Source organism: Mytilus edulis, chromosome 12 (genome assembly GCF_963676685.1).
Source record: "Mytilus edulis chromosome 12, xbMytEdul2.2, whole genome shotgun sequence".
NCBI lineage: Eukaryota > Metazoa > Mollusca > Bivalvia > Mytilida > Mytilidae > Mytilus > Mytilus edulis.
This window is the reverse complement of record NC_092355.1, coordinates 44,023,037-44,138,875: the sequence shown is the minus strand read 5'-3', so window position 1 is coordinate 44,138,875 and position 115,839 is coordinate 44,023,037. Positions and strand designations below refer to the sequence as shown.

General features: G+C 31.8%; 3 protein-coding genes and 1 long non-coding RNA gene across 5 annotated transcripts; 3 read left to right on the top strand and 1 right to left on the bottom strand.

Annotated features, from left to right (window-relative positions):
- Window positions 1-20,507: 20,507 nt before the first annotated feature.
- LOC139498546 (uncharacterized) lies at window positions 20,508-62,033 on the bottom strand. The gene is made up of 3 exons (XR_011657963.1): window positions 61,951-62,033; window positions 39,816-39,889; window positions 20,508-20,620 (listed from the first exon to the last, which is right to left on the bottom strand). It is a non-coding gene; the product is annotated as an uncharacterized lncRNA (long non-coding RNA).
- A 6,626-nt stretch (window positions 62,034-68,659) lies between these two features.
- Window positions 68,660-70,037, top strand: LOC139497644 (flagellar attachment zone protein 1-like). The gene is made up of 2 exons (XM_071285874.1): window positions 68,660-68,737; window positions 69,283-70,037. Exons 1-2 carry the CDS (start codon window positions 68,713-68,715, stop codon window positions 70,035-70,037), a joined length of 780 nt encoding a protein of 259 aa, XP_071141975.1. The 5' UTR covers window positions 68,660-68,712.
- A 1,219-nt stretch (window positions 70,038-71,256) lies between these two features.
- Window positions 71,257-77,810, top strand: LOC139498545 (uncharacterized). The gene is made up of 5 exons (XM_071286974.1): window positions 71,257-71,591; window positions 71,927-72,095; window positions 73,965-74,074; window positions 75,947-76,049; window positions 77,344-77,810. Exons 1-5 carry the CDS (start codon window positions 71,508-71,510, stop codon window positions 77,664-77,666), a joined length of 789 nt encoding a protein of 262 aa, XP_071143075.1. The 5' UTR covers window positions 71,257-71,507; the 3' UTR covers window positions 77,667-77,810.
- Window positions 77,811-83,703: 5,893 nt separating this feature from the next.
- On the top strand, window positions 83,704-108,751 carry LOC139498544 (probable leucine--tRNA ligase, mitochondrial). Of its 2 annotated transcripts, none has more exons than XM_071286972.1 (25): window positions 83,704-83,882; window positions 84,714-84,854; window positions 85,273-85,371; window positions 85,958-86,086; window positions 87,020-87,111; window positions 87,654-87,714; window positions 88,649-88,738; window positions 89,062-89,205; window positions 89,670-89,783; window positions 90,400-90,522; window positions 95,975-96,005; window positions 96,742-96,840; window positions 97,622-97,725; window positions 97,978-98,031; window positions 99,154-99,264; window positions 100,256-100,374; window positions 100,719-100,885; window positions 101,989-102,162; window positions 102,688-102,782; window positions 103,189-103,279; window positions 104,008-104,156; window positions 105,795-105,872; window positions 106,464-106,616; window positions 108,103-108,171; window positions 108,483-108,751. In XM_071286972.1, exons 2-25 carry the CDS (start codon window positions 84,723-84,725, stop codon window positions 108,723-108,725), a joined length of 2,721 nt encoding a protein of 906 aa, XP_071143073.1. In that variant the 5' UTR covers window positions 83,704-83,882; window positions 84,714-84,722; the 3' UTR covers window positions 108,726-108,751. The 2 variants fall into 2 exon arrangements, with proteins under 2 accessions (XP_071143073.1, XP_071143074.1); XM_071286973.1 differs by having other exon boundaries at window positions 83,717-83,761.
- Window positions 108,752-115,839: the final 7,088 nt, after the last annotated feature.

Below are 115,839 nucleotides of genomic sequence, written 5' to 3'. Positions count from 1 at the left end.
TTGCAGAGATTTTTTTCTTTTTTTTTGTATATTGCATTTTATATTTCTGATTTACCCATGATACAACATTCCTACATTTTCTTGAATCCCTTTCCTTTTCAGGAAAAGATATAGAGCAGTAATGTGCCTGAGACAATCCCCTTTTCATAGTTGATACTTTATGATTTCTAGAAAGCATAAGCATACATTGAGCCCAGACTCCTTGTTGAAGACAATAATGAAATTGAGAAAGGAAATGGTGAATATGTCAAAGCGACAACCACCCGACCATAGAGCAAACAACAGCCGAAGGCAACCAATGGGTCTTCAATGTAGCGAGAATTCCCGCACCCGTAGGTGTCCTTCAGCTGGCCCCTAAAATATGCATAATAGTACAGTGATAATGGACGTCATACTAAACTCCGAATTATACACAAGAAACTAAAATTTAAAATCATACAAGACTAGCAAAGGCCAGAGGCTCCTGACTTGGGACAGGCGCAAAATTGCGGCGGGGTTAAACATGTTTATGAGATCTCAACCCTCCCCCTATACCTCTAGCCAATGTAGAAAAGTAAAAGAATAACAATACGCACATTAAAATTCAGTTCAAGAGAAGTCCGAGTCTGATGTCAAAAGATGTAACAAAAGAAAATAAATAAAATGACAATAATACAGAAATAACAACAGACTACTAGCAGTTAACTGACATGCCAGCTCCAGACCTCAATTAAACTGATTGAAAGATTATGTCTTCATCATATGAATATCAGGTACAATCCCTCCCGTTAGGGGTTTAGTATCATACTATCATAAAATATATGAGAAGAACATAACCCGTGTCATGCCAACAACTGTTTTTTTTTTTTTTTAGAAATAAATGTGTTTAGTTCCGATGCAAAGACCCTATCAGTGAATCAATGTTAAAGCCAAAATATGCAATCTTTAATGACCTGACAACAGTATCGTAACTATATCCCCTTTTAATAAGTCTATTTAAAGGTTTTGTTAGTTTCTGAGGAGAATACTGACATTTTTGTGCTTTATAAAGAATATTTCCATAAAATTTTGGATGTGAAATACCTGAACGTATAAGATGTCTGCATGTTGAGTTATATTTACGAATTATTTCCTTATACCGGTGATAAAATTTAGTAAATGTTTTGACCTGAGTTTGTGATATCGAAAACCCTGGTGTAATAATTTTTCAGTAATACATAAATTTCTCTCGCTAAAATCTAATACATTGTTACATACACGAGCGAATCGTACAAGTTGAGATATATAAACACCATAAGATGGTTTACTTTTACAAATTGTGACTTGGAAGAGAGAGTTGTCTCATTGGCACTCATACCAAACCTTATATCTATGTGTTTATTCTATATAATTATGCCTGATGAGAGGGTACCATACCACATATTGTCAAATGTGAGGCCCCTCAAACTCTTTTATATATACTTTTCATTTTTATTAAGATAACTAAGTATTTCTTATGAAATATTTGACAATATTTTCTATTAAGGAGGTACCTAACACTACAGGGAGATAACTTTGTAAAGTCAGCTAAACGTTTTAATTAGGTTGTGTTATAAAAGGAATATTAAGCTTCTCAATGATCAAAATTGGTGGTTGTCAAATTGATTTTTGCTATATAACCAGTGTAATTTTTCTGTCAAAAAGGTTTGTTCAAAATTTTTAATTTTTTTATATACTTTGACAAAATTTTATGAAAATTAAACGAGCCAAATTAATTTGAGTGAAAGTGTTGGGTACCACCTTAATATATACTTTTCAGGGATATATCTTGCACATAAAAGACACCCTTGTAGATTTCAATAAAGAGTAGGTTAATGCCTCTACAAGGCACCACTTACACAGGCAAAGTGGAAAGGGATTAATATAATTAAGTTGCTATAACTTGTTTCCCCAATCCACTATAAATAAATATGTTTAAACTACCTTTCAGGGACAAGACTTACAGTGTTCATTGATTTCAGTGTCAATATGTTCTTGTCTTTGATGGGTTTCTGTCAAAATGACATCTTTATCAAATCACTGTCTTCTTATCATCAAATAAAAAAATAGCATTAATTGACAATTAAAAACATTATTAGAAATCCTTTATCTGTGTGCTTTCACACTTTTTCAAAAAGTGATTTAAATGAATCAAGCTATAAAAGGTATTTTAAAATCAAAGCCATTTTTCAAATGAAAATGCACCATTTAAATACTACAAATATGACTCATTTTACAACACCTATGACCTATTTTAAACCTTTTTTTAATTGGCCTCATTCATGAAACCACTTTGAGGAATATATTTTACCCAAATTTAGACATATTTTGCCAATCACAAAAAATTTATATTGAGAATTTCTTTTTTATAACTAATCATTTAAAAAAGTTTCAAGCTCTGCCCGTAAAAATATATTTGTTACTTTTAAGTAAGTATTATCTATAAATAAATCTTTCCAAGCAATTGTATTTAAAATTTTAAAATCACATTCAAAATATTTGCCTTTATTCAAAGTTATTTTTCAAATTGAATCTCAAAGTTTAGTCATCAAGTTAATAATATATGACATTTATTTTTTATTCCCTCAGACATGTTTTCCATTTTTTTAGTCAAAGATTTAAAAAAGATACCTGTGAGTGAGAAAAATTTGCTCTTTCGATCATATTCTCAATTTGTCATATATGAATACAGTTATTATTATTAACCAGTTAATGTGCCTTTCCAAAGCAAGAAACACAATCAATGGTTATATTTGGTCATTTATGAATATTTCTTGTCCTTTATAAAGAATAAGGTGTTGATAATTAACAGATCTTTAATAGTAATCTTTTTGTATTTATTCATATCTTTTCTATTGTAGAGAAAAGTTGTGTTTTATTAAGACTATTTTTTGTCAGCTAACCACTAGACTAATATAGCCCCCCCCCCCCCCCCCCCCCCGAAATAATATATTTCTGTAAGTACACATGTACAGATAAATAGAAACAACATCATTCTTATTCTTAACCTTAACTGTAGAAAGTGCACTGCATTAAACAAAAACCAAATAATCAAAATAAAAATCTTCAGTTCTTTTTAATTTAAAGCTTTAACGTCCATACAAGGCTTATATATGACTTGTCAAGATTGCTGGTAGACGCATAAGTATGTACATACAAAATTCAATTTAACCAAACAAACAAATTAAATTGACCACTGCACCTCTCGGTCACCTAGCAACTGTGTCTTGTGTGAACCGCTTGCAGAGTCAATTCTTATCGACTAAACAATGCCCTTGAATACATATTGACATAAGGCTCTGAACTATTACGTTGCCGTGGTCAAACATGTTACCTTTCAACTCCATGCAGACAATATGATTCCCGTTTTATCAACCGGTTTTCGGTCAATATTTGCTGAGCGTACAATGAATGCAAAGTGCTTGCTTGATTAAAACTACACTGGACAAATATTGGTCAGAGTTTGTTTGATAAAAGTTTAATGATTTCTCTTCTCAAGAATTCAATACTTTTGTGGACTTTTAATTTGAACTTAAAATACCTATATTAAGCAACCAATAAACAATCAAAGAGACATTTAACAATGCAATTCAATTTTTCAAAGTAATTATTTAAATGCAAAGCATTTCAAAACCTTCAAAGAAAATGTATTTTTTCCCCTTTGATTGTAAAAACAACCATTAACACTATCATTCAAATACGTCATTAAAATGAGGTGGGTTGCATGAAATATAGGCTTTGATTAGCTCATTATAAATGTTTTCTTTAAACCTTTAAGTTTTTTGTCTATGTATAATGTATATCCTGTTTAAAACATTTAAAAAATTTAAGGAGTTTTGGATTTTTTACTTATGTTATAAATAGCAGATATTTCATTAGCTTGACATGTTGTTAAGAGGCTGTCCAAGTAAATATCAGGCAAATCCTATGATATGGGTGGCACAACATATTTTTTTTCCCACTGAATTTTTGGTTCCAATGCAATGTTTATATCATACATAGGATATATATGTCAAAGATATTTTTGAATCAACTGTGGATGGCTCAGAAAATGATTTTAAAGTTCACTAACAATGCAACAAAATGTTGTACAAAATGATGAGTTATCTCCCCTTTTCAATGAATTTTCAGTGTTTTCTATGAATTTTTTCCCAGCCACTGCCTGGTTTTTCCATGGACACCCTCTTAAAGACACCCTTCCATAATGTTACGAGATGTCCCAGCATGCCATAGCTTGACATGTTGTTAAAGACACCCTTCCATAATGTTACGAGATGTCTCAGCATGCCATAGCTTGACATTGTTGTTAAAGACACCCTTCCATAATGTTACAAGATGTCCCAGCATGCCATAGCTTGACATGTTGTTAAAGACACCCTTCCATAATGTTACGAGATGTCTCAGCATGCCATAGCTTGACATTGTTGTTAAAGACACCCTTCCATAATGTTACGAGATGTCTCAGCATGCCATAGCTTGACATGTTGTTAAAGACACCCTTCCATAATGTTACGAGATGTCCCAGCATGCCATAGCTTGACATGTTGTTAAAGACACCCTTCCATAATGTTACGAGATGTCCCAGCATGCCATAGCTTGACATGTTGTTAAAGACACCCTTCCATAATGTTACGAGATGTCCCAGCATGCCATAGCTTGACATGTTGTTAAAGACACCCTTCCATAATGTTACGAGATGTCTCAGCATGCCATAGCTTGACATTGTTGTTAAAGACACCCTTCCATAATGTTACGAGATGTCCCAGCATGCCATAGCTTGACATTGTTGTTAAAGACACCCTTCCATAATGTTACGAGATGTCTCAGCATGCCATAGCTTGACATTGTTGTTAAAGACACCCTTCCATAATGTTACGAGATGTCTCAGCATGCCATAGCTTGACATTGTTGTTAAAGACACCCTTCCATAATGTTACGAGATGTCTCAGCATGCCATAGCTTGACATTGTTGTTAAAGACACCCTTCCATAATGTTACAAGATGTCTCAGCATGCCATAGCTTGACATTGTTGTTAAAGACACCCTTCCATAATGTTACGAGATGTCTCAGCATGCCATAGCTTGACATTGTTGTTAAAGACACCCTTCCATAATGTTACGAGATGTCTCAGCATGCCATAGCTTGACATTGTTGTTAAAGACACCCTTCCATAATGTTACGAGATGTCTCAGCATGCCATAGCTTGACATTGTTGTTAAAGACACCCTTCCATAATGTTACGAGATGTCTCAGCATGCCATAGCTTGACATTGTTGTTAAAGACACCCTTCCATAATGTTACGAGATGTCTCAGCATGCCATAGCTTGACATTGTTGTTAAAGACACCCTTCCATAATGTTACGAGATGTCCCAGCATGCCATAGCTTGACATTGTTGTTAAAGACACCCTTCCATAATGTTACGAGATGTCTCAGCATGCCACACATATTTTTTTGTTACTTTTTGTTGTTTGGTTGCTACTTTCTTAGCTGTCTCATTCACAACAAGACAATCTCCTATTATCCTTATCAATAATGGGGAAATCATTTATTGCTAACAAAAGTTTATTAGAGATTTACTTGGATAAGCATTATTTTTGTCCAAAAAGTATAGTATATTGGAGAAAATTGTAAAACTTATAAAAAACAAGAATGTGTCCATAGTACACGGATGCCCCAATCGCACTATCATTTTCTATGTTCAGTGGACCGTGAAATTGGGGTAAAAATTATAATTTGGAATTATAATTAGAAAGATCATATCATAGGGAACATGTGTACTAAGTTTCAAGTTGATGTAACTTTAACTTCATCAAAAACTACCTTGACCAAAAACTTTAACCTGAACTTCGCACTATCATTTTCTATGTTCAGTGGACCATGAAATTGGGGTCAAAACTATAATTTGGCATTAAAATTAGAAAGATTATATCATGGGGAACATGTGTACTAAGTTTCAAGTTGATTTGACTTCAACTTCTTCAAAAACTACCTTGACCAAAAACTTTAACCTGAAGTCGGACGAACGGACAGACGGACGGACGAACAGACGGACGGACAAACGGAGGCACAGACCAGAAAACATAATGCCCCTCTACTATCGTAGGTGGGGCATAAAAATACCCTGATATGATGGAATCACTGGCCTCACCATATAGCAGACATTAACCAACCTCACTTTAAGTAAGAAGTCTACAGTGAATGAATTTAACAAATATGGGGGGGGGGTCCTACATTTGGCTATTTAATAATTTCCTTGCAAAAGTTAAAGTACATTATTTTTTTTATTTTTTAGACAAAACTTGCAATTTGAAAACCTTAAGTTGGTACCTAACACTACAGGGAGATAACTCTGTAAAGTCAGCTAAACGTTTTAATTACGTTGTGTTGAAAAAGGAATATTAAGCTTCTCAATGATCAAAATTGGTGTTTGTCAAATTGCTAAACGGTTGGTTCAAATTTTTTTATATTTTAATATTTTTGTTAAAGGTTCAAAGTAAATATACTATGGCAAAATTTTATGAAAAATTAAACGAGCCAAATTAATTTTAGTGAAAGTATTGGGTACCACCTTAATTCAAATTGTTTAACACCTCTGCGTTCTGTATATTATGCCTGTCCCATTTTAAGTCAGGATACTGTAATTAAGGGGACCACTTGTTGTTTTTTTTGCTGTTTCCTTGCATCATATTTTAAGTTCTTCATTTATTATGTTTTGTACATAAATGTTAGTTTTCTCATAAATTTCTATTGTTTTAAATTTGTCATTTTGGTGCAAAAATAGCTTGTTAGTTTTCTCATAAATTTCTATTGTTTTAAATTTGTTATTTTGGTGCAAAAATAGCTTGCTAATGCTATGCTGTGTAGGACTTGATAATTGTAGAAGAATATAGAGTGATCCATATTTGCTAACTTGTACGTCATTTGGTCTCTAAAAGAAGAGTTGTCACATTAACAATAATACCACATCTTAAATTTCTATTTTAACAAACTTTCTATTTGCAATTTAGATCAGGTGATTGTTTTCAGGCACGTAGCTCCCTATTATCTGTAACAGTGTAACGCTAACACGCAGTTGCGTGCACATCGATTGGGCATGCAAAAAAAAATGGCAAAATAAAAATTTATAAATTGAATGTTAAAGGAAACACCTATGTTGTCACTTTTTTAATTGATGAAATATCATTAAATAAAGGCATTTGGTGTCAAAATAAAAGTTTTATTGGAGGTTATGACAAAATAAGGCAGTAACTTGTATCTTTCACAAGATTTGAATTTGTAATACTTCAGTCTAAGACACATAGTTTTGGAGCACATTTTACAGTGTATGGTTCATTAGTTTGGAATGAGATGTACCAATCGGTGTTAGAATTATCAGAACTTTTTCGATATTGTTGAAAATATGCAGAGGCGATGTGATCGACAGACATGCCAAACAGTATTGGATAGTCTCATTATTTTTTGCGTTCATAGACCATATGATAAGGGAACTGGAGAGTGGAGTCACGTCTAGTATTATCAGAAAATCGCTTCTTTGCCTGTATCTGCTGCATTGTGTTGTAGGAAATATAACAAACGAACAAATCTCAACATTGTCTGAGACATACAAAACTGACCTGGCATGTAATTTTGATGAATTTAATTGGGAGGTCGCTCGATGCCGAACACTTACGCTGGTTTATAACATCTCGCGAGTGCCACCATGGAGATCTATCAGTGTACTACGTATGTTGAAAACAAATGTACAATCAACAATGAACAACAGCAGTAACTCCCATTACTGCATATTCATCGGGATTTCCGTGTGAATATTGACAAAGTAATAGAGAAGTTTGTTTCCGTCTAGACCCGAAGAGCAGATTTTAGAAAACTTTATGTAAATTCTGTATCACAAATATGTGTTGTTTATGTATTACTCTATTCAGAAGATTTATTAATAGTTTTACATTCATAAATTTTTTATAAGTCCTATCTACATATAGCTCCTCTTTTAACCGTCCTATGATCGAAAAAACATTTTTCTGCATAAAAGGGTCCTAAAAATTTGTTGCTTGCACATAGTTTTATCTTAGCTACACCCCTGGTTTTTAATAGAAATTTGGAATTTTAACATAGATTATGGACAAAAATGATATGAGCAATAAAGCCTTAGTCAAAAAGATATTTTACATACAGTCACACATATATCTTGTAACAAAATATCTATTTTGAGTAGAGGTGTTGCTGATATTTAAATATAATTGTCAAGATCTCAGAAAAGAAGATGTTGCAGGGTATTTATAAATGCCTAACACCAAAAAAGACATGCAGTACAGATCTGAGAAGGCCCACAGCTACTTGTTGAAAGAGACTAGTTCAAAGTCAAGGACAACTGACAAAAAAAGTCATGTATCTACAAATCACTAATCTTAAACTATTTTTCGCAGTCTTTAATTCTGCATTCAATGGAAGAAGTTTGAAGCCCAAGGAGCAAAATATGTAAAAGAACCAAGAAAAAAATTACAAATACTGCACGACACCTAGTGACAAATGTTTCACAAATATCCAAAGGGTGATAATATGATAGATAACACATAATGCTTTCTTATTTACAAGTACACGTTTTTTTCAAATTCGCAGAGGAGTTTTTAAATTAATGAAAATCTACTGACGTCATGTGAGGAAATCAAATTTGGGAATGAAATGTTAAAACCAGTCAATGTGTATACAGGCTTGCATTAATCTTTGCAAACTGTGAAAAAAATGGTCAGTGATATTTGCAATATTTTTGTCTGGGGCTCACTTGAATTTGTGTATCGTAGGTATTAAACAATTTATCCTTGGACCCAGTATGATTTTATTAACAAGAGAATGAGGATAAAATATTTTCTTAAACTTTTGGTCAATGTATCATTATGAAGGTTATTCAAGATACATTGTTGTGTTATGAAAGCATATAGGAAATTTCCAGGAAACAATAATTTAGTTTTATTAGAGTTCTCTCTGAGTTATATCAGAGTAATCAACTACATTATTTTATGCATATAAAAGTCGTTAAAATTTTCTAAAATTTCCTTTCGGCAAGTCTAAATCTACAATATATCTTAAAATCAACAAATTGATGGGAAGCTTGGCTTTGTAGAACCATTGTGTTAAAAAATTGTGAAGATCCATCAAATGTAGTGTAAAGAAAAGTAGCCTTGCAGCAAGCTATCTATGGACCCCTCAAAGAGTTGTCGCAAGGGTTCTTAACGTGCAAAGAGTCTGGCTTACATGGAAGTAGAAATCTAAAATCAAGCATTGTGGTAGCTTAGTAACAAACTTCATATCATTATTGCAAACTGTTAAAATTTTATGGTCATGCATTGACCATGTTGACTGATTCTTATAGTCTTATAGTCGGTCAGGGATAACATGGTAAACCATGACCAATGAAAGTGTCAGATTGTTTTTCATGACCCATGACTCTGAAATGTTAGTAAATTTAGGGTCAAGGGAGTAATTCGTTTTCAAAACTAATACATAAGTCATGGCAATTCAAGACACTTTAATTTTTTTCAATAGTCATGGAAATCCATGACTATAATGAAATGAAACAAGGTCATGGGTTTTCATGACTGTTGAACTTCTGAAAGTTATAAGGTTTAATTGGATTTTAATTCAAAGAAAACCTAGAGGTATTGAAAAGTATTGCAATTTATATCAAGCCTCAGTGCCACTAGACCACCATTGCAACACGCTCAATGCGATCTAAAATAAATTCAGATTGTGGTGAGGTCGCTGTATGAGCAGCATGAAAATGTAAATTTTCATTTCTTTCACGATGCTACAACGTCCTCATAATATACGCTTCTACAACGATCCCACTACAATTATCAAACGTTCTCACCAGGCTTATTCTGCGACCTCACTACGCTTATCAAGATCTTTCTACGCTTATCACGCTCTCACTACGACCATTCCACGAGCTATCATATAGCTAAATGATCTTACCACGCTTTTACTGCGATTAAAGCACATTCTTACCACGATTATACCACGTTCATACCGCGATCTCACTACGTTCTCAGCAATTACGTCAACACCGCATTCCATATCAATACAGTTCCATTCCTTCTATTTCTGATTAATATGTAGATTTCTCGGAAACAATACAGTCATGCCACCAAAATCTACTAGAACACATTGGCGTGGTGGTAGGGGTTGATGTAGAGGCAGAGGAGCTCTGATAGTAGTGAATCCTGATCAAGTAGAGATGTCGGACTGACCAATCAAATCTATAAATTACAACCTATTGCTGGTCCATAAAGCTCAAATTACGATATTTCAGTGAACGATAACAGAGTTGACACAGATGTGTCAACAGATATAGGAAGATATGGTATGAGTGCCAATTAAACAACTCTCCATCCAAGTAACAATTTATAAAAGAAAACAATTATAGGTCAAGGTACGGCCTTCAACACAGAGCCTTGGCTCACACCGATCAGCAAGCTATTAAGGTCCCCAAAAATTCCTAGTGTAAAACCTTTCAAACCGGAAAACCAACGGTCTATAATCTATATAAAATTGAGTAGCATGGTTTAGCCGTTACAGAAAATGGACAAGAAGTCACAACTACATACAGACAAAACCACCTGGAGAGATTTAAAATATTTTATGTGAAAATGACAATGAGAATGATGGTCTTAATTAGTATGAACGTAGTCAGGTCGTAAGAAGTGCGTGATGAGGACGGCAAGGGCGTGCTAGAATCGTAATATGGTCGTGAACAGCGTGGTATAGTCGTAGTGGAAGAGTAGTTGGGTCGCGGTGAGAATGTGATGGTCGTAGTGAGGCCGTTATAACATTGCTGTGCGATCACAGTAATTCTCTCAAGTAACGGCGTTAATGTAAAATCTTTACCCCCCTTTTTTCAAATAACTTCAGTGAAAGCATGTTTGCAATGTATTCTCCCTGAATGAAACAATCAACGGTCATGAAAAATCATGACTTTGAACTAGTCACGATTTCCCATGACCTGTAATTACAATTTGTCATGGAAAACCGTGACCAATGATATTTAACTTTAAAAAAAAAACATCGCGTAACTCGAATAAAAACAATGCAAAAGTGTACAACAATCAACGAAGCACCTATGGGTAGTCCTGGTGACCCCAAAACGAATCCGAGTCAGTTCGTCCTGATTCATGTTCGCCCTAGTACCTGTTCGCTCTGATACCTGTTCGCCCAGGGTCCATTCGCTCTGATTTTTATTTTTTTCTAATTGTTGTCTAGTTGCATTATTTTAAGTATTTAAGGTGGTACCTAACACTACAGGGAGATAACTCTGTAAAGTCAGCTAAACGTTTTAATTACGTTATGTTGTAAAAGGAATATTAAACTTCTCAATGATCAAAATTGGTGTTTGTCAAATTGCTATATAACCAGTGTAATTTTTCTGGCAAAACGGTTGGTTAAAATTTTTTAAAATTTTTATATTTTTGATAAAGTGTCAAAGTAAATACTTTGACAAAATTTTATGAAAATTAAACGAGCCTAATTAATTTTTGTGAAAGTGTTGGGTACCACCTTAAACAAAATATGTTAAATTTTGTTGAAAAATTGACAGAATATTTATATTACCGCAAACTGTTTATCATTTCCCCTTTGATTTGCACAGTAGAATACTGTAATACAATGTATTTAATTATCTTTATTGATATTTGTTAACAAAAAAATTGTATTCAGTCAATCACTAAATGTATGCAATATGACTAGTCTTAGAGTATAAATAAATGAACTTGTAAATCAGTTTCATAATTTACAGTTCGTACATCATTGTTTTTAACAATTTCAAGCTGAATATTTTATCAAAACAAAACGTTTGTTTTTATTATTAATCCATCAAAAGACAAGTATCACAATAATTAATGATCTGAATAATTTTGTCATTGAACAATTTTAAAATGATCCTAAAAAAGCCAAAAACTTTTAAATATTTCAATGTTTCCATAAATTTCAAGAATATACATGATATATATACCATAGAAATATCTGAATAAGTTTATTCAACTTCAATGCCCTGAATATTAATATTTTTATAGTAGGCCGACGGACTCCATGGGCGAACCAGCTCAGAGCGAACAGACCTAAAGACAAACATGTTATCAGGGCTAACGGTCCAAATACCCCCAAAACACGATGCAAAGAGCCTCAAACAGGTTTTTTGATCGCGCTAATTAATAATAAATTTCCACTGTTATTCCCTGGAAAAGCCATTTTTTTTTACATTCAAATCATGTGACATGGTCGAACACATGATCAGGAAGAGCTACCAAACAGTACGACCAACCAAGCCTGACTCGCATTGCGGGCTATGAAATATGGAGAGAGTCCAAAATCGCTCCAAAACCATGATAATGATAAATACGACTTGGTCATGGAAAACCATCATTTTCATTGGTCGTGGTTTACAATGTTATTCCTAACTGATAGTTCAAAATTCCTTAACATTTAGGTATTAACAAATTCAACCTTCCTCACAGTATGAAGTTATTAAGAAGAGTTCTCTCTGAGAGCCATCTAGCTGTAGTGCAATGAAAAGTAACTTAACTGTGAAAATGTTATGGTCATGCATTGACCATGTTGTTGACTGATATGTGAAATTTCTATAGTTCAGAATCCCTTAACATTTAGGTATTAATTAAAGGTATTAACAAATTCAACCTTCACACAGTATGATGTTATTAAGAAGAGTTCTCTCTGAGAGCCATCTAGCTGTAGTGCAATGAAAAGTAACTTAACTGTGAAAATTTTATGGTCATGCATTGACCATGTTGTTGACTGATACGTGAAATTTCTATAGTTCAGAATCCCTTAACATTTAGGTATTAATTAAAGGTATTAACAAATTCAACCTTCACATAGTATGACGTTATTAAGAAGAGTTCTCTCTGAGAGCCATCTAGCTGTAGTGCAATGAAAAGAGTCTTAACTGTGAAAATTTTATGGTCATGCATTGACCATGTTGTTGACTGATATGTGAAATTTCTATAGTTCAGAATCCCTTAACATTTAGGTATTAATTAAAGGTATTAACAAATTCAACCTTCACACAATATGATGTTACTAAGAAGAGTTCTCTCTGAGAGCCATCTAGCTGTAGTGCAATGAAAAGAGTCTTAACTGTGAAAATTTTATGGTCATGCATTGACCATGTTGTTGACTGATATGTGAAATTTCTATAGTTCAGAATCCCTTAACATTTAGGTATTAATTAAAGGTATTAACAAATTCAACCTTCACATAGTATGATGTTATTAAGAAGAGTTCTCTCTGAGAGCCATCTAGCGGTAGTGCAATGAAAAGTAACTTAACTGTGAAAATTTTATGGTCATGCATTGACCATGTTGTTGACTGATATGTGAAATTTCTATAGTTCAGAATCCCTTAACATTTAGATATTAATTAAAGGTATTAACAAATTCAACCTTGGACACAGTATGACGTTATTAAGAAGAGCTAAGGGACATATATGATACAACTATTTAAGACGGGTAAAAGGTTAAAGGACTAGGTGCTAAAGGGCCTGTTCAACAGTACAACCATATAATTACAAGGGGGCTAAGTTTTTTTTCTAAAAAAAAAAATTCTGATCACCAATTTGATGAAAACAAATATTGTAGTCAAGCAGATGACAAAAAATTTCAGAATCCAAAGCACAATAACTTCAAGAAGGAGTTAAGATTGGTAATTTTAGCAATGCTGACCTTATTTTTTCTGATTACTTTTACTCTTTAAACTGTCTGTCTTTCTACTAGAGTTTCTGCAAAAAAACAAATAAAAACTGTTTAAGGAAATCATGAGCTTGAGACATTAAATTGGGTATTTTAAACTACTTAATAATGAGTACCATGCTACTATGTATTATTATTATTATTATTATTATTACAATTTTTCTATAGCGCTAAATCTAACACAATATTACTCAAAGCGCTTTACATCACATGTTAAACGCAATATACACACAGACAGTGGTACAGTATAGCTGGATTTTTTTCGCAGGTGTAAAATTTCATGATTTTTTATTGAAAAAAGTATGGTATACGAAATATTTTGACAGATTCAAAACTTTTATTAATAACTTTGCGTGTGCACTTTCAAATTGGCAGAATTTGTTATGGCAATTTCATTTCATCCATATGCGAAAATAAGGAAAATTTACACCCCGCAAAAATAACCCGCTATACAGCACTTATAATCTGCTGTTCAAACAAATTTTGAAATTAAAAAAAACTTGTAAGTCATAGACATTTAGCTATATGAGTTACCATTAATTTCAATATTAAGACTTTCTGTAAAACGTGGTGCATTACAACAGTTACTTAATCTTTGCCACATATGTCCACAGTAATCATTTTCTAAAATACATCAAAGTCAAGAATCACTGCAGACCAGACCACTAAGGCAACCAAGTTGTTTGTCTGAGAGGAAATGGAATATATACTGTAAATTCAAAAATTATTGTGTTCATTTATTATAGCAATTTTGTCATTTTAGACTAAAATGCGATTTTTATTTTTGCAATATTGAGAAAAATCCTGTTCAATTCATAAAAAATATTTCGATATGTGAGTTTTAATTATTGCAATTATAAACCTGTCGCATTTTTCGCAATAATAAAAACATGGCAATAATTTCTGAATTTATTGTATGCCACATATTTCAACAATCAGGTCACTCTCTAAAATACATCACTAGTAATTTACAGTCAAAAAGGGCCATTATAAGGCTACCATGTTTTTTGATAGAGAGGAAATGGAATATATAATGAGGGCAATATGATGAAGGCCTTCCATGTGTTATTTCTGACAAGTACAATTATGCCAAGTATTAATATCAGAAAAAAGTTCAAATCATGATTTATTTATGAAGGTTTAGCAGGAAACTTATGTGTTATAATTGTCTTTCACTAAAAATATGTATATATGTGCATTCCAAATAACATAAGACATGCATGTTATCAGTAAAGAATATACTGATCCTTATTCCTATTTCATTCTGTCTTGAAGTTTCATATGTGAAGAAATTTGTACTATTCATTTCTGAATATACGTTTTATAGATATAAAAAGATTTGGTATGGGTGCCAATGAGAAAACTCTTCATCCAAGTCACAATTTGTAACAGTAAACCATTATATGTCAAAGTATGGCCTTTAGCATGGAGCCACACCAAACACATACCTGCCAACTGTCACTATTTGCGGGGGATTTCCTCCATGGAGGCTCCCAAATTGAAATTTTGAAAGAGTAATTTTGTCCACAATATAAACAAAACAAGTAATTTTCCAATGAATTTAGGCTTTTAAAAGTATGAAGAAGCCAAAAAACAACATTAAAATGTATTCGCAGGCCCCCTTGAAGCTTTTTAGGACTATGACAGCAAAATTCTTGCATGCAAAACCCCCATGGGCATTTTAAAAAGTTGGCAGGTATGCAAACAGCAAGCTATAAATTTAGGGCCTAAACATTAGGGCCTAAAAACAGGACTTCTGTAGTGTAACACCATTCAAACAGGAACACCAACTGTCTAATCTATATAAAATACAACCCAGTGATAGAGGTTTTACATGTTTATCTTATCTTTGTTATTAATGACTTGGATGGAGAGTTGTCTCATTGGCATTCATACCACATCTTCTTTTACCTAGTTGCAGGTACAATCTTAATACATGGAAAATTCAAGACTATAAAGCTTTTCAAAAATATAAGGGTAAAAAAGAACAGAACAAATATTAGCTTTCAGCAAAACAAAATCAATAAAAGTTGCATATAACAAGTTTCCTCATCATCTTTAATGAAACTAAGCTTGGTAAAACTGTTTATAAAACTGTTGGTATGAATGTCAAACTGACAATATAAATGTCCCCCATTGCTGTGTAACTGTGAAATACAATAGTCTAGATAGAAGATAGTTTGATGTACTATTGTTTCACAGATTGCAGTATTATCTTCACAGTTTTTAAAAGAGCTTCTGTTGATATTTCTACAACTTTTGGCATTTCTATAGAAATATATTATGAGGTACTGCAACATATAGGAAAGATAGTTAGAAATGGTAAAAAAAACCTATCATAAACAATTCTGATAAAAGAATTCCAAAAGATAACATATTTTATACTATTGCCTGCTTTACTAATCACTAATGACTTGATTTTCATGTTGAAGGTCAGTAAGAAAAAGGTAATTTACAACAGGTATTATACAAATAATGATCCATGATAGACATGTACAGCAATGATTCATGACAGACATGTACAGAAATGATCCATGATAGACATGTACAGCAATGATTCATGACAGACATGTACAGAACTAATCTGTGACATTTAACATGTACAAAAATGATCCTTGACAGACATATATAATTATAAATGATCCATGACAGACATGTACAGAAATGATTCATGACAGACATGTACAGAAATGATCCATGATAGACATTTACAGAAATGATCCATGATAGACATGTACAGCAATGATTCATGACAGACATGTACAGAAATGATCCATGATAGACATTTACAGAAATGATCCATGACAGACATGTACAGAAATTATCTGTGACATTTAACATGTACATAAATGATCCTTGACATTTAACATGTACATAAATGATCCTTGACATTTAACATGTACATAAATGATCCTTGACAGACATATATAATTATAAATGATCCATGACAGACATGTACAGAAATGATACATGACAGACATGTACAGAAATTATCTATGACAGACATCATGTAAAGAAAAGATTCATGACAGACATGTACAGCAATGATCAATGATAGACATGTACAGCAATGATTCATGAAAGACATGTACAGAAACAATCCATGAAAGACATGTACAGAAATGATCTATGACAAAACATGTACAGAAATGATCACTGACAGACATATATATAAATGATCCATGACAGACATGTACAGAAATGATCCATGACAGACATGTACAGAAATGATCACTGACAGACATATATATAAATGATCCATGACAGACATGTACAGAAATGATCCATGACAGACATGTACAGAAATGGTCCATGAATATATCAGAAAGCGAAATAAAAGACCTTGGCAGGATACTTTTTCTTTTTGCATATGAGAAGGTATTGTTTGAATTTTGATGCATATGAGTACAAAACAAGTTGCTGAAGAAGGGGTGAACAACAAGTACCCATTGAATACTGAATGATTGTCATACCAATTGACAAAACTTAGAAAATAGGTTGTTGATCAAAAAAATTAGGGATTTTTCTTCTTCATTGTAGTAGTTCTTTACAAATCTAAGATTTTTGTGACCTAAAACCAAGGATTTTTATTGATGACTCTTATTTTTGTAGAAAAAAAAACACTTTATTTTATCATGAGCCTGAAATAGAGTAAGTAGAATTTAGTTGTAGAGCATAGTTCTTTATTACATTTATATGACTATTAACATGAATTGTATTAGAATAGAATAGAATTGTAATGATTTAAAGACTTGATCTCAATAAAAATTCTAAGTTGCCACATCTGATTGAAACCACTGGTTGAACATAACTTATCACAATATTTTTGAAGGCCATCATTTACTGTAACTGAACTTCTCATGAACTTTCGATACTTTTTTTAGGTAAATGTCCTTTTAAAATTTTTATCTGCATTCTTGCATCTCAATTTTTTTAATAACTGAAATTGATATACGGTAAGTGTTATTTGGTACTTGCAGTATAATCTTACTGATAATGATTTGTAAAATAATGCTCAGTTTATTTTCTAATTGTTTATAATGCAGGGATAAATATATACATCTACCAGTATTTGATATTACAGTTTTTTTTTTTTTATTCATTTCAGCTTTGATTGCAGAAGTAACCAACTTAAAATAAACCATACACAGAAATCTTACATATTCTAGCAGCACAGTGTATAATATCTTCATTTACTTACAAGACAAGGTCGTGTCCAATCAAAAGCCTTTCAAATTTATTTTTCTAGACTATAATTATTCTGTCCTACATGAAAATTAATTGGCGTTCTAGAATAACAACATATACTAGTAGTCTAGCACATAAAACACATATATGTATATATTTATGAAAACTTAGTTACAGGCATTCATTTATATAGATACAATGGATAAGTGAGGATTCTTGAAGAAAAAAAATGAGGCCCCGGAGCTGGCAGATTGTGGAAGCATTGATTCTAGAAAAAGAATCCACTCAAAAGCAGTCAAATGAATAGGCTGACGTCACCACAATGGTTAAAATTGTATGACACAGTTCTAGAACCTAAAGTCATCAATTCAATTTGATACCATTCACAAAAAATATACATCATTAAAAACAAGGAAGTCCAAAGCAGTTATCTTCGCATTTTTTTTTAAAGAAGATTATTTGATACTCATAACTAAAGAAAAAAGAAAATATTGTAACTTGAGGAATGTGAGATAAACGACTTGGAAATCAATCATATGGCATACATACCTATCTAAAATTGATATACTGCAAAAATGGTATACAATTCTTTCAAAGAATGGGTTCACATATAAAATTTATTACAAATGATTACAATGATTTGTTTTAATTAAGCTTTCAGGAATCCTTTTTCAACGTATGTTTCAAGAATGTGTCAAAAGTACATGCATGTCTTACTCGCACTATCATTTTCTATGTTCATTGGACCATGAAATTGGAGTCAAAACTCTAATTTAGCATTATAATTAGAAAGATTATAGCATAGGGAACATTTATACCAAGGTGGGGAATAAAAATGTTTTTTAGTGACAGTGACTTTGACTGATTGTCTCAATATCCCTTTCCCAATATAAGTTTCCTTCCAATTAAGCAGAGGAAACAATTTCCATCATGAAAACATTTGTTTCACACAGATGAATAGACGAACAGTTAGATGAGAGATAGAAGAAAGGATAAACATACAAATTGGTGATGACATGTTCCACTATTTTTAAGGGGAGAAAAAAATTTGTCATCAAGTGACTAAATTAAAGTACATCACCAAAAGACACTGGTCAGGACAACAGACCATATCAATGACCATGCCAGTCTTCATGCCGAGTGGCAGCCCAGGCTGGTAAAATTGCTCTCGGGCAAAAAATCAGACCTACAGGCCAACAGAATCTAACCAAAAAACTTTCAAAAATTGAGCTGCAGGCCTGTAGATTTAGCAGTTCAGCGTGAAGACTGCCATGCAACACCCAACTCCTCCAAATCATAGATGTACAAAAAAAGTAAAACAACAAGCACCAACACATGATCGTCACATGGTTCAGATAGTCTCTAACCAGATTTTCAATTTGGGAAAAATCGTATTAAACAATATGAGACCTCCATTCTTAAACTTCTCATGAACTTTACCAGTATATATTTTTATAGGTTTCTAATTTCCTCTTATCTGCATTTAAATATTTCAGTTCATTTTTGTTTTTAAAACATGATATTAATATTATAGCATTAACTAGGTGGCTGTAATCTTACCACATTTTGTTAAATGAAGTTGAGTGTATTTTTAGATTTGTTATACAAATGCAGACCTGTCTCAATATGGCTACCAGTATTTTGATATGTCAGGTTGTTTATTTTTTTTTATTTCAGCTTTGATTGCAGACGAATAAAGGATACATAGAGATCATACCTAGCAGCACGTTGTACGGTGTAAACCATAATCTTTTAATACAAGACAAGACTATCAAAGTCCACTAAAACATAACTGTCATTTTTCTTTTCTACTACGTAACCTAAAAGAATTGGTTCTTATAATAATCTTACATGAAAGTAGGAAAAAAGGATTTGCCGTTAGCAGTATCAACAACTTTTGGTACATTGCAGATTCTAAATAACGGTCAAGGACAAATGAAGGAAAACGGAAAATGATTCTAATATTACCCTACTGTCACATGTTTAACTCTGTCATATTATGACAGCTGAAGTTATCAGTACCAATGAAAAACATGTATCTAATTAAAGACCAGGAAGTCACCTCTTTGTACTTTTTTATCCGCAATAATTCTTTGAAAAAGCAGATAAAAAAAACTTGTAACTTGAGGAAGATGAGATAAAAAGAAGTTGGAAAATGGCAATCAATATCTAATTAAAATTGATTTGCAGTAGTAAAATTTGAATGATATTTGTTATTCAGATTTAAAGTTTAATAAGAAATGTTTTGAAGGAAACATGTTAATGAATTTGTTTTCAATATATTTTTGTGACTTTCAAAATAAAGAATGAGTTTCAACACCTCGTATATGATGTTGTAGGTTTAAACATTTTTTTTTCAAATTTAAAAAAAAAGAAACTTGAGGCTCATATGAGCAAGAATTGCAGCTCTGCTTACCCATTAATTCTCCTAAAGAAGATAACTCCTGACAAATTAAGATATAACAAATAATTTAAAGTAAGACACACACTGATCTTTAAATAAGATGTTAATTTTCAAAGGTATCTTAAACTTGTTGTATATTCATAACCAATACATGTACCTACTTAATTGTCTTTCTGTGTCTGTACCATCTGCAGCTATGCTTTTTTACTGTTTGTAGTTAGTTACTTTTGTGTAGTTTTGCTGCATTTTTTGGTCTTGCCATTTCACTGGCATCTGCAATATATATGTGATATTCACTTAATATATTAATACCTTCTTGTTAACTTATACATATAAGTCATCAATTTCAAAGTTTTTCTTTTAGAATAAAACGTAGGCAGTAAGTTTTATTGCTGATGTAGACCAGTAGAAATGGCTGGTTGTAAACAATCAAAAATACATAAAAATATACCCTGAAATAAAAGAAAATTTAATAGATTGCAGCTTGTATTTTATCTTTTTATACAAAAATAAAATGCTTATTAAACACTAGTTATACAACATCTGACATTTTGTAAATGAATGACAGAAATAAAATAACCTTGGATTATTAATAGCCCTCATTCAACCATAAAGAGAACACTTTATAACAAAACAAATTATGTGTCGTACTTTCTATGATTATTTGGTGCTTAACACCACCTTCAGCACTATGGGTTATTTTGTTGTGGTTAGTTTTTAATGGAAGCCTGAGTGCACATAAAGAACCACACCTTAGCAATACTGCTCAGTTAAGGTTGGAGTTAAATTAGTCTGTTTCCCGGCCGTTATTGAAATTCTTGACAATATTAACTTGGAAATAAAAAAATATATCTATAAATTTCATTTTGATACATTTAGTTGTTTAAGCTACAATAAAGATGCAAGCCTCCTATTTTATTGAAACATATCAGCATGAATGAAAATTAATGGACGAGACATAAACAATATGTGTTGATTCATTATTGTTGTGGGTTCCAATTTTCGAGTTTTCAGGATAAATTACATGTTTGTGGATATTTCATTTCATGGTTTAGCTTAAATAACCTATAGAAAATTCGCTATTTAATTTCATTGTTCACCTGCACCCATACATGTTAAGTGACATGATATTCGTGTGAAATACACGCTTTTTCAACGGTTTACACGCAAGGATTTTGTCACATGGCGTGTACATGTTTTTCACCACTTTACACGCAATTAACACGCTTTTTCTCTCATAGTACAAGCTTTCTTCTGATGAACTACCCAGTTTTAACCAGGCAATAGCAATGGGAGCAATGGCAGAGATAATAGATGACATTTTACATTGCCAAAAAAAAAAAAAACTTTATGACATTCTTTCAAATCTTGATGAAGCTAATTCAGTCAAAAATCAATTCCTACTGTGGGAGAGCCTTTTCAATTATAAAGAAATTGACACTGAATTCTGATCAGAACTTGACTATGTTACATTTGTATTGTGTGCTGTTATCAAATAAATATAACTAAACTTGAAACTGGCAGTTGTTTTGAATATGTGCCTAGTGGTGGTGCTTTAAAAGCAGCATAACAGACCACTGTTTAATACAACTAGAGGCTCTAAAGAGCCTGTGTCGCTCACCTTGGTCTATGTGAATATTAAACAAAGGACACAGATGGATTCAAGACAAAATTGTGGTTTGGTGATGGTGATGTGTTTGTAGATCTTACTTTACTGAACAATCTTGCTGCTTACAATTATCTCTATCTATAATGAACTTGGCCCAGTAGTTACAGTGGAAAATGTTGGTAAAATTTTACAAATTTTGTGAAAATTGTTAAAGAATGACTTAACAAAGGGCAATAACTCCTAAGGGGGGTCAATTGACCATTTAGGTCATTTTGACTTCTTTTTAGGTCTTACTTTGTTGTACATTATTGCTGTTTACAGTTTATCTCTATCTATAATAATATTCAAGATAATAACCAAAAACAGCAAAATGTCCTTAAAATACCAATTCAGGGGCATAAACCCAACAAAAGGTTGTCCGATTGGTCTGTAAATTTCAGGGCAGATAGATCTTGACCTGATTAACAATTTTACACCATGTCAGACTTGCTCTAAATGCTTTGGTTTTTGAGTTATATTAGCCAAAAACTGCATTTTACCCCTATGTTCTATTTTTAGCCATGGTGACCATCTTGGTTGGTAGGCTGAGTCACCGGACACATTTTTTAAACTAGATACCCCAAAGATGATTGTGGTCAAGTTTGGATTAATTTGGCCCAGTAGTTGCAGAGGAAAAGATTTTTGTAAAAGATTACTAAGATTTACGAAAAATGGTTAAAAATTGACTATAAAGGGCAATAACTCCTAAAGGGGTCAACTGACCATTTCAGTCATGTTGACTTATTTGTAAATCTTACTTTGCTGAACATTATTGCTTCGGGCCAGGTGAGATAATAAAAGTTCACAGTAGGATATATATTGTTTTTTTATATTCACAAATTTGTATGAAGTTATGAACATTATCACATTCATATTAACAAGTCCGCATCTACATCACGCGTTTTTACACGCTTTTTGACATATCATGTCATGTCATGCTGCACCCACGAAGTCCACGAAAAATTGGTGTACGTCAAAAAATAATGAATCTACAGTAAACAACAATAATAATCCTGGCCTTGGTAATTCCAATTTCCGTTTAACACCTGGGATTGGCAAGTGATAACAGTCTGTATATACTTCCTCAAGATGCAATTTGGTCCTTTTAATCAAGTTTTTTAATTAACATGGTGTTGATCAGGAAAATTTGAAATGTCATGCAATGTTTAAAAAAAAATAATAATAAAAAGTCCTGAAAAACAACAGATAATGGAAGAATAATTCGTTATTTTTTTTATCTAACTCCTAACTCTCCTAAAAAAAAAACTCACAAAATTTCAAATAAGATAATAATATATGAGCCAGTCCATGCAAAAAGGTACAAAAACGAAAATTTTACGAAATTCTAAAAAGTGTGCATAATTATTAGTAGTAGACTTGTGATTCATAAAACAACGGGCAACAGTTCGAATCCCGTGCAACTACAGTTGATTTATATAATATTAAATAACTTAACTTAAATTTTAAGTTTTTGTATTTTCCCTCATGTTTTAATGTTGTCTTACTTTCCTTAAACCGGTAAAATGGAAGAAAATCATTGACTTTTGTCTCTCTAGTGTCGTAAAGTTTTAAGTTTCTGGTCGGTATAGCATTAGTCCGGGGAACAAATGATTTTACACTTGCTCAAATACCAAAAATTCAGATATTTCTACGTCTTTTGCTGTTTTAATTGACAAATTGGGGATAGAATTGACAATCTTATGAATGTTTACATTATGTAATTTTTTTCGGATAAAACTGTTTTTCAAAAATATTATAACAAACTTTGATAACTTGTCCTGTAAAGTTTATCAAAAGGACTTTTTGTACCTTTTCGCATGAACTGGCTCATATAATGTCTATAGAACGTTCAAGGAAAACAGTTTAAAAAAAACTTCCTAGTGAAAGTGCTTGAATCCATAAAATTTATTTAAGAAAAAAATCATTTTAAATGTGAAAGTGTTGCTTCCAATTATTGCAGTAAACCATCAGTGTTAATTCTGTTGGGAATATTTATTCCCTTTCAAAGTCTAGTGGGAAAAATCTAAGAAACGTTTAACATTTGCCTGGTAGACGATAAAAAAAAAAACTGATCATCATTATTTTCCTGAAAAACAGAAAGCAATATGTCTTTTTAATTGGTAAAAATCTGGTTTAAAGCATGTAATAAATTCTAATTGTTCTGCACTAAGCCATTTTCTAAATACTTAATTGTTCATGATTTACCAACATTTTGCAAAAAGCATTCAAGATTTTATATATTGAAATAGCCATCAGGCTAAATTAAAAGCTCTTATACACAATTATATATAAAGCTCAAATTACTTTCATTAATATTTCTACAGATAGTCTGTAATGCAAAATCTAAGACTTTTAGTGTCTTTTGGTACTAGATAAAAGAAAAATGTAAGAATAAATGTCTGCAAATTCTAAGTTGCAAAAAATGTTTGATTAAAATCGGCAAATTCTAAGTTGAGTGGTAGCAAACTAAAACGTGGCAAATAGATATTGGGAGTACAACTTTGTTTTATCATTGCTGAATTAACTTTTGTGGTTTGTAAAAATATTATTCATGTTTATTTTTTATCTGATGGTGTAAGATCATGAGGGGCCTGCTGACTGACCACATAAAGGGGGAGCAGCTCCTATCATGCTTCAAAGATTCCCTATATAATCAACCAAATCCATACACCAAACCCTGGATCCCCCTATGTATAATTATCCTATGTATAATTATTCTATATACAACTACTTGTATGTGACTTCAGTTTTTGAGATAAGTAATATGAAGGAAAGGTTTATAATCCTGCTAGGCTTTTGTTTTTATAAATAGTCTCCAGGATAGTTTGGCTTTATACTTATAGCTGAAAAATATGGAAATATATGTTCATGGCATTGTATAATGCTACAATGCATTTTTATATCCAAAAGTCATTTGCGAAAAATACCAGTCTTGAGAATGAATTTCCCTCGCCTTACGGCTTGTGAAATTTTACATTCTCTCGACTGGTATTTTGCGCATATACCCCTCCTTAACATGATATATCTGTTTAAAATATACTTGCGCATATACTTTAATTGCCAATAGATTTCAACATGAAGCCTAGGTGTTATTTTAACCACACAATGTTACAATAAATTTAAAACATTTAAAGCTTACAATTAAAACTTTGTCATTCTGACCAAAAATGACACAACTTTTGACCTCCATAACTATATATATATAAATATCTAAGGCAAGGGGATACTTATAATTAATCCTAATAGGATCTGTGCATTATAATCCAGATAATGGAAGGATTAACTTTATAAGCCTAATTTATGGTGCAATTATTTATTGCAATGAATTAAGGTGTACACACATTGAATGCCTGAGTTAAGTGCCAATAGGTTTAAATTATTTCTCTTATTTATGATTCTAGTATAGAAATATATATATAAAAGATCAGATTTTGCTAGCATCTAAATGTAGTGCTTTTCTGGGTTTACCTTTAGGTGTAATACCACCAAATCATGGTACATCACATCCAGTTGTATACGAAAGTAGGTCGAAAAAAATATTCCCTTGAATTTGACAATTGTAGGTAATTAATCCTAAATTTTATTGCAGTAAAACCATTTCTGTGTCATAAACATATATGTCTTGGGTATTTCAAAACACCATTATTTTTTATTTGGGATTTCTATAGAAAATTTTGTAATCTTGAGGTTACATGGTGACTAAACCTTGTACACAGATAAAATAAGGGGAGAAATTTGATTGGTTAACTTCCAATGATGGTTATTTTCTTATATGCAATGAAATGTTATGTGAATTTTTTTCTATAGAACTGGACAGGATAAAACTTTACTCATGCCAAGTATTTCTTTATTTGAAACAAAGATAAATTCTGCACATTTTTTTTAAAAGTGCAAATTTAACAAAGACTAATAGACGAAAATCAATGGTGGTATTACACCTTTATAAGGAACACTTGAAACTCTTTTTGGGCCCTTTATAGCTTGCTGTTTGGTGTAAGCCAAGGCTCTGTGTTGAAGGCCATACTTTGACTTATAATGGTTTACTTTTTTCACATTGTGACTTGGATGAAGAGTTGTCATATTTATACACATACCACATCTTCTTATTTCAATCTACTCAAAACCTGAATTTCAAAGCCATTAGGAAGACTGTCCTGACTGTACAAATGATTTAGGATTACAAACTTAGAATTTCAAGGAACAGAAAAACTAGAGGCTCTAAAGAGCCTGTGTCACTCACCTTGGTCTATGTGAATATTAAACAAAGGACACAGATAATTTCATGACAAAATTGTGTTTTGGTGATGGTGATGTGTTTGTACATCTTACTTTACTGAACATTCTTGCTGCTAACAATTATTTCTATCTAAATTGAACTTGGTCCAGTAGTTTCAGTGGAAAATGTTAGTAAAAATTAAAAATTTTATGAAAATTGTCAAAAATTGACTATAAAGAGCAATAACTCCTAAAGGGGTCAACTGACCATTTCGGTCATTTGACTTATTTGTAAATCTTACTATGCTGAACATTATTGCAGTTTACAGTTTATCTCTATCTTTAATAATATTCAAGATAATAACCAAAAACAGCAAAATTTTCCTAAAGTTACCAATTCAGGGACAGCAACCCAACAACGGAATGTCCGATTCATCTGAAAATTCCAGGGCAGATATGGTTGGCCTCATAAACAATTGTACCCATGTCAGATTTGCTCTAAATGCTTTGGTTTTTGAGTTATAAGCCAAAAACTGCATTTTACCCCTATGTTCTATTTTTAGCCACGGCGGCCATCATGGTTGGTTGGCCAGGTCAAGCCACACATTTTTTAAACAAGATACTCCAGATGATTGTGGCTAAGTTTGGATTAATTTGGAATAGTTTCAGAGGAGAAGATTTTTGTAAAAGATTACTAAGATTTACGAAAAATTGTTAAAAATTGACTATAAAGGGCAATAACTCCTAAAGGGGTCAACTGACCATTTCGGTCATGTTGACTTCGTTATTTGTAAATCTTACTATGCTGAACATTATTGCAGTTTACAGTTTATCTCTATCTATAATAATATTCAAGGTAATAACCAAACAGGTTCCACGAGGGTGCAGCTTTTTACGACCGCAGAGGTCGATCCCTGAACAGTTGGGGCAGGTATGGACAAAACATTTAAGCGTGATACAGCTCTGAATTTGGATTGTGATCAAATTTTTGACATTATATGGGTTTTTTACACAAAACAAATGTCAAGATTTTACAAATCAATTAAAGATTTCTTCTTCAAACTTATTTAAATCTAAAACTAAATAGTTGACACAGCATAGGTTTCTGACACAGAATGAATGTGGTCTAATGAACTTAAATTTTTTTTTGCCTTTGAGCAATTCACTATGCTGTTGAATATAAATCCTGTCAAAAAAATGTTTGAAGAAATTTTCTTTTTATTTATGAAATCTGAAATGAGAACAAGTATGGACACAACTTTTAAGCTAAAAATAGCTAAGATAAGGAAAAAAAAACTTCATCAGCAACATTTTATATTGGCAAATTTCCAATGAAGTTATTTACATAAAATTATTGGCAAATAAAAATAGAAAATGACATCATAGTCATGTCTGGCAAATGTCCAACATACATTATCTAAAAACATTTTAGATAAGATAAGGAAAAAAAGCTTCATCAGCAACATTTTATATTAACAAATTTCCAATGAAGTTATTTACATAAAGTTATTGGCAAATAAAAATAGAAAATGACATCATAGTCATGTCTGGCAAATTTCCAACATATATTATCAACTACTATTCTATACAAAGAAAGATAACTCCAATTGAAAATTAATTGCTATTGCACAATATTGTGCAATTAGATATTTCTTGCTATTGTGCAATACTGTGCAATTGAAAATTTCTTGCTATTGCAAAATACTTGATATGGAATCCTGATTTGGACCAACTTGAAAACTGGGCCCATAATCAAAAATCAAAGTACATGTTTAGATAAAGCATATCAAATAAGCCCAATAATTTAATTTTTGTTAAAATCAAACTTAGTCTAATTTTGGACCCTTTGGACCTTAATGTAGACCAATTTGAAAACGGGACCAAAAATTAAGAATCTACATACATAGTTAGATTCGGCATATCAAAGAACCCCAATTATTCAATTTTTGAAGAAATCACACAAAGTTCAATTTTGGACCCTTTGGGCCCCTTATTCCTAAACTGTTGGGACCAAAACTCCCAAAATCAAACCCAACCTTCCTTTTATGGTCATAAACCTTGTGTTTAAATTTCATAGATTTCTATTTACTTATACTAAAGTTATGGTGCAAAAACCAAAAATAATGCTTATTTGGGCCCCTTTTTTGCCCCTTATTCATAAACTGTTGTGACCTCGACTCCCAAAATCAATCCCAACCTTTCTTTTGTGGTCATAAACCTTGTGTTTAAATTTCATTGATTTCTATTTACTTATACTAAAGTTATGGTGCAAAAACCAAAAATAATGCTTATTTGGGCCCTTTTTTGGCCCTTAATTCCTAAACTGTTGGAACCAAAACTCCCAAAATCAATCCCAACCGTCCTTTTGTGGTCATAAACCTTGTGTCAAAATTTCATAGATTTCTATTCACTTAAACTAAAGTTATAGTGTGAAAACCAAGAAAATGCTTATTTGGGCCCTTTTTGGCCCCTAATTCCTAAAATGTTGGGACCAAAACTCCCAAAATCAATCCCAACCTTCCTTTTGTGGTCATAAACCTTGTGTTAAAATTTCATTGATTTCTATTCACTTTTACTAAAGTTAGAGTGCGAAAACTAAAAGTATTCGGACGACGACGACGACGCCAACGTGATAGCAATATACGACCAAAAAATTAAAATTTTTGCGGTCGTATAAAAACAGCAAAATTTCCTTAAAATTAGCAATTCAGGGGCAGCAACCCAACAACGGGTTGTCTGATTGATCTGAAAATTTCAGGGCAGATAGATCTTGACCTGACAAACAATTGTTCCCATGTCAGATTTGCTCTACGTGCTTTGGTTTTTGAGTTATAAGCCAAAAACTGCATTTTACCCTTATGTTCTATTTTTAGCCATGGTGGCCATCTTGGTTGGTTGGCCGGGTCAAGCCACACATTTTTTAAACTAGATACCCCAATAATGATTGTTGCCAAGTTTGGTTTAATTTGGCCAAGTAGTTTCAGAGGAGAAGATTCTTGTAATAGTTAACAGACGACGCCGGACGACAACGGACGACCGACGCAAAGTGATGAGAAAATCTCGCTTGGCCCTTTGGGCCAGGTGAGCTAAAAACCAAACAAAACCAAAAAGATTTAAAAAAAAAGCGTGTAATTTCATCTTAAAATCAATGGTCTCCAAAATATAATAACCTGATCTTTGCTATGTTCCAGGCTTTGGGGGTGAAATGTGGGAAATAACAAATTAATGCTTTCAATCTAACTTAAAGGTGTTACATTTTAGCATTAGTTTTGCAATTTTTCCAATGTTCTGAAGATAGGCCTAAATTGTATTACTTTATAATTTAGCCTGCAGGAAGTATGAAATTTATTTGTTGAGTACTTATCTTTCTAAAATTGTGCAGAATGAAGTATCAATTCATATAATTTGTTTTTTACGTTTTACAGAAAGAAATATACTGGAACTATATTAAGAACAGAATTCAATAATTTCATATTAACTTTAATGTGGCTTCCTGTCGTAAGTCTCCATCTAATAAAGGTTTTTAATTTTCAGTTTAGCTCTCTTGCCAAATCAATGACTTTTTAGCACCGATATCAAATTGAATGTCTGCATCGAATAAAAGTAAGGACTCAAAATCTCTTGACTTATTGTAAGTTGTTACATTTATCAAAGCTTGAAATTTACATCTTTTTTGTTTCACATTTTTAATTTAAAACAATAATTTCAAACAAAAATCAACCAGAACCTAGGTGTTGCTGTTTTAAAACTATGTTGATCTATGTTCTACTGTAAATTTAGGACCTAACCCCAAAATCATATTTCCTTCATTTTTCATACTCAATTTTCAAATGAGTAAAAGGAGAAAATGAGATATACATCATATAAGACAGTCCCCAAACAACACAAATATTTTTAGAGGACAAGATCATGTATTCAACCATACTCAATGTCTTTATATAACAGTTTACAATAAATTAAGTTCTCCGTTATCCAGAAAACTAGAAAAACGTTGTGGAATTAATTCAACACATAGGATCTTAGAGATCTCCTATAACACCAAGTTCCCCCATAACTTCTTCAACAATAAGAACAGGGAAAAAATAATGTGTTAAGAATTATGCAGTTCTAAAGTGAATTGGGTAGTATTGGTGTATCTATTATGTCTATAAAACCAATATGTTAATTTTTGAAAAGATGGATTATTGTGTTGTTGGGCTGTTCACAGTGTTGTTGTTTGGTTGGTGTTGTGTTCACAGTGTTGTTGTTGGGTTGGTGTTGTGTTCAAGTGTTGTTGTTGGGTTAGTGTTGAGTTCACAGTGTTCTTGTTGGGCTAGTGTGTGTTCACAATGTTGTTGTTGGGCTAGTGTGTGTTCACAATGTTGTTGTTGGGCTAGTGTTGTGTTCACTGTGTTGATGTTGGGTTGGTGTTGTGTTCACTGTGTTGATGTTGGGTTGGTGCTGAGTTCACAGTGTTGTTGTTTGGTTGGTGTTGTGTTCACAGTGTTGTTGTTGGTAGGTGCTGTGTTCACAGTATTGTTGTCGGGCTAGTGTTGTGTTCACATTGTTTGTGTTGTGTTCACAGTGTTCTTGTTGGGTTGGTGTTGAGTTCACAGTGTTGCTGTTTGGTTGGTGTTGTGTTCACAGTGTTGTTGTTGGTAGGTGTTGTGTTTACAGTGTTGTTGTTGGGTTGGTGTTGTGTTCACATTGTTGGTGTTGTGTTCACAGTGTTCTTGTTGGGTTGGTGTTGTGTTCAGTGTTCTTGTTTGGTTGGTGTTGTGTTTAAAATGTAGTTGTTGGGTTTGTGTTGTGTTTACAGTGTTCTTGTTTTGGTTGGTGTTGTGTTCAAAGTGCTGTTGTTGTGTTGGGGTTGTGTTCACAGTGTTCTTGTTGGGTTGGTGTTGTGTTTACAGTGTTGTTGCTGGGTTGGGGTTGTGTTCACAGTGTTGTTGATGGGTTGGTGTTGTGTTCAAAGTGTTCTTGTTGGGTTGGTGTTGTGTTTAAAATGTAGTTGTTGGGTTTGTGTTGTGTTTACAGTGTTCTTGTTTTGGTTGGTGTTGTGTTCAAAGTGGTTAGTGGGTTGATGATGTGTTTAGTGCTGTTGTTGTGTTGGGGTTGTGTTCACAGTGTTCTTGTTGGGTTGGTGTTGTGTTTACAGTGTTGTTGTTGGGTTGGGGTTGTGTTCACAGTGTTGTTGATGGGTTGGTTTTGTGTTCACAATGTTGTTGTAGGGTTGGTGTTGTGTTCACAGTGTTGTTGTTGGGTTGGTGTTGTGTTTACAATGTTGTTGTTGGGTTGTTGTGTTCACAGTGTTGTTGTTTGGTTGGTGTTGTGTTTACAATGTTGTTGTTGGGTTAGTGTGTGTTCACAGTGTTGATGTTGGGCTAGTGTTGTGTTCACAATGTTGTTGTTGGGCTAGTGTTGTGTTCAGTGTTGTTGTTGGGTTAGTGTTGTGTTCACATTGTTGTTGTCGGGCTAGTATTGTCATTGTGTTGATGTTGGGTTGGTGCTGTGTTCACAGTGTTCTTGTTGGGTTGGTGTTGTGTTTAAAATGTAGTTGTTGGGTTTGTGTTGTGTTTACAGTGTTCTTGTTTTGGTTGGTGTTGTGTTCAAAGTGGTTAGTGGGTTGATGATGTGTTTAGTGCTGTTGTTGTGTTGGGGTTGTGTTCACAGTGTTCTTGTTGGGTTGGTGTTGTGTTTACAGTGTTGTTGCTGGGTTGGGGTTGTGTTCACAGTGTTGTTGATGGGTTGGTTTTGTGTTCACAATGTTGTTGTAGGGTTGGTGTTGTGTTCACAGTGTTGTTGTTGGGTTGGTGTTGTGTTTACAATGTTGTTGTTGGGTTGTTGTGTTCACAGTGTTGTTGTTGGGTTGTTGTTGTGTTTACAATGTTGTTGTTGGGTTATAGTGTGTTCACAGTGTTGATGTTGGGCTAGTGTTGTGTTCACAATGTTGTTGTTGGGCTAGTGTTGTGATTGTGTTGTTGTTTGGTTGGTGTTGTGTTCACATTGTTTGTGTTGTGTTCACAGTGTTCTTGTTGGGTTGGTGTTGAGTTCATAGTGTTCATGTTTGGTTGGTGTTGTGTTCACAGTGTTGTTGTTGGGTTGGTGTTGGGTTCACAGTGTTCTTGTTGGGTTGGTGTTGTGTTCAGTGTTCTTGTTTGGTTGATGTTGTGTTCAAAATGTAGTTGTTGGGTTTGTGTAGTGTTTACAGTGTTCTTGTTTTGGTTGGTGTTGTGTTCAAAGTGTTGTTAGTGGGTTGATGATGTGTTTAGTGCTGTTGTTGTGTTGGGGTTGTGTTCACAGTGTTCTTGTTGGGTTGGGGTTGTGTTCAGTGTTGTTGATGGGTTGTTGTTTTTGGGTTGTTGTTGTGTTCACAGTGATGTTGTTGGGTCGGGGTTGTGTTTACAATGTTCTTGTTGGGTTGGTATTGTGTTTACAGTGTTGTTGTTGGGTTGGGGTTGTGTTCACAGTGTTGTTGTTGGGTTGGTGTTGTGTTTACAATGTTCTTGTAGGGTTGGTGTTGTGTTTACAATGTTGTCGTTGGGTTGGTGTTGTGTTTACAATGTTGTCGTTGGGTTGGGTTTGTGTTCACAGTGTTGTTGTTGGGTTGTTGTTGTGTTCACAGTGTTGTTGTTGGGTTGGTGTTGTATTTTTTTATACCAAACATTGTATTTAAGCATTTTAATTTAGCATGTATCTCCTTACCCTATAATTTTGTTTCTTGTTTGACCTTCTCAGAATTGGAATGAATGAAACCATACAATCAACCCTCAACAGGAAGCAATTTGTTCAGAAACTGACGTAATCCAAATTGTCCTACAAAATTCTATGTTTGCAAGTTATTATATCTATTGAAGCAAAACAAAAAGTGTACCCAACTACCGTTGGCTGTTTTCATTGAGGAAGTACATTCAAAATAGCTATTCATGAATTTATCACCAAAATGAAACTATAAACCAACATATTTTCCTTATTTCACATTTATCCCTTTCTAGCAGACGTCAACATGATTTATATTCATAATTTCCTTATAACATTATTGCAAATATGATAAAGAAAAACTCCAATTTAATTCATTACCATAGTTATAATCTAAACTCTCATAAAATATGACTGCCTCGGATTTCTTGTAAAAATGTAGTAGCAAACCATCATTGCCCACATAAGGTTATCCTAAACTAGAGTTATAACATTACTAACCTTAACCCTCACAGTAGCCATTTAAAATGTAGGCTGGATCATATAATATATGTAAGGACTTGGTAGATAAATAAAGGCAACAGTAATATACAGCTGTTCAAAACTCATAAATCCATTGACAAATAAAAAAATAGGGGTAACAAACTAAAACTGAGGGAAACACATTACATATAAGAGAACAACGACACAACATTAAAATGTAACACACACACAGAAACGGACTAAGCATTAGACACAATCCTTTGAGAATAACAAATATAACATCAAAACCAAATACATGAATTTGGGATAGATAAGTACCGTGACACGTCTTATAGTAATGTGAATTTACACTCAAAAATAAGAGAAAACAAACGACACAACGTTAAAATATAATACACACAGAAACGAACTATAATATAACAATGGCCATATTCCTGACTTGGTACAGGACATTTTTAAAGGAAAAAATGGTGGGTTGAACCTGGTTTTGTGGCATGCCAAACCTCCCTCTTTTATAGCCATGTGAAATATAACATTAAAATGACAACACAACATTACAGGACTACAATATAAATAAATAGGAGAACACAATTGACAAAGAAACACACGAATAATAGCTAACAAAAGGCAACAAGTTTTAAAAAAATTTATAAATACGCCAGAAGTGCATTTTGTCCACACAAGACTCACCAGTGACGCCCAGATACAAAAGTTTGAAAGCTGAAACAAGTACAAAGTTGAACAGCATGGATGACCAAAAGTTCAAAAAAGCCGTGCCAAAAACGGCCAGGGTTTTCTGTTAGGTACCAGAACATCCCTATTACTTAGAACAATTTATACTTTTTCAAACAGTACATTTTATAAAATGCCTTTACAAAAGATGTAAACGATAAAACTGAAGTATTAGCTAATTACAGGAAACAACCGAAATACATTACATAACCCGACAAAATGCAACTCATCCAAATAAGTTTAAACCTCAACGCCAAGTAGAACTTTACTTTTTGTGCTGTGTTCTGCTCTTTGATTGGGTTTTTATCTCTTTGACACATTCCCTGTTTCCATTCTTAATTTCATCTTTGTTTCCAAAGCAAGAGAAGAATATTATATTTAGAATTAATTTCTAGGCCCACTATTTGAAAAGAAGAAATATCAATTGAAAAATTACATTAAAAGTTATTTTTTCTACTGTGTTGGTAATGAAAAAATTCTTTACTGTACAATGCAAAGCAGTTTATTTTGAACATCTTTTTTTAAAACATAAAACACCAATGGGTATTATGTTCCCTTAGTTATCACAAATATAATGAAAAATAAACCCCTCACAAAAATTTTCAACCCCAATGTATACAAACAGAATATAATCAAGTTACATTGTATTTGAAACGATACAGTTGCTACATGTTGAGCAGGATCTGCTTATATTTTAGGAGCAACTGAGATCTAGCATGGTTTTTGGTCAGGGCTCATATTCCTTATTTCCAAGTTTTTAGTATAGTGTTTTGTTTGTTTTTTTGCTATGACATTGTCAGTTTCTTATGGAATTTTGTATAACATTCTGGTACATCAATCCTTTATTCTTTTTTTTTCCGACGTTATCGGTATACCGTAGTCAGTATACCATAGTTTCAGTTTTTCCCCTTTGAACTTAAGGACGCTTAACTATGGCAACACAATACGCATGCTCGAAAATCCTTTCTGTGATTGGACAAAATGCTGTCATGGTGGGTGATTTGGTTGTGTTTGAAAAAATGTCTCGTTAATTATATGCATGGTGATAGAAAGCAAATGAAAAACTATAAATATTTGAACTAGATCTTACAAAGATTTATATTTTTATTAAAATAATTGTTTCTCCAATAGCTCTTTGCATCCGTGACAGCTGTTTATTCGGGACAATTATATAAATTTTAATGTAAACTTTGTTGTACGAACGTAGATGACTTTTAGAACGCACCTACACATGTGAGATTTCCGCGGGGTTTTGGTGAATGTAAACAGAAAGATACAAGGACCGAGAATACTGAATACAAACAGAGAAAACGTTATTTAAATGGTATCTCTGTGCTTCTGAAGGTTATCGAAATGATAGTTTTAAACATATACTCAATTTAAATATGTCGGATATCTTTTTTAAAGATAGTTCTTGTTAAGTTTATTTTTACATTGTACTTACATTTTTCTATCTAAACTGTGTGGTATTTAAAGTGACAGGTTGTGTTGACATTTTTATAAACTATTTATACTTTAATAAGTTTAATCCCTGCAAGTTACAGGATTATCCTAGGCTGTTTACATAATGTTCATAATCTGGATATACTTTACTGAGGGTCTGGATGGGATTTACAAAATAGAGAATAAAGGGCCAAAAGTGCAGAATACAGGGCCCATAAAATTACAGAATACAGGGCCCAAAAATAAAGAATTTAGGAGCCAGATAACCAGGGTCCTTGTCTATAAAGATAAGAGAATAATGGCCAAAATAAATAAAGAATAGAAAGAAAAGGTCTAGAGCATTGAAGAATAAAGAAATGAAGAACTCCCCAAAAGACCTTAACTTATATTTATTAACTATATAAAATGTCATTCTAACAAGACCTGAATATGCTGAGCTTGAAAAAGCCTCAAATCTTTTTAAAAGCACATATGCACAGAAGGTATAAAATGATTAAAATATTGGAAACTAAAAAAAAAATATAAACACAATTAAGCTGCAACAGGAAAATATCTGATTATTTTATATCTACTGCAAATCTGTTCAAACTACTTAATATGTTTGTCACTTAGTAAAAACCATCAAATATTATCAGAAGCACATATAATAATAATATAAGGTATAAAATGAGTAGAATATTCAATAATAAAATAAAATTAAAATTTTATTGATTTCTATTTACTTATACTAAAGTTACTATCCAGAAACCTTCTGTCTTCCGACAACGGTGACCACGACTCTGACGACGCCAATGAAGACGACATCGACGTGATACCAATACGACCAAAAAAAAATTAATTTATAAAAATACAAACAAACAGAAAAGGGTGAAACCAGAAAATATTTGAATCTTCTTATATAATATCTATCGGCTACCAAGATTTGTTCAAACTACTTACTTTTGTCAGTTAATATTTAAAAAAGTCCATAGAACCTATTTTTGAAGTGGGACAGTGGGCAAGTGTCACAGGAGTAAGACGGACAGATAAACAGTTGCAAATGGGAGTTTACAGTCTATAAACAGTTTCAATTCATTTTTAAGTTATTTTTTTTTTGCAAAAAAGAGTATTGACTTAAGCTTGACTAGCTAGATGCACAGATATTCAAGTCCATTGGTCCATAGATGGTATTACATCTATGATTGGTCTTAAGAAATCATGTGTATACAAACAACTATACATTGTCATTACAAACTTCAACATGAAGCAAAGGAAGTAAGCTGCATCACCCAGTAAAGGAAAGCTATATAAAATATATAATAACACAGAATTATTTGAATTTTAAATATTTTTGAATTCAGGAATATTGATAAGAAATGTATGAAAAATCAAGAGAAAATCATTTCCTGTAACATTTACAATTGATTATACAGTGAAACCTGACTATCTGTATAAACCAAACATGTTCATGAGCACCGTCATATCAAATTATGTGTGTTGTGAACCTGATAAAACGGAATATTGGCCAAAACACTGAACACAATCGAAGAGGTTTGGTTTAAACAGGTTTCACTGTATCTCAAAAACAAGGACCTTGCATTTTTAGTTCTTTTACGTTATACTGACACTACAAATTTTTAACAATGTTTTAAAAAGCTTTTTATTTTGAAACAAGAGTAGCAAACATCCTTAACTGATTTTAAGATATAAAATGTAGCATGTATATATATGTAATGATAAGTTACCTATATGATAAGCCTTAACCTCCTTTCATTGGCCATCAGATCGTAGAAATTCAAAACCATCACAGATTATATGAAATCTGTTTAATAAAATATTCATAACTTCAAATTGCATTGAAACCACTAGAGTGCTATCAAATGTTTGCTAGATTATCTTAAAATCACTATCAATATTTCAGTCTCCTTTTAATCCACATGGTTTTAAGGGTCTGGTAAAAAAAGATTAATCAGATTTACACAAATAATTATGTCTTTTTCTTTCATTTTTCTGAACACTCAATCAAGGCCAAACAAAGCAAACATTTTCTAAATCAAAAGACAACAAATTGTGAGCTTTACACAAAAAATTATACTTCAAAAGTATTATTTGTAGCAGGTATAAAATTTTCATGTATTCTGAGTAAGATGAGAAATTTTATTTGAGGGCAAAATAAATAACAAATGAAAGAAAACCAACAACTTCCATACGTAATTTATTTAGATCTTCATGTTTAAGGCTATTTGTGAAATGATGGAAAATATTTTTAGCAGTGTTCACTTCAACCTCAACACCACTAAGTATATATATTATAGGAAATAAATTAGATTCGTCAGAACATGATATCCAAAAATCAACCTCTTTTATTTCTGTACCAAATATTGGTCCTGTTCTGAACAATAAATGTGACACATGTAAAAGAGATTATAAGAACTGTTATTTTTGACAATGTCACCTTTTATAATAAGAATAAAAAGTAGATGTGAATTCTATATAATTGCAGTCACAACAGACATGCAAATTTTGTATAATCTGTCCTAAAATAATTATGGTGTAATTACAAAGCAATGACACAAACACATGATTATCATATGAATTAAATAACTGGTAATAATTTTGAACACCAAAAAACTTAAAAAATAAGAGATTGTGTCCTAATTAAGTTGAAAGATCAATTCTATTTTTCAGACATCAATTTTTTTTACATAAGATTTAAATCCAATGAAATGTATTTTTGATTCCTACAGCAATCAAGTTAACATTTCCTCCATCTGTAACTGACCAGACTAACACAAATTGATTATTCCCAATTTTCTGCATTAGCACAGAACGACTTTATGTGACAATTACCAAATAACCATGATGTATAGAAAGGCCGTAAATTAGTCTGCAAGACTAGGATTGTTTAAATGACCATTTAAAGACAAATTGTTAATAACGTTAAAATGAAAAACACATACATTCATTTAATTCAGGCTATTTACTACAAATCCATGAGGGGTGAAAATTGAGTGTATTTCACTCTTAAAAGGACTGAAATGTCTGTCTTTAGTGGTCTATAAATTGCTATTGGCTAAACATGCAATATCTAGTTAAGATGAAACTGAAAATTTGTTAAATGATAGTTTAATCTATTTCTTAAAAATAAGTTTGAATTCATGAGCTCAATTATTCCCTTTCAATCTTAACATATTTTTTAATTTTATTATGTGTCATGCATCCATTAAAATAATTATGTAACAAATATGAAATTGTCTTAATTTTTTCAGATTTCAGTTCCTGACTAACAACCATAATTAACTGTTGACACAGAGTAGTGGCGGATCCAGAACTTTTCCTAAGGGGTGGGGGCACTGACTGACCTAAGCGAGGGCCCGCTCCAGTCATGCTTCAATGATTCCCTATATAATCAACCAAATTTTTTCCCACAAAAGGGGGCCCCCCCCCCCCTGGATCCGCCTATGCAGAGATTTGTTTGCCATTTTATAAGTTTTACATTCATGACAGTAGTGTGTAAATGATAGTATTAAACATGTTAAAATGGAAAAACTTTACCATGTATACTATGTGAAAATTCAAAGTCAATGAACCATGACTGAAGGTGCAGGGGTCTGTGGAAATGAGAAATGCAAAAGTTAATACTTTAACATGCTTAATACCATTGACTTTTCATCAGTGTTAACTATGCAAAATTTCAGATTTAGTGAACCTTGATGGCCTGCTGGCATGCCATATGTAAACCCCATGGAAATGAGATATGCAAATTCTAATACAGCTGCATACATACCAAATATCATTGACTAATCATAAGTGGTTCATTTTAAACTGGCATACCAGTAATCACAAACTTAAACATGTATCATGTAAACAATATTAAAGTTACAAAATCAATAGACCATAACTGAGGGGACAGGGCCAACTTATTTTCATGGAAATGAGACGTTCCAATGCTAATATGAATGGATAAAAATTCTGGCTGCATAGTTAGAATCCTTACTTATGTTAGGTTAAAAGAATTAGCAGCGGTTATTCCAGTGATAGATTATTTTTGATAGAGCATGTTCAATTAACTCCTTCTGTAACTAATACTGTAAATTCAGAAATTATTGCGTGCATTTATTATTTTGATTTTGTCATTTAAGGCTTAAAAAATCCTGTTTAATTCATAGAAAATATTCCAAAATGCCAATTTAAATTATTGCGTTTACAACTCTGTCACATTTTTCACAATAATAAAAACCGCGCAATAATTTCTGAATTTACAGTAATATAAAGAACATGGTGGCTTACGTGTGTTGATCCTATTCAGTATTGATCTTAATACAAATCACTGAGATGTGCTATACCATGTTTGGTACCAAGATCTGCAAAGAAAAAGAATTCTAAGGATAATATACTTTTCTTGCAGCAAATAAACTACCCCAAAATGTGTTTAAGGTGGTACCTAACACTTTAACTAAAATTAATTTGGCTCATTTCATTTTCTTAAAATTTTGACAAATTATTTACTTTGACCCTTTGACAAAAATATAAAAGTTTCAAAAAATTTGAACCAACCGTTTAATCAGAAAATTACACTGGTTATATAGCAGTTTGACAAACACTTATTTTGATCATTGAGAAGCTTAATATTCCCTCATGAACACAATGTCATTAAAACGTTCTGCTGATTTTACAGAGTTATCTCCCTGTAGTGTTAGGTACCACCTTAATGCTATAACAACAATATCCCATTAGCTCATTTGATTGATAGGCTGAAAAAAGCCACAACCTAGTATATTTGCAGCGCTCTCCCATAGGCCTAATACCATGGAGTTATATTACTAGATTTTATAACAGATCGTATTGCAAACTAAGTAATACTATTTTAGTGATAGAGCTCTTTTTTTTAACTTCCAGAGTATAATATGAAAATATTTGGGAGAAAACTGCCTTTGGATGTTACCTCTGTGGTAAACAATCCTTTCATTTACGTTGTCAATGAAGTGGATTCAGGAAACCCAAAACTGGCTACTGTATTTAGAAATTATTCTGATGTTTTTATATTGCGAAAAATTGATAATTTTAAATTTCAATAAAACTTTTTGTATGCAGTATTTCCTGAAATCTAAAATAATCATCTTGCTTTTGAGTTCATTGTTTTATATAAACACCGCAAAAAAATGCATGTATAGCTCTTTGAATTTACATATGATTTTCAGTGCGCACATAAATATATCATTTGCATTTTCCAATAACCACATCAAACAAGTACAGATGCGTAAATTGTAAATTGAAATTTGGCACTACCTGTTCAGTGCATACAAAAAACACCTTTTAAATATATGTAGATCCTTTATATAAATTTAATAAATGATCTGACATATTACCATAATAGACATGAGTGATGGCTGTGTGTGCAGGCATTGATGTATAATGTAAAATAGTATAATTAACCAATATACACAAAGCATTACAAAAAAATCGGAATAATTAACCAAAATTAATAAATCATTCTGTGAAGATTGCACAGATTTGCACATCTATTATTCATGGTGTATAACATATTTAGAATGATCTGTCATGACAATAAAGAAGTTGTCAGGTAAAGGACATCTAAAACTTTTCCTTAAATTTACGACGTCAGAAGGTCTTCTGATTCATAACAAACATTTAACATGTTAAACATGCAGTTTTTATTTCTTCCTTGCAGATATATATGCTCACGTAAAATAAACCCTACTTAATTTGTTTTAACAGCAAGGTTATATATGAATGGCCTTGTGAAGAAGGTAAACATATTCAAGGTTACAAAATGTAGTGACATTAAAATTAAGTTTTGAATGGGTCTTACTGTAGGGGAAGGGGTAGCTAGGGAAAGGGGAGAGGAGTTCAAGTCACACTGTAAATAAAAACAAAAACAGAAAAGTTCATCAGGTGAATTCAAAATCTTATATTTAGGTTTTTATACCGTCATCTATATCCATGCTACAATTCTTTCTATGTCAGAGTTAATTCCCTTTGTAAATGAATTCAAACTTTGGAAACAAAAGTTGGTAATTGGAAGTCGAACTATTTTAGCCCATTTTGAGAATAAAATTTGATACAAAAAAGTGAAAATTGATCTTACTTATCTTCTTTGATAATGAAACCTAGTATACATAACATTTCTAGACAGGTTATATATAAACAGTCTGTCTATCAATAGGTTCAATATCATTAAACTTGGATGAGAATCTTTAAAACAGGAAACTTAATATTATCGATAAAAATTGTATAATCTATGTTTATATTTGACAGTGGCTTATATGTTTATGGTTGCACAGTTTTTCTATATTTTTCAAGGTCTATGACCTAATTTTTAACCTGTTTAAAAAATTTCACATGATTATCTTAACCTTGTTTACATGTTTACAGGATGTAAAAGGAAATGCATTGGAGTGTAGGTTCCGCCAACAAACAATAATACATGTATCATCTGACCTTCATCTTAATAAACAATGCACAGATCAATATAATAACTGTATAGATCACTAACATGCATAACGTCATATTGGAAATCGAATCTTCAGATGTATTTTAGACATTTTGGATAATTTTTCTACCAGAGTCGCTTGCCATCGAATTAATAAAAAATTTGAAAAGTTTTACTAGTTGATGGTTTCTAAACTTTGATCCAAAACATCTTATGACTTTGCAGTGGCGGATCCAGAGGGGGGTTCTGAGGGTTGGAACCCCCCCTTTTTTTGGCCGATCAATGCATTTTAATGGGGACATATAGTTGGAACCCCCTTTATCCTGGGTTGGGAACCCCCCTTTTTTTTAAATGGCTGGATCCGCCCTTGCTTTGTGTAGTAACTCCTTAATAATACTGTTTTTCAAGTATGGTCAATTCACAGTTTCTACCCATTATAGATCACTCCTTATAAAGTTATAAAGAAAATGTGGTATGATTGCCAATGAGACAACTGACCAACATATACCAAAATGTCTCTAAGATTTCAGCAATTATTAGTCTCTGTAAGGCCTTCAACAATGAGTAAAACTTAATACTTATAGTAAGCTATGAAAAAAAGTAAATATGACAAAAGGACAAAGCAATTCAAATAAGTTAACCACCAGCCTAATGTACAAAACATTTATAAACAAAACAAAATGATGATAGTCAGCAACCAAAGATAACCACTAAATAACAGGTTCCTAACTTGGGACAGCCACAAACATGTTGCATCAAGGTTAAACATGTTTGCAAGAGTGTAACAGCATGACATAAGAACAAACTAAAAATCATTTGAAAAAGGGAGAATTGGCACATCAGTTTGACACAAAGCATAAAAACAACTAACAAATAGACTAAAAACACAAAGTTACCAATCTAAGAGAACTCCCAGTTACTGAATAGTTTAATTCAATGCCACTTACATGTACAACCAATTAAATAATGTTTCTAAGACTTAGGGACGACATCAAAAGTTCAATGAAGGATAAAAAACTCAATTCACATAGTTTTTTCACTGACCCCCACACCCCCCTCTTAACTTAATTTGGGAAAAAAATGATTGACAAATAGGAATAACTATCAGTTTTTATGTTGATATGTTTATGAAGTTCAAGTTCATTTTATTGACTTTTTGTTATAAATTATTTCAAAAAGGAATGGAAAAAGTTTGGGTGTTTTTTTTAAATCAGAAAATGGCTTTGATTCCAAATTAAAAAACAAAAGCGTCATAAGAATATAAAGTTAAAAACATTGCGGATGAACAAAATCTGATTCTATATATGCAAACTCAAGTTCTATTGGGAATGAAAATAAGACTTTATGAAATTTGAGTATCTGAATATATCTATTGTCATTCCTTTTCAAAGATGAAAGGTCCAGAATAATTACAGAAAGAACATAGTTACCATGCATCAATATAAAGATATACATGTATGAATAACAAAATAGATCATAGACTAAGATGTGCCAGGTATATAATTAGTACTTCAATCAAACTACCACCTAATGACACAAAAAAACATAAGACATAAAAGGCAACCATAGGCGGATCCAGGAGGGCCCTGGGGGGCCCGGGCCACCCCTTTCGTGGCAAAAATTTGGTTGATTATATAGGGAATCATTGAAGCATGACTGGAGGGGGCCCCCCCTTAGGAAAAGTTCTGGATCCGCCACTGGCAACATTATAAGATCTACATTCTTGCAATCGCATGTACTTTTTATTCATAGTTATCAAAATTACTAAATAAAATTAACATCAATTCTCTTCAATCAGATTGTTGAATTTTATTCTGCATGATCACTACATGAATGTCAATAAATTTCTTAAAACTGAATGTTGAAGTCATTCCTACAATCACTGTATTTCATTGACAAACAAAGATAACTTAATAGAGCCACAAAATCAAGTTCTGAAAAAAAGTTTTAATATGAACTAGAGGCTCACGTCTATGTGAATATTAAACAAAGGAAGCAAATGGATTCATGACAAAATTGTGTTTTGGTGATGGTGATGTGTTTGTACATCTTACTTTACTGAACATTCTTGCTGCTTACAATTATCTCTATCTATAATGAACTTGGCCCAGTAGTTTCAGTGGAAAATGTTAGTTAAAATTTACAAATTTTATGAAAATTGTTAAAAATTTACTATAAAGGACAATTGACCATTTCCTCCATGTTGACTTATTTGTAAATCTTACTTTGCTGAACACTATTGCTGTTTACAGTTTATCTCTATCTATAATAATATTCAAGATAATAACCAAATACAGTAAAATTTCCTTAAAATTACCAATTTAGGAGCAGCAACCCAACAACGGGTTGTCCAATTCATCTGAAAATTTCAGGGCAGATAGATCTTGACCTGATTAACAATTTTGTCAGATTTGCTCTAAATGCTTTGGTTTTTGAGTTATAAGCCAAAAACTGCATTTTACCCCTATGTTCTATTTTTAGCCATGGTGGCCATCTTGGTTGGTTGGCCGGGTCACCGTACACATTTTTTAAACTAGATACCCCAATGATGATTGTGGCCAAGTTTGGTTTAATTTGGCCCAGTAGTTTCAGAAGAGAAGATTTTTGTAAAAGTTAACGATGACGGACACTGGACAACGACGACGGACGCTGGACGCCAAGTGATGAGAAAAGCTCACTTGGCCTTTTTGGCCAGGTGAACTAATAAAAGGATATTTTGAGAATACGCCAATAAAACAGCAACTTAAGGTCGCAAAAAATCAAATGACATTTGAAGTTCAACATATTGTCTTTAACAATGTACAATATTTTGTAAAGCACTAAGGACCAGAAACTTGTGAATGTGAATAAATTTCACAGAAACAATCAAAATATTCAAATAACAAATTAATTTCATTCGCCAAATGTTTTTTTTTTTAATTATGACAATTTAGGGTCCTTCCTGACTTTGGACAGGAACATGAGTTTAAAATCTAGGTCAGCTTTTTTTCAGACCTAAAAACTCTGCCTTCAATAATAAACATTAACATCTCAATGAATGCATCCCCTGAATGCAACTTATAACCTGCTAAAGCAAAAAGTAAAATGATTTCCGTCATTTTAGGATTTTATTTTTTATTAATCCATCACATCAGTTAGAAATCAAGCCATCAAATCTAATATGTTAAATTATGTGAATGAAAGGAAATTATGTATTCAATAAATGAACAATCTTACTAATAAACACATGGTTGAATGGAAAATATTTTTACCTGAATAGTAATTTTCTAACACTAACTACGCATTTTTACAAAAATCGGTAAATATATCAAGGACCTTGACACTGTTATATATATGTATAAATCTTAAGTACGGGTAACTATTACTTCCTACAATATGCACTTTATTTGAACCATGATTATATGATAGATCTACCTGTAAAACTGATTCCAATTTTACTATTAGTGCTCTAAGCAACATCAGAATTTGTATAACTAGGAGTTGTGCATTTAACCACTCATGTTTTTTTCACTTCCTTTAGCATGGTTAGTGTATTCTAAATGAACTTTAATAAATTGGGATAATGTTTGAGTACTGTCTCCTTTTTTGACAGTCCATGCAAATGACTTTTAACAGTAATTAAAGAAAAGGTCAGATTGTTTACTACTACCAAAGGGAAATAACCCAAAAATATCTTTGGTCTTTTAATAATCTATCTACTGTCACTTACAGCTAGCCCCAAAACTTAAACTAAGAAATATATCTGACGATTACAGCTTTTACATTAATGCTAGCAAGACAAATCTTTGTTTGGCTTGCTTGCTTTGTTTGTATCAATGTTTGCTCAAGCATGGTAATTAGATAGGCGGGGCTTCAGCTTGTATACATCATACTTAAAATTTATTGGACGTTATGTTGGAGGTTAAGGACACTAAATTTTAAAACATCACATGATACTTATTCTCACATGTTTCCTTACCTCTAAATATACAATACAGACAGGATTCTACTTCGTCGAAATTATCTTCCTATTACGCCAGTTCATTTTCACAATCGTAGAAACGGAAGACAATTTTTTTTTTCAGAGATCCAACTTAAAGACTGTCGTCAAGCACTTTTAGTAAAATAGCTATTCAAACACACCTACTCTGATTTTGTGATCCACTGGATAGGTATTTCACTTGACCCCTATAATTTCATCTTTAAGTACTGTGATTTTTTATGTTATGAAGTCAACCTGTAGCTTTGCTATATAAAATGATGGAGTCTGAAGCGAGATGATGTATCAAATACTCTTGTTTTGTACATTTTCACGACAAAATATTCATCTCAAACACACCCTAACATAAAAAAAGGTGCACTCGATTTTCTCTTTTCGATACAATTGTTTCCCATTTTTTGGAATATTTTCTTGAGTTGCATAACAGACATGGAAATAACTGACTGAACTAATAGATTGTTATGTTATAAAAACAATATTAGGTCAATTAATGTTGAAGGCCAGTTTCTCAGCCTCATACAAGAAAAAAGTTTATATTTTTCTTTCATTGACAAATTATTGTATTTTTACAGGTGAGAAAACATGTGAGAATATTTGTCATGTGATGTTTTAAAATTAAGTGTCCTTCACCTCAGACATAACGTCCAATACAATCTAAGTATTCAAGCTGAAGCCCCGCCTATCTTAATTACCATGCTTGAGCAAACACTGATACAAACAAAGCAAGCAAGCCAAACAAAGATTTGTCTTGCTAGCATTAATGTAAAAGCTGTAAACAGGTACAAATTAAGCTTCTGATATTAAGGAGGCTTGCGGGTACAAAAAATTCAGCAAAAAATTAAACATTATTTATTTCAGTATGAATTTTATTTATTACACTGTAAGTTGTTGCATTACGATATGGTACACAAATCAACCAAAAAAAACAATTTATTTTGGTCCCAGATGACTTTTTAAATGGTTATAGTAATGTTTATTGAAAAAGCTCCTTATTATCTCCCTTTGGTGGAAAATTTCCATTTTTTTGCATTAAAATTGAAATATCTTTTTTAACTCACAGATGACCTATATTCTTTTTTTCCAGTAAGCTGTACTTAAGGTAGATGGGGTGTCTAAATTATAATCCATAGAATCTTTTAATAATTTGCCAAAATGTAGTTCATATCCTGCTTGTTTAAAAACATTAATAAAAAGAATGGGTCACCGGACTTATTTTCACGCTACAGGTTGTTCAAAATTGTCAAGATTTTGTATAGATTATGCATGGAAAACCCATTTTTCCGCCATAAAACACAAACCACACCATAGAATTTTGAGATAAAATATGAGAAGATAGTTTCAATATTATGCTTTCAGATAAGAAAAAGAAAAAATGGGGTCACCGGACTCGTTTTCTTGCTACATGTAAAAATGGGTAAATTCCTAACACATTCTATTGTAAAAGTAACACTATCTGGATTATCTGCCCTTGCATTTGAGTTGCCTCCCCTTATTTGACAAAGTTGGAAAAAAATGAATCAAACAAAAGAATTCTTATTTTTGTAAAATACAATCATAAATATGATCAAACATGGCATTTTCTATATTATAATGAAAATTCTTACACATGAAATACCTACTACTATAAAAATTTGCACATTTCATCAAAGATGTAGACCTTGCTTTCTAGTATTTCAAAATCCAAGATGGAGGAAGACACCCTATCTACCTTAAACTAAACTATTGTAAAATTTAAGCAATTTCTGTAATTTAGTTTTTTTTTATTTCGATATTACCTTTTCTTCTTCTATTAGTTAAACAGAAAAAAAGTACCTTAACAAAAATGCATGCTTCTTTCAAAGCACATTGTGAGCTTAAATGAATGGTCACCACATATTTTTATTTTATTTTCTTATTTAGTATAGGATAAAGTTTGTTTATAGAAAATAATAGCAAAATCCTATATTTAAGCCCCCTTAAATGTAGATTTTTTATTCTACAAATTTTTAAATAAAAGCTTTTCCCTTTCCTGGGGCTGAATTCCATAAGTTGAAAGGATAACATTTAGGGGTATGTCCAAGAAACAATTGTTAAAATTCTGTTTAAAACCTTGTCATGCTTTATATATGATAAACATGATTAAAGTATATCAAATGTTATCTAAACTTTCAAATTTAATGCAATGGTGCATGTGCTAACTTTGTTTAACACATCATAAAACAATCATTCTAAAATTTAATGTGATGGTGAAAACAAAATTGATATATACAACAGATGACTCGAACAAAGCTCACCTAGTCAAAGAAAACTATGACCAAGTTTACTTAGAAAATGACAACTGGACAGTAAAATTTACACCTTTTTTAATTTAAGTTCACCAGTTTTTTTTAAATAACTCTTGATTGCATTCACAGCCCCAACTTTTGCTATTACAAATATCAATACCTCCTGATCTTGGACATACCCAGGTTCAGGTAATCATTTTTTTCAACCATGACACCCCTTGCATTAAAAAAAAAAACCTGCTTAGTACTTGTAATTTCTTTGGTGTGAAACACGAAATCAGTTTTTCATTATAAAATTAACACATGGAAAAATCAAGGCTAAAACTCCTCATCTTCAATTAAAAAATTTATCCTTATTAAACATGACGTACAAAAGTGGAGACATTGCTAATAGAGAGGTAGAAATCTAGTACACATACTATTAGACACTTTCAAATATTAGACCACCCTTTAAAAATTACTTGTTGCCTACCCATGCTCTAAAGGTAGGAAGGGATGCAATAATTTACATTTTATTTTTAGTCTTCCCGAGAAATTCTACATCTTATTGTACTGGTTTGTGGGCAGACATCATTATTATTATCATCAAGACAACACAAATCATTTTTTATCAATCCAATTCGTAAATTAACGCCAATTAACACTTATTTATAAATCAGTAAATTTTTGTTTTCCTATGACGTTTTTCTCCAAAAATTATCCCTTATCCCGAGGGTACATGTACACAAGCCTTCACCGTGTTAATAGTGAGGTGAGAATCTAGTACATGTACTTTTCGAGGTACTTTTAAAGAAAAATCGGTGAAGTTTTATTACAAAAAAATGTGTCAATTATATGTCATGCAACCCAACATTTTTACTCTTTTCCTTCATTAAAAATATGATGTCCTGCTTATTTAAATTAAACTAAGAAAAATGTATTTTTGTTTGAACAAAAGTAAAATAGAAAAAACCAAGAGTTGTCTTCCTCAACATTGCTCAACATGATATTAAAAACTTCATTGGCCTTTATTAAAGGCTAAACCAAAAAATATGTGTGTCTGATGAACCCTACCTACCCTAATTTTTATTACATGGGTTAAGCACTGTTCAAATCACAAAGCTGCTCCCATAGACTCAATGTAAAAAAACATTATTTTTTTTTAAATCACTACCTACCCAACTGATTTTTTTCAGCATGTTAGAATAAACACATATACTTTTTCGTTTGGCCTTGTAATAACTTGATGTGCACTATAAAGTAACTATTTATATGATTCATTCACTAATCATGCAAAGATGTTATTTACTTAAAAGATATGGCTTTCTGCATCTCTGCACACATGTTCAACACATAAACAATTTATTTAAACCTGTAAAAATTGTATTGATTTGTCATAAATAACGCATTCTTGATTACAGGTGAAATTGGCCAATGTAAAAAATTAATGTTAAAAAATAAAGTTCAAAACCTTTGATGGTTATTACTGCATTCATGAAAATGAAAATTGAAAAAAATTTGATGATTTTATTATTCTTCTCCCATTATGGGGTTTTCAAGCATCATAAAAAAATGATTGTTTTGGTAAAACCTTATGGTGGTTACTATACAACAGTGTAGTTAATATAAAGGGATGGTAAGACTAAGTGCAAGAAAACAAACTTGTAATAAACAAGAGGCTCCCAAGACACAATTGCTCACCTGGTTAAAAATATGCCATTTTGATTTGTTCTTTTTCGAAATCGACAAGGGTGTCTGTAACGTGCAAGAGATATGGCTCTCTCTTAACATGGGTCACCCACTTATCGTCCCCTTCAGACGGACTATCATCGTTTCCTCAAGACCATACTCGCATATGGTGTCAAGGGAGAGCCGAAAATTCAGTTCATGAAATTTTCATCACTGAACGGGAATCAAACCAGGAACCTTTGTGTTATTAGTCCGATGCACTAACCACTACACCACGGCTCGGATTTTTTTATGATGCTTGAAAACCCCATAATGGGAGAAAAATAATAAAATTATCAAAGTTTTTTCAATTTTCATTTTCGTGAATGCAATAATAACCATCAAAGGTTTTGAACTTTATATTTTTGACAATTATTATCCTATATTAACTATTGTGACACATGGCCTGATGTTGACTGACTAGCAAATCTTATTTGCTGATCTTTTTTGCTTTTAAAAGTTTCTATTTTCAACTCCTCTAGTTTTGACAAAAATGCAAAAAATGGATAAAAAAAATCCTTCACCCGTAACAACTTCCATATCAAGTAGATTGTTAGCACTTTTAGCTATGATGACTGATCTGTAGATCTATTTGTGCTGAACAGGTTTTTTTTTTGCTTGTATTTCACTATCTATTATAGTTTTTCAAAGCTGCATAAATGTAAAAGAATCATTTTTCAGGGGCAATAAATTCACAGTCATATGAAATTTTTTTTTCTCTATTATAGGTTCTGTGACAAATCAGTAAAATTAGTATTTGAAGGGCATTAACTCCTTCAAGGGGTCAAGAGACACTTCTTTGAGTCAACATATTTGTAGATCTTACTGTTCGGGTCATTCTTACTGAGGCACTGAATTAAATACAGTTGCGAGTTTTTCAGATTTAGTCTACAATTCAGCCAAATAAAGCATAATCTTTTAGGCCAAATAAAAAATTAAAAAAGTATGTGTGGTTCCACTTACATCTGAAAAAAGTAAGGGTAGCTGTTAAGGTAGGGATTTTTTTTTTAATTTTATGGTTTTTTTTTTCATTGTTTAAGCAAAGGTTTAAGGATCTGAGTTGGAAACTGTAGAAATTGATCACACAAAATAGGCATCCACTTTTCATGTCACCAATCTGTCCGACATTTCCATATTATTAGTGAGTTTAATTTGGAACTTTAGACATCATCCAACCTGGCCAAAAATGGAAATAAGTTAAAATTGTCAATTAAAGTCAAATTTACACTCCAGTCATATGTTGCAAGATTTGTAGAACTTGTCACCATTGTTTGTCAAAGTCTCTCTGAACTATCAAAACTTGAAAGATAAATGCCAAACTTATATTTCTCTTGTCCTTTTTTTATGTGGTTGTTGCTGGCACAAAAAGACAAAAAAAAAAGGACAATAACTCTACAAGGAGTTTGCTGCAGACCATTTCAGCAATGTAATTATTTTGGAGTTTCAGTTTCTCTCCATCTACTATGCTTTCCATAATAAACAACCATAAAATGTCAATATCTACACCTACAAGCAATTTATTGTTGATGCAAAATATTTTCGTACTTTTGAAGAAGATTATTAAAGATCAATATGCAGGAATAAAACGTGGTAATAAAGAATTAATTAATGATGCAAAATTAAAAGTCTATATACTTTTTAAGATAACAATTAAAGGTCCAAATGCAATAATAAAGAAGGCAGGGGTCCCCAATTGCCTACACTTTTTTAGCACCTAATTAAGTTCTGCAAGAAAGAAATTAACACCCGGTATTTGTCATTTATTTCACAGTTAAGATTACTCATATTGAAAAGATCCCCTCATTGAATTATCACATTAGTTAGATGAACCAGGAACAAGAAAATAAAGTTAGAAAACGGAAACTAAAATTTTTGCAATTTTCCATTTATAAAGGGGCATAACTCTAGAACAGTTAAAGTGACACCATCAAATTTCAAATTTGATCTGTGTTTTGTGGTAATTATTATTGTGTATAAGTTTAACATTTGGTTGAGGCAAAATCAAGTTAGAGAACGGAAACCAATTTTGGGAAGTACGGATGTACATCATGTACATTGTAGGTACGGACAGATGGACAAGGGTAAAACTTAATGCCCCCTCCACTATGGCGGGGAAAAAAACATCAGTAATTAATCCTCGCAAAAAGATTTGGTCCTAGTAATCACAAAATTTGAAATAAGCAAAAGATTTCCATTTGATGGTATCGACTTGGAATATATATATGGTATCAATAAATGAAGAATGTGTCTATAGGTCACTGATGCCCCGCTTGTAAATATGCATGAGTCAATGTCCTAACTATTGACATTTTCTTTTCTTCTAAAGTTTATTATGACATACATGTATATTTCTACATGTGTTTATAAAGTTTCATAACATTTGGTTGAGGCAAACTGAAGATAAAAACAGAAACGTAAAAATTCAGTAAATTTTACGTTTATCAAGGGGCATAACTGATGACGAGTACATGTGATGCTTGATCTGTGTTATGTGGTAATACGCATTGTGTATAAGTTTTATAACATTTTGTTGAGGTAAACTAAAGTTTGAGAAAGGCACAAGGGTAACACTTATTTACTCAATGTCCCCTTTTCCTAGCAGGGAGGGCTTAAAAATGCCAGTATTCCTATCATATGGACAATTGGCTGATTATCAATAGACCTTCAAAATTTGTTAACAAAAAGTAATTTGTACAATTTTTTCCAGGCACATTTAGCATTTACACTTAATAAGTATGACATGACAACATTGAATCCTACAAGATACAAATAATGCAATAGTTTAAATCTCTCTGGTACTAATGAACTTGATTTGTACATAAATTAGGCCATTTGTATTATATTTTAATTTGAATTGTTTTACATTTGTTATTTCAGGATCTTTTTGAATTGTTTTACATTTGTTATTTCAGGGCCGTTTTGAATTGTTTTACATTTGTTATTTCAGTGCCGTTTTGAATTGTTTTACATTTGTTATTAGGGCCGTTTTGAATTGTTTTACATTTGTTATTTCAGGGCCATTTTGAATTGTTTTACATTTGTTATTTCAGGGCCGTTTTGAATTGTTTTACATTTGTTATTTCAGGGCCGTTTTGAATTGTTTTACATTTGTTATTTCAGGGCCGTTTTGAATTGTTTACATTTGTTATTTCAGGGCCCTTTTGAATTGTTTACATTTGTTATTTCAGGGCCGTTTTGAATTGTTTACATTTGTTATTTCAGGGCCGTTTTGAATTGTTTACATTTGTTATTTCAGGGCCGTTTTGAATTGTTTTACCTTTGTTATTTCAGGGCCGTTTTGAATTGTTTTACCTTTGTTATTTCAGGGCTGTTTTGAATTGTTTTACCTTTGTTATTTCAGGGCTGTTTTGAATTGTTTTACCTTTGTTATTTCAGGGCTGTTTTGAATTGTTTTACCTTTGTTATTTCAGGGCTGTTTTGAATTGTTTTACCTTTGTTATTTCAGGGCTGTTTTGAATTATTTTACCTTTGTTATTTCAGGGCTGTTTTGAATTGTTTTACATTTGTTATTTCAGGGCTGTTTTGAATTGTTTTACATTTGTTATTTCAGGGCTGTTTTGAATTGTTTTACATTTGTTATTTCAGGGCTGTTTTGAATTGTTTTACATTTGTTATTTCAGGGCTGTTTTGAATTGTTTTAGATTTGTTATTTCAGGGTCGTTTTTAATTGATTTACATTTGTTATTTCAGGGCCTTATAATAGCTTGCTAATTGGTATGGGTTATGCTCATAGTTCTTAACATATATGTCATTTGGTTTCTGGTAGAGACTTTTCTAATTGGCAATCATACCCCTTTACAAATTTATGAAACAAGAAATGTTTTATTTCATTTTACAGATTTGTGCTGAGTCTTCAAATAGAAATGACATTTTTTAACTGTTTAACCAGACATAATTATAATTACTCAACAATTACAATTAATTTTTTAAGTATATGAACCTTTATGAACTCTGACCCCTATTTTCTACTCTAGGTGACAAATTTACATAATTATTCATAAAATTCATAAAATACAAAATGTTACTCTAACATGTGTTATGTATAATTTTATATCAATCTTTGAATTGTATATATATATTTATACTTACCTTCTGTATGCATTTATAAGCCATTAAAATAATGAAACACCTGTTGTCTTCAAGGGGTTCAGAGCAGGTAACAACAATCTGCATTTTACAATTTTTGTGAGATAAACGATGCAATTTTATCCATAAATTTAGATATAAACAAATAGAAAGTTGGCAACAGGCATTCCCCCACCTAACAGCACAATTATTGAGAGAGAAAACAAAATGAACAAAAAGTATGGTTTGTTTGTATTCATGGTATTCATGGTTGTATTCAAGGGTTCAACAGAATGAAAACAATGAAAACTTGCAAAGTTATTACGGTAGTTATTATCCATGTTATGTACCCTCTATAAATGTGAATAAGTTTTATCAAAATCAAACAAGAGTACCCTAAAGATATTGCCTGAATTAACTTATAGCTGCTAAATGCTTTTATTGTTAGTCTTTTTTAGCAGCTTTTGACCATGACCTTAAACATTTTGACCTTAAAATTGTTAGTATTTCTTCCCTTTCCTTTTATAAATGTAATACATGTACAAGAATTATTGTGAACAGACAAAAGAAACTTTTTTTTTCCTCCACCAAAAAATAATTTAGTAACTTGACCTGTAACTTTGACCTTCCAGCTCCTTTTCCTATAATAGCAATGAAAAAAGTAGCTTTGAACAAACACATATATATATATATAGAAGGTATGACTAGGCAAACTCTCAAAGTTCTCATACAAATTCAAGTAGAGGTTCAAATTAAAAATGGTAGGATCTGCCCCTGAATTCATATTATTAAAATATTTATATTTGTAGACTATACTTTGAAAGTTACATGTAAAACTATGTGGAACTATAATAGTTGACTAAAAATAATGTTTCCTTGTCATCTTTAGAAGTCACACCAGCAAATATTATATAAGTGGGTCAACAAACCCATTTAGAACTGTGAAGGTACAGTTATTGACGTGGCAAAAAAAGAATATATATGACTTGGTGAGAATCTTGTCTGATTTCAATATTTATAACAGATTATGCAGTATATGATATGAGGGATGAAGCATGACTCCATGTGGGCCATCCCCTCTATTAGTCATAATGTCTACCCTTGTCAATGGGAGACATACAATGTAGTATAAAATTACAAAGTAAAATAAATGGAAACAATGAAACAATATAGTAGTCTCTTCTTTTTTCTTTTTTTTTGTGCTGGAAAATTTTCTTTTGACCTATAGTGAAGGGCTGGATACAGTTATTCAAGTCTTTGTACAAATATGTGAAAAGGGAGACAACAAACACAGTTTTGAATGTATAACTTTGTGTTGATGCAACAACAACTATAAGGTACACAATGTACATGTATACTACCTTGGACAAATTTTTAAAATACATTGAACATTTGTACCTAAAAACAAATTTGAAACTCAATATAAAAATAAGGAGATGTGTTATGATTGCCAATAAGACAACTATCTACTAAAGTTCAATTGAATTGGATGTAAGCAATTATAGGCAATTTGGTAAGGATTGGTATACAACCAGACAGTGGTGGCACATGGCACAACCTTGGTAAGGATGGGCATACAAACAGACAGTGGCACATGGCACAACCAGAAATCATTATACAACTTGGTAAGGATGGGCATACAAACAGACAGTGGCACATGGCACAACCAGAAATCATTATACAACTTGGTAAGGATGCCATTGGGCATACAAACAGACAGTGGCACATGGCACAACCAGAAATCATTATACAACTTGGTAAGGATGGGCATACAAACAGACAGTGGCACATGGCACAACCAGAAATCATTATACAACTTGGTAAGGATGGGCATACAAACAGACAGTGGCACATGGCACAACCAGAAATCATTATACAACTTGGTAAGGATGGGCATACAAACAGACAGTGGCACATGGCACAACCAGAAATCATTATACAACTTGGTAAGGATGCCATTGGGCATACAAACAGACAGTGGCACATGGCACAACCAGAAATCATTATACAACTTGGTAAGGATGGGCATACAAACAGACAGTGGCACATGGCACAACCAGAAATCATTATACAACTTGGTAAGGATGGGCATACAAACAGACAGTGGCACATGGCACAACCAGAAATCATTATACAACTTGGTAAGGATGGGCATACAAACAGACAGTGGCATATAGCACAACCAGAAATAATTATACAACTTGGTAAGGATGGGCATACAAACAGACAGTGGCACATGGCACAACCAGAAATCATAATACAAATTCTAAATTGTATGTTTTAATTGTAGTGCACATAATAAAAAATGTCATGTAATGACAAATTCTTTAATAAGGAGATTATCAATAGTGTCAGTGATTTGACAATTATGTAAATCTATGATCAATTTGTTATTTACTCGGTTTTTTATCAAATATATATTTCAAGTATCTATGATTGATTGAAAAACCATAATTCAGAAGACAGTATCTTCAAATATGTTCATAAACAATGTAAGCTAAGTTGAAAAAAAGCTATGCTGGCCTTATGAGCTCAAAGTATATTTATCTGTTTTCTTTATATAAAAACTAAGATTTAGCAAGTTTTTGACCAATTGCTCTCAAAGATAACATACTAGATAGATTTACAAACTCATTCAAGGTTTTCATAATACATATTTAACATTATGCCAAAAAATAAATCCAGACTCTTTTTACTTGAAAATATTATGATTGTGTAAAGAAAATATAATTCTCAATATAACAATAGTCAGTTTAAACTTTTTAATTGAAAAAATAAGACTTTTACCCAAATTATTTATAAATAAATCACCTTCATCAAAAAACTCACTCATAAGGTAAAAAATCAAAGAGCTGAAAGCTCTGAAGAAAAATGACGCCACTGTCTCTAATATTGGGATAGTTTTTATGCAAGTCTTGATTTTCACATACCGTAATTAGTTTAACAATGCAACATGTCTCGTAAGCATATAATTGATATTCGTATATGTGTGTGTGTGAAGTGAAGGTGCCAACTGGCTGGTTTTTTTTAAAGACAAATGAATAGGTCAAGACTACCTGAATTGTACAAATAAATACCGTAGAAAGGCTTCTATATTTCTCACTGGTACATAGGCTGAATCCGGGTCGTTCGCGCCCATTCACGTTTGCACCAACTCATGTTCGCCCCCTTTCACTTTCACACCCTACATGTTCGCAACTAATCTTAATTGGTTTTGTGTTTAATAACTCTGTATAAAGCAAGTGTTTTCTTATAAGTATAATTGTTGTCATTGTCTCAAAATAAAGTGAGACAGCATTTTTTTTTTGTGTTGAATAAATCTTAATCATGTTTTGGATAGCGTATTGTTAAAGATAATAATAATCGTTTCTAAATAAAGTGGTATTTTGTCAACGTTTTATTTAGCGTTGAATAACTCTTAATCATGTTTTGGTTAGTGTATTGCTATACTTTGTTTCATTGACCTCTTTCATAATGAAGTGAGATTCTGACTATTTTTTTTCTGTGTGTTGAATAAATTTTATCATGTTTTGGTTATAATAGTGGATTGCTATATTTTGGTTCCTATATTTTATTGTTTTGTTGTTTCAGATCAAAGGGCTTAAAAACAATTATCTTTTGTGTTTTTCCTTTAAAATCTTCAATGTTTTACTCATACCAAGCTAAAAATACATTCAGTATTTACACCAAAGCAATTTAAAACAACAATCATGATTTTCCAATTATTCAACTTGAATTTGAATTAAAATTGGGCGCGAATGAGTAGAGTGCGAACGGACCTTGGGTGTGAACGTGCGAGGTGCGAAAGTGTATTGGGCGCAAACAGACCTGATACCACATAGTCTGAACCCCCTTCTCCCACAAAATATGATGTAAATTAAAAACAAATTGTTCAGAGAACAATTGAAGTCTTTCCACTAGAAAAGATCTATTTTTATATTGAAATATGAAAAATCAGTTTAAAATGTTAGTTCCTATGGCTTTATGACGTCCTATTAACGTATGACCTTGACCTCAATTTCAAGGTCACAAACCATGGACCTTGAATCAAAATATCCTAGGTCTTTAATATGTTTGGTTAATGAGTACTACCACTTGACGCGTAATTTTAAATGTAAGATGGACAAAAACTCCCTTTTATTGTATGCGCAGCCTTTCAACCAAAATATACAAGTAAGGACATGTCGCAACTAATAATTTATGAAAAATTATTTGTCAAAATGTCATACAGTATTTGAAAAGAAGTGAAAATAAGCCAAAATCAAAATTTATAATATGACCTTGACCTTTGACATTGACCTCATTTTCATTTTTAGTACCAATGACCTCATGAAGACCCTAGGTCTCTATCAGTTATGGTTTACCAGTTGAAAATGCATATCGCTTGAATCAAATGAAAAAGGGGGAATAACTCTCATATGGAGTCCCCATAGAGCTATGGTTCAAACGAATATTCTTATCCTAAATATGTAACGAGCAATTTGGTAAAATAAAATCTTTTACGGTTACGAAGGAGAGGTGGCAACAAGAAAAACAGTGTTTGGGGAGATAACTCTTACAACGTAATGTATTTTGTTATAATTACATTTGATATATGTTTCATTATAATACTTTATTCTGATTGGCTAACTGCACATCACATGTTATTCCTCAAGCAATTGCATCACTCAATAAAACTTTTCATTCATGATAACACGTGGTCCCACAATAAAGTGCACAGATGAATTGAATAAAAAAGTTATAAAATTCGTGTTTTCATGATCCTAGCTAAAAAAAGTAATTATAAGTATTGAATGTTTCTTTTTGTAACCTCATAGGGTTGCAAAAGCGTTGACCGTGTGCACATTTTTAGAATGAAGCGCTTACGCGCATCATACAAAAAGTACTTCGGTCAACGCTTTTACACCTCAATGAATTTACAAAAGAAAGCATTCAATACTTAAATGCAGTTGTAAATTTTTAAAGCAAAAAGAGTTAATACTAACTTTCACTTTTTTGGATGTTCATGTACATTTTGAATGTATTTATTTTTCTCAACTACATGAATTTTTTGGTGTATTTCTAATGATATATATGAGTAGTCCAAATAATTATTACGTCTGGCAAGGCGTTTTAAATTTTATTCTGGGACACCTTCCTATGACCACAAGGCTTATGTTAATTTTTTTCTGGGACGCCTTCTTAGGAAGCCTTCCTACGAACGTCTTAGGAAGGCGTCCCAGAAAAAAATAAAATAGCCTTATTGGATATTTTTATGCATTATTTAACCAGTTAAGTCTTTTAGGCCAAATAAAAAAGCATGTGTGTTTCCTGTTTCCCTACCTACCGTATATTTTAAGCTTAGAAATAGCCTACCCTAAAGTTTTTTTTGGTCATTTTTCAATAAGCACTGTTAAAGTCAGGATTTCTCTCCCATAGACTCAATGTAAAAAAAAATGGTAAAATAAAAAAAAATCCCTACCTACCCTATTTTTTTCAAAGATGAAACAGGAAACACACATATTATTTTATTTGGCCTTACAGGATTGTTTGTTTAATGCTGTTTAAACATTACTGAAAAAAAACCCACCTTAAATTTGCTAATTATTTGGCATGAAAGTTTGATTTATTGAAAGGGACTCATAGTTTTTCATTTAATTTTAATAATTGTCTAATGGTTAAAACAATAGCTTCGTTGTTTACTTTTATACACAACAACATATTCACTTTGGTCTCGTTGTTTATCTAATATTCACTATGTACTTGGTAACAGTTATTAATTAATTGAATAGAAAATATTATAATAAATATTATTGGAAGCCGAATTGACGTCAAATAGGTGCCGATTTGACTAGATGCCAATTTAACCAGGTGCCGACTTGACTTGTACGTTTCAATTCCTCTGCGATCGTTTGCGGTATTTTCTTGAGAAAGCCTATTTTCCATCATCAAAGAGAAGAAGAAACTGCTTGAAATGATTCCCGAACGCTTCGTGATTGTTAAAATAAGTTTAATTCACTCAAAAAACAATTTTAAAACTTGCGATGTTTAAACAGGAAGTTTCAAAAGCACGTGTAAAAGAAGAAATTAACCGGTGAGAGTGGAAATCCGTACATAACATATATCACTATAGTACGACTTTTAAAGCAAAACAGTTTCATCCTTTTGTAAAACAGTCTTTAATATACCTATCACATTAATGTTTGAAGGGTCTTAAGCTTATTCAAACCATATAAGTCGGTATGAAACACCAAAACGGAATGATAATAACCGATTACGTTTTGTAGTTTACAAAATTCTGGACTGGTTCCTGTCAAACTACAACACTTTCTTCGACTGTAGTGGAATACAAACAGAAACCAGTTAGTTTGTAAACTGGTTCCTGGCTGATTACTACACAATGCTCATGCATAATGATAACACAAGCACATTCCTCCAGTTTGTATTGAAATTAGTAAATACGAAACCAAGCGCGGTAGGCAGAGAAATCAGGTCGGCAGTTATGGAACAATGACTGCGTCATTTTCCAAAAATCATATTTCCAGTCTTAAATCCTAATTTTTTTTATTCATAATTTAAGTCATGTAAGTCTAGAAATCTTTACCATTAAGTTTAAATGCATTCTCAAAATCAACTTTTTTCAACAAAGTTTTTTCTTACTATAATGTTTAATAAGTCTCTTCTTTCTGCTTGACAGAACTAAAGTTAAGTTATATATATGTATACCAAAAGCACATGTGAAAAAATGAAATTTACAACCTTACAGGAAACATAAGAGTCAGAGTGACAACAATTATTAGACAAATAAACAGAAAGATCTATTGTCTATTGCTTTATTTCCCTATGATGACTGTGAAGTGCAATAATGGCAGTATTGCAAATTGCAATATCATAGTTTATTTGATGATTATAAAATGAAGCATTTTTCATGTTTCAAATTTCATCACTGCAAAATATTAGAGTTAAAATTCTACAAAAAAAAGCATTATTCATGCAGACAACTTAATTATCAATTCCATCAGATTTTTCGTTTAAATCAATGATATGTAAACAATAGGAACAATGGGATTGGAAAAAGGATCAGCCAGTATAGATCTTTTGAAAATTCTTTTTCCCATAATTAATCCATACATCATTTTGTCTCACAAACTGAGTGATTTGTTTCTCAATACATTTGCACTATACATGATAATCCCCAATTTACATATCTTAAAAATATATGTCAATTGAAAATAATCTATTAACATGATTAAAGTAACACAAAATATTAGATAGAGTAAAACATTCTTATGAAGTCTAATTAATTAGGTCGTCTTAACAGGCTACTTATTTTTTTTTTTGCTTTTACGCCATCCTGGCACCAAAATGGGAAAACGATTGTTGTATGAAGACAATAGTTAAAGTTGTACAAATTCTCCGGTCAATCAGAACAGATTTCCAAATAACAATATTGACAGTGCACCAGAGCAGATTTCCAAATAAATTTATTGCCAGTGCACCAACACAGAATTTCCTAATTACTATATTGCCAGCCCACCAGTGCTGATTTCCGAGAATGATACTGCTAGCGCAAATTTCAAATAATGATATTGCCAACACTCCAGCGCAGATTTCCAAATAATGATATTGTTTGTCATGTTTGTACACCAAAATGATAATACATGTAACTTGAGATTGAACTTTACATCATATGTTCAAATTTCATAGTCAAAAATTTTTTAATCAATCAAAACGTTTTGGTGTACACTGTTGAAAATATTACCCAGGTCAGAATGAAGTAGATTCTGAAACTGCAAAATTATTCAACTTGTATCATTGTCATCTTGGTCATAAAAGTGATGTTTCCAAATTGTTTATAAAGTTATGCATGAACATTTATTATTGGATTCTTCTAAGGTTGTATATATTAAAACATAAAAGATAGGAAGCATACAAATTTTGCTTTATCTGACTTACAACATCAAATCACTGGTTGTTTTGGTTGGCGTGTTTTTTTCAAAATAAGGGAGATAATCATCAACCGGTACACTGGGAAATTTGTAAACTCACACCGTTCACAGTAAAACCGGTCCTACTAAGGGTGCTATAAACAGTTTCGTACTAAAAACTAGGGGTATTTCCCCAGTGAGATTTACATACTGATGAAATTCCCTGCTATTTATATACCACTAAATGAAAAAGTTGATTGTTTTTTATGTTCAATGTGAAAAACATATATTGAAGTTCAATTAAAATGCCACTTTTGTCAAGATTTAAAAAAAAAAAAATGTTTTTGTGACTTCCTACTATATGGGAGGCAACTCCATAAACAGCTGATTTTCACCTGTTGCAAAAAGCACTTTGATTTGTCAGGTAAGATAGCTCCTTTCGGAGCAGGCGAACGTAGGCTGAAACTACATTTTCTTAAATCAGCCGGATAAGCTCTTCGAAATGCATATTATAAGAAATCTCAAATATATGCACAGGTTACTGATCCGTGTGTCCAAAGGTGGTCTGTTTTTAAGGTTTTTTAGGGGAAAATGCCTAATTTCCAGCTGATAACTTGTACCAATTTGCATGTTTAAACAAGAGATGTTGGATTTTTTTTTTATTTATTCAGAAAGTTCATAGAATTATCTTTCCATTGATGTATAGATATCTATATAACTATAAATATCTGACTTCTGCATGATGGGTCAACTATTACATGCCCTGTTACAGAATGACGTCACGTAAAAAACTGTTGATTGCACCCTAAGAAGCGCCCCGGATTATATTTCATAAAAATAAAAGTTTCCTATTTTGTCCTTAATAATATGAGGCAGGCATTACCTGTAAATGGGGACGAAGTCTGTATGAATTATTTTTTTGTAACTTAAATATTTGTTAAAAAACAGAAACGGAAATACCGTAACATTTCCGATTTTGGTTCTGTTGTTAGGGATTTTAGTTGTGACGTTATTTTAATTATGACGTCATAAACAAAGAAACGCTATCATCAGGTGACGTTTTTTCATATCAAGGAATTATTATGGGGACGAAGTCCCCAATTACGGTAGAAAAATCAATAAAAAAAAAAAAAAATCGGGAAAATTTCCCGAATTTTCCATTCTACTAATGAACTCCAAATCGTTTTAACTTTTTTATTCAGATCTAGTTCCTGTTCCGGTTTTCCCCGCATTTGCGCAGAAATCTGTCTTGTTTGCATGAGACTTTGAAAAGAAAATTATATGTATCAGTCTAGTAAAATATAAGATTGGAACTCAATACAATTTCATTTTTAATAATTGTTTGATTTGAAAAAAACTTTACCTGATGGAAGCGTTACTTTTGTTTACATTGAATATGACGTCATAACTTAAACAACGTCACAGCTAAATCCCTAACCATTGAACCGAAATCGGGAACGTTACGGTATTTCCGTTTCCTTTATTAACATGTTTGAGGTAAAAAAAAAAAAATAATACATACAGACTTCGTCCCCATTCATAGGTTATGCCTTCCTCATATTAAAAATGAAATTTGTATTGCGCGTTCCTTCCTATTTTATACTAGACTGATAAATATATATTTTACTCAAAGTTTCATACAAACGAGACCGGAAAAAGGAAGTACATTGTACATTTCTGCGCAGGTCCGGGATTTCAAAACACGACATAAAAAAAATTGAACGATTTTGAGTTCATTAATACAATGAAAAATTCGGGAAATTTTATTGAATTTTCTACTGTTATTGGGGACTTCGTCCCCATATAAATGGGGATATGTACGATGCTACATCTAAAACACAGGCGCTTGGGTATATGATACAGATTTTTTTTTGATTTTTTTTTTTGGCACTGGCTACAGTTACATGGAAATGTAACAATAATAAAAATATTATTGTTACATTGGAGACTAAATGCCGGAATGCAAAGTTGGGTGAGGAACCGATTAATTACTGACAAATGCAACAATAATTACTGAGGCTACGGTTACACTACGTTATTGTTACATGAAAAACAGCAATGTACGCTAGATTGATTAAACTTAAATATTCTATAGTTGTATTGCTTCATTCTTTCATATTTACTAAACAATACTTGTAATTTAATACTGATAAATAATAAAATGTTATTATTCAACAAATGGTGTACAACTTGAATAGTTTTACTACGTATTAATAGTTTTGATGTTCTTAAAGATATTCTCAAGATTAGGAGTGTGACTGTCAAAGGCGAAAATATAGTTCAATGGTTTCACTTTATTTCACAGTATTTAACTGCACACCTACTCTTATTACTGAATTTTGTTTATGGTGAAAAAAATAAAACTTGGGATGCGTTTTAAACGAAACTGAAACAATATCAAGACATACATTTCATACAGCTTTATAACTTGACGCAAATTGATAATCAAAAGCAAAGTTTGCTAACTGTAACTTAAATACTTAGAAATTCTGTATGTACACGTATCCGTGGAGGACGTAATTTCGTTCATCAAAAATGTGTCGGACTTTAAAAACAACTTACTGGATTTGTAGAAATTGTCATTGTAAATAAAAAATTACAGTAAATAAATTGTATGTTATAAATGCATGTAATAAATGTCCTCAACTTTTATTATTTAGTACATATTACTAGTCCCATCGTACATTGGTTTTTTTTTTTATGTAACAATAACAATGTAACCGTAGACTCAATAATTATTGTTAAATTTGTAATTAAACAGGTCCTTACCCAACCATGCATTCCGGCGTTTAGTCTCCAATGTAACAATAATATTTTTACATTTTTTTTGTTTTTACATTTCCATGTAACCGTAGCCAGTGCCTTTTTTTTTTTGCTGATTAAAATATTCAATTTTCTATATTTATAATACATATCTATCACTTCTGTGCATGTCTCACCTACTTTTGCGTGATTTAAACGACCCAGAGAAAATACCCAATTTTACTATCCATACTTTGTTTCTTAGTATGGATAGTAAAATTGGGTATTTTCTCTGGGTCGTTTAAATGTGATTTATCCCTCCATAAGACAAGATACTTGTATCTATGTTGGCCATTCTTTTTAATGAAACAAAGCAATACCAACTCTTTCAATTTATCTCTTAGTTTTGAATGTGGAATACTTGTGTAAAGTGTAGAAAAGTCAAGTGTTCTAATACTGTTACAAGATGAAAGAGAGTTAGATTGTATGTACTCTAAAAGATCTTTGGAATTTTTAAGTATCCACATCTGATTCACGCCACCTCTAGATCAGTTTCACAATAACTTTGAAGCCCGTCTTTGATGAAAATAATTTAGAAAGAGGTTTCGTGGATCACTTGGAAGACCCTGCAATATACCGTAGTTTGTAAGGACACTTGTGTAGTGTAGGTATCCAATACAGTGATTGAGGATCCAGTTCTTCATCTTTGGTTGAAATTCCAAAGGAACATAGAACAGACCTGTGATTATACAGGATTTCCTCTTTGGTAAGTGTCGTGAGGGTATATGATCGTATATGTTGAGTTTCCAAGTGACTTGTCAATACCTATTCGTTTATCAAGCAGTTAACATAATGAGTTTTACACACACAAACGATGTTGTTTGGGGGCTTTATCTGCGGGGACAACAATATATTTGTTTCGTGCGAATGTGATGAATACCTATAGCTATAAATGGCAGCACGTCATTAATAGAGATATCATGCAGAGTAGGTGATGTATAATGACGATGACCATGACTACGTCTACGTCGAGGAGTAGAGTTGAAAATATTCATCACATTCACCGAGCTACACGAAGGACTAGATATAATACCTATACCATCAATTTTGTCATTGCAACGATATGGTGTCGCAGTTCCCAATTGTCTAATCCAGTAGTACTCTTTTTGTCTACGGAGAGGCGTTGCAAGATTATGATTGTTAGAGTTATGGTATATTTTTTTCGATAATGCGAACTGTCATAGAAACGATGGAATTATCTGGCTGATTAAAATGCTGGCACGGAATTTCGTTTGCATTGAGGTTAATTATGACCGCACATACGTTTGTTTAGCCATCCTTTCGTTTCACCGACGTATACCAATCCGCAAAGGTTGCACTCTAATCCGTAGACGACATTTATTAATTTACAATTCAGATCATCGTAACTTCTGGTAAAATATGACTTCTTTTAAAAGTGTGTAGATAGTGTTGTTGAACTTACATTTTAGATTTCAAAATTGTATATAAGTGAATAAATAAATATATAAAGAAATTGTTGGTGATATCAAGGGATGATTAATCTATTTTCAAACAGAAATCAGCTACTTTTAGAAAACATGTCATCTTCAAAAATACCAGTCACATCAGGTGTCCAGTGGCGTAGCTAGGCTATTTTGAAGTGTACGCCCAAACCTCGGCAAGGGTTGTTTTGGTCCCAATCTGGTCCAGGTCAAAGCATCCACTGGTAGTGGGTTCGAGGGGGGACGCCCCCTGAGGCAAACGAGTTATGGAGAAAGGATACCATTTCTGTCATTACAAACTCATCAATACATTGTACCAACAGACTTTAGAGTCTAATTTGTTTATATTTCATGCTTAATTTATTTTTATTGTGTTAATTTGGTATGTAATGGTCAGTGAAAATGTCAAAACCTTTTACTTTAAAATATGTATATTGGGAGCCGCACTCGATAAAAACCCCTTGTTTGTGCAAATTTCGTTAATGGACATGAAGTAGTTAATTTTCATAGATGTTCAGGTGTATTATGAAAATTCGTCAAAGGTTCCATGGAACCCAAGTTTTCGCCTGGGATTAACTAACCGCGAAAAGAGAAGCCATTTTTCAGTTCATTACAGGTTTTAAAAAAGTCAAACATTCTCTAAGTATATATAAGAAGATGTGGTATTACTGCCAATGAGACAACCCTCCACCCAAGTAACAATTTATAAAAGTCAACCATTATAGGTCAAAATACGGCCTTTATCACGGAGTTTTGGCTCACACCGCAAGCTACAAAGGGTCCCAAAAATTACCAGTGTAAAACCATTCAAACTAGAAAATATTTTTTCTTGATCTGCAATATTAACTTCGATCCAAGTTTTATGATAATCTCTGAAGGTTTTCAAATTGATCATGTTGAAAATAATAATCCCAGACAGTCTGTTAATTGCGAAAAGATTAAACCTACTTTCATAATTTTTATATCAGTCATAAATCATAAAAGAGTTTCTGCCAGAGATTCATAAAATTCAATGTAGGTTTGACAAAGTAATTGATGTGTAAACTTTTTTGAAATTCTTTTTTAGTCAGTAAGATACGTGAACATTAAAAATATTATTTCATTTCTTGTTCTCAGTGATACTCTTTAAACTGAGTCTTTTGATCACGAAAGGCTTCTGTCCAACTTTTGTAAAATTTCATGAAGGTTTGACAAAGTCAATGATATTTAAAAAAAATCTAAATGGTGACGACGCCAATGAAATATATGATCGCTATATGTCTCGCTTTCGCGACATAAATGGTTAAGGCTCCATAACAATGCAAATCACATACCGAATCCTAGCAGAAAATGAAATGCATCCAACCAAAGGAAGGTTAGTAGAATACACAATAGATTCAGACTTTAGACAGAAAATGAACAAATTTATAACACGGTACCATTTGATTGAAAAGTGAATGTCATCACTTTTAATCGCAATTTAAAGCTACTGTCTGAAGAAAGAAGAAAGGTTGATGTGTTTTTAACCAGTTCCTTTTAATTATAATAATAATAATAATATCTTTATTTAAAGAGAGTGACTCATTTGGATTAAACCAATTTTCAATAAGGCTCTCTACATGCATACAATGTTAACAATATGAATAATAAAAAAAAATTAATCTACTGTTACACACATGTAAACAATAGACGTATATAAAGTAATAAAACAACAACAACAAAAACAACTATGGTATACATTCTGACTTAACTTATACATTTTAAAAATAAAATGACTTGTAAGAGTTTTTGAATGCAGATATACTTTTTGATTTTTTAATTTCACTGGACAGTGAATTCCACACTTTTGGACCACTAAAAGAAAAACTTGATTTGTATAATTCTGTATTTGATTTAGGGACAATAAAATTATCCGATGATGAAAGTCGAGTATTGTACGATTGTTTACTACTTGTAGGCACAATAAGATTGGATAAATATTTTGGTGCCAGTTGGTGTTTTGATTTATACATTAATAATGATTTGTGGTAAAATATTCTCTTAGTAACAGGAATGATTCCAGATTTCTTAAATAGTTCAATAGATGAACATATTTTCAATTTTTACCAAAATCTCCGAGGAAAAGTCAAAAATTCAAGTGTACGCCCGGGCGTTTTGACGTAAACGTAGCTACGCGCCTGGAATATATCGAACTTTTAGGTATTGATGGTTTTGACAGCCAAAACATTGCGCAATTCGCTAAATATTGCCATTTAAGAGCGATAACTCAAAAATTATCGTCATGTTTTTCAGAAAATTAATCGGAAGATCATGTATATATTTTTTTACTGCTTTTTAACAATTTATATTTTTTCCGCTTTCCTCGCTTACAATTTTCAAAACTGCATTAAAATTTATGGAGAACGTACATCACAGTGGATGACTTATTTCATATACAAAGCGTTTTTTCCGTCGCGAAGTAAGGTGAAAATTAGTGACGACTTCGATTGACGTCGAATATCTTCAGTAGCAACGTTTTAATGCACAGAGAACGAGGAGAAAAAATAGAATTTCGGACAATCTAGGAGATGAATCAGGAAATGAAAGAGTTGAGTAAGTATAATTTATTCTTATTTTAGAAATTTTATTATTGCATTGGGATATATCTTGATATTAATCCTTATTTTAGAAATTCCACTACTGCATGTCTACTGCGTCTTTTTGGAATATATGTTTTTCGACATATGCAATCGAAACTTGTAATCATTGCGAATTTCACAATATGCATTCAACATTTTTCGATTGTTCGTAATTCAAAATATGTACTTATATATAACGATTGGTTTCAAATGTATGATTTGTTTGTGTGCTCTTCAGCTTTGCGCATACGGTAGGAAAGGATCAGGGGTAAAAAAAACTATATAGTTGATACTTCTGTACATGTATATGAGGAAAATTTTCGGATATACTATTTAGGAAAGGCTGGAAATATGGAATATAAAATTAAACTGAAAGTTTGTTTGAATGAGCCGACTTGGATAATCGACCCTTGTCAAATTGACATGGGACAATCAAACCCTTAGTTAAAGTTGGGTTATAATGTGATGTTACTTTTTGCCGTCATCGTGGCTTTTAATATATCGTTGTGCCATTTTTAGGTATGGATGAAGATAACGCGATCTTTGAACGCAACTTGGGCGGATTTATCCTATCTGTATTGCATGCTGCTTGCAGCGAAACGGAATCAGATGCAGTGTCGGTTCAACAAACATTGTACACAGACACAGCGAGTGAAGAGGAAAGAGTAGCTTTCTTTGGAAATGCCAGAACCAAAGAGTTTGAGAGACTTGCTGCAACAATGAAAGAACAAAACGCAGAAGCAGAGAACACAGAAACAGCGAGTGAAGAAGAAAGAGTAGCTTTCTTTGGAAATGCCAGAACCAAAGAGTTTGAGAGACTTGCTGCAACGATGAAAGAAAAAAATGCTGAAGGAAATGACACAAACACAGCGAGTGAAGAGGAAAGAGTAGCTTTCTTTGGAAATGCCAGAACCAAAGAGTTTGAGAGACTTGCTGCAACAATGAAAGAACAAAACGCTGAAGGAAATGACACAAACACAGCGAGTGAAGAGGAAAGAGTAGCTTTCTTTGGAAATGACAGAATTAATGAGATTGATAGACTTATGTCAACAATGAACACACAAGTCGACAAAGTAGAAAATCAGGACGTCCAATCAAAACCAATAATTATTACAAAGGAGATTTTGTCAAATCAGGTCGAAACAGAGGCACTAGATACAGAAGAAACAGCTAGTGAGGGGGACCGTGTTGCGTTCTTCCAATCTGTTAGAGATGCAGAGCGACAAAAACTTATTGAAGCATTTGCAAGAGAGAATCAAAGTACTGAATACTGAACATCGGATGACCGCAAGTTCTTGTGGATGGTCAAAAGGGCATGTCACACAAACAGATCACATCTCTATACCTGAAACTTGGGTTAATTTACAGAGATATTTTTTTCTGATAGAAGTTCGTGCTTGGATGATGAATAAATGACAGGAAATTCAACCTAACCGTAATAACTATTATATTGTAGTGCAAGAAATCAGTATACCTTGGACTATTATACTTATATAATAATAGTCGTAGAGAATACACTGGTTTGTTGTTATATATATTATTAATATTACGATTGCATGTATATATAATTTTCATCTATTTGTATATGATAATTCTATTCTACTATTATTATAGTGCAGTGCAAGTGCATGGTGGACACTCAATTGTAAAAAAATCAAAGCCTTAAAGGCTGTAAAAGCAATTGCTGCCATATTAATGTTTTGGGGACTTTTATTTTTCATCTACATATATAAGAATTAAACCTGACAGGACATGGTTGTCTAGTGAAAAGCAAGAAGGTTTTGACTTTATATCAATAAAAGACTTAAGCAGGAAATCATTTTTAATATGTTTTATATTTCACAAGGAGACAACAAGTTTACCAGGCTAAAGTTGGGGGTAATTATGGATTATCCCCTGGTAGTGTTTGTAACTGGGCAATAATTACTTTTATTTATTTAATTTTAACAATTTTCATAATTAATTTAAATTAACCATTCAGTTAAAACATTTCACCTTTCGAGACACTAATGTTGAAAAATGGGACAGAAATAAAATAACTTACAAGACATAAACATGTAAAAAATAAATATATATTTCAGCTTACTAAAAATATTTTCATAGTGTTACTTTGACATCATTTCTTAAAACTAAGTCCCACACATAATTGTTCATTTGATATGTGTCATCCTCATGCGATACGAGAAGTTAATATTCATGTCGCTAAATAGTCTTCTTGTCGCTTAATTTATTCTTCTTGTCCGTTCTTGACGCTTCTTGTCGCTAAAATTCTTCTTGTCGATATTAGTGAGACCGCTATTTTTAGATTACAGGTGGTCATTTACACTACACGTATAACCTGTGTAGTGATTTTTATTTTACGATAAATTTATGAATGAACGATAATTTTATGAATGAACAAGAGCACCAGTCCTGACCTCTTTCTGAAACACCAATTAAACATATAAAATCGTATTTATTAAGATATAATTCAGTCAAATTTTCACCACTATAAAATCAACAACTGAAATGATTCCATATTTTGTTGAAACATCGTACAACCGGAGAACAGAAATCGCAGGTATGAAAATGCACTTTTTTCACTGGTGTTGAAAACCCAAAACTAATTTGACTATAATTTATGAATGACGGAAATTTAAGCGATAACAATACATCGGAGTGACCTCAAGGTCATCCTCTGTAAAAAATGGAAAGAAGAAAGAGAAGAGAGACGAGAGAAAAAAAGACAGGAACAGACCAGGAAAATGTTTGAGGATTTTCATAAACCAGCAGTCAGTGCATTATCGGCCTCATATGAACCAGGTCCATCAAAAGAGCAGTATCATCTGGTATTTAAAAATATACTATAAATTTGCATCCTTTTTAAATAAATAACGAAAATAATAAATCAGTATGTATTGGTACGAAGTCCTAAATTTGAATCATTATATATCTGTTCCATACGATCGCAGCCAAACGAGTCGTTGTTGGTGTTGGTAATGTTATTTTTTTTGATTTTATAATACATGTACAAAATCATGGTATGTAAATTGTTAAAAAGTTAATTCATGACTATGTGTATTAACTTGATTTCTAGAATGTTTGTTTCGATTTTGTAGAAAAAGAAAATGAATAGTGTATTACACAATGTTAATGCTAAATTATTGGTTTGTTTATTTTAAAGTATCCAAGCAGCAGCAATACTGAATACAACATAATGCTGAAATCCTCAGTCTCAAAACTCCACGAGAGAGTGAAAGCTTTCACCGAAGAACAAAAAGATCTCCAGCGAAAACTTGAACTATCACATGCTACAAACCCCAGAGCGGATACAGATGAAAATAAAGAAAAAAGTAAGTTTTATAATATTAAGATATCTGTGAAATATTAATATTGCAAGTAAAGACGTGTACTAGGAATTTTTTTTTTTTATTTGGCGAAAAAATAAGTTGAGCTGAAAATTGTTATAATCTAGTCATACGCTAAATATATCAGTAAGTTTGAAGCACACTTTTTAGAAGAAATGAAATTCTAATTGATGTTCTCAATAGTACTATTATAATATGAAAGCCGCAATTAAGTTAGCGAGCAGTGGCTAATTTGGAAGCTCAGCTGAATATCAACAGACGAAAAAGGTAGTAACTAAATCATGATATTTTCACGCATTTAAGATTAATGTAAACTGTAAGGTAATGTATAGAACTTTACTTTTTTTATGTAGTTGGTCTTTGTTGTTGTTTTAAGTTGGTATGGTTCCTTGTATTTCCATCCATTGTTAATAGATTGATTTTTTTTTTAATTTTCGCTATTTCATGTCGTCATCTATACGCTTTGCATGTTGCATGTTACTTTCCTTGTTTTACTCCTATATAAGCATTGTTATAAATTGTATAGCTGTCTCTATATAATGATATATTAAACCTGCATCTTTCTTATTTCATTAAATCTTAGTTCTATTGCAACTATTACATCATAATAACGCATGCAACTGATATCGCATATATATGAGTTATTTTGAAAGAAAGAAACATGTTGAAAAATTAAGAGAAATATCTAAAATCCGGGCTTATTATATTGCCTTGAAATCTACCGTCATCTATCAATGTTATTTTATTCCATTGTTTATTTTTTACTATCACATGCTACAAACCCCAGAGCGGATACAGATGAAAATAAAGAAAAAAGTAAGTTTTATAATATTAAGATATCTGTGAAATATTAATATTGCAAGTAAAGACGTGTACTAGGAATTTTTTTTTTTTATTTGGCGAAAAAATAAGTTGAGCTGAAAATTGTTATAATCTAGTCATACGCTAAATATATCAGTAAGTTTGAAGCACACTTTTTAGAAGAAATGAAATTCTAATTGATGTTCTCAATAGTACTATTATAATATGAAAGCCGCAATTAAGTTAGCGAGCAGTGGCTAATTTGGAAGCTCAGCTGAATATCAACAGACGAAAAAGGTAGTAACTAAATCATGATATTTTCACGCATTTAAGATTAATGTAAACTGTAAGGTAATGTATAGAACTTTACTTTTTTTATGTAGTTGGTCTTTGTTGTTGTTTTAAGTTGGTATGGTTCCTTGTATTTCCATCCATTGTTAATAGATTGATTTTTTTTTAATTTTCGCTATTTCATGTCGTCATCTATACGCTTTGCATGTTGCATGTTACTTTCCTTGTTTTACTCCTATATAAGCATTGTTATAAATTGTATAGCTGTCTCTATATAATGATATATTAAACCTGCATCTTTCTTATTTCATTAAATCTTAGTTCTATTGCAACTATTACATCATAATAACGCATGCAACTGATATCGCATATATATGAGTTATTTTGAAAGAAAGAAACATGTTGAAAAATTAAGAGAAATATCTAAAATCCGGGCTTATTATATTGCCTTGAAATCTACCGTCATCTATCAATGTTATTTTATTCCATTGTTTATTTTTTATTCATAAATGGGAAGGAAAAGTACTTCATGCGATAAATAAGCTTATGCTCCCCCTTTTCAAGTTTTTAAAATCGGTATATAGATGATATTTACGAAAAAAATAAGGTATTCCGGCGACCGAAATCCCCGGCATAGGTTTCACTTACCCTTTTTGGATATACAAAGGGTCAGCACCAAAGCCTTAAACTAAAAATTATATTTAAACACGTCACTCAAATACAAAGGTTGAAATACTTAAACTACTACATTTAATTTAATAGGTCATAGCAGCATAAGAACAAGTAGTGATGCAGCAATACTTAAGGCCGACAGAAACAATGAAGTAAAGAGAACAGGCTCCGTCAGTCGCTTTACAAGCAGGATATTCAAGGTAAATATATGATATGAGATAACTTGTCTGGTGAAGTATACTCATTTTAATGTTCTCTTTTCTTTTAAGAAGCTTTAAACGCAAATTTGACTGGAAAAAATACTTTTCCAAAAAGCACCACAAAATGGTAACTTGTTGGTGAAAAATTAAAAGGAGAGAGCTTGAGAAGATAGAGACTCTGACATGTTAAATTCTAGCGCTCAATTACATGTCTCGGCATACCCAAGTCCGATACTGGTTCTACCACATACTAGTTCACAAGATACACATGCAAAAGAACAAACGTTTAGTTGAAACTAAAACTCTATAGCTATTGACCTATGGAACTTATATTTCTGGTTAGATAATATTGCTTGATATCATTTGTATTGTCATATGATATATATCCCGTATCACATTTTCAAAGTGTGGCCAAAAGTATTCATCACTTGAAAATGTACCCTATATATTGTATATAAAACTACATTTAAAAAAAGAAAAGATTTTGGGGTAATTTTTGGTATGATTTTAAGCAACTTGGTACCAATAGAAACAGAATCGTCACAGGTTTATTTGTTTATTTGGTTATATACTAGTCAACAAAAGAAACGATACACGATTTTTTGTTTCAAATCAAAGATGAAGTTTTCCTTTTATAGGACCAATATTGAAGGTAGTAATATTTAATGACCATGGAAATACAAATCTGTTTTAAAAAAAACATTTTTTTCCTTTCATGACGTCATTTGGCGATTTTTTTTTTTTTTTATCAAAAAGTTCATAAAACGACATTTTCAAAAACAGAAGCTCCAACTAATGATGCAAACCTCTAATTTAGAGGTAATGACAATGTTTGCCCTAAATTCTTTTTTTTAAATCATACAGTTTCTTCGTTTATTTGTAAGGCAAAGTTCGGCCCCTCGAGAAATCGTTAAAATGTATACATTATCAATTGATTCACCATAGACAGTATGTGTAAAGTGAAATTCAAAAAACGATAATAATCTTAAAACTAATCCGAAAGGTTCCAAATACAGTGTTGTATTGTTTTCATATCTAAAGCCATGATTTGAGACGAAAAAAAAATAATTTTTTTTTGCATTTTTGAAATTTCAAAAAACACTTTTTTCTTTTACCAAAAATGAAAAAAAAACATTATTTTGACCCATTTGTTACAACATGATCATATGAACATAACTGGAATAGCATATTGAATATTTTTAAACAAATTTGAAATTCCATTCAGTACTTAGAAAATTGTGTGTTGATTTTTTATCCGACCTTCCACAAAAATCATTTGCACCTTATGATCGTTTTCACGGAATTTAGTTACTTTCCGACAGGTTTTAATTTTCATTATCGTTTGTGCATACATTGCAAATGAAAGCTTTTTAAAATGGTGTATCTCATTATGTTTCATGTTTAATACTTTTTGATAAATTTTATACCAAAGTCGTAATCCAACCATAAATGCCTTTAAAATATTTTTGGAAAAAATGTGTTTTTATATGAATAGATAGCAAAAAAATGAAGGTGACGAATACTTTTGGCCTGTCCCGTGTCTCAGATCTATTGGTGGATCCAGGAGGGGGTTCCGGGGGTTGGAACCTCCCTTTTTTGAAAGATCAATGCATTTGAATGGGAGCATATAGTTGGAAACCCCCCCCCCCCTTTTTACTCAGGGTTGGGAACCCACCTTTTTAAAATGGCTGAATCCGCCCCTGCAGATCAATACAGGTAACTGTATATACTTCTATATCATTTCTTTCATATCAATTCTGTTTCGTTACCCTTAGCATTGACAATTAGAATTTTTTCAAAAAATAAAACACAATTGATATTTTATTTTGATGAAGAAATAGTATTCAAATTGATTTTTTTTTTCTTTTTCAGAGAAGCAAATCGACGACAGCTGATATAAGTACTAAGCCTGTAGACCCAGAAGAACTAAAGCTAGATTTGTCCTTATTGGACGATAACAGAGCGAAAGAAGAAGGTAACAACCTAAATAATACTACTAACATTTCACTTATTAACTCTTCAACAATATTTATCTTCTCGTGTGTTGTTGTTGTTGTCGAAACCGGTGCATTACGTTTGTGCGCATTGCCATTACATTTGCGCGCAAAAATCATTACGTTTGCGCGCAGCTTCTCATTACAATTGCGCGCATTTATTTGGCAGGTAAACTCAGGTAAGCTTAGGCAATAACTCTTATTTATCTATAAATTTATTCAATTATTATTAAGTAAAAGTATCCTTTCCGTAAGTCCAAGTCACCTACTCACCCACGAGTAGGTAGACGTTGGATACAAGCAGGATAAGTCGGTTGCATTATATTCTATCAATCCGATTTGCTATATAAAAAAAAAACTTCAAATGTTCGTTACTTGACAAAACTTTACAAACTGACTTAGATTGTTTACAAATTTTAAAAAGATCACTATTCGGGGTACTTAGATATAGGAATATATAATAAAGTACTTGTTCACCCTGCAAAATTCGCAATGAAGTTACATGTATGCCTTAAGTTATAACAGAATTTAGCATGCACACTTTATATCAAGTTGTCTTAGAATACGATATGAACAATATATGATTGAAGTATATTTTCAAATTTAATATATTTTATATCATTAATATTTTATTATATACCCTTTTTTACCTGAGTTTACCTGTAAGATAAATGCGCGCAAATGTAATCAAAAGCTGCGCGCAAACATAAAACATTTTAATCTCCAAATGCGCGCAAATGTAGTGCGAAACATCCTATGATATATGGGTGTATTTGAACAATTTGAACAAGTCACCATTTGCACAGATACAAATACTGACAAAAAACTTTTTCTTTTTAAAGATATTCTAAATAACACACTGCTTTTTGGTGGTTTTTTGTAATTTGAAAAGCGTATCTGGTGGACTTTACTCTTCAAAAGTTTTGTACGTGCATGCAAAGTTAACGGAATGTCATTGTCTCATGCCATCATGGTACTCTCCATCCAAAAGAAACTTTTACGTTTAAAGCATGATTTAAGTTTATAAATTATGCGTTGTAACAAAATCATGGTTGCAAGTCCTTACACTAAAGAAAAACTGATGATGTTTTCCATTTTTGGGGGATTTGATGATCTGAAAATTTTAATTTTGCCTGTCAAACTTGTCTTATCTTATCGTATTGATCGATTATTTAGAACCATTTGCCATGTGATCTAGGATCGACCATTAACTTTGTATTGATTCAAATACAACACAACTTAATGTTATAACTAATTCTTACCATTTTTCTTTAGACCAACCAGATACAGCAAGAACATCGAACAATGAGTGGTACACACTCAGTGATACCGAGGAACCACCCAGACCAAGACTTAAGCCATTTTTTACTCCACCAAAAGAAACACATGAGACATCAGTATCAAAGTCCACAAGTCATAAAGTCACTGAATCAATGAACCAGTTTCTGCTCAATGAACCAACCAAATCAGATCCGACTGAAATACCAGTTCACAGTGGTTCCATCGGTAGATTTCAACGTTTTAGGAAACAGTTCAAACGACTTTTCTGCTGCTGCTGTAGCCAGAATGTTGAAGACAGGGATCCCGTTTGTTCTTGATTTTTATAGAGATTATGATTTTTTTTTTTCACTTATTTATTTGTTCATTTTTTCTTTTGTTCACTTTTTTAATTGTTTATTTTTTCTTTTGTTCACTTAGTTATTGATTATAGCTTTTGTTATTAAAATTTTGTTTTGTTTTAACCCGGTGTTGTTTTATAGTGTTTATGCATATCTATAGAAAAAGTTTCTATATTCAAAAACAAAATGCAACAATTTAAAAAAAATACAATTAAGGACATATCTTAAAATTAGAATTAGAAGTGTCATTTTGTGCTACACAAAGCTCCACTCGCAATTCAAAATATCGGATAACAGGAAGCCAGCCGGAAGCAGGAAGCAGGAAATAGATTTAAAAAAAAATCCTGAATTGACTGTGGAGCAGATGTATAAAAAATGATATTTATTTGAATTACATCAATTTGTAAAAAAAAAGCGGATCCAGAATTTTCATAATTAAGAATATATAGCCACAACAATGACCAAGCCCATACCATTTGGTCAGCTTCTAAAGACCCCAGAATCACCAATGTAAAACAATTCAAACGAGAAAACTATAGTTGTTAATTTCTGTTTCATTTGGTCTCTTGTGGAGACTTGTCTCATTGGCAATCATACCACATCTTCTTTTTTTTTTTTATTAATGGCCTTTTTAACGAACAAAAGTGTACGAAAAAACAAAACAAATATGTAACGCAACAACAAACGACAACCACTGAGATACAGGCTCCTGACTTGGGACAGACACAAACACACAAAATGACACACTTTGAAGTTTCTGTATCATGCCTATCATTCCAGTTTATAAAAGCTATGACACCAGTAAAATATTTATCGGTCTCCTTATGTCTTGCCAATGCCGTAAGACAAGCGAAGCATACCGAATGGCGGATCTTGCAAGATGACTGCTAATAGATAAAATTAATAAGCGGGAAACGCGAAACCACAAAAATGATAAGCGGGATACGGGAATCTGACAAAACAATAAGCGGGATCCGGGATCAGACCCCCTCCCCCAATGAGACCCTCTTGGGATAGGCACATATATACAGAATGCGGCGGAGTGAAACATTTTATGGGGATCCCAACCCTCCTCTAACCTGGGACAGTGGTGTATCAGTACAAAATACTAACTGTTTTATCTGAAACTAAAAAAAAATGAAATATCATAGAGGAGACAGATTAATATAAGCACTTGTTGCTTTTTTTGAATCCATTTTGTGAATGTTTTGTTTCTCGTTTTTTATATAGATCAGATCGTTGGTTTTCCCGTTTGAATGGTTTTTCACTAGTAATTTTGGGGCCCTTCATAGCTTGTTGTTCGGTGTGGGCCAAGACTCCCGGTGTTGAAGGCAGTACATTGACCTATCATGGCCAATGGTTTACTTTTATAAATTGTGTCTTGGATGTAGAGTTGTCTAATTGGCACTCACACCACATCTTCCTATATCTATATAAAATGTTCTTGTATTATAATTCATTAAAAATATCGGGTTTACATCAAACATCAGTGTGTTGATGGTTTTCTGTAACCGAAGAAGAAAGTGTGTTGTTTTGTTCAAATATACGCAAATTTACATTTGAATTCAATTCAATTCAATTCAAAACTTTATTGTCATAAAACTACATCACGGGTGTCATTCGGTTTAACGAGAGAAGTGATCGTGAAAGAATATCTAACGGTGGTCAAGTATTGCGAGACGATCGTTAAAGCTCTGGTACCGGATCGCGAAAGACATTTAATCGAGAAGACATATGAAAGGTTACTTAATAATATTATTTAATTAATTACACAGACAAATTTACAACAATATAAAACTGTCTGTCAAAATGCTTCAACATTACGATCAGTATGTGAGAAAATCCAGTTTCAAAAGTCATTAGTTTTTACAAAACAACAAAAGGCCGATTGCTTCTCGACATTTCAATGACATAAAAAATGTAAACAAACATGATTTTTTTTACAAATTCGAAAAAAATAAACTACTTTTTCCGAATAAGGGTATTCTACCTGAATGAATCACATTGTTCTCCTAGTTATTTTGTATAAACATAATCTGAAACTTGGTAAAAAGGAAATATTTACACAAAATTGATTTTTCGGATCGTGAAAGGTCACGTACCACTTTTTTGAAGATCGTGAAAGATCTAATGCTACGAAGACGTTCAAACTATTTTTCAAATGTATGATAATTAATATTTTATGGATGAAGTCAAATTGGGAATGGAAATGGGGAATGTGCCAGAGAGACAACAACCCGACCATAGAGCAGACAACAGCAGAAGGTCACCAACAGGTCTTCAATGCAACGAGAAATTCTCGCACCCGCGGAGGCGTCTTTCAGCTGGCCCCTAAACAAATATATACTGGTTCAGTGATAATGAACACCATACTAAACTCCAAATTGTACACAAGAAACTAAAAGTTAAAATGATACAAGACTAACAAAGGCCAGAGGCTCCTGACTTGGGACAGGCGCAAAAATGCGGCGGGGTTAAACATGTTTGTGAGATCTCAACCCTCCCCCTATACCTCTAGCCAATGCAGAAAAGTAAACGCATAACAATACGCACATTAAAATTCAGTTCAAAAGAAGTCCGAGTCTGATGTCAGAAGATGTAACCAAAGAAAATAAACAAAATGACAATAATACATAAATAACATCAGACTACTAGCAGTTAACTGACATGCCAGCTCCGGACCTCAATTAAACTGATTGAAATTATGTCTTCATCATATGAATATCAGGCACAACCCTCCCCGTGAGGGGTTTAGTATCATACCATCATAACATATATGAGAAGAACATAACCCGTGTCATGCCAACAACTGGTTTATTAAGAATAAATGTGTTTAGTTCCGATGCAAAGACCCTATAAGGTTTAGTTCTGTGGTCAAGTCCGTATCGCGGATTCTTTAAGCTATATAGGATAACTGTCTGTTGTTATGATTGTAAGGTGTACATTTTTTACTTCTGCAAGGTTTCGAATAACATTGACCTCATTATCATGCATCATTTGGCAATGTTCTTTTTATGTTGTTTGGCCTATCGCTTACAGCTGTATATACCTGTATGCTATAGCGCCATGTACTTGTCTGTCTGCATGTTTCATATATGACGTCAATTGAATTTGATATAATGAATAATAGTAAGATATCTATGTCTGGCTGTCGGTCAGGGTTCATATACTTTCGACCTTATGTTTCGAATTAATTGGCCAACCATGAATTTTACATTTTGTCAGTTTCTAAGCCGCACTGTAAGGATCGGAACATCTATATTTGGTGTACCGGGTGGTTGTAGAGATCTGTATGGCATGGTTCATCTGATAACCTCTTTTTATGAACCATTGACAATCTTAAGCGTATTTGACACTTCTAGTAAAACCTTTGATATTACAGACGTTCAGCAAATATACTATCTGGTATTCTTTAGTCTGTAGTATATAGTTACCTCATTGGAAATCAATCTACATCTGCTACGTTGTATATAAAGATACACTGAACTTTTAGAAAGTACTGGTGCACAATTTTTTTTTGTTATCGTTCGCTCTCTCTAATTGTTCATAAAAGATGCTGTTTTTGCTATAAGGTTTTGGTTGATGGTTATCAATGTGGTTTAAACGTTGCATACCCATATTATTGGCTAAAAAGCGGCGGTCTGTCTGAATTGTACTAGACCGATTCTCAGAGCTGAATTTTTCACACTGATTTAGACACGTTTTTATTTATGTTTTTTTTTTACTTTCGAGGTAAAGTGCTGAATTTAAAAAAAAAATGATAATAGCTTTAATGTTCATTCTAATAAAAATAGTTACAGGCTTCAACCAGTTGCAGCTATAACAAGTGGTAAAAGAAATATTGATTTCTGATTACTAGTATTAAGTCTGGTCACGCATTATCTTTCACCATCAAAATAATGCGTTGCCTGATCTTTCACGATCAAGTTTAATGAAAATTCAACAAAATTCAAGGTTTTGATAAACAAATTAACAGTTTTAAGGGAAGAATGAACTTTTATTTTACTGTACAATCAGATGCATCAAAGATTAAATTAAAAAAAATATCATGATATATTCAAATACGACCATTATAGGTACAAATAGCGTGTTTTTTTTTATACAATTCCATAGATTTGCATTGCGCCTTTTGTGTTTTTTCATAAAGTACTGCATATTTTCTTTATCTTATTGCACAGTAATGTTAAGGAAGTTGGACCATTTTGACAGACACATATTTTTGTTCGGATTTGTTTCGCGTTTTGAAAATTCATCGATTTTTTCACAGAATCTGAACTAGAATTTACATTAAATGTCTTTCACGATCCGTTACCAGAGCTTTCACGATCGTCTCGCAATACTTGACCACCGTTAGATTTTCTTTCGCGATCAATTCTCTCGTTAAACCGAATGACACCCTTGTACATATTTATAGTTGTGACACAACATAACAAAATGAAAATAACAAAATAACAACAAGATCTGATACAGAGCGATGGAAAAGAAAGCCATTTGTTAATTAGTTCTAGAACGAGTTTTTTTATCAGGGTTTAAACATAAAAATATCTTTGATGCATGGGTTTATACAGATCTGTGACAAATTCCTAATCTATAATATATGGTAAACGTGACATCACAAATGCCAATCAAATCATAATTATGGCAGTTTTTTGGTTCTCCGAATCTATCGCAGATTTTGATATAAAGTAACTATTATAATGTTTGTGCCGCCGCTAACGATGACGGTTTTGTTATTTAGAAGGAAAGGAAAATGCCAGTTTTTAAGGATCCTAATCCATTAATCATATTATATTTAAAATTTCGAGTATACTGCACTGACGGAAATCCCTGCAAATGTCATCCAAATCATCAGATTTTGATGACATAAGAATATTAGCAAACTTTGCAAATCCATAGTCATTCGTAGCAGTTAAATCGCAAGTGCAGTCATATTCACGCAAACAAATATGTTTTTGTTGTTTCATGTTTCGTGTTTGTTTCCACTCCTTGCCTTGTCTGTTGATTTTACGAGTTTTTACTTTGACTTTGGTATGTTTTTCTTTTATAGTTGTTGTTTGGCAAAGGCTTTTTCTTGTTATTTTTAAATTCTATGGTACTCTATAAATTTGTTTTAAAAATTATCTACAGCGTTCTTCAGCTTTATATAACAGCGACGTCCTTTCTTTCCTGCTATAGCAAATAATCTTTTTTTCAGCTTTGGAAACTAAAATTTATCTGTCATATTTCTAATAACTACTAGAATTTCCAAAAAATGTCCAGCTATATTTATATCAAACAAATGTACAGCCCGGAGACGGTGCATTACGTTTGCGCGCATTACCATTACATTTGCGCGCAAAAATTATTACGTTTGCGCGCAGCTTCTCATTACAATTGCGCGCATTTATATTTATAGATTTATTGTAAAGAGATCACTATTCGGGGTACTTAGATATAGGAATATATAATAAAGTACTTGCTCACCCTGCAAAATTCGCAATGAAGTTACATGTATGCCTTAAGTTATAACAGAATTTAGCATGCACACTTTATATCAAGTTGTCTTAGGATACGATATGAATAATATATGATTGAAGTATATTTTCAAATTTAATGAATTTTTATATCATTAATATTTTATTATATACCCTTTTTTACCTGAGTTTACCTGTAAGACAAATGCGCGCAAATGTAATCAAAAGCTGCGCGCAAACGTAAAACATTTTAATCTTCGAAAAACATTTTTTTTTCTATCAATTTTAGCATAACATATAGTGGCCGCTGAGAGTGAAACACACATTTTTTCAAGTTCTCATCAGAGTAAAAAACAAATATTTTTTTCTCCCAAAACTGGAAACAAAAAACTTTTTTTTCAAAAAAATCCATATAAATCTATTCATAATCAATAATACTGAAAAATTTGAATCAAGACGGACAAAATAGCAAAATCTTATATAAAACGCTATTTTGAAGGAGCCGGTGAAATAACAACTGAATTTTTCTTTTATCATGTTTACTTATTTCCTGATGCACCGTCAGTCTATTATTTCCCTTTAAAAAATAAATGGCGGCCTCCATGAACATCACATTTTTATGTATATTTTAATGTTTATATTTTCTTCCTAGCTGATTGAGTTGTGATGACAACATAAGAAAAGAAAAAGACAATTATCTGACATCTGATTATCTGATATCTTGTGTAAAGAAAGATAAAAGGTTATTTTTAACATGTTTAACAAACAGTCAGATCTCAGACATAAATAACAGAATAACTAGTCTTTTGCCTTGTAGAGGTCTAAATTATTTGAATGTTTCATGGGTTATCTACCTTTATGTTAAAACAAAATATGACTTGAACAAGTCAATTAATGTATAGCCAACTTTAGATTGATGTTGTACTGTTGCACCACTGTCCCAGATTCCTAAAAGGAGGAAAAAGGGGGGGCAGAGGGTTGTCACCATCAAACTTGTTTAACACATTCTCTGTGTGCCGGTCACAAGTTAACAGCCTGTAATTCTGTGGTTGTTTGTTGCTGTTCTTGTAAATCATATTATAATATTTCTTTCTCTATTCAGACCTGTAAAAATCATCTGTAGTGTAGAGGCCCACCGAATCTAACTAAACATTTCAAAAATCGAGCTGGCGGATGTAGATTTAAAAGGTTGTCATTTAGACTGCAGTTTTTGTGACAGTAAAATCTTATAAAGATATCATATAGCTTTTTGCATTTACATTTCTAAGCATAAATAGATTGGTTCACTGATTTCTCAAAAAAATCCTGAAAACGCAATTTTAAATTGAGAATCTATAGATATTACCCAAAACTACATTTTACATATTTTATATGGTATAATACTGATTTTATTGATTATAGAGACTATTATATAACTCTGAGATATACATGTATGTTATTTTTACTCAATAAAAGTTAATTTAATTGAAGTAATTTGAATTCTTTTGTCTTGTATGTTGGTTCCTTGTATATCATCGTATAACAAATTAAAACATTTGAAGATACAGTAGTTAATGTACATGTTATATTGCAGGACAAAAATATGAGATGTAAATTACCTGTTAGCTGGTGCCAGTGGAGATTCATGAAGACAAACCAAGGAATTCTTAACTTGGATTTTAGTTCATACAGAATTGTTGCAGCAAGAAATCTATACAGTAAAACCAAGATATGGGTAATTTATAAAGAAAAAGAGTGAATGAATAGTTTTGTTATGACAAAAATATATTTCAATTAAATTCAAATTTCGGCATTATTTGGGTCTCAAATTGTAAGAAAAGAAATCTAGAATCTGCCTAAATTTTAGTAAGGACCTTTCATAAGCTATTGAAGTCTTCAATAGATGAAAAAACAAGTGGTTGATATGGAGAAAAATATTTTTCACAAGGAGTCTGAATTCTGAACATCTGACAAAAAATTCCTCATTACTACCAAACCACTTCCTTAAAATTGACTATAATTCAAAAGTATAACCTACCTTATATATAATTAATACTAAAGTTTTAAAGGAAAAATGTACATAATGATGTATGGAGTACAGTATAAAAGCAGAAAGGGTGAAAACTGATACAAACTCTTTTATTTTTTTTCAGCCTGCAAAATATAATTCTGAAACAAGAATTGAACTGGAAAAGTACTGGAATCCCAAAATACAAGAACAGAATAAAACCAGACAAAAGTTTGATTTGAAGGTAATTAGTTTATAAAGATATACCTTGTTATGGGGTAAACATCAGAGAGATAGCAACATAATAATGCACAGGAACCATAAAATAACAGCTGTTTAATGTATTGTCCTTTTTTGTACTTCATTTGATTTTTGTGCTAAGTACTGTACATCTCGTATGTAAAAAGTAATGTAATTTCTGTATATAAGAGGAAAAAAGCATTGATGGGAAGGTTGGAGTTAAATAGGGCAATTAAGTTAATAACTGGTACTGCAGTGGCTGTCTTAATTCAGAGATCTTACTATATCATAGAAATCTATCTGTTATTTGCTGTTGTTACACAAAATAGCTGAGATGAGTGATTATTAATTTATTAACACTGATTGATTTTATGAAAATGGGCAAAAAACAAAAACTGACAAAAAAACCCAATAATACAATATTGATAACTCTTAAGGGGCAGATGTTTTATTGTTTTTTATATTATAAAATGTTAGAAATAAGACAAGAAGTCATAATTTGCCCCTTTTGAATAAAAGACAATGTCTGAGATTACACACAAGTATGTGCAAGAAAAAGAGATGTTATACAATAATTATCTTTTTTTCAGTCTGACAAAGAGAAATACTATGTACTGTCCATGTTTCCCTATCCTAGTGGTAAACTACACATGGGACATGTACGTGTGTACACACTTAGTGACTGTATGGCTAGATACCACAGGTTAAAGGGCAAACAGGTAAGATATTTATAATTAGCTCAATATTTACACAGCAGTATAAAAATGTAAACAACAGCAACCTCCGTCCTTAGATTTATTTTAAATTTTAAATGTTTAAAGCAATGAATTTGTAAGTTTACTCTCGGTTGACTCTGAAATTTTGGGTTATGAAAAATGATCCTGTAGTTCATTCAGATAGATCTGTTTCGAATCTGGATGAGTTGAAATATTCTATAGAGATTAATTATTGTGATATCAGAATGTGAGTTCTTACAGATATGTGTATAAGATATCAGAATGTGAGTTCTTACAGATATGTGTATAAGATAACAGAATGTGAGTTCTTACAGATATGTGTATAAGATATCAGAATGTGAGTTCTTACAGATATGTGTATAAGATAACAGAATGTGAGTTCTTACAGATATGTGTATAAGATAACAGAATGTGAGTTCTTACAGATATGTGTATAAGATATCAGAATGTGAGTTCTTACAGATATGTGTATAAGATATCAGAATGTGAGTTCTTACAGATATGTGTATAAGATAACAGAATGTGAGTTCTTACAGATATGTGTATAAGATATCAGAATGTGAGTTCTTACAGATATGTGTATAAGATATCAGAATGTGAGTTCTTACAGATATGTGTATAAGATATCAGAATGTGAGTCCTTACAGATATGTGTATAAGATATCAGAATGTGAGTTCTGACAGATATGTGTATAAGATATCAGAATGTGAGTTTTTACAGATATGTGTATAAGATATCAGAATGTGAGTTCTTATTATTGCAAAAAAACACATTTTTCGCATAGACAAAAACCTTAAAATAATTTTTGAATTTACTATAGTTATGTTTTCTGACCATATTAAATTTCAAATCCATACCAGTACAGTAACAGTAGTACTTCAATTGATCAGGATTGATAAATTTTCTTTGAACAGGTTATTCATCCAATGGGTTGGGATGCTTTTGGATTACCTGCAGAAAATGCTGCCATTGAAAGAGGAGAAATGCCAGATAAATGGACAAAAAGGTAATTCACTTTTTAATATCTTCAAGCAGCTGGCAAATACTACAAAATTCATTTATGAATCACACATGCATTTGTAAAAACATCTTTCAAATGAAATAGTAAAACCTTTTTATACATAAGCATGTGTAGAACAGAAACCTGTTTAAACTGGGAGCTTTTTTTGTATGTTTTCTGAATATTTATATCTGTGAGTATTATTCAGTAACTTAACCTATGCATGCTAAACACCTGTTTTATGGGAGAAAAAAGTTCCAATGGCTAATTTACAAAATACCATTATGAAAAAATGCTAGAAAGTCATTAAGCATTTCAATGTATCTTTGATCAAATTTAGTTTGTAAGATCTTTTGTGAAAATTGTTTCACCCTGACAGATGTTATTTAGACATGATCCAAATGTACATGTAAGAGGAAAATTATTTGACCTTCAACATTGAAATTTAAAATGGACATCATATCTGAATTAACTCTCTTTATCTATATATTGATACATGTTGAGTCATTGCTTTATAACTTTCATAAATAAGATATTTTATTTTCCAGTAACATTGAGAGTATGAGGAAACAGCTTGAAGAGTTACACTGTAGTTTTGATTGGGAAAGAGTAAGCTAATACAAAGGATTTTTATTATTTTAAGTTTTTGCAATGTTCTTATAATCGAAAATACAAAAGAATTGTTGTTATATCATTATCTAGAAAAAATTCTTATATGAATTGCATATTAGGGAATACATTGTAATGATTTGTCGAGAGAACTTCCGGTAGTTGATCTTGACGTTGGTTATTTTTCGATAGACGAAGTTGACCAAACTTCTTTTCATAACCAATGTAAACAAGATGACAGCAATAATAAAATGGATGTTACCATTTTCACTGCACGTTAATCCTTAAAAAAAATAATACACAAAAATATTCGTTTGAATGATTATAAGAGTTTACTTTTTACTAGATAGCAAATTTCATTGAGTACATATTTTTGCGTTAACCAACAAATATATTCATGCGTCAGGCCTATTCAATGACATAAATATACAATTTACGTGTGAAAGAGGTAACGAGTGTAGAAAAATATATTTCCTTTCTCCAATTTTAAAGAATTATAAGGATTAAACGGCTGTTTAAATCATGCCTTCATGTTTTAAAATGTGATATTAAATGACTTTTTTAAACTGGACCAAGTCACTCACAAACATAAAGTCCTTTGGACTTTTATTTGTTAGTGAGTAAATTGGTCGAGTTTGCACACCAATAAATTCCTTTAAAAAGTCATTTAATATCACATTTTATAACATGAAGGCATGATTTGTATATAGCAATTCCAGAAATAAAATATTTAATTTATTTCTGTCCTTTAGATTTGTTGAATAGCACTTTATAAATGCAAACAATTTTCTGAATTTTTAGAAGTGGTCCCATCAATTAAAGAGAGGAACCCATCAAAATGCATTTATAACAAAGAACTAAAAGTTGTTCTTTTTTCTTTCGATAATCTGTTTGGCTATTTTGTCATTCATTTTCTTCATTTTTCCCCCTGTAGGAGCTGTCTACATGTGATCCCTCTTACTATACATGGTCCCAATTTATATTCCTCAAGATGTATGAAGCTGGGCTTGTCTATCAAAGGGAGGTAAGTGTTGTTGATGTGACATCAATACAATTAGTTTGATTTATAGGACAAGTTAGGTTTGTAGAATTCAATGAAAAATGTGAAGAGTTTATTTAATTCTAAAGTAATATTTTCAGCTATTGTTATTTGATTAACGTTAAATATGTTGAAGTGTTTTAAAATTAATAAATAAAGAAAAATTGGTTCATTCTCTCAGTTTTCAAATTTATAAATGTTGAATTTTTTGTAGTTGACTATATTGTGAATAATATTATAAATGTAAAGAATTCAGCTGGACTGAAGAAATAAAATTATTTTTTTCTTTCAATTGTATGATTTCATAGGGACTTGTTAACTGGGACCCAATTGACCAAACAGTACTAGCCAATGAACAAATAGATGATCAAGGTCATTCTTGGAGGTCAGGGGCAAAAGTTGAGAAGAAGTATCTGAGGCAATGGTATATCAAAACTACAGCTTATTCAAAGGTATGTTCACAAATGCTATTCAGTTACGTTTTCACTGGTTGTCTTAAGTGAATGATTCACATTCTATAAAAAGAGACTTCCAAAGTTTAAGGTACAGAGGTCAAATGAAAATTGGTGTATATCTCTTTATTTTATATAGATCCATGTAGCTTGCATATTACCAATGACACATTTCCTCTGATCTGTTTATTTGAATTTTAAGTATGAGAAATATAAGAATTGAATGCAGAAGAAACTTGAAAATTTGAGTCACACGTAGACAGATTTTGTACACCAACTCTCTTTGTTGACATTTTCTGTTGAACAAGTTAAAACATTTATATACTTTATGTGATATAAACCATGAACAGATTTGTGAAATGATTAACATAATATATAAGAAACATACATGCATTAATACGCAGAATCATAATAATCTTTTTGGCAAGTTTTATGACAGATGCTATACATATTTTTGTTTCAAGTCTTTGTCTGACGGATTAAAGGAATTGAACCCTGAGTACTGGAGAGACATCATAAGCTTACAGAGAAACTGGATTGGTAAATGTACTGGTACCAGGCTAGATTTTGTATTGAAGGTAACAGAGTAATTATTGAAAGAGGACCATGATTCTTAAATGTATTTGAAAAGTTTAAATTTTAGTTTTCTTCTTTATTATTGCCAAACTAGTGAAAATACAGGGTCCAAATTTTGGCTCAAGTTTGGTTTTAGAAATGCATCGTTAGATTATACACCTTCATTATATATTAGTACATGATTTAATTAGTCTTGACAGTTTTGATACAATTATTATTGGGTGTATATCATTTTCTAACCATTATGTTTTTGAATTAGATGGCTAATCAGTCAAAATATCTGAGAACATAAACATTTAGGTTATTTCAAAATAAACTTCAAATTTTTTTCAAAGTCTTGATTTTTAATTAAAATAATGACTGATAAAAAAAGGAAATCATTATTCATGGTATAATTAATCTTTATTAATCATAAAAATGACCACAGAGCAAATTGTTTGTTTGGGGCAAACAAATTATATCTAAAAGTATATTGTAAGATTATTTATAGAGCCCTTACAATATCAAACATCTTTGGGTTGAAAGATCAATTGAAGTTTCACAGTAAATGTAGTACTGTCAATATAAAAAAACTTTGAGGACTCTTAATATATAATAGACATTTTTTGTATTTTGTAGAATGGAGATGAGACAATGACTGATCCCCTGTCTGTTTTCACAGATCATCCTGAAGCTCTATATGGTGTTTCTCACATAGCTTTGTCTCCAGAACACAGATTTAATGATCCACAGTATTATATGGTAAGCAGAGGTGTTACACTAAAAAGGAAAATGTTTTTTTATAAAACCATTGTCATTTTATTTTAAGACATGTATATCAACTTTATTTCAAATCAAATTATAAACAAAATAGCAATGTGTACCATAATAAAAAAAAAATGAAATAAACCTGAGCAACTAAAATTGATTTTTGATTAATTTTTTACCAACAAGTCTTTGCAGATTTATCTTTAAAGAAAACTTTGCTGACTCTTTATTGTATGGTTTAAATATAAATGAAAAGGGACATGGGAGATTCAAATATCAGACAGCAACTATATAAAACAACATCTTATTGACACAAAAAAGGTGTCTTTATTATATGCCAATCTCTAAATTTTCCTGTGTTTAAAAGAGTTATTAATAAACTAATAAAACCTCATAAGACAAGGTGTGACACCAAATTCTCCAAAATATTTTTTTTTTTTTTTTTCATTTATGTCAATGGAATAGGTTGAAAGGACTTCCCCAAAAACTTATTGAAGATACATACCACTTTAACACCCCCTACACACACTTTTTATACGCCCGTCGTCTTATAGACGGGATGTATTATGGTATACCGTTGTCCGTCCGTCCGTCCGTCTGTCCGTCCATCTGTCCGTCCGTCGTCCACACTTCGGACAATAACTCAAAAACACTTTCACCAATTTCCATGAAACTTTGGTGAATTGTTTATATCTATTGATGTAAGCTCCCTTTCGTTTTTTTTTAATTTCAGATTTTAAGTTTTGGATTTATGGGGCTTTATTCATAAAAAAGGGGGGATTTTCAACACTTCGGACAATAACTCAAAAAGGCTTTTACCAATGTCCATGAAACTTTGGTGAATTGTTTATATCTATTGATGTAAGCTCCCTTTCAATTTTTATAAATTTCAGATTTTAAGTTTTGGATTTATGGGGCTTTATTCATAAAAAAAGGGGGATTTTCAACACTTCGGACAATAACTCAAAAAGGCTTTTACCAATGTCCATGAAACTTTGGTGAATTGTTTATATATATTGATGTAAGCTCCCTTTCAATTTTTATAAATTTCAGATTTTAAGTTTTGGATTTATGGGGCTTTATTCATAAAAAAAGGGGGATTTTCAACACTTCGGACAATAACTCGAAAAGGCTTTCACCAATGTCCATGAAACTTTGGTGAATTGTTTATATTTATTTATGTAAGCTCCCTTTCAATTTTTATAAATTTCAGATTTAACATTTCCGTGTTATGAATTTTTATGCTTAAAAAGGGGGGATTTTCCAATTTTGGGACAATAACTAACACTTTCACAAAATTTTATGCAACTTTGATAAATTGTTTATATCTATTGACATAAGCTCCCTTTCCATTTTTATAAATTTTAGATTTTACGTTTTCTTAAGTAATGAAGTTTTATACTTAAAAAAGGGGGATTTTATGAAACTTTGGTGAATATATTAATGTAACATCCCTTTTGATTTGTATATATATTTTTAGTTGATCATATAAATTCATTTAAAGCATAAAAGACAAGTTAAAAGAGCAACGGGCGTATCATGCGCTAATGCGCAGCCCTTTTTTTGTTGTTTTTATACCCCCGCTTTAAACCCGCTTTAAAAAAGGGGGGGTATACTGTTTTACCTCTGTCTGTCAGTCCGTCCGTCCGTCAGTCTGTCCGTCCGTCAGTCAGTCCGTCCCATGAAACTTTCATCACATTTTTCTCAGGAACTACACATCCACCCTTTCTGTAATTTGGTATCAACATTTATATATGTCAGCCATACCATGTGATGCGTTTTCAGATTCATCACTTGACAACTTCCTGTTTACCGAACACTTGTCTGATTTTACACATGATAGCCAAGTTGAAAATTTTCGTCACATTTTTCTCAGGAACTACAATACAAGGATTTCTGAAATTTGGTTTCAGGATTTATATAAGTCAGCTATACCGTGTGATGCGTTTTCAGATTCATCACTCGACAACTTCCTGTTTACCGAACACTTGAGTGATTTTACACATGATAGCCAAGTTGAAAATTTTCGTCACATTTTTCTCAGGAACTACAATACAAGGATTTCTGAAATTTGGTTTCAGGATTTATATAAGTCAGGTATACCGTGTGATGCGTTTTCAGATTCATCACTTGACAACTTCCTGTTTACCGAACACTTGTATGATTTTACACATGATAACCAAGTTAAAAATTTTCGTCACATTTTTCTCAGGAACTACAATACAAGGATTTCTGAAATTTGGTTTCAGGATTTTTATAAGTCAGCTATACCGTGTGATGCGTTTTCAGATTCATCACTCGACAACTTCCTGTTTACCGAACACTTGTATGATTTTACACATGATAGCCAAGTTGAAAATTTTCGTCACATTTTTCTCAGGAACTACAATACAAGGATTTCTGAAATTTGGTTTCAGGATTTATATAAGTCAGGTATACCGTGTGATGCGTTTTCAGATTCATCACTTGACAACTTCCTGTTTACCGAACACTTGTCTGATTTTACACATGATAGCCAAGTTGAAAATTTTCGTCACATTTTTCTCAGGAACTACAATACAAGGATTTCTGAAATTTGGTTTCAGGATTTTTATAAGTCAGCTATACCGTGTGATGCGTTTTCAGATTCATCACTCGACAACTTCCTGTTTACCGAACACTTCCATATTTTTACACTATTAATATTATCCACTTGCGGCGGGGGTATCATCAGTGAGCAGTAGCTCGCAGTTTCACTTGTTTTTGTATGTTTTATCTAAAGAAATAATCTTTTTTAACTATATTTTTTTCATATTTTTTTATACGCCCGCAAACAAATTTTGCGTTTGTATAATGGTATAATGTCGTCCTCGTCTGTGTCGTCTGAAGACACATTTGGTGTCCGGACAATAACTTTAGTTAAGTGAATGGATTTCTATGAAATTTTATTAAAAGGTTCAATACCTCAAAAGGAAGGTTGGGATTGATTTTGGGGATGATGGTTCCAACTGTTTTGGAATAAGGGGCCCAAAACAAGCATTTTTCTACTTTCAGGATATCAACTTGTGTATAAATTTTTCAATTGCTCTGAAATTATTATAGGATTAAACACATTTTTTCTAGAGGTTATTGATGTGTAAACCAGGGCGATTAACTCACAAACTGAAAGGACTTTTATGTCAAGTTTGTGAGTAAGAGACCCAGTTTACACATCAGGGTTTGACCTCTGCTGTCGTTTAAAGCTGGGCCCTGCGGAGCACCTGGTTTTATTTTATACTGAGAATTTGGTATTCAAGTTAGTCATCCCTGTTCATAATTGCTTATATATATTTTAGCCAGTTTTTTTGTATACGCATATATCATTTGTACTTTTCATTGTTGTAGACTATTGATTTTTGTTGTTGAAAACATCTATATTGTTTGGTTGAAGTTTTATTAATGTTTAAGTTATACCTCCTTGTATTTTGAATATGAAATGAAATCTCCCTCTTTAGATTTGTTTGTTGAAAAATTATTAGCATATACTTTTCAGAAAAGATGATGGTTCCAACTGTTTTGGAATAAGGGGCCCAAAACAAGCATTTTTCTACTTTCAGGATATCAACTTGTGTATAAATTTTTCAATTGCTCTGAAATTATTATAGGATTAAACACATTTTTTCTAGAGGTTATTGATGTGTAAACCAGGGCGATTAACTCACAAACTGAAAGGACTTTTATGTCAAGTTTGTGAGTAAGAGACCCAGTTTACACATCAATAACCCCTAGTTAAAATGTGTTTAATCCTTATAATTCTTCAGTCAAACATACGGGATTATTAGTTTACATTATTTGTTTGATGGCTGCTATATTTACCATCAAAAGCACAATGGCATGTCATAACTATAAGGAATACGCCGCCATCTTGACTTTCTAAAAACCATAAATGTCCGATAACAGAATCTAAAATGCAATAGCACCTACCTCAAAAACTTCATTTTAATTAAATATTATCCGAATTTGAAGCGTTGTACGTAACGAAATAATCTTTCCCTTGAAAATTTTCATCCGTATGACGTTGTGTTTTGCCATGACGTAAAATCACCAAATCCTTTATGAAATTTCGCGGAATTTAATTTAAATTTTATTTTTATACATTTTCGAAGCTTTAGTGCATTTATTTTATTTCTTTTTTTTGGTTATATATGCATTAAAATAGAAACAACTGTTATGCAATTGGTTTATAATCTCAATTTTGACGAAAATCCCATTATCCCTGCAAGAATGTGTATCGCGCATGAATATATTACTACGAAAGTAGTTTCGGAATCACGGTTTATCGAAGTGTAAACCAAGAGAAAAATTCTAATTGACCAATCCAATTCAAGTATTTATAGGTATGCAAATGATATAAGAATTATACCACAATGTTTAATACAACAGGTAAAAGGTTTGGAGTATTTTTGGGGTTATGGTTCCAAAGGTTTAGGAATTTGGGGCCAAAAAAGGGGCCAAAATAAGCATTTTTGTAGTTTGCAGTCTATAACTTGTGTTTAAATGTTTGAATATCTCTAAAATTATACTACAAGGTTCCATACCATAAAGGAATGGTTAGTATTGACTTTGGGAGGTTATGGCTTAAAATGTTTTGGAATTAAGGGCAAAAAAGGCGAGAACTAGGTTTTTCTGGTCAAAATTTAAAAGCAGTGTGAGGGAGGTAATTCAAAAAACATTTAACATGCAATGTTGGGTATGTTCAGATTTACCTCCTTTACACTACTTGTAAATTATATATAAAGAAATGTCAGGTTTTGCACTAATTGCCAAAAAAGGGTGGTGGTAGTAGTTTTCAATTTTTTTCTCTCCAAATTTCTCAAATTCCAAAAGTTTGAAGAAGAAATCTTTGACTGCACAATATTGTGCAATAGATTTGTAAGATCTTGACATTTGTTTTGTGTCAGAAACTCATATTATGTCAAAAATTTGATCACAATCCAAATTCCTAGCTGTATCAAGCTTAAATGTGTCCATACTTGCCCAAACTGTTCAGGGTTTGACCTCTGCTGTCGTATAAAGCTGGGCCCTGCGGAGCACCTGGTTTTATTTTATACTGAGAATTTGGTATTCAAGTTAGTCATCCCTGTTCATAATTGCTTATATATATTTTAGCCAGTTTTTTTGTATACGCATATATCATTTGTACTTTTCATTGTTGTAGACTATTGATTTTTGTTGTTGAAAACATCTATATTGTTTGGTTGAAGTTTTATTAATGTTTAAGTTATATCTCCTTGTATTTTGAATATGAAATGAAATCTCCCTCTTTAGATTTGTTTGTTGAAAAATTATTAGCATATACTTTTCAGAAAAGAAAAAAAAAATCAATACTGATTGAAATGTTTACAGAAAAAAAATATTGGCACCATAAGACTCCACAAAAAATAGATAGAACTACAATCTGTTTTATCATGACAACATTTCTTTTTAGTTAAAAGATACAAGTGAAAGCAAATCAGCAGGTAAGGCTTACAGTCGAAACAATATTCTTTTAAAGATTTACGTCATAGTTTGTATCAATTACATTTTTAAAGGATTTAATACTTTGTGTTAAACACATTTTAGGAATTTTATGTTTGGATTTATTATTGGTAATGAAAGGAAAAGATATGTTGTAGAAGGTATTGGATTCTTTGCTATGCACCAAAAGCTAGAGAGGCCTAGGTGGCCTAGTAGTCTAAGTTGAATTACTGTACCACTAGCCTTAAAACAATGAGGTAGAGAGTTGAAATCTATCCTGTGACAGGTCCCATTGACTCCAATTTTAATTGACTAAGTTTGTCAGTTTTTCTACCAAAGGTTAATGGTTCTTTCTTATCCACCAAAGGTTAATGGTTCTTTCTTATCCACCAAAGGTTAATGGTTCTTTCTTATCCACCAAAGGTTAATGGTTCTTTCTTATCCACCAAAGGTTAATGGTTCTTTCTTATCCACCAAAGGTTAATGGTTCTTTCTTATCCACCAATATAAGTGGCTGCCACTAAAAAGCAATAAAGGTAAAAGTGGCTTTAAACACTACAAACAATACTAAGCAAAATTTTAAGAATTATAGTTAAAATTGTACACATGGAAGAATTTTAGTACATTTGGCATGAACAATCTTCATGCAAGTTATATTCAAAAAGGTTAAACAGGAATTGTGCAAAGACATTTAAAATGTCAGCATTTTCTTACATTTATTTTTTCATTTATGTTCAGATAGATTACTGACTATAGAAGCAGTTCATCCCATAACAGGGGACAGAATACCAATAATTATATCAAACTCTCAGGAGGAAATGATTGAAGCCTGTTTTGGTAGGTTATAGAAGAACTACAACAAATTTTGAAATATTTATGTTTAATAGTAATTATTGATGAATAGACACAATTGAGAGAGTAGTTTCAATTTTCACAGTAATAAAAACATAGCACAAATTTCTGAATTTACATTTATATATAAATACTTAATAATGTTCAAAAAAGAAAGAAAACGTTAACAAAAACATTAGACAAATAAAATCAGGCTTCACAGTCATAAAACTTTCGAGCATGATTTTTGTACTCAGACTCGAAAATCAACCAATCAAATTGCTGGATTTCATGTTTCGAGCATGATTTTTGTGCTCCGAGCACTGAGCAAAGTTTTATGCCTTCAAGGCCAGATGTTACCTTTGCAACAAGAAAAATCAGGGAAAGACGCCAAAAAACAGTACTCAAATAATACACAGAAAAATAAAGATTGAGAAACACAAACTCAAACAAGAACTAGGGATTGAAAACTCAAAAGTATAGAGATTAACAATAGAGCAGGCATCTGAAAAACACAAGTAAAAATTTAGTAAAAAGAACAGTTCAGTGATGCTTTTACATTAAAGTGTTCCATTTTAAGTAAAAAACAGTCTACATTCATTCGCTATCAATTATGATTTTTTCCCCCTGTAATTTTGTGAACTATGGTAAAACCTGGCTAAATATTTATAAACAGGCTACACTTACATGAAATATAGAATAAGGAGTACAAAGTCAGTTAAAATTGGGCAGATTTGTTTAGAATTATTGTTTAAAATTAGGCTGAGCAGATTTTGATTTTTTACAGGCATACCAAGTTTATCACAACATGATCTAGAGTGTGCAGAGAAATTTGGATTTACTTTCAAGGAGGTAATAGACTCTGATGGCAACATTATGAATTCTGAACAGGTAATTATGAGCTTAATTTGAACACACTTTGCTACTTTTTTCATTGTTTGCTAAAAAATAGAAAGAATATGTGTATATGGCACAAATGTGTCCTGATATTTTATTGTGCTCTCCACAGCCGACAGGTCATTTTGCTCACCTGATGAATTGATTCTGTATAAGTAAAATGTTGGTGAAAATAGTAAACTAATAAGAAATATTTTGATGATATGAAATAAAACATGTTTGTTCTATATACCATACTAATTGCAGTTTTCAGGTCTGACTAAAAACCAAGCGTTTCAAGAAATCTGCAGTTATGCAAAGGTATGAAGTATTTTTTAGAAAAGCCAACTGTCACAATGCTTGACAAATTTTGCCTTAGACAATCATACTAATTTGTTATGTAAAACTTGATTATTTATATAAATAACAATACTTTAAAGTAATGACTAAAGCAATCATGCATATAATTTAAATGTTATATCAGAATCTGAGGGCCTCAGGGAAGATTAGTTTATTGTAACTAACTGAGTTGGTGTCTTCCGCGAATGCCAACATTTTATATGTTACCTATTCCTTGAATGCCAACAAAAATATTTCAAAAGATGTTTATATAATAACAATAAGTGTTTTTATAAGTATTTAACTGTTAAAAATAATTAATGAACTTTATAGAAATGCAACATTTAATCACTTTCTCATAAGGAAAAACAGTAGATTTTAGGGGTAAAATTATTATTATGTTTCAAGGGAATATCATGTGTACTAAGCTCCAATATTTTCAAATATTTACAAAATGTGTTCACAACATACACAAGCAACTGGAAAGTATTGATAATCTGGTTTTCTGAAAATTGATATGGAACAATATCAGTTGCTAATGTCAATCTATTGTGAGTAAGACCAACAAATGAGCAAAGTACTTACGATTGTCAAATTGTTGATATTTTAACATATTTATACTGACAAAACCCTATAGTTTGTTTATTGTACTAATGCTAGTCTTAAATCTTGTTTTGTTTTTTTTTTATTTTTCACTTCCAAAAGTAACCTTGATAAGTCAATTCCTCATAAGTTGATACATGTAGTTCTGATTAATTTCTTTCATCAAATGATAACTACAGCATCTCAGAAACTAATTAATATTAGCAATTAATTCTTAGACTTTCACTGAAAGAAATATAATGCTTAATCATCCTAAATTATATAATCGTTATACAAAATGTACCATGAAGATACTGAAATAGTAAAAATAAATCACATAATTTGAAGGATGGAAATAGCATGTCATAATTCTAATTAGGTAAAGTATACACATTTTACTGTTACAAAACTGAAAAAAGTTAACAAAGACGGCATAATAGCAGTGCATGCAGATTTTCTTTCTTTTAAAATAAATTGTTTACCATGACATTTTTGAAAAGCCTCTTATTTATTTTTCCTCAGGAAAAAGGATTTGGGGGTCAATTGACCAGTGAAAAACTGAAAGATTGGCTGATATCCAGACAGAGGTATTGGGGAACTCCAATACCCATAATTCATTGTCCAAAATGTCAGGTATGTTGCATTTTAAGTTTTACTAGAACACACCCGCGATATCGCAGGAAACCGACAGTGCAAGGTAAAATCCTAAATACACCATTTTGTGGTGCGCCTGTCAGATGCAGAACGTACAGATAAGGTAATAGGTAACAGGTGAATATACTTTTGGTATCGGTATCGGATTCGACTCGGAACTTGTTAATTATTGGCAATATTTATTATGTGGAAAACAAAAGGGTGTGTCTGAAATAAATATCTGTATGAAACATTTCCAAAAATCGCAATAATTAAACTCACTTTTTATGTTCAGTCTTTGTAAATCTAAATAATTAATAAGAAATAATTCATGGAAGCCATAGATTGTTTGAAATTTACACATGGCCTGGGCTGTGATATTAGACTTTTATCCTGAGCGTAACTTTCAACTCCAGCGTTTTCGTGTGTGTGACGTCAGGTTTTGAAATGACTTCAATGCACCAAAATCATTAATAGACTTTCGCAGAATTTTATTTTATTTTTATTTTGTTGTTTCTCCGAGCTCTAGTGTATTATACTTCTTTTTATTTTGCATCCAAATTAGAATAAAACTTATTTTTTCTTTTTTAATTGTAATTTTAAAACAGCAAAGGGTTTCCAAATAGGTTCTAATACATGTGGAATTACATGGTAAGTATATTGTAACAGCCATTATTATGTATGTCTCTGAGTCTGTGCTAAGTATAGATATATCGAGAATTTTATCACGGTGTTGTTTTCAAAGCGAAAGAAGCATGTCATATCAGAATACACAATAATACAGTATTTTCATCTATAGATTTTAAAGGAATTTAGAAAGTGAAATTGCACTATTTAAATTAATTTAATTGGTTAAATCTCATCACAGCACACCTTTTCTGCTTTATGCATGTTTAAACATTGTTAATCAGTACTTGTACCAATCCCAAAACATCTTTTTCATAGATTTATTTGATTATTTATTTAAGATTTATTTTGTTATTTGTCATAGATAGTACCAGTGCCACAAGAGGAGTTGCCTGTTAAATTGCCAAAGTTAAAAAGTCTGACACAGAAAGGATTATCTCCCTTGACACAGGCCACAGAATGGCTCAATGTTAAATGTCCAAAGTAAGTCAATGTATGAATGATAATTTGAAAAATTTGTTCCAATTTTGATATATTTTGATAGAAAAGCATATATTTGTAATTTCCAAACCATGTTCAAAGCTATTCATTCTAATTTTATAATATAAAAATCTTCTGCTTTTAATTTAACTACTGGGCCAAATTAAACAAAACTTGGCTCAATAATAATTAGGGTGACTAATACTATTCATTATGATTTTAACCTTATTAAACATGATTTTCCAAACCACAGTAGATATAGGTGAGTGACACAGGCTCTTGAGAGCCTCTAGTCCTATAAAACATACATTCAAGTTTCAAACCTTAAAATTTTCTTTTTGATTCAGATGTGGAGGAGATGCCACCAGAGAAACAGATACCATGGATACATTTGTTGATTCTTCGTGGTACTTCCTTAGATACCTTGACCCTAGCAACAATAGTCTGCCATTTGATAGAGAGGCTGCCAATCAGCTGATGCCTGTCGACCTGTATATTGGCGGAAAGGAACATGGTTTGTTTTGTATTTATAATTAGCAAAAAAACTGAAAACTTTTTTTAAAGAAAATCACAATGAATCACAAACAGTTTTACTTTTTTCTTCACTTTTAAAAAAAAATTCCATAACATGCTCCCCCTTCTCCTCTGTCAGACTTGGTGCAGATACATTAGAATAGCATATTCAAATGAAAACTAAATTTTATTTCATTCAACTTTACGACAAAAGAGATGATTTCATCTCCCAAATTGTGTGAATTTTCATTTTTAAACCAAGAGTTTCAAATGGTGAAGTTGAAATCATCACTTTGTAAATTTTATGGTGGCCATCACCAGTTGGTTGACCGTTATAGAATATCCGTTTCATAGATGATATCGGATATGTTCCTTATGTCATTACTACATTTCTGATCCCTTTTCACAAATGTGACCTACCGAATTAGACTATTTACCCCTATTTGTGACAATTTACCTATTGTTTTTGTTGTTTTGTTCACACATTGTTGTCAATATAATGAAATTTGATGCGACTGTCATAGAAGTGAGAGGTTTAGCTAGCTTTAAAACCAGGTTCAATCCACCATTTTCTACATAAGAAAATGCCTGTACCAAGTAAGGAATATGACAGTTGTTATCCATTCGTTTGATGTGTTTGAACTTTTGATTTTGCCATTTGATTGGGGACTTTCCTTTTTGAATTTTCCTTGGAGTTCAGTATTTTTGTGGTTTTACTTTTTATTATAAAAAATTAATTGAATGATTTCTATTATCTTTATAGACAAATATCTGGTGTTTTTTTGGTATTTTTTTTTCCTGATGTTTGGTTGTTTTAATGATTTTTTAAAACTGTATTTTGGTAACAAGATAATATTCTAGTTTAACTGTTTTGATTAGTTGCTCATTTCTCAGCTCTACTTTCAGCATTTTAAAGAAGAAATAAAATCAATTTGAAGTTTTCATTCATGAGTATGATCAGGACCCTAACACCCCTAAAATTTTTATCTTCTACTAAATTCTTACCGGTATTTAGAAAGTAACTTAAATATTTTTGTATTTGTTTCTCTATCTAATTTTGACAACAACTCATATTCTTAATTGTAATTTTGTTTTATATTTCAGCTACTTTACACATGTTCTTTGCCAGATTCTTTAACCATTTCCTGTGTGATGCTGGTTTCCTATCACACAGGGAACCATTCACAAACCTACTGCCTCAAGGAATGGTATTAGGACAGAGCTATAAAGTTAAGGAAACAGGACAATATCTGAAACCAGAAGAGATTGATTTTTCTAGTAGGTATTTTCTGTTCTTGGATAATGACAAACAAAATCCAAAAACAACAACACCACCTTCCAAAAAAAGCCCTAGATTTCATAATTTTTTTTGTCTGGATTGTTAAAGAATAGAAAATAAGAATTCTTTAAAAGATACTTAAAATCCAAATACCCTGACAAAAGCAGAAAATATGTAAGCATCTGTCCTGCTTCAGGTAAAAGTTTTTGGTTAAGGTATATTTTGATGAAGTTTAAGTCCAATCAACTTGAAATTTAGTACACATGTTCCCTATGATATGATCTTTCTAAATTTTATGCTAAATTAGAGTGTTGACGCCTATTTCATATCCCACTGTACATAGAAAATGATAGTGTGAGTGGGGGATTTGAGTAAAACGGACACATTCTTGTTAAGAAAATAGTAAATATTTCCTGGCACTAAAATAAAGGCTCCCTAAAGCACACCAAATACTTGATAATGTGAGAGTAAGTTTTCAATGTTTAGAAATCTTTTAAAAAAATTGTTTACCTGTTTTGTTGCAGATCGCAAATCACCTGTAGAAAAATCCACTGGCAAGTCTTTAATTCAAGAATGGGAGAAGATGAGCAAATCCAAGTATAATGGTGTAGACCCTCAGGTTGGTAGAACTTATTACACAATATCAAAACAAAAAACATACTCCATATTAATTTTCATTGCAGAAAAGGTATGGAAAAATTTAAGCTCACAGGACACAATCTGAGGTTTTTACAAATGTTTTATTTTCTAATATTTAAAATGTTGATTGTGAAATTTTCTGTAACAAAAATAACTAATTTGAGGGCACAATTATTATTATGAATGATATTCTATGGAACAAAATGATCCTGTCATAACTACATAATGCAGAACTAATTTTGAAGATGCCTTCTGACATTATTCAGTTGTTTATAAAGAAGAGATGTTTATAGTTGCATGTTTAATAGGAAATATTATGTAATGCTGCCACAAGAATAAATTGTTGATAATGTGGCTCTGATTCTTAAATTTTACCTAATTTATAGGAAATTATTGATGAGTATGGTGTATCTGCAACAAGAATGACAATTGTATATAATGTGGCTCCTAAGTCTGACAGAAAATGGTCTAACACAGGTAACTTTACATTTAGTTAAGACAGATTATAATGAATTACAGGTAATGGAGATCAATTTGCAGATTAACACTCGTAAATTTTAAAAAAAGTAGATGTGTGGTAAGGACAGGAAGACCACTACCTCATAACAGAAATACTGGGGGTACATTTATTTTCGTGGGTATCAATTTTCCTGGACTGCTGAAAAGTAGTATATTAGCGAATAATTGATGTTGTGGTTTTGCCAATCTCTGTATACAAAGCCTATTGAAAATATGTTAATTGTTGAACATTTGAATTCATGGTTCACCTGTACCCACGAAACCCACAAAAATTGGTATCCAACCAATAATAATAAATCCACAGTAACCCAAAAAACGTTAAGAGGTCAACATATGCTTTTCAACAATAAAAGCAGTTCCTACACCGTAGGGTTTAAGCAGAAGTTATATCATCAAATGACCTGTAAATATCAAATGACACTACAGTTATTTATATCCATAAATGTGTCCCTGACCTTATGTCTATAGTATTTTGTCAAAGGAGATTTCCCTACAATATCCCTTTGGGTCCATAATCACCATACTATAGGCATTATGTGTCATGATGGAAAATAGTAGCCAAAAAGCAGTTTATTAATCTTTGTCTATAAAGATCATTTAATTTTAAAACATTGATATTAAATGAAACATTTAATTTTCTCTTTCATGTTTTCCTAATAATTCTTTCTTTTAAAATACATTTTCAGAATTTAAAGGTGTTTTGAACTGGAAAGGAAAAATCTGGAGTCTAGTTACCATGGTTTTAAAGAATTATAAAAAGGTTGATACTGCATATCAGGATATCGAAGAATGGGATAGAAAAATAAAAGAAGTTAGAAATGTTCATTTGGCTGAGGTAAGCAATTAGATTTATATGGTGGAAAGGTTGTCAGAGGATAATATATCAGTATTTTTAACGACTACTTAAGCCTGTCAGATGATTTAAGAGCAACTCAGCTACTGAATTCAACATTGTGGTTTCTATTGTGAGCACCATCAATTGAAGGCTCAGGGTTTATTAAAAAATGTTTGTAAAATACAGAACGATAAAGGGAAACAAAATATTTTTCAATTTTGCTACCTCAGAATCATAAAAAAAGCTTTTGTTCAAGTTTTTTGGCTCACCTGGCCCAAAAGGGCCAAGTGAGCTTTTCTCATCACTTGGAATCTGTCGTCGTTAACTTTTACAAAAATCTTCTCCTCTGAAACTACTGGGCCAAATTAAACCAAACTTGGCCACAATCAAATAGATTATAGGGGTAAAATGTAGATTTTGGCTTATATCTTTGAAACCAAAGTATTTAGATGAAATCTGAAATGGTAAAATTGTTTATCAGGTCAAGATCTATCTGCCCTGAAATTTTCAGATGAATCCGAGAACCCTGTTGTTGGGTTGCTGCCCCTTAATTGGTAATTTTAAAGAAATGTTTCCGTTTTTGTTTATTATCTTAAATATTATAATAGATAGAGATAAACTGTAAACAGCAATAATGTACAGCAAAGTAAGAGCTCAAAATAAGTCAACATGACCAAAGTGATCAATTGACCCTATAAGGAGTTATTGCCCTTTATAGTCAATTTTTTACAATTTTCATAAATTTTTACAATTTTTGTAAATTTTTACAAAACATTTTCCACTGTCACTTTCTGGGCCAATTTCATTATAGATAGAGATAATTGTAAGCAGCAAGATTGTTCAGCAAAGTAAGATCTACAAACACATCACCAACACCTAGACACAATTTTGTCATGAATCCATCTGTGTCCTTCGTTTAATATGCACATAAACCAAGGTGAGCGACACAGGCTCTTTAAAGCCTTTAGTTTTAATTCTATGAATAATTGATCTCTAAAGAAATTTGATCTTACATTAAATCTCACTGTTAACTGCAAACAAATCATTTTATTTTAATATAAAAATGTGCATTTTGATTATAAAGAATCTTCTGTCATGTTATTTAAAAATCCCATTTAGGTTTGACAAAGTTAATGTATATTATACAAAACTGTTTTTATGCCCCACCTACGATAGTAGAGGGGCATTATGTTTTCTGGTCTGTGCCTCCGTTCGTCTGTTCGTTCGTTCGTCCGTTCGTTCGTCCCGCTTCAGGTTAAAGTTTTTGGTCGAGGTAGTTTTTGATGAAGTTGAAGTCCAATCAATTAGAAACTTAGTACACATGTTCCCTATGATATGATCTTTCTAATTTTAATGTCAAATTAAAGTATTGACCCCAATTTCATGGTCCACTGAACAAAGAAAAAGATAGTGTGAAGCTCAGGTTAAAGTTTTTGGTCAAGGTAGTTTTTGATGAAGTTGAAGTCCAATCAACTTGAAACTTAGTACACATGTTAACTATGATATGATCTTTCTAATTTTAATGCCAAATTAAAGTATTGACCCCAATTTCACCGTCCAGTGAACATGTAAAATGATAGTGCGAGTGGGGCATCCGTGTACTATGGACACATTCTTGTTTTAAATTCTTTTTTTTAGATAAACTTCAATTTTGAGACAACATTTATGATCAGTGTAGCATTAACAGCCATGCAACAACTTACTGAATACTTAAGGGTAAGAAAACTTTTTTGACAGATGGTGGAATATTTAGTATACAATGGACAATATTTCAACAGTTATAAAAGATAAATTGTAGTATCAACACTACCATGTACTACGCTCACACAAACAATTATTTATATTTTTTGCAAAACAATTGAATATATTTACACTGAACAATAAAACAATACAGATTAATGTTCATTTTAATTGATGAAAGTTGAAATTCAAAACCAATTGTATTCTCCTAAAATGTCCTTGTGTTTTCATGCAGAGCCTTCTATCATTAGTGAGTAGGAGGCAAATTTTTCATTTGTCTTTGTGTCTTTATCATGTGAAAACTTTTGGTGTAAGCTAGTTTACCATGAAACTTAAAACACAAAGATTTAATGGGTTACTGAGTTGGGAAATATGATAGACTAAGTATAACATCATTACAGTTGTAGGTTAAATTTTTATTTACTGTCTTAAACTAATAGAACAGTAGTCTTAGTTACCTAAAGATTTCTTTGTGTTTTTTGTTTGTTTTATTAAGTTGCTGTCTAATTGACATATACCATCAAATTTTGTTATTAATGTGTACATTAATCAAATGTTTATTTTCAGAGTGTACCTACAGAAGTAGCTGTGAACAGTGATATGTTTTTACAGACCTTGGCAGAAGTTATCATTATGATTTCTCCAATATCTCCATCTTTTGCCAGTGAATTATGGGAAGGATATAGAAAAAAATTTAATTCCTGTTCTACATGTGATATGGTATGTTTAAGAAATAATTTATGCAAGCTATACTTTATTGTAGTTTTAACATGGGTAGGCATTATATTCGTGATTATTTTTGCCCGAAAATAACTCAAATATTATGGTTACCCATGTTAAAAGTACAATAAAGTTTAGCTTGCATCAATTATTTAGATTATAATTAGGACAATTAAGGTCATTTCTATGTCGGATGTGTATAAGTGTAGATCGTTTGTGTAGGCACTTCTATGAACTTCCCTGTTTTGTTTGTAGAGAATCAGACCGGCTCTTTGTTTTTTCAGGGGGAGGAGTTTTAAACAGCCAGATTGAACGGTTGTCGCATCTAGGTCAATTATGTCAATTTCGAAATGCAACACATTACAGTCATAATAAAAGATTTAGTAACAACATGTTCATCATTTAAGTTTGAAAGTGTTTTTAATTAATGAAATATATTTAATGCATGCCAATTTGATAAAATTCATTATTTTGCAGGAGTCAATATACGCATGTGCAAACAAATTTTATTGGCTTTAGAGCATGGGTTTATTCTCAAAGTGAAAGAAGCATGTCATATTAGAAATTCAAATTTATATAAGTATGGTGGAAAACAGGGTGTAGATCATGGAATAAGCATAAAATTGAGAATGAAAATAAGAAATGTGTCAAAGTGACAAGAACCCAAACAAAGAGTAGAAAACAGCTAAAAGCCACCAATGGGTCTTAAACGCAGCAAGCAAATCCAATACTAAGAGGTTGGCTTCAGCTAGCCCCCTAATCAAAATGTGTACTGGTTCAGTGGAAATGGACATTTCACTAAACTCCAAACTATATGCATAGACTAAAATTTAAAAAACACACAAAACTAATAAAGGCCAGAGGCTCTTGACTTGGGACAGGCACAAAAATGCTGCGGAGTTCAGCATGTTTTGTGAGATCTCAACCATCCCTTTATACCTCTAGCTAATGTAGTATACACAAACACATAGCAGTATGCACAATAAAACTTAATTTAAGTCTGAGTCACATATCTGTATTAAACTTTATCTTTACAAAAGCTGATTTAAAAATTTGTTGGGAAGTTTAACTCAATCAATTTTAATTACACCACTGTAAACACGGTATACATGAGAGATATATAGGAATCATTGTGTCCATCCATCCATCTGTGCGTCTGTCTGGCCGTCCGTCTATGTACTTTGTCAGTGCAACTTCTTCTAAACAGCTGGTCAGATATTGATTAAACTTACACAAAAGTTATAAAACATTTCATAAGGATATGCATTTCAGATTATAAACCCTGTCAATCATGTTAAAGAGGAGATTGAACTTACTTATTTAATTATTCTAATAGTATTATGGTGAGGGGAGATGGTTATCATTTTGTGAATTCATTCAGTTCTATAAATTATGATCTAAAAAATATTGGGTGATGTTCTTTCCCTATTGATATAGATATGCATTTTCAGGTCATTGATGAATCATATATCTTTATTCTTTATAGAATCGGTCAGTGCAAGAACAAACATGGCCAGAAATCGATAAAGACTGTAACATGATTCTGAATGTTAAGGTTAGTAAAGTTCTTTTGATGCTCAAACCTAAACAGTAAAAAAAGACAATTTTTTTTTTATAATAAATCAACCATTCATTCATTGTTTGAATGAACAAATAAAATCAGTTCGTCTGTCTGATTGTGTTAAATTAAAAACAGGAATCAACAAAAATATTTGTATAACAGTACAACAGACTATAAATGAAAACAAAAAAACAGCGAATAAAAACAAAAACTTGGTTCAAGTACACATAGCATAGTCACAAATATGAACAAAGCCAGCAGACTCTGTGTTATTATAACATAAATCTTATATATTCTAATTTCAGTGCAATAATAAGATGGTATTCGATACAACTGTTCCATACCCTATACTCAATACCTTGAGTAAAGAGGAAGCACAACAAATCAGTCATCGTCATCCTGTATATAAGAAATATTTTGAAGAACATACTGTGAAAAGTGTACATCTAACTGTGAAGCCAGACTATAAAGCTATAATAGATTATCGTATACCTGATATTGATGAGGATGTCATTAGAAAACTTAATAAGAAGAGGAAAAAGAAATGAGTTAAAAAAATAAAAAATCAATAAGATATATATTTTAGTAAATTTTCCTTTTCCTGGTAAAATTCTGTTTTATTATCAGCATCACAAAGGAAAAGGCATGTCTAGTAACTACTCCATCTCATCCGTCTGACTATTTCTACATCATTTCCCCAATCTAATAATTGTATTAATGACTTCTGAAAAAGAAGCTTTTTATTTTAAAGATATGTTAACCGCTTAAAGTCATAAGAAACCTCAAATTAAAAAAAAATATGCATATGTTTTTTAAAACTAAATGGATAGTTTTCATTATACAACTAATGTACATATACTTTTTTCTGAGGAAAATTCTTTAATTTGTCCACATTTAGAAGAAGTTTACTTATTTTTAATTGCTTGCTTCCAGCAAGCAATTCGCGGACATATTTTCCGTATGCATAGTGACCCAAGCGTAACCCTCCTCGTAAAAATCCGTTGACCACAATACGCATGGATCTGTCATTAAAATAAACAAATATCTGATTATACATGTTAAACACGTGCTCAATACCCATGCTTTTTGTGATTTGTTTACTATAAGGTGACAATCGGTAAAACTCGGCTTCAAAACACGGCATTTAATGAGCAGCCATATTTGTTAAATTATAACAAACAGAGAGAGAAAAAAATGACGATTATATGATATATTTGCGAACATAATGATAAAATCGTGCACAGAGGACTAAGTTTATGATATATACATGCATTGGCTCAAGAATTGGATAAACGTTATTTTTCACCACTCACTCGTTTCATATGACTTTAACTGAGAGAAAAAAAATATGTTGAAAAATCATTGTATTATGTTACAAAATATTCAAAAGCACTAATCATACTTGAATTCCATAGTCACATGGGTGCTAGACAAAACTTCTACCTATAAAAAGCATATGGAAGGAGTTCACTGCTATAAGCTATTATGAACATACTATAAAAAAGAAGTAAGGAGATGTGGTTATGATTGCCAATGAGACAACTATCTACTAGAGGCCAAATGGTTGTTGATGTAATCAACTATAGGTTAGTGTAAGGACTTAATCAATGATCAAAAATAATATTGTATATTCAGCTATAGAAGGCACCATCATAACCAAATGTGAAACAATTCAACAGAGAAAACTGATGTCCAAATTATTAAAAAAAAACAATTTACGAAAAACAAATATAACAGACAATCACTGAATTACAAAAAATATCTTCTTGCCGACTTGTTCCTTTATTCTTATGATGCTGACTTCATACAGGAACTTCTTAGGAAGAAAGATATAAATTAGCAATAGCCATTTACTTTACGTTCTGCTATATAGATGATGTTCTCTAACGAAATAATACAAAATTAAGTGACTATGTTGAACAAATCTATCCCTAAAGGATACAACAGATAAGTTAATTCTGCCTCTTATCTTGACTTACATCTAGAAATTGACAATGAGGGTCGGTTGAAAACAAAACTTTACGACAAAAGAGATGATTTAAGCTCCTCAATTGTGAACTTTCCATTTCTATGTAGCATCATTCCAGAAACACCTACATAAGGCGTATATATCTCCTAATTGATACAATATTCCCGGGCTTGTATTTCCTATCATGATTTCCTTGATAGAGGATGCTCACAGGGAAGTTATTAAACCAAGAGTTCCAAATAGTGAAGTTGAAATCATCCCCTCGTTAATTTTAAGGACTTCATCATGAGTTGGTTAACCGTTATGGAATAACCGTTTCACAGATGATATCGGATATGTGGTAACTACAATCTGTTCTGTTTTCACGAATTTGACCTACCGAATTAGACTACTTACCGGATTTGTAATAATATAAGCAACACGACTGGTGCCACATGTGGAGCAGGATCTGCTTACCATTCCGGAGCACCTGAGATCACCCCTAGTGTTTGGTGGGGTTCATGATGCTTATTCGTTAGTTTTCTATGTTATGTCATGTGTACTATTGTTTGTCTGTTTGTCTTTTTCATTTTAGCCATGGCGTTGTCAGTTTATTTTCGATTTATGAGTTTGGCTGTCCCTCTGGTGTTTTTCTTCCCTCTTTTACATAAGTGTCCATGCGAACAACGGTACATTGCTGGGTCTTCAAAGTGCTCCACGAAACTTCCCTCTAAACTAATAAAATCAATTTCATCAGCAATCAAAGCAAGGCTTCAAAGTTTTTGTGCAACTTCAGATTCTAGAGGTGGCGTGAATCGAGTGTTGATAGTAAAAAAAAACCAAAGATCTTTAGAGTACATACAATCTAAGACTCATCTTGCAATAGCATTAAAACATTTGACTTTTCTACACTTTTCACAAGTATTCCCAATTTGAAACTTAAAGAAACTGAAAGAGCTGGCATTGCTTTGTTTCATAAAATAGAACGACCAACGTAGATACAAGTATCTTTTCTTAGAGAGGGATACATTGTAATATAACTCATATTTAATGCTTCCTCAACAAATTTACTACGCAATGTAATCGTAAATTAATATGTTTTCTGTATACCTTTGTTCAACTTGGGTGATTCCAGAATAAAAATGATATAAAAAAACAATCACTCTGATTCAAACACAAAGTTTCTCTGAAAGGGACATTATCAAGATGTTTGATTTCTTGATTGACAACATTTTTGTTACGTATGGAGGACGTGTTTTTGACAAACTATCGGCATTCACCTGGTAACCAATTGTGCCTCTGTTCTTGCAGACTTGTTTCTTTATTGTTATGAGACTGCCTTCATACAGGAACTTCGTAGAATGAAAGAAAAGAATATCCTTTAACTTTATTTTCCGTTATATAAACGATGTTCTCTCACTCAATAATTCAAAATTTGATGACTATATTGAACGAATCTATCCAATCGAACTGAAGATTAAAGATACATACGTTACGCACGCCTATAATTTAAAACAGAATCTTCGAAATTTCCTCCGCAAAAACAAAATAAAAATGTTAGCAAACACGAACCACTATTAAAACAAATTCAATATATGTTTTAAATTATGTTTTTATACCTCTTGATCATATACAAAGTAATATCTGGTATATTTGAGGATTAACATAACAAAGCTATGTGAAAAAGACGGATGTCCAACGTTACATTTATGAAAAATTGTTTTAACTCTTATGCATAGTTATCCTATTTCTTATTCTCTGATCTTCCTGAAACTTGGCAGGAACAACGACATGTGCCGGTTCTTTGTGGCGTTTAAGCCGTTATTTTGCCAAATTTCTAAGCCGTTATTTTGCCAAATTTCATTTGACTCGGTGGCTGCATACTAAGCTGGAATATAAAAAATGTCCAAAGACGTTTTTCGTTAACTCAACGACTGAAAGTGAATTTTATAAGTAGATATAGCAGAAAATGAATAAAAAGAGTAAGACAATAATAACATTTACCAAAAGTACAAATATTTGCCTCATTGTACGTGAGATCAAATATTGCAGATTCTATAAAATCATTTCTACACAGTCGTTTTTCAAGCGGTAGCTATTTTGTCCAAGTTGATATTTCATTTTCAAAGCAGTTAACTCGTATTTTTTTACTGATATTTCAATAAGTTATTTATAATTGATCAAAACAAAACCCGGGATTATATAAGCCGTTTTTACGGACGATCCAGGAGTCGATTACTATATTTTAAAATGTATATCAGAAGTTAAACAATTTAAGTAAGCAACTTTAGATGACTTTGGAAATAATTCTCTGGCCAAGGTTCAAGTAATTGAAGGGTGTATTTCGACAAATTATGTTCCAGGGAAAATATAATTCTATTCAAATTAACCAAGGGTAAAAATGTGTCGATTTACTTGCAGAGTGTCAGATGTATTTGTATTGGGGTTGAATTTAGATATATAAATTTTACAATGACAGATGAGATGCACCATGAAAGTTAAAAGTTTTGTACATCTAAAAAAAAAATATATATTTATGGAAAACCGTATACATGTACTTCCGTCCCGTTTTTCCCTCCTACATTTCTTGTGACATTACTGCATTTTTAGGTGAAATAACTTAAAGGGTAAACATTATTAAATCGATTTCCACAACTTGAGGTAATTTATGATAAAATGACATCACAAAAATAACAGAACCAGAATCAACCAAAAAAAAAAAAAAAAAAAAGAATCATTAAACTTGCAAAAAATAATCGAGTCAAAAAACCCTCTTTGACGCCGCATTTTTAGTGTTATGTCGTGTTGTATAGGAACAGTGTGCGTAACGTTACAAGAGATTCAGTTCAGTTGAGTCTGCCTCATATCTTGACTTAAATATAGAAATTGACAATGAGGGTCGATTGAAAACAAAACTTTACTACAAAAAAGATGATTTCAGCTTCCCAAATTAATCTTTCCATTTCTAAGTAGCACCATTCCAGAAGCGCCTGCATACGAAGTATATATCTCCCGTTAGAGGTTTCCCGATTGGCAGTGGCTATTTGACCGGCACCGGCAAAATAGCAAATTTGCTATTTGACCGGCACCGGCAAAATAGCAAATTTGCTATTTGACCGGCACCGGCAAAATAGCAAATTTGCTATTTGACCGGCACCGGCTAAATAGCAAATTTGCTATTTAGCCGGCACTAAATAAAACTGTACATTGATTTGATTAGTAGAGAATAAAAAAGCTCAATAATAATTTAAAATCATTTTATCACAATATCAAGCATTAAAAATACAGTACAATAAAAAATAAAAGATTTTCATAAATAAATAATTTATAACTTTATAATATTAATTAAAAGCATGAAAACACATATGTAAATACATTATTAAATATATTTTTTTCTAAAATATTTATAACAAAATGTTGATTTTCAAATTTAAATCTGTGTATTTATTTCCTTTAGTAGTTGTTACTTTATCTTATGGTACAAAAATCATTCCAAAAAATCTATTCGTGTTGGCCCCAGATGACTTTTAAAATGTAGATATTATTGAAAACGCTCCAAATTATCTGCCTTTGGTGCAACAATGCCATTTTTTGGCATTAAAATTGAAATATCTTTTTTTAAATCATCTGTGACCTATGTTTTTTATTGTTGTTTTGTAATAAGCTGTACAGAAACTAAATAATTGTAAAATTTAAGCGATTTCTGTAATTTCACGGCCGACACTCGGCTAACCGAGAGATTGGTCGGTTAATCTATATTGAGTATGCGGCTATATGGGCGATTGGTCTGTTAATAGGGTTGGCTATACGTCTGTTAAGAGTAAAACGCACAATTTAATGTTAAACTCTATCAAATATACAGATTTTTAGGATATTATAAGAATCAAATCAAAAAAAGAAAAGTGTCTGACAAAACGATATTTATCATAGAACATTTTCCACCTTTAAAAACATTTCATAGTATGCGCAGTGTTCAGTAAAAGTAAAAGGCGTCGCGCAAGTATGTAGTATTTATGATTACACGCATAGCAATTTTTTTAATAAAAGGCGAAACAAACAATTTTAGATATCATTTAAAAGATACAAAATACTACTTTGGTTCTTAAATATAAATTGACATTGGTAAATATTCCATAATTGTAATATAACGTGAGTAATACCACGTTTTAGTGAAAATTATGGGCATAAAGTCTGTTAATGGGTTGGACAATTGAAATTGTGTCAGTTAAGAGTTATTTAGCTACGAAAATAGTTTTGTTACCTTTATATATTCCCATTGAAAAAGTTAAGAAGAGATGTTGTTGAGTTAAAAAAAAAATGATAATACGGTGCATCCCTATCCTTCCAGTAAAAGCATTTTTATTTTGACTTTCTTTGCATTTTATTGAAGAGTGTGTCACTTCAATATAGCGTGATCTGGGTTGGAATATGCATGAGTTTATTATTAACGATTTCAAGCAGCCTTAATTTTTGTGTCTGCTCAAAGTAGCATGCTCTCAAATCCGACTGAACGTGTCTTTCTAAAACAACACAGGGTACATATAACGTGTTGTCGTTCTCATATGCACATGCTATTTGTCACTGGACGTTTAACCCTAATTCGTCAGTATCATCTTTTCTTCTATTAATTAATCATCTGTTGTTTACAACTCATTCTAAAGAAGTAAATGGAAAGGAGCGAATGTAGCTACATTTGGTTGTATTAAGTTTTAATTCATTTCATTTGGTTCCTTTTCTACATATGTGCAGAGGAGAACTGCAGTTGTCCACATGTAAACTTCAAGCATTTGTCACCAATATGAGTACATCGCAATCCGTTACTGTTTCAACACCCAGTGTGTGTGTGTGTGTGTGGGGGGGGGGGGGGGTTCATGTCTTTATTCTTAAACAATTATTATTTTTTTCTCTTTTTTTCAGCAATGCATCACTCTCTACTGTCCTTATCTTTTATCTATATTCTCTCCATCCAGATTCTCGTGTACACCATGATGGTCCGGATTGGGGGTGTTGTTTATTTCTGTATTCTTTAAATTGTTATGTTACTTTTCTCTACATTTCATTTATCTTACTCATTATTCTTTCTCTATTCTTTATATTTAGGCATCCAATATATTTTACTTACTGATGTTTAGTTACATTACGATGTTAATCTCTGATTTATATACTGGTTACCAATGTACATGACAAATTGGTGTCATGCATGACAATTAAACAGAATCCACATGATATATATAGGCGACCATTCTCGGATAAAATCAATTTTACTTTAATTTAACACTTTTTGAAACCATTTTTATCAATTTTCAATATTAATTGCCTAAATTGTTAATTGTTCATGTGTTTTGTTTCCGTATATTTTATATTCCATTGCTCATGTTTTGTTTCCGTATATATTTTATGTTCCATTGCTCAAGTGTTGTTTCTGTATATTTTAGCAGCTCGTCTTGAGCTTACCAAATTATCACACAATAAAGAAATAAATTCATAACTCTTAACAGACCAATTAACAGACCGGGTTTTATACATCCGACCCATTAACAGACCAGGTTTTAAATAAAGATTGATTTATGTCACAAAAATACAGATTTTCGTGCAGATTTTTCACACAATGATATCAATTTGGTTAACACACATAATGCCTGTCTTTTTTCGATGTTCAAAATATTGCATGCAAGTAAATTCAACTCAAGTGTCATTTTGTGTACATTTTGTGT

Bases quoted from the DNA above. Each gene is read 5' to 3' on its own strand.
- LOC139498545 (XM_071286974.1), top strand. From the start codon at position 71,508: ATGTTTGAGGATTTTCATAAACCAGCAGTCAGTGCATTATCGGCCTCA. The intron at 71,592-71,926 runs GTATTTAAAAAT...TTTATTTTAAAG, and splicing joins CAAAAGAGCAGTATCATCTG to TATCCAAGCAGCAGCAATAC. The intron at 74,075-75,946 runs GTAAATATATGA...TTTCTTTTTCAG, and splicing joins TTACAAGCAGGATATTCAAG to AGAAGCAAATCGACGACAGC.
- LOC139497644 (XM_071285874.1), top strand. From the start codon at position 68,713: ATGAATCAGGAAATGAAAGAGTTGA. The intron at 68,738-69,282 runs GTAAGTATAATT...TGCCATTTTTAG, and splicing joins TCAGGAAATGAAAGAGTTGA to GTATGGATGAAGATAACGCG.
- LOC139498544 (XM_071286972.1), top strand. From the start codon at position 84,723: ATGAGATGTAAATTACCTGTTAGCTGGTGCCAGTGGAGATTCATGAAG. The intron at 96,006-96,741 runs GTAAGGCTTACA...ATTTATGTTCAG, and splicing joins AAGTGAAAGCAAATCAGCAG to ATAGATTACTGACTATAGAA. The intron at 100,886-101,988 runs GTTTGTTTTGTA...TTTATATTTCAG, and splicing joins TATTGGCGGAAAGGAACATG to CTACTTTACACATGTTCTTT.